Here is a 133,745-nt window from a genome sequence, read left to right as displayed (position 1 = left end):
CTGCAACTCTGGGCTTTAGTTCAATAAATGTTCAATTTTTTTATTTTTTATTTTTTTATTTTTTACATCTTTTAAAACTGAAATTACGTTGTAAAAGATAGCCTGCATAATGTGAGGAAAGATTACTTCGCTTTTTATTGTTATAGTAGTTGGAGTGAAACACTAAGAAGTCAAAGCTCCATGTGTTTTGCAGGAAGATAAAGAGGGAACACAGTCAGCAAGCATTTATGTTTTATGTAAAAACACGACGTTTTGATGTGTTTTAATGAAAATAGTCTATGGTTTTATTAGAAATGTGTTTTTAAAACGACTTCCACAATGGAATCATAAAGGAGTTCGGGAAAAACATCCTGGTTCTTATGAAGGTAGGGGCGATGTTTACGTTTTCACTCCTTGTATTTCGTTATCGAACTTAATTCCATCGATTGAGTTTCAAATCAAATTCTGCAAATAGAACTAAATTATGGCGAGCTTTTTGTCAATATTACAAAGTGCTTATTAAACAAGTCAGGTTTTTGGGGGTGCGGCAGGTTTTAGTCACCGAAAGTAAAAGTTTTCAAGCAATTTCAGTTATTTTGTTGAAAGTTTTATTTTAAAGTTGTTTTTTTTAAATATTTATTTAATGATTAGTTATCTATACATTTTCTTTTGATAACAGGAAGTGTTGTTTATATTTTTAAGATATATTTGTAAAAATATCACCTCATTAATAAAACCGGCAATGGACAAATCAGTCTTGTTAAAAATTCAGCACTTTTTCTGGTACACAGAAATTTTTTTTTTTTACTTTTTCTTTTTTTAATATACATTTTTTTGAAAAAAAAACTTCCATGTGTACTTGGATAATACTCATTGATGGCTTTGAAAAATAATTTTTCTGAACATGAAAATTCTTATTCTTGTTTCTACATTTTTCTGGGTTTCAGTGTTTTCATTCAAAAACACATCTACAGAGTCAGAACCCAAACCAGAGTAAGAATCAGACACGTTTGCACCAACGCCCCTTGTTTGCTCAAACTCAGATATTATTTTATGCTTTTTTTTTTTTTAATGGATACAATTTTCTTATAAACTTAACTTGACTTTTTTTTTTTTTTTTAAACCACGAGTCTTTTCGGCTCTGAATGTTGCTTTAGCCCCTCTCCTCATGACCTGTGTGACCCCGTAGGATAAACTGCTAACTGGGCTTCAGTCATGCTCAAGGAGGATGATGATGGCCACATGATCCATGGCCGCAGGTTTCCTATACCTCCACCTCACTGCACCCTCCGACATCCAACACTTCCTAGTTGCCGACGCATTCTTCCTTCATTTGTTTATTTATTATTTTTTCAGCCATAGTGTCGCGTCTCTTTAAGCACTTTCCATAATCCTTTCGAAACTTTAGGTTATTTAGTATTATTAAGGGGGGGAGCTGAACGATCTTATGCAATAGGTCGACAAACATGTCGCCATCCACTTATTAAGAATAAACTAGTTCATAAATCATTGAAGGGTCTTTTTGCGTCTTTTTTCTGTTTTTAACCTCATCTCCCTTGAACCGTTTTTTCATATTTTTACCTACGTTTCTTTTCTCTTTTGTTCTTTTTTCTTTTTTTGTTTGTTTTGCGCGCGAGTCTTAAGTTGTAAACAAAAAAACAAAAAATAAACAAAGTCAGGTGAGTTGAGTATAATTTTACATATTCCCAAGAGAACAAGTGGAGAGGAAAAATTTACGCCGAATCGGCTGCTTAAACCATTTACGGAACGTATTTCTAGGTAAGGTTTATTTCCCCTTTGGGGGCCTGCGTATGGAGTCCCTCCCCAAAAATGTAAACATGCGAGGATGAAATAAACATGTTGCAAAAATGCTTTCAGTTATTATAAGAGCAATTCACATAGAGAAATTAACGCCCGACGAACAACTAATGCCAACTAATGCCAGATGTACCGTCCATCCGTTTTCTGTAAGCATTTTGTCAGCGGGACGTTTCGGGCGAGAGGCGGGGTACGCCCTGGACAGGTCGCAGAGCAACACAGAAAGGGACAGGACAAACGACCATGCACACACACACACACACACACACACACTCACTAGACCTTCTTGCTGCAAGGCCGCAGCTCCACCAGCTGCGCCACTGTGCAGCCCTGCCCAGATATACCTGGTTATTAGATTCCGGAAATGATTCCATGATTTAGCATTTCCGCATTTACTTTTGCTTTTGTCTCTATTTCACTTCTGCTATTTGTAAACAAGCCTTCAGCTGACCTCGTTCTTTACTCTCTCTCCCTCTCTCTCTTCAGTGTGTGTGCGTGTGTGTGTGTGTTTTGTATCAGTGTGTATGTGTGCCCGTCTGTCTCTCGTTGCGTGTTACATCATCACGCAATAGCTGTCCTCTCGTGGCCCACTGAACTGTCTCTAAGCGCTGTACCAATTTGGCCGTCTACTACGCGCTTCACGTTTCTGTGGATCAGGGCAGGCAGACACACGTAGGCGGCGGGGCGCACACATCCAGTCACGGAAGCGCTCAGACTGTATAGTTTTATTTATTTATTTATTTAAGGCAACCATGTGGACTGATTAAAAAAAATTTTTTTTTTAAAAGTCTACCACATGCATCATCTAAAAAGCATACTTGCATATATCTCAGATGCTTAAAAACGGTTTGATTTTATGCGCAAAAAAATAGGGCAATTGTGTGGCTTCTTGTTTGCAGTAAACAGCGCACAAGTGAACACTCCAAAGGGGCAGAAAGCATCTGAAACAAATGGAAGTATAATGCAAAAATAAAAAATAATAATAAAGCGGATTGAAGGGATTCTAACTTCCAACACTCACATTTACGCTCCGATCAAGCTTCCGCCAAAATGTCAACAGTTTCACCTCCCTCCTTTCCCCCCGGCAGATTTGCAATTTAAGAATGAACTTTGAAGTTATTGAAAAATACATGTCACATCAGTAATAATCCCAATTTCCAACCGTGTTTCAGCACGTCATTGAACGTCATACTAGAATATTAAATCAGTGATTCTTGAGAAGAGGGACAAAACAGGTCCTATGGGTAAAGCACAAAATTTGAATAAAATATACACAAAATATAATTTTTTTTTCAAATATTTGACTAAACTAACCTGGGTCATGTGAGCACAACAATGTATGTTTTCCTGGTGTTTGCTGAATATTTTTTATTTTAAAAATTGTAGGTGGAGGGTGTCTGTAAAATCCCTTGTCCTGGAGCAGAACTCAATACATCATAATAGTTTAAAACAATTAAAGGAATAGTAAGATAAAATATAATTATGACAATTAAGTACAAGTATTCAAATAAATAATTATAAAAGTATCAATAAATTGAATTAAAAATCTTTTTTATATATTTTCCAACTCAATTGAAATTTGTCCCAAGTTTTTGTCAACACCGTCAGACATAAAAAGAATGTTAAAAAAAAAAATCAGGCATTATTGGGGGGCACCAGGACTTCTGAGGACCCCGTGACCTCTTCCTTTCTCTTCCTTTGCTAAGAGGGCTAAGCAGCTCTAGTTAGCTTATGTTATTCTTTAGTTTTTTATTCCGTATTACTCCTAAGTTGTTCGTCACAACCATGATGTGTCAACACCATAAGTGACTATTTACAAAATTTGATGAAATTTTGTGAACTAAATGCTTAATTTTAGTAAACTGTAAAGATTTCATGGACCTGATGAGCTACAACTCCGTCAGAGTTTTTAGCTGACAGTGTGACTCTTTCGGTGATAGTGTCGACAAATCTCACTTAAATCTGCAGTTAATTCATTTTAATGTATGTCACATAAATGGCTTTACTTCACGTGTATCAAGTTTTTCGTTTTACCCACTATTTTGTCACCACCTTCAGTTCTGCGTCCACTCCGTCATGCACTGTCAACTCTGTCAGATGGACTTTATGTTGTTTTTTTGTTTTAAATAATATTTCTTTTGTTTCTTGAGAAGCATTTGTCTGTAAAACTGAGTGAAAATATCACTAATAGGGTCATTAAAAATAATTTAATATTTATTTTTGTCAGACGGTGTTGACAGAGTTCTGGGTCAGGTCCATTAAAAATGTAATTTTCAAAACAAATGTTGGAAGTGGGAGCCTGCACCTTAGCATCTTTACAGTTCCAAAACATTATTTGTCATATCTGCATACATAAGCTTGAGGAATAATATTTTTAAAAAATTGGAAAAATTTAAACCCATTTTGTCCCACTTCTCAAGAATCACTGAAATATTATACATTCGAATAATTGAACTCCCGCAAAATCTCATGTTTGTATGTTGAATTTTCAATCAATATTAAGTTTTCAATCCTAGCTACATTTTTTTTTTATTTTTTTATTTTGTTTAAGTGAGCTGAAGTTGTTAAATTATTGAACCGTTAGCTATTCATAGTCTGGGTGCGGTGAGGAGAGAACCCACAGAGAACAGTAAGGCTAAAATGTTTATACGAATAAACCAACTTAGTGGAAGTTGAGAGAGGTTCTGTTTTTACATCGAGAATTTAGGTTCGTCTTCAGTTTTGCCTAATTTATGGACAACACTAACGCAAAACTCAATGTGCGGGCAAAAACAAATTTTGAAAATGTGAATACATTAAATAAGATTTTCTCAAGCCTGTCAGTACGTGAATTTAGCTTCCAATGACATTTAAATTATGACTTCCCTTCCTTCTTTATTTTATTTAATTTTTTTTTAATCACAAATTGGACCAACTCAAGACAGCTGTTTCAGTTGTTAGCTTAACTGCTAGCTAGCTAGGCTCAGGTGGTCAGCAGATAATAATGAGGCTGGAGTGTTTACATGCGTTTTACTTTGAATCAGTAGCTTAGTAAAAGCAGCCAGCTGTCCTTAGACTTGTGGTTGAGACGTTTTCTTTGTTGGAGTAAGAATTTGAGATTTTAACCAACTTTAACAACGATAGCTCTTTTTTTTTTTTATAAACTTGTTACCAGCAACAAAACTTTCCCAGTCACAATCTTTAACAGAATTCTGACTTTTTACTACAATTCTAGAAATTCCTTCACTTTGCAACCTATATAAGCATATCAAGGCAACTTCTTTCTGCTGAATGCCACACAAGATAAACGAGGATTGGATTATTGGTTAAATTCCGATCAAAACATTCAGGTTTACTTAAAATGACATGAACAAATATATATATATAATTTTTTATTTAGAATTTAGCTTATGTTACACGCCATTCTCAGAAATGACCATAGTTGATTCAAATCCAAATCATCTTAATTGCTAGCATTTAATTATTTTTTATAGTATAAAATGTTTCAAAAGAAAACAACTAAAGTATGTATGACTAATTATTCTGTGTAAAAATGATATAAAAAATGAGATCTTTTACTGTACTTTTGATGTCATTAATATTGAAAACGGCCGGCTTACTTAAAACTCTTTTAGCTTTTGATCTTCTAAAACGATTCTTTTCAGGAACGATTATTCGCCGTCAAAATTCGAATAAATCTTCTTATCGGTATGTGTCAAACGGGAGCACATCTTGGATCATTATTATTATTACTATTATTTTCTTTCTTTTCTCAAGCACTGTGGCCATGATGTGTAAATCTGTGACCCGGCGGCAGGGAGAACACAGCCGCGTCCCCACCCCCTCCCTCCCCTGCCTCACCCGGCTGACACCCTCCTGTCCGCTCACCGCAATTACGAGGATGAGTGTGAGAGAGGTCGGATGGACACGCAAGGCCCGTTTGCGCATGTTCCAAAACGTGCAGCGGTGGCACCGAGGCGAGCGTGTTTCAGCCTACATTTGCGAACACACGCACACAGAGAGGCTGAAACACGCTCGCCAGCCAGACGTGACCCTTCCTCGCTGCAGGGGCCGCGTAACCGCACTTGTAAGTGGTCAATTCCTGCACTTTGACTTTGCACTTAAACGCACCAGAAAGCTCAAAAGCAATTCAATTGATTTCCCAAAACAGGCTATTGTCTCGACTTTTTTTTTTTTCTTTTCTCTGTTGCAAAACAAAAAGAGAAATTTATTCTTCTTAATAAACAAACTGTGTAAAAAATATCACACCTCAGATACACCATAATTGGCAAAAAAAAAAAAAAAAAAAAAAAAAACAGTACAATGCTTTCATTACCTCAAATCAAAACACATCGCAACAGAATTATAAATGACTTTGCTGCTTGCGTGTTGTTTTCTTCTTTTCTTCTTCTTCTTCTTCCTTTAATACAAATTTCAAATCAAAACCTTTAAACTTTGTTCTGATTTGCTCATAAAATAATAATTATATATATATATAAAAAAAACATGGATGTGTTTGACACAATTTAAACATGTGATCACTTAGAACCTGTCCTGAGACGCTCCTAAAGAAAACAACAGTGACTGAAACTGATCACGTCTTCATAAAATACAGGAAAAATTCGAGGTCAAATTTTTTTTTTCATTCTCACTGAAATAATAATAATAATAATAATAATAATAAAAAAAACCCATACCATAAATATATAGTTTCATAATCAGCATGAATATAGGCACAAATAGTGTTTTTTTTCCTGCATGTCCGTCATTCTGCTGCAAATAAACGTACAAAAATAATCCTACCTTCAAAGAGGGGAGGGGAGCGTTTGTTTCTGCTTTTGGTAAGTTTTTTTTTGTTGTTGCAGTTTTAAGACTTTTTTTTTTTTTTTTTTTAACAGGCGCTAGTGCCGCCGATAATTCTGTTCGGGAAATTTTCGACTAAAACGGCCTCCGGGTGGACGGACTGCGGCTGGCTGGGGAGCCCCAGGGAGGTCGGTAAAACCGGGACAATGACAGGAGGAGTCCTGGCGGGGCTCAGCGACCCGCCGATGATGCTCTCTATGGAGAAGGGAGAACGCTGCTGCGGCTGCGGAGGCTGCTGCTGCTGCGCCGGGGGGCTCGCTTTCGGCGCCGGGGACGCGGAGCCCAGAGCGGACCCGAGCTGCGGGTAAAATCTGCTCCGGGCAAGGTCCGTGCTGGTGGGCATCAGCGACGGCGACGGGATGTGCGTGTGGGAATGTCTGGGCTGCTGCTGCTGCTGCTGCTGCTGCTGGAAGGCGAACAGCGCGGAGTGCGTGTGGTAGGACTGCAGCTGGATGCCGTAGCCGCCGCAGCCGTACGGTCCGTACCCGTACGCGGCCGCCGCTGCCGCCGCCGCCGCCGCGGGGATGAAGCCGTTGGGCTCCCGCAGCAAGTCCTGCGTCTGCTGCCGCTTGAAGCGCTTCCTCCGCCTCAGAAAGCTCCCGTTGTCGAACATGTCGGCCGACTCCGGGTCCAGCGTCCAGTAGTTGCCCTTCCCGGGGTTCCCGGGCTCGCGCGGGATCTTCACGAAGCAGTCGTTCAGGGACAAGTTGTGCCGGATGGAGTTCTGCCACGCCGGGAACTTCTCCCTGTAGTACGGGAAGCGGTTGCTGATGAAGTCGCAGATCTCGCTGAGCGTCAGCCTCTTTTTGGGGCTCTGCAGGATGGCCATGGTGATTAAGGCGATGTAGGAGTAAGGGGGCTTCACCAGGGCGTTCTTCCCCGCCGGCTTGAAGGCATCCCTGGAGGAGGAGGAGGTGGAGGTGGAGCCGTCCTGTAGGCACGGAGGAGGAGGAGGAGAGCCGGCCAGGAGGATGCCGTCCCGCATCTGCGCCACCTCGTCCACGTAGGAACGCGTGTGGCCGTCGCCGTCCTCGCCCTCGCCGACCACGTCGATGTCGGTCTCTTCCGAAAGGAGGGAGGCATCCGACATCTCTGAGCTCAGAGTCATGGCTCAGCCTGTGCGCTCCGAGCTGCCCCTGAACCCCCCTAAAAACACGTCAAAAACTCATAAGAAGAGAGGGAGAGGAGAGGCGCAGGAGAGAAACGTCCGCTGTTTTTTGCGCTGTTTCCATAGGGGTTTTCTCTCTCTCTCTCTCTCCTTTCTTTCTTGGGAGGTTAGGCAGTTCGCAGACTGAAGCGCGAACCCTGGAATTGTAAGACTGAATGTGCGCGTCGGGGGGGAGAACCTGCGAAACGGGCAAGCCTGGATCTCACAAGGGGCGGATCTTTTCTTTAAATTTATACCACCGCCCTGATCACATGGGGGAGGAAACGTCACAGAGGCAAACGAGAAGCTTGTAAAAGCAACAACAACAACAACAAAACAATAATATGAAAAAAATGGAATTTGAAAACTCAGATTTTCCTTTTCTTTTGAGAAAAGAAGTTTTCTAGTGACTTTCTGATGCCTTCCAAACCCATCTAATGCGTTTATTTGTTAGAAATGTAGCCAATTGCTACCAGGGCTCGCATGTCTCCATTTATCTCAGTATACATACAAAACAATAAGAATTTAAAAAAAAAAAAAAAAGGGTGACATAAAGGGGTTAAAAATACATTACACAGGAAGCTCAGTGATTGGCCATTTGTTTCTCTTCTGCCCACTTCCTGGGAGTGGCGCTCCCAGTTTGCGTGATCCCGCACTTCTCCAGATTATCCTGCGAGCCATTTGTAGTAGGAAAGAGTCAGCTGTTAACTCGAATCAGTCACGGGTCACGCAGAGCAGGCAAGCATGCGTGCAGCCGGGGCCTAGAGCCGGCTGCACGCATGCTGCTGCGAGAGCGGGTATAGACTCGGAATTATTATTATTATTATTATTATTATTGTATTTTATTTTATGGCGCAATCAATATTTTATTGTATTTGTCTGGTTTAACAAAACAACACAAAAATGGGAATTTTATAATAAGCACGGAGGACATGGCGGAAGATGTCATCTTTAATGAATGTCAGGCAAAAATCGCAAAATTCTTATTGATTATTTATTTTCCTGTTTTAGGATTATTTCTTTTTAATTTTTTTTTTTTTTTTACTAATCTTTTGGGCTCTCTTTTTGATGTTTAACGTGTTCAGTAATAAGTAAATAGATGAGCAAATTGAATGTAATTAAATTCTGGCTTGCTCGCTTACAGTTGGCTCATCCTGAGGTTGATTTGAAACGCGTTGCCACATTTATTGGTCGGAATGACAACAGAACCTGCTAGAGATTTTTTTTTTTTTTTAAAGCAGAAAATAAACATGGCAGGTAAATAAATAGATCGAAATTCGAAAAGAATTCCGTTTTTATCTTTACATTATTAAAGAAGGAAAACAGAAGAATATTTGTTTATTGATTTATATATTGAAAATATATATAATATATTTTTGTTAAAAAGAAAAAAATAGGTGGTTTATTAAAAAAATAACAATAATCCATGCTCAAACTTGATACGGTACCTTCCCTTTTTAAGGGGGTCTGCTTTGTTTGCGTGTCAGACGTTTCCTTGTTTACACCGCCATCTAGCGGGGAAATCGTCCCGGACAAACAAAAATAAAAAAGAAGAGAAAACCTCCAAGGGACGCAACAGTTTCAGTACCAGCTCACACACAGTGGCTGACTAAAAAATTTTTTATCAATTTTTGAATAACTCAGAATGCTGGAGTTATTATTTTGTCAATGTTGCATAGGCTACATTCTTGTGTTAATGTTATTTTTTTTTCTTTACATAGAGCAAAAGCATTACCATGCACTTCTTTGACCATATAACACCCTTTTTAAGGACGTCACTTACCAGCGCCGACATGAATCAAAAGTGGGTTTTTATTTCCAGTATCGTTAATAATATCGTTGATAATATCGTTGATATTTTGAACAATAGCTGATGTTTAATTCGGTCAAAGTGTGAAGGTTGACGGTTTTAACCGGTTCAACGTAAAGGTGATAAAACGTCTTAAAATATATAAATTGACCGACAGTTGAATGTATGTAGAGCAGACTCACAAAGAGACCTGCAACAGACATATCTGTTAATCGCCAAACGTTATCGTGATAATGCAGCAACATTTTTTTTTTGTTTGTTGCTGTTTTATTGAATCATTTATTTATTTTAATCACACACACACACACACACACACACACACATATATATACGAAAATACATCAATAGTAAAAAAAAAATGTATATACAAATAAACTCACAGGGAAAAAAATGTTTGGAAACCTCTGGCACCTGCTACTTACCCCCTGCATCCCGTTTTTTTCATCCAAACAAACTTTGGAGACTTTAAGCTAAACATAAACTCTTGAATAACCACTTTATACTCTAAAAACAAATGGAGGTTATGGCATAGAAGGCCATTTTCCCAGAGTAGCACAACCCTGAGACGTCTTGATGCAAACATAAAAAGAAAGCTATAATGCACTCTGGAGCTTTTTGTTGTTTATCTGTATTGACAGTCAGGGATGAGTCCTGACAACCACCAATCCCTACGTGTTGTTGTTGGTTTTTTTATTTTTTTATTGAGCAAAAGCCATTCAATACTCCCTAAAAAATAAACAAAAAGAGTGTGAAGAGAAAAAACAAACAAACGCTACATACACTTGTGACCAGTGACATCACTTTTGACTAAAGATGCTGAAATGAGTGTCTGATTCAGCATATAATGAACGTTGCAACTTGTACCGTAAAACGGCAGCCTGGAGTTCACTTACTTTCTCAGAGTTAATCTAATTCATTCAAACAAAGATTTGTATTTGTGAAACTTTTTTTTTTCAACCCGAACAGGTGATCAACTCAAAACCACTCCTACCTTTTTACTCTCTCTCTCTCTCTTTCTCTCTTTGTAGCTTAAGCACACCCGTTGCCGTGGCAACCGCCTGCGCCCCGCAAGACGAGCAAAGATTACGGTAAAAACACAACATTCAGTCCGTTACGATATCAAGTTTCCAGGCTTGATATTTATTTCTCGATTATTAATCAGCGCTTCCCTGAACACAGCGGTGGTGTGTTCAGGGACGCTAATTAAAACTAGCTAATTAAAACTCCTGGTCTGCTAGTCATTTTGTCTTTGAGTCCTTTTTTTTTTTTTTGTTAAAGGAAACGAAACGCACTGAATTGCGCAACACCTTGTTGAAACAATAATTACTGAGATTATTAATTTTAACACGTTTTGTTGATTTTTTTACAAAAAATATTACTCTTTAATGAAGCTACAAACGTTTAGGATCTTAGTGAATATTTTTGAGAAGCCTGTCAGAAGAGGAAGTTGTGGTCTCGGCGTCCTGGCGGCGTTCAGTTTGCCACCTACTGCCGAGATCGACTCAAAACCGATCGACTTATTGAGCCCCCCTGGTCTAGAGTATTTTAGCATTAAGGTTGATATTTTCATTTATCCGTCACCTTGTGCAACATTTCTTTTTGAAACTGTGGATGAAATGATGGAAATGAAAGCAGAATCTAGCTGTGAGAGTGATTGAAATTGGGCAAAATTTTGAGAAATTGAAGACCTTGTTAAACAAAACTATGGAATAGTCCAGCCGTGGCACTAATTACATTTATTTTTTATATATATATATATATATATATATATATATATTGAAGTGTTGCATCCTGCCTTTCTTGAGACAAATGTGAGAAATGAAGACTGATGTTTCTGAATCGGCAGCTGCTGCTGGACTAATCAATATGGGAATTCATCTCTGAGTTTATCTCTTCACCTCCTGTGCAGCCAATAGTCAAATGCAAGGAACTGTGGATGTAAAAAAATTTTGGTGCAATATTTTCTAAGCATCAACACAGTTGAATCTTCTGTGGCAGGAAAGGTGCTGAGTTCATTATTAAAATTTGACTTTTGTTTTTCTTCTGGAAACTCTTTTGAAGTTTCAGGTATTTTTGAGTTTTATTTGAGGTCCTATGATATGTGTGCATGTCCACAAGCACCCGGAAACTTAGAAGATTGAGCTCTATCAATGTGTACAAAAGCATATTTGTGTGTCCATTTATAAACACTCTGGAAAACTGATTCACAATATAAACTGAGAGGAAATCATTTCATAAGCACCCGTCTAGTTTTCTTTAGTATTGTATTTAATCTTATTTAACTATCTATTGAAAATCCTGTAGCTGTCTTAGTAAGCTGTGTCTTTGTGAAATCTGTTTCTGTTATTTGTTGGGTCATAACTAGTAATTCATAGCACTAATCAAACATGCTGCCAATGTTTGTATGTGTACACTTATATCATTTATAGAAAATGAGCAATCTCATTGACCAGCAGATGTCAAACTGTAACTGTTGCTATGTGTACTTACGACAACTGTTTTTTATACACCTCCTAATTGAATTAAATTTAACTTAAAGGACTTAAGGAAAGTTTTGCAGACACTTTCATACGGAGCGAGTGTCGCCTTGCAACCTGCAGAACTAAACCCAGGGCAAAAACCCCCCCCAATTACGCTTCTCTTCTTTGTCTGACGTCACGTCCTCCCTCCTCTCTCGCTTCCATCTTGCTCCCCGCATGTGTCTGCTGTTAGTTTACAGGTCAGTGAGGAGCTTTAAATACTTTCTTCTCCGCACTGTTGTCCCCCGATCAGACGGCCAGAGGTAAACGAAAGCCTTTCCCGACCGGATGGCTGATGTCCGCCGCGGTGTGAAGCTAATCTTACTCACGGATCAGTGTGGCGGTGTGACAGGCCGTGCTGCTAGCAGCTAAGCTAGGCAAAGTTAGCCTCCAGCTTCCTCGCATAAAAACTACTTTAAAAAAACCTCATTTAGGCTGAATGCAGATTAACTAAACTTGCCCTTGACGTTGGATAACGTGTTGCCGGCTCATTTAGTTCGACTAACAATATTTCCTTGTTATTTGCTTGGCTTCGCTCGTTCACAGCACCTCCCAGAAATAAGGAGAATAGCTCGAGTTTTGTAGCACTCGCCCTGCGGATTGGGTAATTTTGTATTTTTTAAATTCTTTTTGTCATACAGTGCTCCCCGACGGTTCGTCTAATATGGTTTTAACGTTTTATCCTGAGCATTTGCAGTACTGCCACACCCACACTGACAATGCTGCTCCGTGCGCATTTGTTTATATGCGTGATATTCTTCCTTTACTTTTACCTTCTTTTCTTTTTTTTATCCAATCAGAAAGCACTCTGCAAAAAGCTCCGTTTTGCACTGATGACACAAACTGTAGAAATAAGTGAATTAATTTAAATAAATTGTGCTTACAGTTAGAATTTTTTTTTTTCATTTGATTTGGCAGGTCAAACCTGAATAGCCTAATTTTAATATATATATATATATATATATATATATATATATATATATATATATATATATATATATATATCTGTTTATTTAAGCTAGCATAAACTATGTAAGTAAATTTAGGTTGGGTTTGCTTATTTTACCCATGTCGTTTCTTAAATGATTTGTGGGGGAAGTGGTGTAAAAATAAATTACATCTGATTTCAATGGTCAGAATCTACTTTCTCCAAGATACATTTCTGGGATCAGTCATCAAAAGTTGTGTTTTTTTCCTGCCTGAACATTGTTTGAACCTGTGATCTTTTGTAATTATAGTACTTTAGCATTTGGTGGATTGCTTATGGAAGATTTGAACAATGTTGGAGTTTTGCTTTCACCGGGTTTTAGTGTCCTATAAATATACCTATTTCTATATCTTTAAAAATGGATGTTTCTTGAGGTTTGTGTTTCTTCCCTAATTTCCAATCCTGTTTGTTGATTTGTTTTTCCCTTTTTTGAAGTTAAGAGTTGTCACTAGTTTTATCATCTTAAGGAAATGCTTCCAAGTTGCTACTAAACAGATGGTTATTATTTTCTGCTAAAAACAAAAAGAAACTCTGAAATTTTCAGATTAATTGCACATATTTACAAGGAAAGAATTTGGATGTTTTATGTTGTAAGATTTGCAAGAAAAAAAAGTAAATTTTCCAAGACTAAAGGCATGCATTTAAATTTTTTAAACTAGGATGATTGCTGATATTAAGTCAGAAATTTGTAAGAAAAAAAAATCTCATTCAAAAGCAAGAATCGTAAAGAGCTCATAAAGTCAGATTTTTCAATTTTAGACATCAGAAAATAACCAAATTACTTCTTGTAAATATATGAAATCTCAACATTTCCTAGTTTTATTGATCTGCAACACAATGAACGAGTCCCTCATAAATGTAAATTTTGCTGTTATGATAAAGTATTAGAGTTTTTCTTTACTCTTTTTTTTTTTCCAGAAACCACATAATTAATACAAATTTATAGAAATAAGTTATGAGCATAAAGTTGGATTTGTTTTCTAACTTTCGTGGCTTCTAGTGTGTCTGAGAGAATCATATTCTCTCTGCTACGCTTGCGTTCTTATTTCCTGTTGGCAAATGTCAAAAATGTCGTTCCCGCGAGTTCATGTCGCTCACTGTTTCTAATCTAATTTAGTGTTTGAGTTGACAGTGTGATGTCTTTACCTGCATGGTGTGTCTTTGTGCGCTTGAGATTTCTGCATCATGTTGTCCCATGTTCTTATATCTTAGATTTGTCTGTAAATAACTGCAGCACTACCACTGTTATAATATATCAATCTGTTCATTTGCAGATGAAAGAAGCAATTATGAATCAAGAAAAACTCGCTAAACTACAAGCGCAAGTCCGCATCGGTGGAAAGGTAAAGTCTTGCCGATATACGCAGTGTTTCGGTACTCTGTGCTCCTACCTTTTAAAGGTTCCTTCTGTTTTTGGTTTTTTTTGCTTCACCTGAATTTCTCAGAACCAACAAATGTTCATGAATAAATTGCAATTAATTCATAAGAATCATAAATGAACTGGCCTGGTCGGAAATGTAGAATCAGGAAATGACTCAACAGGACCTGTCCGACAACATGAAGTAGGCCAAAAGACGTCAAAACGCCAATCAAGACCCCGACCTAACGAAGCAAAGTTTGAAAACGGTCACTAGGCCGTTTCTAAATAGTTCTCACCAGCGAACTACGGTGAGAACTATTTACCACAAATGGGGAAAAAGTTGAACAGTGATGAACCTTCCAAAATGACGTGGAAAGCTGCTTGTTTCAGTAATTCTTGAAATTGGACAGTTTGTGACCTCAGTTAGAAGCGTATTTGGGTTGAATGATCTGAAACAATTAAAATGGCCCAAAAGAGCAAAGGTTTATGAGTTGTCTAGTTAAAGTCTGAGCCCAACTCTGATTTGAGATGTTACTTAAACAGGCCACTCATACTGGGGTGGGGGGAGGGGCCAATATTTCTCCAGTGTGAAGTTAACGACCCATTGGGTGTTGTCGTGGTTGCTTAAATGCGCAACGGTGCAAATACTACTTCCACGGCAGGTCCAAGATCTTAAGAGAGACGCGTCCTCCCTGTCTCTCTCCCACAGGGAAGCGCCCGCAGAAAGAAGAAGGTTGTACACAGAACGGCGACCGCCGACGACAAGAAGCTCCAGTTCTCACTAAAGAAGCTCGGCGTCAACAACATCTCCGGCATCGAAGAGGTAGGCGCCGCGGTGCGGAGCCCGCCACCCCCGTCCGCGCCCGCCTCCTTCGGTAACGCCTCGGCGTCTCGTTCCAGGTGAACATGTTCACGAACCAGGGCACAGTGATCCACTTCAACAACCCCAAAGTGCAGGCCTCCCTCGCCGCCAACACCTTCACCATCACCGGCCACGCCGAGACCAAGCAGCTGACCGAGATGCTGCCCGGCATCCTCAACCAGCTGGGAGCCGACAGCCTGACGAGCTTGCGGAGACTCGCCGAGGCTCTCCCCAAACAGGGTCCGCGACCCCACGCCGTCGTCGCAGATTCCGTAGCTTCGCCGCGCTTTTCCGGTCTCAATGCCGAGGTGGTAACTATGATGGCTTCCTCTGCTTTCAGCTGGAGATGGAAAAGCACCGATTGCAGCAGTAGAGGAAGAGGACGACGACGTTCCAGGTGAGGGATTGGACATCTGGGGAAATCTTCCCACAGTGGGATCATTGCATCAAGATGTTCCTCCTCCGGCTTAAATAAATAAAATGCCACAGGTTTTTCCTTCCCAGGATGCATTGCTGTCTTTTGACGATGGCGTTCGGCTTTATTTGCTTTTCTTTGCTGAGAAAGTTGGATCCAAACACATGAGGTTGTCATTAGCGCGATCCTGGCTTTTCCCAGGACTTCTCAGGTCCTCACTAACGCAACAAACAATTACGCAGCCGCCCCGCCGTCGAAGCGCGTGATGGCACAGGGGTTAACTACCCTCGCCACCACGTTGTTGATAGAGTTGGGTTTCCTTTTGTTCTCCTGCTGTTTGCCCAGACGTTTTTAAAAATTGTTTCCATTTTGACCTTTGACCCTCTGAGACTTGGACATGGTGGTTCTCACAGAGGAGGGAGAAGCCAACTTCTTGAAGTGCTTTGCCATAATTTGTACTTTTTTTTTTTTTGTCGACAAGAAACTTATTTTCATAGCATGGCCTTTATATTGTTGTAACTTAAATTGATTCTGTTACTTTTTTTAAAACCCTGACATAATTTTCTTCTTGACAAATTTGTGCACCACTTTGTTCCGGCCTCATCTAAAATACATTGACGTTTGAGGTTTTTATTGTGACGAAAGAAAGGTAAAATGGTGTGAATGCTTTTACAAGGCATTGAATGTTGAGCACATTGCAAGTCTGTGTACGAGTCAGGAATCAGGTCTCAGATAAACTCACTCTTCCTGGGAGCGTTTTGAAAGCTTGGATGCGACTTTCTCTCCCGCTCAGTCAGTTCAGCCCTCCGCGTTTGTGTCGTTTCAGACCTGGTGGAGAATTTCGACGAAGCGTCTAAGGACGAGGCCAACTAGGGGGAGACGGGAGACGGCAGAACTCAACAGGACCACGTGGGGGGCAGGAGGGGCAGGAGACGTTTCTCATTGAAGAAGCGGAGAGTTGACAGTCGAAACACCTGAGCAAGTTGAGACATCGTGTCGGCTTTGAGCCTTCTGTAAAAAGCGCAACACTTCAGTTAATTGCCGCCACACTCTTCAATCATTTCTTTTGAGTCGTTTTGTAGAGTACTACTCCGTACGGAAACTGGAGTCACAGTATTTCAGAGTTCAGGTGTGTTTATTTCTCAGTACACCTCTTTGCCACCAGGCACTCCACATGCTTGTCGTGCTCATGTGGTCTTAATGTCCAGTTACAGTAAGAGATTGTGTGTCCGATGCCCCCTGGCCGTACATCCGTTTCCTCTGTTACCGAACTGTGGCCTCCCTAAAATCACCATATCTGGAATAAATCTTTGCTACTGTCACTAAACAGAACAATGTGTCTTGTTTTTTATTTTTTTTAAGCGGGAATGATAAAAAGCTTCAAAACATGTTTTCGTCAGACATGTTTGGCACTTTTCACAGAATATCTGACTTTTCCCCATGTTTCTCTTGTACTCTTAATTGTAATATGTTGTATTGTTTAATGCTAACTTAAAGGGTTAGCATTAAAGTGTATGCAGAGCCGCAGTCTTAAATTCATGTATTTAAAATTAAGGCCTTACAATTTCTTGAATTCAATGAAAAACAAGTTGGCCTGTTGCAATAAGCAAATCGAAGAATTGAACGATAAAACAAGCTCAATAACTTCCATTTCATGGATTTATAGTTTTTCTTTTCTTTCTCTCTACCAAAAATTGGTTGACAAATGTCTTCAGTCTCAACTAGCCCCCTTTTTTAATTTTTTGACAATGTTGTTTACAGAGACTTCATAATTCATTGCATTTGTTTCTGTTGCTTTGTCTTCCAGTCCCAGTGTTAAATGTTCCTTAGAATTTAAAGTTTATTGATTTTTAAGAATTGATTCTTGCTTTATTGTGCCACTATCATTAGGTTACTTGAAAGTGGTCTCAAAACAACAATACTATTTATCGCAATAGCTTCTGGGACTATTTATTGTTCAGCAAAATTTGTTACCGTGACGGGCCTAATGACAAGTTAATAGCGGGTCTTGAATTTTGTTGTGGCAGGACCGTTTAATCTCAGTATGTGTAGTTTTCTTGTGAGACTTTACTGTTGCACAGAACTTTGAGTCACATGCAAACATCTTCACTGCGATTCAAAGCTGTTGCAGCCATACACCTAATTTAATATTTTGTTTACTGATAACTAGCTGCTAATGTATTCTTGCTAGTTTGACGGCCGTCAAACGTAAAAGCAGGTTTATTGCCAGTTGGTTGGATGATATTTGTCTTGCCCATTAGCTCACTTCTGCTGCTAACCAATATGACTTTTATTTTTATATATTTATTTGTACATGTGTGTCACGATGTCTTGCAATGCATTCTCATTAGTCTTAAAAGGTCTTAAATTTGAATTGATGAAACCTGCAGGAATCCTGGTATCCAGCTATATGTTGCTCTTTATTAAAATGGAAGCCCTCAATCTTGACAAAATGAAGACTATTGGCTGATGTGGTTACCCAAATGATCAGCCACGGTTTACACTTCTTTCCGTACTAACAAGTGTAATGAATTTTTGAATAGTCACTTCAAAAGTCATTTAATGATTTAGCTTTAATTATAAACAGATTTTTTATTTTTTTTTTTGTCTTGTTTAACTCAATTCAAACTCATTTCTTGGTGACTCAATGTTGTTTATTCAGTATGGAGCACTTTTAACTGCAGAGTCCTTAACATCTAAGAAGTGCTAATTATAGGGCACCTCTGTAATTTGGTAAAGACGAAAAACATTTTTAAAAAAGTAAATTGCCACAACTAATGGGATTTTATGTAATTTAAGTTTCACATGGTGGCCTAAAAGAAAATTATATATATATGTATATTTTATTTTCTCACATGCCATTCAGTTTTGGAAACCTATCATTTTGTAGCTTAAAACAGCTATTTTGTTATGGTAAAAAAAATGTAACTTTTTTTTTTTTTTAAAACAGAAAGACAACCAACAAATGCATTTGGACAGACGGCAAAATTACGACTGTTTTAATGCACAAGCCATTTGATACAAAGCTGCAAAAGAAGCACCACGATACCACTTAGGGCTGTCGATTTGCAGTGTACGGTCTTTTTAAATTCACAAAACATCTAAGCGTGGCTGTACGTAAACACACAACTGACCCTAGAATGGCCGCAATACATTCAAATAAATAAAATAAAATAACCAAAAAACACACAAATAGATTCGGTAATTTCACCGACATGTTGCCAGCTTCATGTTCTCACGGTTCAATGTGCCTCTGAAATGTGCTTATTGTGAAGACCAGACATGATGATGAAAAACCTTTTGGTTTTTTTTCCAACTTTAAAAACCATTTCAGTATGGTTAAAGTTATTTAATCCTCCCGCAGTCCTAGGTCGACGTTCGGGAAAAGCGAGGCAGACTTTACGGTCGGACAGCGGTGTGTCGTCAATTCCCGAAACCACAGAAAAAAATAAATAAATAAAATCGGAAAATCACACACGGGGTCCACTCTACCTCTTTAAGGTCAGCAGGAGGTTAACGGGTGGAAAAGGTGTAATAACATATTAGGATGTGACAAAACCAATAACCCGTTGTTGCTTAATTAAAACATCACTTGCATGTAGTCTGCGACTCGCTTCCACGTCCTTCAGTGTGCTCCGATTACGTTTACCACTCCAGAGGATCACGTTGACGTTAAAGTGCAGAGCATGGCTGCTTCGAAAGGGGTTAGAAGTGAAAACAAGCTGCCGTGTGCACAAGATTAAATAAATAAGATTTTACGACACCGTTTTTAAGAGATCAAAATATTCCCGCAGGCTGTAATCCAGGGCATGCTACATGATTGTCCAGCACCAAGCAACGTCGCACAAGGACTCTGTCCTCCAGGAGTTCACTCTCTGATTCCCATCAGTAGCTTCAATAGGTGGGCCTCCATCACCTGTTGAACTAAACACACAAACACGGATTTGTTTCAAGTGTAGAACCAGTAGATGGCGCCACGGCCAAAGAAACAAACCCCTCAGAAACAGCAACACTTTGCTAGCTGTAAAATCACATTGGTGATTTCATGAAGAAAGAATAATATATTGACGCAACATCTCAAGATATCAGTTCAGACAACAGGATAAAAATAGTTTTGTTTTTTTAAACGTAGGGGCGTAAATAACTGGTTTCAACTTTAGTCCCAAAGCAACAAAATATCTATACTAAATTCCAAGTTGTGCACCCGGTTATTGTTTTTAAAAATCACTGAAGCCATTTCCTGGATAATTATTTGATGAGCATGTAAACTTATGACCAGCGCTGTAGTCAGAGCTAAACGTAGCGAGCAGACACGTTTGTTCCTCACGCACCGTTTCGATGACCCATAGCCACGGCCATATCCATGGCGTTGAATCCCGAATCCGACTCTACAGTAGGATCAGCGCCGCTATCTAGAAAACATGAGTCACATTTCACGTTAGTGTCGGATCAAACAAAAGAGACGGGTATTTATCCTCTTAAAGTTATCACCTACAGATGAATTTTCCTTACCTAACAGAATCTCAACACACCGCACATGGTTGCCATGGACAGCATACAGCAGAGGGGCTCCTCCATTCTGAGGAAGATGAGTTAATGTTTAAACAGCGACACCCAGAGGCCAACCAAGGGAGTTAAACATTGTTGCTCTGTAACATTAACCTTCCACAACCAGCTCTACGTTGATACATCAACCACAATGGGCTGCAGTAGACATGAATCAAGCTCATACCCAGTCGTACTCATTGACATCCACTCCACAGTCGATGAGCATCTTCACTATGTCTGTGTATCCCTTACTGCAGGCCAGAGACAGCGCACTTTCCCTTCCTTTGGCCAGCAGGTTTGGGTCGGCCCCCTGCAGCCAAGCGAGAGAGAGAGAGTGAATGTTTTCAGAGTCGATTCAATAACCATTAAGTGCTCCGTTTTGTTCCGCCGTACGTTCTGCAGCAGAAACTCGACGACGGCGATTTGTCCGTGCGCCGCAGCCCACATGAGAGGGGTGAAACCTTCGTCGTCTTGGAGATTGATTACGGTCTCTGTGCAAAGAAATACACCTGAGATTAAAATCTGTTGGAGGTGGCAGAGATACAAGAACAGGGTACTGTGGGTACACTTTTTCTATAGTTCATGATTATTAGGTCAAAATTGGCAATCATTGTAGTGTTTACGTCTTAAATTGTTTTGTTCACACTGTAAAAGGATTAGAAGTGATATTAGCCAAGTTACACCAAGGTCGGATGCACCACAAAAGGCAGGCACTTTTTGGCTAATGGCTGACTGACAATTTTTAAGGTTTTTCTCCTATGGAACATATAAGATGTAAAAAAATATCCCTCCATTTATTGGATAGAATCAGTGTTGAATGTTATAGAAAATTAAGGGGTTACAAGATGACCCCTGTTTATGGAACTAAGCACATGATCCTAAACTTCATCAGTATTCATAGTACTGAGGTGATCAGTCTTGGAATTGTGTCCACTACTGTGCAAAGAAGGAAAACTATAAGTGCAGAGGAAGAGGGTACAGAGAACAGTGCCCTGAGGAACACACAATGACAAGAAATTGCTTTTACTGAAAGACAAAACTATATGCTCTAAAAACAAAGATGAACTGCCCACCTTGTTCAATTCTACTGGCCAAAAACACCATTTCTCCCTGGGCTGCCAGCTGATGAATGGATAAAGCTGGGAAATAAGAGGAAAACTTAACGTGTTACACTTCCAATTAAATGATACAAGTAAAACAAACAAACAAAACAACAGCACTTACAGTGGACCAAAAGAGGCGTGGAGGAAACCTCGTTGCCACGGTGTTTGTTGGTCAGCGTGGTAGACTGTTTGATCGGGGAGAAATGTTTGGTGGTGGACGGCGTGTAAACGTGACGTACTTGTATACCTGGTGACGGTGAGGTTTGGATGTTGCACTCAGCTGAAAGGAAGAAACGAGATCTTTTAGTGCACACACAGGATGACTTCTTGTACATTAAAGAAACAAATTTCCCCTTAGCAGGCAGATCGTACCTTTAAACAGAACGGAAGCAACCTCCAGGTCAGAGTTCACCTGGTCCTGAATGTTCTTACTGTCCTCCTCGTTGAGGGACTTCACAAATCTGGAGCAAACGTTCATGTCAAAGCGGTTGGGGAGGATGAACTTGATGCCCATGGCCACATTTTGGGGGCTTGGCTCGTCGGGGGTCGGACCCACAGACTGCTCGGTCTTTATGGAGCTCAGGTCAGGCATCACGCAGATCCCCTCCATGTCCTCAGCGACCAGGGGACAGACAGCGGTCCCCTCTACAGCTGCCACGGTGACGTTATCCATCCTCTTATCTTTCACACGGCTAAAGCGGACCGGTAAGAATAATGAAATACAACGCTGTATCTCGGAGCTACCTTCACGGAACTCCACGAGTGTCAAAATACAAGAATTAAACTAGAGCAGCAGTTATTTTAGTCATCCACATGCCCACAAAACCAAACTGTCAGTTAGCTATTTGTTAGCATGTTATAGCATATTGTTGCTTCAGCTTTCTGTTAGTCATACTTACTTATCGGGAAATAAAACATGTTCAGTTCTTCAGACTTGAAACTTAAATTTTTACCAGCGTCCGAGAAGCTAAATCGAAAAAAAATACAACATGACGCCAAATTAGAAAATCGTCATAAAATCATCGCTGCAGCTTCGGTGTTTTGATAAATATGCGCATGCGCACTTTGATTCTGGGTGCTCTCCCTTATTTGGTTCTCCTTGGACTTCCGGTGTTTTCAGCTATCCAACAGGTGCACTCAGCTGCGGTTTAGTATGATGATGCATTCAAGTCGGGTCGTACACTGCAATTTAAAACTTTTTCCCCCCCAGTACTTTATAAATGACATTCCAGGGTATTTGCAGGTAAGTTTTATGTTTGTAAAGATTAAACATTACATAGTAAAATCAAATGCTCACCAAAAATAATCTCAAATCTGCACATGGCCTTAGTTTAGACCTCATTTTAAGCAGGGTTAAAAAATGGGGCATCTTTTTGCTCAGAACTAGTGTGTATCTAGAGTTTTGACGAAAATACATGGATGTAGATTATGCCACAATTTCAATTATTTGCAATTTGTGGTGCATCTTGCTGTGTTTTATTAAATTTATTTGACAAATGTGAGACAAGAAATATTCAAGATACGGAGCAAAGTACTGAAGTTAGGCATTTTCTGAAAGAAAAAGGGTATTTTATCTGAAGATTTTTGCAAAAATGAAACTAATTTATGCCGTGGATTTTACACTTCTACCAACAGATGGCGCCAATGTAAAGGTAAAAATCAAATGTTACCTTGAAATTGAAATTGAATTTATCTTAAATTTATTATTGAATTCAGGCTTCACGTTTTTGAAGAAAACGAATTAAAAAGTATACCTTAGTGGTTTTTAAACCATAGATATAAGATAAAAAGTATTTTTTAAAACTTATGATACATTAGTAAAAATGTTAACATGTTAACAAAAAAAAAACCTTAAATGATCTGGAAGAAAGAAACAGTAATTTCTGAAGTCTCTGGGGACTGTATTTTTAAGCTGTGACTATCTCTGTGTTGTAAGAAATCTTTATACAGATTAAGACAAACAAAACATTCAGACTTGGTTAGTGGGTGGATGAAAATGCAGTGGGGAGTGATTCATGACACGTTTCCTCCAGTAAAACTGTCATTTTCAAGGAACAGAGCCAAAAGACACATTGTACACTATATAAAGCAATGTTGACATCATAAAATAGCCAGAAAAACACAAAATGAACAACTCCTTAAACTAGCAGGAGGTCTCTTCCTTCTTTAAAGAATACGACAGCAAAGGACATACTTGGGAATTTGATCAGAGTGAAGTGACAATACATCTCAAACAATGTCCTTGTGAACAAACAGGAGCAAGGAATAGATGTTTGGGTAAACAGTCCAGGGCAGCACTACGGTTGGTGAAAACCAAACACAGCAACACCTCATGTCAACAGTCAAACACGGCAGAGGAAACTTGACCATTTAGCCACAAGCACAAGTTAAGCACAATCTAAAAGCCTGGTGATTTATTTGGTGCACTGATCTGAAAGATGGTACTAATACTGCTTTTGACATATTAATAGGTTTAAAAAAAATACCAGAACAGTTCATTATAATATAAAATCTAAAAATGCTGACTAAATCAGTGAAATACTGGGGTAAGAAGAGGCACTATTTCCTCTGTGTACATTAGTACAATTGTTAGCATGGTCTCCCTGTGCACTGGCAGATTCTCTCCAGGTACTCCCGCTTCCTTCATAATTGTGATTCTGCGGCAAGACTTAAAACTCGATTTAAGCAGCTCTTCGCCACCTAATCTAACTGAAATGTAGCTATTTTGCAAAGAAAATTTGGGGAAATGTTTCGTCCCGAGATATGAAAAGCTAGTCGAATCACACTGTAAAAAAAACTGTAATTGCAGCAAAAAGTTTCATCAGAGTAATGATTCAGACAGGATAAGAATACAAATACAAAGTTTTGTTTTTATCCCAAACAAAATGTGTTGAATTTTGCAGTTAGAACGTGACAAAATGTGGGAAATGAGCTAGTTTGAAATCTTGTCAGAAATATTCTGCCTTCGTTTAGCTTCAGCCCTTGCTAGTTGTAGTAGTACCTGAACACCACACCAGCATGACTGAAACTCACTTCATTTGTGATTGGTCCCAAACGTTGCAGATATGATGAAGGGACACTGCATTGCAGAGAACTTTAGCCGACCTTTGCAAACCTCCACTCCCCAGTCCTGTTTGACAAACAAAAACAAGCAAACCCCCACACAACGATGCTGCCACCACCGTGTTTCAATTCAGCCTTTTTGTTGTAGGAAGTGTTGTTTACGGGTCAAACATGCCTTGTGGCCAAATGGCATCACTGAAGGCTGGTGTGGCGTAACACAAACTCTTCCAAGGGTTTGAAAAATCTCTAACCATTGGGACACCAAAATGAATCCGATTGAGAAAAGCTTTATGTACTGGACTGGTGCAAATGTCTATCCAGTGATCTTGCTTTCAGGTTTTCACAGTAGGTGATGTCACTCGTCTCTTGTCTGAAACGCGTCCCGATAACGTTTTTCCGTTTTTTAAGTGCAGCCTTTTGTTATGCAGAAAGGGCACAGTAATGTGACATGGCGAACCATTGTTCGTATTTGCTTGTTTACACTGACCAAACCGGTTCCGATGTGTTCTTTCAACACGTCTGCTGAATTAAAAGTTTCTTCAGATGTGAAGAATCTGCTGCTGCCTCACCCTGACTCATAAGTCTGACTTTACGAGACAAACGCTTGAAGGATTTTTGAAGAAGGCGTCTTTCTTTTTTTTTTTTCCGCAACAGAGTCAGTCAGAAGTAAAATGTCTGCGTGTGTACGCCCATAAACCCGTTTTTAAATATTTTTTTTTTGCTGCAGCATCCTCTAATTCAGTGATGGCTTTTACTCTTCTTGATAGCAGATTAAGTGGTTCCAGATAAGCCGAAACGACATTCAAGTGTACTTGAGAATTTTATTTGGATTTCACAGTGACAGCCATAGTTTGCAGTGGTTTCATAAAATGTACTGGATTACAATGGATCTCTTTGTTATGAGGTAGCAAACGCAATTGCAAAGTGAGAACAGTCTTACATACAGTACAGACCAAAAGTTTGGACACACCTTCTCATTGAATTCAATGAGAAAGTGTGTCCAAACTTTTGGTCTGTACTGTATTTGCAAAAAAAACAGGAACATTTGCATACAGTTTTGACATACATCAAATTTTTTGTTGCTATAAAGGTGTGTCTCATCCTTTTGGCCCACATTTGTTGCCTAAAAATGGGTATAAATTTTTATTTATTTTATTTTTTAACCACGTGGTGAAATTAAGCTTTAAAATAATGTCACTCTCAGCATATCTTGGGGTGAAGCATATTTTTGCTGGCACAAAATGAGATGTAGATCGCGTCAGAATATGAGAATTTTCTGCACTCTGACGGTAATTTTAAGGTAGACATTATTTTAATTAAAAAGTAAAATTAAACCACATTTTAATTTCAGCTTTTCTGTTCTGATTGTGTAAGTCAAATTGATCATTCATATTCTTATTTTAAAAAAGAATTTGACCTTGCTTATATTATTTTTAATTATGGGTTTATGACGAAACAATCCAATTACAGAAGGAAACACAGATTTACTTGGACACCAAGTGTGTGTACAAACAGAGGCAATAATAATAGTAAGAGTGACGTCGTAACAGTCTCTAATTGGTTGAAATTTACAATATGGCACAGTTATGAAAACAAAATTAGAGCTTAAAGTAGCAACATTTTTTATTTAATGAAGTAATGCGAATATTTCTGAAAGTAAGTGGAACTGAAACTGACAAAAATGACTAGAGTAAGAGAGTGGTAAAAAAAAAAAAAGGCTATTTAAAACTGTTTAATAATTATCTGATTTAATTAGCAGAGAGTTGAGTAAGCGGACAGACAGAAATATGAAGTTATGTGCAAATTTAGGTGTTTTAAAGAACAGAATAAAAATAAGCATAAAGAAGTAAAATCATTCTATCCATCCATCAGAGAAACCATGACAATTCAGGAAGTCAGCGAGTTGATGCATTCCGCTTCTGTTGGGTTTCCTTAGACATTTTTTATTTTTTTTTAACCAAATTGAACAATAAACTAAACTCGGTAGCATTGTGTGACCACTAGGTTCAATTTAAATTGCATGCAATTGAAAGTATGGTGTAGCAAAACTACTCCTAGAAGTACAGTGGTCATGCCTACTATCCTAAACATAATATTTGACTATTTACTGCCTGAAAATGTTAATACAATCCCCAAAATTGCTTTATTTAACACCAGACGTAGCAAGCAAATGCATAATAGACGTCATGTGACGGGGCCGTGGGACACGTCCTGTCTCTCTCCTCTGTCCTCCAGCTGCAGCCGGTGGCTGACGGAGAGAGAGGTAGGGGGCTGGACCACAGCAGAGCAGCCTGGGAGCAGTAAACCCTGCATGGCGACACCTGTGGACATGAATTCCTCGTGTTGACTTTAGTTGTTTGTTTTTGTTTTTTTTCGCCCCAGTACAAAAAGGAAGAAAAGAAAACGCGGATGAAACCGAAGCAACTGGTGCGGAATGAGGGCGTGAGAGTTGCGGGAATGTACGGAGAGCCGAAGCGAGACTGAATTGACAGAAAGTTCCGCGACAGACGAGAGCGGAGACGGCAGCAGGTAATGGCAGACTGAGTCATTCTCATCCTGGGGAAAAACAAACAAACAACAAAACGGCGCTTTAAACAGATTTTTGGATAGCGTCGCTTTTTTTTTCTCGTGCTGCCTTAATATTAATGAACTAGCTCGCGTGCGTTTGTTTAATTGATCTGTTTAGACGAGGACCGGCCCAAGGCATAAGCAAACTAAGCAGCCGCTTTGGGCCCCACGGCCACTAAGGGGCCCTCTCAGTGGAGCTGATTTTTTATTTTTTTTTTCAGTAATAATTTCTATGTCATTATAATATCAAAAACAATTTCACTATGAAGTGATTTGTTTTTACAATAATATATATTTGATATATAGAAATTAGAATATTATTGATAAAAAAAAACCTCTTGGGGGGCCCCTGGTGGCCACGGTAGGTACCGCACACTTCGCTGGCAACATGAGCTGCCAAAATGTTTTTACGTCAGGCTACATAGCTGCTACATCGATGAGCTGCTCTGTGCTGTAGTTGGGGATAATGTTGTTTGTTGCTGAGCATAATCATTTTCTGGGTAAAACAAACATTATTTTTATATCAACTTCTAAGTTATGTGAAACTTCTGTTAAAATCATTTGAAGGCACAGAATCAGTCCAGTACCGGTACCGGTCCACATTCTCAGGGGAGAAAGACTCACCTGGTATAAATTACAATTTTAGCTATTGCAATAACACTTAATATAAATTAATTTAATCATAGAATGTCATGAATATGTGTGTAGGGCTGCACCGATTGCAGTTTTCTGGCCTATCCCTGGTTACCGATCTTTAAAAAGCCTGACCTGCTGATTTTGATTTTGGCTGATATGAATTTCTTTAGTCTGAAATGTCGCTAAATATAGCAAGAAAGTCGGTGAGTTGGCAACAGTGGGGTGAATATTGTTAACTGCAAACGTTCAGACCTGACCTGGTCTGTCAGTCAAACCTCTCACTGTAGAGCAGAAGAGGACAGAGGCTGATTTTTAAACCTTTGCTGACGAAGATAAGATGAAGGGATAAGATGGGCTTCACTTGTAAGTGTCGGCTAATCACGATCCGCCAAAATGAAGGAAATCGGCGCCTAGAAATCAACTGGTCAACAGTTGGCCAATAAATGTATCCTATATTCTACATGTATATAATGTAAACGGCACTGCTAGAGATGCAATAAGTTTATAGCAGGTGTGTGAATGACCTAATGATCGGGCTGCTGATTGCAGCCAGTCCACATTGTTAGCAGAACTAGAGGGCCTCAAAACCAAATTTTGCTTGGGGCCCTATGGAGGCTTGGGCCGGCCCTGGTTTAGACCGGTGCGTTCACAGGTAAGAAGCGGAGCTTGAGTTGCTTCTTTCACAAGCCATTCTTTGTTGTGGTCCTACACACATCATTTGTTTGTTCTTGTGCATGTGGGAGGTTGCATGAGTGGCTTTCAGCATAAGTCGCTTTATTGTTCCAAAGGAATAAACCTCGATGCTGATGATGTTCCACAGGTTTCTTTGTTTGAAGACGTTTTGACGCTTCGATCCGTATTTTTCTGTAAAATTCAATCAGATTTTAGGGATAGTTTCTTGAACTGACCTGTTTATGGTCAGTTTTTTTTTAAATTTGTTTTGCTACATAGTTGTAAAGCAGTTTTAGAGTTATTATCCATTGGTATGTATTTTAGTTGTGCGCTGGCAATAAAAACCAGCTGGGTAATGAAGTACCAGTTTACATTTCTGGATTTCACCATAATCAATGTTTTAAACAGTGACTCTGACAAAAACAATCTGTGCTCTTTCTGCTTTGAATCCAATTAGACCAGTAACATCACAAGAGGCACTTTTTAAAAAAATGGACATTTAAGTTCCCATTCAATAATTATTTACTCAAAACAAACTTATCTATCTTGAAAACTAAAAATAAAAAACCCTTCCATAACTTGTCAGAAATTTATTTGTATGCTAGCTTATTTGAAGTGCAATGAGATATTTGCACTAGAAACTAGACAAAAATACCTAAGATGTTGTGTTTTTGCAGTTTGTACCTGTAGGACACATTATGACATTTCCATCTTTCTTGTCAACATCACAGGAAAGAAATGAGACAAAAAAGTCTAATACTTCACAATCAATGAACTCAAGTAATATGAGATCCAAATGCATGCATTTCCTTTGTACTGACAGATCATGTAAGAGTGACGATGAGGCAACATGAAATTCAAAACGGCATTTATGAATTTCAAATACACAGGAATACCAATCATAGGGAATGCTTCAAATAGGAAACTGTAACTGCACTTGTCGCAGTTTGCTTCAGCAGCAGTATTCATCTCGACTTGGGAGTCACCCGATTCAAACTGCGACGCAGACACCAAGTCCTCAATCGGCGACAACGCTAATGCAACCCAGATTTCTCTCAAAATCTGCAAAGAGTCACTTATCTGTCACAGTCTTCATCATTGCCAGCTGATCAAGCTCGGTTTGTGTGCAACGTGTGATGTCATCGACCAAACTATGAACTAAGCAGAGTTTGCAGTTTTCCTCTAAAGTGGGATCATTTAAAACGCCCTGTGTGAAATCCTACATTAGAAATCTAAACATCGTCGGTGTTTGTGTGGTAACTAGATTTGCTAGTGGTAGAAAAACACATTAGAGGATAGTATCTTTAAAATAGCATCTGTCATTGGTTGTTTACATTCTGAAGTGAATGTTTCCAGCATTGCATATGACAAATGCATCACAGTTAACCGGGAGGAAACTCCTGATACATTTGCATCATTTCTTCTTAATGATCATGTTAGCGCTCATTAGCGCCGTGTTAGTCTCCTCCTTGCGTGTAAAATGCGCAGCACATTAAGGCATAATTGCAACAGGGAGCTAGTTTAAAGCTGCTTCTTTTCATGCAGTGTGGCAGCTTGCCATGTGAAAGGAATTACATAATCCAATCGCGCTTCACCTGACAAGAAAGTGCAGGGCGTACTCGCTTACATCTGAGAACATTTACATGGCATTCTTAGCTGTCAAAGACGCTCACCGAATGCCTTTTGACAGCGTGCAATCTTCTGGCGCTTGTAATCTCTTTTCCCACGCTGGGTTCTGGGGGAGCGTGGCCCTTAGCCAGCTCAGGTTTTTGAGTCACTGTAAGCTCAAGGCCAGGACAATGACAAACGCAAAGAATTGTCTTTGCAACTCATCCTCCTCCCAAGGTGATTTTTTAAATATTTTTTTGTCTTGGTTTGGTTACCTGATCGTCTGACGGTTTGACATCACGGTAATTGTTGGCTCAGATCAGAGCCAGACGGCTCTTCATTGTTTTGAACCGGTGCATTCGGGTCATGCCATTTTTAAAAAAAAGCTTTTGTAAAGGAGAGCGAACCGAAGCGTTCGCATTTGTTGACCTGATGGGGCAGAGCCTGTCAACCCGCGGCAATGTTTACACTACAATATGAAATGTAGACTCACCTGTTGACTGACATAGTATTAAAATCAGAGACGCCCTTGCCTGTGGTATCTTCTCCTGAAAATGCTGTATGTGCTTTGGATACTTTATAGTACACAAACTATGTGCTCTAGGGTGTTACTTCCCAGTCCTTCCAGCTTTAGACACATAAAGAAAAACACTCAAAGGAAATTGCAACTCCCAAAATGTGCATGGAGAAGTATTTTTGTCTTGGTGCATTTGAAATAAGACAAAACTAACAAATAACTTTTCAACAAAAAATAGTTGCTCGTTTTAGTTCAATAATTCCTTAATATTGATGAAAATGTACAAGTTCCACTGGCAGATTATTTCATTATTTCACTTATCTGAAATTATAAAATAACATGGAAAAAACATCTCATAATAATAGAAATAATCTGTCAATGGAACTAGTACTTTTAAACCAATTTTAAGAAATGTTTGACTCAATCTCCTATATCTTGTTGAAAAGTTACTTGCAATCTAGTTTTGTCTTATTTAAAGTATATACAGACATGTGATCAATATCAATAGATAATACGTCTGACAGAATATTCAATAATTTCACTCAACTGCACAGCATTCTGGGGGATGCAGGCTGAGGAAAGACTTTAGCTGATCTCTCACGGCCGGCTAAAAGCGAGGTGGGTGGCCTTAACTAACTCACTCTTTGGTTACTTAGCAACGTACTCTGCAGCATTTGTAAGATTTCGCAATTGTTCCTCATAACTTCTTAAAAATAAACAACAGAGTTGCCAATAAACAATGCGTGTTGCAACAGCTAATGAAAAAGAGAGTCTGGGACACAATGCCAGCTGTGAGATTACTTTAAAAAAACAAATCTTCATAACTATACAACACAAAACAGCTAGACACATATATAAGCATGACAGCAACAGGAGAATGTTACGTTGTCTTCATCATTATTAGCCTAGCATAGAGAGCGAAGAAGCAAAAACAAACAAGAAGCAAAGCTAACCTGTCTATCCCCATGATCAAACTGTTAAGTGTTAGTTTGCAGCCTAAAGCTCAGTTGAGGATGATGTCATGGCTGATTACATCTGAGCAGAAGATGCAGTTCCAGTTTCCTGCTGTGCTTCACCATGTCAGAGCAGGTAGACGGTGTAGCCGCGGTAGCATCAGCTACACAGGTTCAAGTGTTGGACGTTAACTTCATGCATTCACTAAAGTTTTAAAAAATAATTAAAAGGTGCTTCACTTTTACGTCAGAATGACTTTATTTAAACTAATATCTATTTCTATAATTTGAATACGATAGTCTTTAGATTAAAAAAAAGAGCTGCATGATATTAGAAAAACCTCAAATTAGGATATTAGTGTTAAAATATTCTTTTATTCCCCATAATGCTGAGTTAACTTTTGAGCTATTGCAAAAGTTGTACAAGGTTCAGGTTGAGATTCTTTTGCAGTAATTCAAGGAGAATCTCCTCCAGTTATGTGATAATTAGGATAGCAGAAAACATTTCGTAGGATTCTGAGTTACCTTAGCGAGATGTTGTTTTATTTGCAAACGCGTAGCTTCAGACCACAGACAGGAAACACTGGAAACGCGCAAGTATAAGGAAGAGGTAAGAAAAAACATATTTGCAGAAACTAGCTGAAAGTAATCTTGGATCTTGCAAAAATCTCTGTCAGAGCAACACAGAATTTCCATAAAAATAGCTGGATCTCATAAAAGTAACTCAGGATCATTCTAACTTAATTTTTGCAAGATCTTTCAAAAGGAGCTTTGTTTTCTATGAGCAGCAGCTCAAGCAGAATTATCCCTTCTGCCTCCATTTCTGATTTGCTTATAATCATTAAATCATTTGCTTATAATCAAAATATCAAACACCAAATTGTGGAGATTAAATATCTTCTTTATCTTTATCTCAGAGGGGTACAATTGTTTCCTCTTTTCATGCTTCTTGACAAAAAAAAAAGCTCCAGACAACTAAGAACAAGTGAGTGCTGTCTGAAGAAAACATGGGTTATAGATTAGACCTGGTCCAGGCCACCCACAGCTTTAAGGTTTCTGGTGTTATTATTAACTTAACATTAGAGTAACTCGACTCTTTCATCTGCAGGTATCTGGCGGATGGGTGGAAAATGGAGGTGAGCAGACAAGAGGTTCCTTTATATGTAAGTAACTGCACAATTAGCTTTTATTTTGACACGTGTTGGTCTTGTGCAAGTCTGCTGGGTGATTATTTTCATTTTTTTATTTTCCTGTCCAGAAGTAGAGCAGTTTGAGCTATTACTTTGTCTCCAAAGAACTAGCCTTCCGAGCTCTGGTTGACTGGTGAGACTTGTGTCGCAGATGAAACCCAAGCCAGGGTTTTAGTCCCAAGGGAAGCCAGACCTTTAACAAGCTGTCCGCCAAGTGAATACAACCTCTAAAAGCATGACTTCTCCTAAACACGAAGGCCATGATGCAGGAATAAACGCGTCTGAGTGGGATTTTGGCTCTTTAAAAGCAACTCCACTTAAGTTTTAAGTGGTGAAAAAGATATATGGGATGTGCATTAACAGCTGGTTAATTGTGGGACAAAGTTTTTCCTTCGTGTAACACTTTTATTTCTTCAATCTACCTTCCTTTTCCCCTTCAGTTTTCCAAATCTGCTGTCTCTTTTTCCTTTTGCCTCTCTCACTCTTTGTCTCTCCCTGTTTTTCTCTCTCTCTCTCTCTCGCCCGGGTGTTCCCGTGCCCTTGTGTGCGTGTGGAAACGTGGGTGGGCCAGTCGTTGAAGCGACGCCAGATTTTTTTTTTTTTTGCAGAGTGTCTGCTTGTTTTGCTGTATCACCGCTTTCAGGAGGCAAAAAAAAAAAGAAAAAGAAGGTGGTGTTGGGTGGAGAGACGATGGCCCCCCCCCCCAAAAAAACCCCTTCGCCTAGACTCAACGAGGTCTGAAAGCCAGGCATGTGAATCATTACGGGTTCCAGCGCCTCTCCGGTTGGAGGAAGTGGGGTCTCCAACCTGGAAGGTCATACGCCTCAACATTAGCAACTCCGGCTGCTGAATGAGATCCAGATTTCAATGGCGGGCTTTGTGCGGACAAGCCGCGGCGTGCCGCTGCCATATAAAGGCCTCCATTGTAACACGCCTGGTGAAGTTTTATGGGGCACCTTCACAGATGTAACACGGTGTCAGGCCAGTTGCAGATACTTGTGAGATCAATGGACAAGTGGACGCAGTTACACCCAGACAGGAGGAGTTTGAGTTGGAAGCAGGTTTAAATTGAGGCGACCGCTCGACCAGGTCTGCAGTCCCCCTCTGAGCATAACGGAGACTTTTGATTGCTTTTGTGATCCGCACTGGCTTTGACAAGAAAATTAAATGTAAGACCAAGATTAGCTTTAAGCTTTCATTTCCAGGTATTTAGATGTTCCAAGTTCATACCCAGGCGGGTTTTGTACTTACTTCAAAGTAGAGTGAAAGAAATTCCTCTGAAACAAACAGCTTAGCGATGTTTAGTTGTCTCAGTCAAACATTACTATGACAATGCATTAGGGCCATTGTAAACAAATAAAGAGGAGGAATAAATTTCAACTAAACTCTTTTTTTTTTCTCTCTTCTTTTTCTAAAAAAGATGACGAAATTTCAGAGAACCAAAAGTCAAAACATTGCAAGAAATTTTGAGATTAAGCTCTGAAATTTTCTAAAAAAAAAAAAGAAAATTTCTTCCTTGGTCTTCATGATCCCAAGGAACTGATCTTCACCAATCTTAAAAAAAACAAACTCTGTGACCTTCACAGAACAGTTTACAATTAAATCACACAATTAAATTACAACCAGGTCACTGTCTACAAGTGCAAAGATCACTGAATGAATAAAATAGCAAAGTGACAAATATAAAGACGCAACAGAGTTTGAATGCTTAGGAATATCTAATAACCGAATTAAAAATGTAGTTTGTCTAAAATGCAAATTAATTATTTTAGAATTTAAACAGCTTTTCTCAACCAGCTAAACAAAACACCGGAGCTGGTCATCTAAAAAATAAAACTTCTTCTAGCGAGGCTAAAATAGCTTTAGTTTTAATCATGCCATCATAGCAGTTATTATTAAACAGGATTCCAGTTATATTTTCATAAACAGACAATGAAAATATTGTCTATTTAAGGTTGTCGGAATACAGTCAGTTATCTCACTAAAGCTACATGTTTCTGTGTGCAGGTTTCTTTTGAGTTAGTGCAAAGTAATTGTGCAATTATGTAATTGTGTTGCACTTCACCAATTTAAATAAGCAGCACATATACTGGACATGTGCTTAGCAATAAACCATATAAAAAAAGCAAAATATTGTTTGCCTGAAGCTGGTGAACGCTTGTACCAGCAAGTGTCGCGTACTTGAAATACCTGCTTAAGGCTTTTTGATTATCCCTTTGTGTAGTGGCACTCTGCGTCCCAAAAGTTCGTTGTACCACCTTTGCAGTTTGTCTAACAACAAATATTTGAATCACTCGACTGAAACCAAGTCTTCTTTTATGATGTTTACTTAAAGAACTCCAACTTACAAAAGAAATGAAAGGCTCGGTACAGATCGGTCAAAAAATTGTGTTGCTTCCACCGTATCCAACTGCAATCTGACCTCAAACGTGCATACGGGCCATAATAATGTTATGCATTACGTAGTGGAAGCCAAAGTTACTTTTCACAATAAAAGTATCCCTTTATATTAACTAAGTTATACATTCTAGAAAATATACTCATCATGAATTTCTTAAAATTAAATTAAGCATATTTATACATTTTTAATCTAAATTATTATTCTATATGAATTCCCCATTAACTGGCTCTTACACTTTGAATAAGTATTCATGTTTTACTGCAGAAGCTTGATTTCACTCTGACAATATGAAACAGGAGATGTTTAATGCGTTTGATTTGTTAATTCTCTATTTGAATGGTTTTGTAATCCAGGAGCCCATCCCAGATTACTGTTATAATGTGTATATCTAAACAAAAAGTGTTTACTATTTTAATGTCCTTTAGTTCGTTTGCCAAGTCCTGGACCCGACGTTCTTATGAACTCCTCTGCTTTGATCTTGTGGGCCCAGAAAATAAACCAGGTTGGGGCGGGCTTAGAATTTTACTGCCATACATTTTGGTACTATTGTGAAAAAAAAAAAAAAGATGTCTTCCCCCTCTCTCATTACCCTCTTTCCTGTCTAACTACTTTCAATTAAAGGCCATTAGAACCAACAAAACCTTAAAAAGAGAAAAGAGACGGAGCTTAACTCTAAGGTTTAGCTGGTGATCTTCTGCTAAACATCCCACTTCTGACACCAACTGTGCAGGACGAAGAATTACCAAGATGCATTTCTGCTCAAACTGATGCACAGGTGTACAGAAGAGAGTAGCATCACAGCGTGCCAAGTGGTTCCTCTGGGAGAGAATTACAGAGTTTAGCTTTTTGTTGTTGAGTGGAACACTTTCTAGTCTCGGTGGAATGCATTACTCATACAATATACAGTATATCATGTTATTTATTCTTTTATATTGTTCCCAGAAGTTTTAGTATGAGGGCTTTTTACACATTCTGACAGGGCCTCTGATAAGTGTGGAGAGGGCACTTTACCTCTGAGTTACTTTTTAGCCGTTAGCGTTCTTTGAGCTGAAAAAAAATGTGTGGCTGACAGCCGTCATTGTTTTCATGTCAGATTAAATCTGCAGAGTTTTGAGAATAGGATGTTGGTTGTCGCTCTCGGCAACAGATCCTGAAGGTCAGGATACTTCTCTGAATTTCCACTGTAAACGATTCAAGTCTCTCTTGCTTAATCTGTGAGTTTATAAATTCAGAGAGAAATTTATCAGCGCAAGTTTGAAGTCCTGACGATGATGTTTTGTTTTGTTTTTGTTGCAGGTTTTTTGGTTTGATCATTTATATTTTGTGTGGCCTAATTCTTCTTAAATGTCATATGAAAATAATAATAATAATAATAATAAAAGTGTGTCGCCCGTTTCTCTACAAGACAAAATGCAATTTGTGTCTGAGCTGTAATCCTATACGGAGAAAAACTGACATCAGGCAGCTTCTCACTAAGGAGAACTGCTTGTTATCGGAGCTGTTTTTGTTGTTCCAGCGGCGCTGGTCTCGCTCCCCTGACGTCACGAATGTGTTGCACTCAGGGGATCACAGCAAAGCGCTCTACTTGATAACTGCTGGTTTCCTGGAGACCGGACGGCAGATCTGATGTTGTTTTGCTCCTGAATGGTGAACAACACATCAAGATTCTTGTCATCCCCTTTTTTGGATGCAGCGTTAGGATTAAAACAGTTAAGTCATATCATACAGCTATGCCATTTTAAGACAGAGTTATGTTTTGGTCTTGCTTTGATTGCTGTTATCATTAGCCTGGATATTTCCGTTATAATGTTGTGCCTCACCTGAAAATCTGACCATATGGGAAGCTAGAGTTGTTGAATTATTCAGTGATCCTGGATCAGGTTGTGTCATGATAACACGGTGGAGAATAGGCCATAGATCACATCAGTCTGGAGTCTTATTAACAACTCCTGGGGCCAAATGTCTTATTCTTTCACAAGGCACAGGAGGTGCAATCCAGATATTGGATGTTGTGTCAACTATGATTATTATTTTTTCTGTTATATAAAAGGGTTAAAAACATCGAAATGAGAGAATAGTTTGTCTTTATGTATTTGTTGAAAAAGATTCATACACAGAAAATAATATTGTCAAAGTTTAGAGGTTAATGTGAATGAATTTGCTTAGGACAGGCATGATCTCTCCAAAGGAATGGAAATACACAGCAAAAAAATATTCAGTTATTCTGCAATTAACAGCTTTCAGTCAGTCTATTTCTGAAGAAAAACAGTTTGTTTTTTCAGAAACAAAGAACGTTTGTTTCTGTTTTCTGGAATAATTATTTTAGCAGTCGATCAATTTTTCCTCTTTTTCTTCTTGGATATAAAATTCAGCAGATTTTTCATTCAGCTAAACTATATTAGCTTTAAAAGATGGAAAGAAGCAACTCAATTTGTTTTTGAGAAAGAAAATAAACAAGGTTGTGAATTTGAGTTGGGTGAATTAAAAAAAATGCCAGTTTCAGGTAAAACATCTTGACAAAGTTGTTTTTATCTTAAATTTGAAAGGCTTTTTCAAATTTAAGATAAACATTTGAACAAGCGATCAGAAATGACTTAGAAATGACCTCGCTCACACAACGGAGTGAAAAAAGGCAGCCAGAGTCTTGGCTCCCACAGTAAGACGGCTGTTTTTCCTACCCCTACTCATCTGTTGGCTGGACTTAAGTAACAACTCTTCATTCATTGACTAGATAAAGATGATTCTATTGCAATATGAAGTTTTGTTGAACAATTGTGTGATTTAGAAGAATGTAGTTGGATTAGGATGGCCATATGGTGTCCAGGATCTCACAGACTGTTCAAGCCTCTCTGGATTGCAGCAGATATAGAAATTCAAGTTTTTGATGTGAAAGTCTTCAGCGTTTTTGGTTTTTGAGACACAGGTTTTTCCTATCACAGATACACTGCTACAAGTGTTGCTCTCCAACCGCACTAATTCCCTGTAAATAGGGGAGGTTTTGGCATCTCACCCACCAATTTCAACATCACTATGAATTAAGGATGATTTTAAGGAAATCTTGCTGAATATTGCGATACAGATATTTCTGAGGACATTGTTCATGAGCAGCAAACACCAAGGAAATTCACCTAATGTGGGCATTGAGGGAGTTATTGTTCATTCAACTGGTCAGCTATTAAATATGCTATTAAATATGTCACCTGAAATGTTATATCCTACCAAATATTACACCAAACCAGTCTTTTGCAATTTCAGCATTGAAAACACTGATGTTGATGATGCCACTGTCTCAAGACTCAAAGATCCTTCAAGAGCCTTTTTTGCCGTCTTGTGTAGTATCTCTCTTCCTCCATCATGACCTTCATTCTTACCTTTGCTGTGTCTTCTCCACTTTCTCTCTGTTTTTATTAATTTCTTTTGTCTTGTATTCCGTCTACTAATAATGAATGTGAGCGGCAGAGAACTTTGGAAAGCTAAGTCTGGAACTTTTGCGGCACAACGTTATCCCCTGTACAGACGTGGAAAGCACCGATCATTCCAGCACTTACTCTGGCACCTTGTAAAAGTACTTGAAAACCTTTTTAAAACCTGTATAAACCTTGATAAAAGAAACCAACCTTTGCCTAGTTACCCCCAGCTACGTGTTCTGATTGCCTTGCAAAGATATATTTAAATGAACGGATGTTTTTTCTCCTCATCTTAGGGACAAGTTGATGGTTGCATGTTGCTGCAAGAAGCAGTCCCCGAAGACGGCGAGTTTTATGTTGTTGCAGAAGGCTCCAGGCTTACTCACGTGGCCACCGCAAAAAGAGGCAGTGACGAGCGGACTCTTTGTTTCACCGTTCCAGGTGATTCCCTAAATCATCATTGGGTGACACTCATTGACTCCTTGGCTGCCATTTTTGTAACGTGTTGTTTTGTTTTTCATCCACAGGTCATGATCGTGTGGAAGTTGTCTCCGTCACAGCCTACATCTCCACGAACAATGGAGTTTATCCTTATGGGTGTACAGCTTTCCTTGAATACTTTAGGGATACTGCTCAGGACGCAGCAGAGTACCTTAGGGGGGATTGGGACCAGCTTGACCCTCAGAGCCATCGGGAAGTCTTGAGGAGGTTTCCTCTGTTGGCGCAGGCAGCTGACCAGGAGATCTGTGGACTGTTAGAGTTCAGAGAAGTAGAGACCCAGCTCAGAGGAAGTTCAGGTGATAATGTAGAGCTGAAACATCTGGATGAGAAGATCACTCTGGCCCTGGCTAACATGGAATACCCTCAGCAGTGGAAAAACCCTGACAGGGAGCAAGGAGAAGGTAATGTAACAGTACGGCAGGATGGGGTCATGCGGGCAAGTTTACAGACACTCCGGTAGCTTCTTCCTGGCTGTTGATGCTTTTTGACAACTCCGAAAACCCAGACGAGTTTGCACACTATGTGGTGAAGACCATTTAAACTTCACAAAGTAAAATCCCATTCATTAAGGCTGGTGTCCGGTTGGAATAATTAGCTTCTAAAAGGGGAAGATTTCAATAAATGTGTGTATATTTTTGCCTACCGTCATTATTTTTTTATATCTGGAGTTGAGGTGACATCACATTGTGTGTGAAAGAATAGTGACTGTAGAATGATGTTTCACAATTTTTAAACTAAGGTAAAATTTGACTAGACTAGAGACAGTGCAAATTTTAAACTGTCTCTAGTGTTTTATCTCAACAGCTGGCATTGTTAGCCTGGCTAACATTACTAAAAGAACGGTCCTTATGCTTATTCCATAGAGAATGTATGTCTTCAGCTTGATTCTGAAAAGGCTGCTAACATTTACAAAAAGTTTAAAAGTATAAAACAGAAAATCATTAGCTGTGTTGTGCTCAAAATTATTAGTTAACATTTTAACTCTTTTAAACAAATCAGAAATCACCGCCGGGAAGAAAAAGCTCTACTCTACAGGCAGACACCAGCCAACAAACTGAAATGTAGGACACAAAGAGCCCTTGTGTAGCAGAGTGTAAATATGGCCATAATTTGTTTAGAGAAAGCAAATGTCCATGCAAAACACACACAAGGTACAGATGCAAAGTAGCTGTTGCCCCCTAGCCCATCCCCCACGCGGGTGGCCTCTCAGTTTGTTGTTTGCAGACACAAAACTTTGACAATAACTTTCTTGTTGTTTGACCTTTTCATGAAGTCGTTGGGCATTATTATCTCGCCACAGTTTGAACAAAACTGGGTCACAATTGTTTTTATTCTTTTTCACATTTCTGCACCATGATAAAAATTCCAAAGACCCATATGCTGTCAATCCTTTAGAAAATTCTCTCTGAGATCACAATGAAAAATAGAAAATAAATTTAATACACCAAGATGTTGTTGTTTTCTACCGATGCAGAGTATTAGCCAATAGAGAGCAGGTTGAAGTGTTTCTGCTGAGTCGAGGGGCCAATGTTTACAGTCCCTTATACTCCACTGAACAGCAGCCTTCAGGACACACACTCCAGGTGTGTGTTCAGTGAAACATCCTGTTTTTCTGGGTTGTAATATTGCTGATTTACTGTTTGGAACTGACATAATTATGAGTCATTCATTCCTCCTTTTTGGACGTGTTATTACTACAGATTCCACACATGCATAGTGAATCATGTGTACAACTCAGTGAGTTGCACATAATCACTAACAAAGATCATTTTGTGCCTTTACAACACAAACGTCAGTGTATTTTAAATGGATTTATGCAATACACAATTTTCAAGTGAAAGGAAAACGGTTCCTTTTTTTAATTTAGTGTATGTAAAATCCTTTCTGTTTACAATTATGCACTACTCTGTGTTGCTCTATCACATAAATCTCAGTCCCAGGTTGTAAATGACAGCTAGTTCTCGATCATTGTGATCTGGTTAAATAGAAGTTCAATACAGAAAAAAAATCAGTGAACGTTTGTAAAGTGTCAAATGAGAACATTTGTAAGGCTATTGCTGAGATGATTGATGCAGCTGTTGATGTGTGAAAAATTCTAACTTTAGTTAAAATTTTTGACATTTGATTCATTTGAATTCCTGTTTTGTCTGTTCTCTCTAGGTCATGAGCATCATCGCAAAGAAGCCCTCTTTCACCTTGCTGTCCGCTTGCATTTGGTCCACCTCACTCGCTTTCTAATTCACCAAACTGCAGGTCAAACATTGCAGAGCTTACCCAACGAGGAAGGGGAAACTCCACTCCAGCTGGCCCAGGGGGACGGATTTGATTCCACCTTCAGGTACCTGGCAGTGTAATACTATGATTATCTTATGGCACAGGTGTCAAACTCCAGTCCTCGAGGGCCACTGTCCTGCAACTTTTAGATGTGCCTCTGCTGCACCACACCTGAATAGAATAATTAGGTCGTTAGCAAGGCTCTGGAGAACTGATCTACACAAGGAGGAGGTAATTAAGCCATTTCATTCCAGCGTTTTGTACCTGTGGCACATCTAAAAACTGCAGGACAGCGGCCCTCGAGGACTGGAGTTTGACACCCCTGTCTTATGGGAATCCACCAATTTGTGGGACGATTACTCCAAGCACATTTTCCTATTTGGAGAAATACCTAAAGCTGGAGTAAATATTCTTATTTTGCAAATATTAGTTATATCCAGTTGAAGAAAGCCTGATTTTCTTGTTACTTACGTCTGTGCTTAGATAATGAGCAACACCTGAAAGGCTTCTCAAGCTGCAAAACAAGTACTGCTGTATACAGACTGTGAAAACCTCCAATGTAATGAGGCAGCGCTTCTCCCCAGGGCTGTAAGATCTCCACTGGGGGCTTTTTAGGGCAGGCAGAGTGTAAACAGAACTTAGAAAAAACACATAAACTACATTTGTCAAGAACCAGCTGACCTGAGGAGATTTGAGCTGGAAAGTTAACTGCAGAAGAAGTAGAAAAAAAAATGTTACGTATATTTGCTCCTCCTTGCAGAGTTGTGGATGTTTTGAGAGGCTGAATGTATTCTGCAGTATTTATTCTGCTAACAAAGCTACTGTACAGCTAGAAAGATTTTAACTGGAGATAAATATGACATGAAACTAATATTGTGCATTTCTGTTGCTAAGAAATAAAATTTAATAGCTATTAGCAAAGGTACTAAATGTCAAGAGCAAGTTAGATATTGCTTGTTTATAACTACTCAGGATGACCCTACTTCATGTTAACATCCGCACAGAGTGTTTTACTCAGTACTCTTGTTTGTTTGCCTTCTTTCTTTCCCCTCCTCAGTCTCTCTGAGGCTCCTGTAGGCCCTCCTCCGGGTGTTTTCTGTCTGTGGGCTGACAGCTCCTGCATGTTGAGGTTTTGTCCAGGAACAGAGTCTGTTTCCCTCACTCTGCGACAGGCTCCCGTTGGCTGCCCCCAGGACGCCATTATGGTTCTCAGAGAAAAACTGGAAGACCACAGAATCTGCAGACAGGTGGGGTGAAACCACAGGGAACGCTATTAGTTTGATTCATTATTCTGACCTTGTTGGGGGGTTTTTTCTCCATAAATGCAATATAGTATTCATGGTTTGGTTGCCATGGAGATAAAGCAACATGAACACATTGCTGATAAAACATAAGTGTTAAAATAAACTCATAAGTAAATGAACCTAGATAATAATTCTTCTAACAATTGCCTTCTCACTAAGTATTTACATTCCTTGAGTATTTCCACATTTTGTAACACTCCGACTACAACCCTAAGCGTAATTTCTTGGGATGTTTTTAAGTGATCACAGTGGAAAGGAATGGGTTCTTCAAATATAATTTGGCAATTGTGGTGTTCTGTTTACTCTCATACACTCCAATGAAATCCACAACAACTTACAACAACTGCTAACCTACCAGGAGCTACCCACTTAACCAGGAGAGCAATTACTTTGACATGTGTGTAGTTCACATACAAAACAAAGAAAAGCTTAAAAGCAAAAGCATTTAGCGTAATATTTATGGTCGTTTTACAACACGAATATTTGTTTCTGTTCAAGATCAACAGTGTGAGAGGGAAACACAAGAAGTGTCACAAAAATGAAGCTCATCTGAATGATCAAAGTAAGTGTTTTGTTTTTCCTTTTTGGTATTTTAAATGCGATGAATAAGTCGTACAGTAGTTATGTAGCTGCGTATAATATGAAGCCGCTGTAGCTTTGCATTGATTGAATTGAAGACTTCAATTAAAAAAACATTTTAAAGGACTTACAGGTACCACTTAATTGAATTTGCTTTATGAAAATATATTTTTTTTAAATCTGGATTTTTCTTTTCCTTGGGCTTCCGTGGTTTAATGATATGAATCACACTATGAATCACATGCGGCTTATTTCAAATAGAAATGTTTATCAAGACAAGAATTTGATGTGTGTGGTGCTATGAATGCTGTGTCATGCAGTTACCTAAAAAAAAAGTAAGAAATAGTTTTTTATAGTTATCACAATAGTGCTATAAAATATTGTGATAAGCTGCACTTCATTTAATCATATTTTCAAATTTACATATAGAAAAGAGTAAAAGTCCAATTTTAATGCATTTTTTTTACCATTGACTGAAATTCTTTGTGACAGCGATAAATCAAAATTCCTACCATGACAAGAAATTTTTCTCCATATATGTTAAATGATACAATAAATGCCCTCACCCTCTAGCTGTCTTGTTTTACATCTTGTATTTGACTGGAGTTTGAGTGGTCGTTTTACAACACGAATATTTGTTTCTGTACAAGATCAACAGTCTGAGAAGGAAACACAAGAAGTGTCACAAAAATGACACTTCTTGTGTTTCACAGAACACAACTCAGAGAAGAGACTATTGAAATAAAAGCAAGGTTCCGAAAATATCTGTACAAGAGAGAAAAATGGAAATTGGAAAAAAATCCAAGATTTACCTCAAGTGGGTCAGGAATTCTTACATTCCCGACCCACTGGAGAATAACGTGTGTCTGGATGGATATAGTATCTAACAGTATAACTCTAGACTCACACTCACGTTGGCGTTCATTCATTTTTAAAGCGGTTTATCAGCATCACTCTCCTGCGTTTTAAGGTTCTCTGATTTGTGTACGTTCGCTTTCCTCTCGTAACTCCGTGCAGACCCTGGGAGACGGCGCTGTCGCTCCGACTAAATGAGTATTTGACTTGCTCCAACCTAATAATCAGAGGACTCTGGATTAGTGCCAATAATTATTAGCTTAAGAGCTTGTGTTTCCCACCGTCCCGTTCAGACGGCTGGCGATGGGTAGCTTCTGCATGGGTATACGAGTGCGCAGGCTTCACTCCAGATCTGTAGGAAACGGACAACCACAGATTCACTTGTGCAAACACCGGGTTCGTCGAACATCCATCACTTGCAGCCTGCAGAAACTAGAATAAAAAAAAACACTTTTAACAAACCCCATAGAAGGAGACGTCCCTGTGCAGCGTAAGACAGAAAACGAGTCGAATGTTTCTGTTTTTTCCAAACCCCACCTCCTTCCTTGCGTGACATGCTCAGGCTGGTTTGGAAACCCACGTAGAGAAAGATTTTGATCAGTTCTTTTTCTTTTTTTTTCTCCTGTTTTATATCCGTCAGTGGCTAGATCTTTCCCCGTAACTTGGGCCACTCTTTCTGGTTACCATAGAGACGGCAGATGGTGATATCGACTCATGAAGGCAGGCAGGAAGTGTACTTCAGTATTGACCTCAACCCTGTCCCGACTTCTGCAGTCGTCCATTAATTCTCTTGAAATAACAACTTCTCAGCAGGGAGTGTGTGTTCTTTCTCAGGACCGGCCGCGGCGGACGGACAAAACATCTCATTTGTTTCTTTTGGATTTGCGGACTGAAGAGTTAAGAGAGAGAGCCTGATCTCGTTCTTTCCGCACGACTCGCTTTGTTTATTTTTAAGTGGAGGTGTTTTATTCAACACCTTTTGTTTAATGCTTTCTTTTTTGGCACAGGTGGGACCAAGGAGCTTCATGTAGATGGGAAAGAGATGGTGGACAATGTGAGTATTCTTACAAAAAAAAAAATGTCTCAACATTTTTGCTTTTATGGTGCCTTGCAAGAGCTTTTTTTTCTCACAACAATTACACTTAAATCATTCATGGTTTTGAAAGTTTTTACAAATAAAAGTCAGAAAAGTTGTCCGTTCTTCAATGGAAGATTGGTGAAAGCCAGTCATGTCTTCTGAAAACATCAGGCTTCACTGTTGCCAATGATTCTTGCTTGGATTTAGGAGTGGACTTTGACTAGGTCATTCTGAAACAGCAATGTGCTATTCTCTAAATGATTTGCTTGCAACCTTCATAAGTGACTCTTTGAACCTAATAACTTTGGCAAGAACCAACTGATGATTTTAAATACGGTTACAATAATAAATGCAGGTTTCAGAAGTTTTTTAATTTTTTCAATGGAGTAATTGAATTAAAGTCCCCACAACAGAATGGCACTAGAAGTACCAGCATTATTCTTTTATTTCTATCTTTCTTGTATTTTGTCTAGAAACTACAAATATTCTTTGCATCATTTTCCACAGAAGAAAATGTATGGATTTTTGGGCAAAAGTTTTAGGTTTTTCCTTTAGTTTCAAATCCCAAAATTGAAGTAAAATGATGTTTCTTTTAGAAAAGGTAGATATTTATTGAAAAATGTTAGTTGTCTTTTCCCAAGGTCATGTAGCCTTAGCGGCTCTAAACTGGTTTTATTTAGCTGAACTGTGTCAACACTAGCCCTAAATCGATAACTATATATTGTATGTCTCCATAGAAACGTGATCAGTATCAATGGATAATACGTCTGGTAGTGAACTCCACCCTGAACCACACAGCATTCTGGAGGATGTAGGCAGAGGAAAGTTTTTAGCTGCTCAACCTCTAATGATGTTGGTGGTATCAACTCATTCCCTCTTTGGTTACCTAGCAACAACCTGTTGCTAGATAACCAAATTCAGGTCAACTCACAGAAGAGAGAGAGAGAGTGAGTTGACCTCACAGAAACCTGAAGCTGCACAGCAGCAGTTTCAGGTTTCACCAGCGCTCCTCATAACTGCTTATAATTAAACAGCAACAGTTTTTCAGCCCTGTCTGATGATGCGTTGCGTTTAGGGGGTTGGGTGACGTTAGCTTCCCCGCATCACTTAAAGTTTTGGACGTTGGCCACAAAGTGTCAGAGTAGATCAGGGTGAATATGAACATGGTACCACAAAGTTTATTTGTGGTAGAAAGTTTTAGAAAATCCTGAACTATTATGCAATACTGTTTTGTTGTTTTGGTTTATACACTGATAAACCAACGCTGATGTTTGAGGTTGTAATGTAGCAAAATATAGAAAGAAAATGACACATACTTGCCCTGAACAGTGTGTTTGTCTTCTGTGTGCCTTTGTGTTCCTTCCCTTTTAAGGTTTTCGACAATCCGACGACGTTGTTTTTAATCGACACCGATGGCGAAGAGGAAAACTCGTCATCGCTGCCCGGTAATTCTTCCCCCTTCTGCTCCTGGTTTAGATGTATTCATCCCACTCTCTGAACGTCTTCCATTTTACTACAACAACCTAATACTCCCGTCTCTGTCTGAAATGACGAACAGCTAAGCCCTAGAAGAACACAACAAAATTTTTGTGGCTGCAGAGAACAGCGGGGGTGCAGGAACAGCACACCATCACCGGCTGGAATCCTGTTTTATTTTAGGACTGGCGCAATATGCAACCGGACTTCTGTTTCGAATCACATCACTGGAAATCAATACAGTTACTGTTTCGCAGACGCAGAGAGGGATGCGCTCCTGCCTGACTTGCAGTGGTTGGTGGGAGGTTTCTTTCAGTGAATCTGTAAGCCTGTTCTGGTTGTGTCCCGCCTGCTCGGACTCGTTTTCGAGAGTCCAGGAATCTGCCCCATCACCGGGACAAAGACGGGAATGGGGTCAGGCTCATCCCACTCAGAATCAGTCTGACCTGGGTGTCTCGTCCTCTCTTCCCCCTCTCCGCTACCCCCAGAGTTGTCACCCTGCCATCCCCTCCCCCAGCTTCCCCGATTAGACGGAAGAGCTGTCAGCACGAAGACACAAGAGTTGGAATGTTAATAAGCTAAAATGCTTTAAAAGCCTCAGAGTTTAGACAACATGCTTACTTTAGGATGATGCTTTTTCTTTTTTAAGTAAAAATCCCTTTGTGTCCCATCAACCAAATGCTTTAGTAGTTATTGCATCTACGCAAGGTGGCCAGAGTTATTGTTTCTTTCCAAATCTGCTAGGATGATCATAATAGTTCCTCCGGTTTCGCCGACATAACTCAGCGCCTGTCGGTTATTGTTGGAGTGAAGCGCTGGGACGTTCCGTCTACCAGCAGAGACCAATCTGTCACCAGCCTTCGGGTTGGACAGAGGGAAGGTTTTCATGTCTCTGCTTGTGGTTGAATTTAAACACAAAAGCAGGAGGATGAAGCTTTGCAAACCTTCCTCACGTTTTTTCGTGCTGCAAGCGAAAGACTGTGCATGCATGTTGGGACATTATGTGAAAGATACAGGATTCTGAAGTTTTTATTTTTGTATTCAGGGAAACGGCATGCTGTGTAAAAAACTCGGAGCCTGTGATCTTGGCAGATTCACCTGTGTGATTTAAAGGGACACAGTGATCCATAACGTGGGGATGGGGGGGAATCCCAGGTTAATTGTGGCACTTTGATGTTTTGCAACATCAAATGGCTGCATTTAAAGTTAAAGATACCCAGAAATAATCTGCTGCTGAAGATGATAGTTTGTTTTTGATGAGCAGTCTAAATGTTCAACTCATAAAATCAAGTCAACACCTTCTGTAACCTTAAGAAGTCATAATATCCGTCATTTCAACAGTTTCCTCAAAATCCACACAAAATCACGTATGGCTAAGTATTTATTTTGTTTCATTAAAACAGCAGCTCTAGTAATGAATTTGTTCTTTTTATTAACTTAAATGTCATCCTTTCAGTTTGAGATGATCCAGAATAGCTTAGTCATTGTGTTCCTACTTCTGCACCAACACTGATAATCAAGATGCATTTTTTTTTTATTGCGGCAGTCATTTTGTTTCTGAACCAAAGTTCTTGAGCTTAAACATTCCTGACTTTATTGTTTATTTCTAAAGGACTATTGGAGTCGACACATCCAGCTATGAAGAGCCATTAGACGACCATCTGGTTCAGTTACACAAGCAAAACTTACAGACAGAAGCTGTTTTCTTTCTACTTTACACATTGAAGCTTTTAATGAAAAAGAGTCTGACTAAAGACTCTGTGTCAGGGAGAGCTGAGCTTTGACACTTTGTTGCATCAAATGCATAAATGACCAAATTCTGCTTTTGTATATTTCATGTTTTTACATGTATGATTCAGTGGTTTTGGTCATCTTTTCTTACCAGGAACAGGCTTTGAGAAATGCTGTGATAGACCAACATGAACTTGCATGTAATTTAAAGGCTGAAATAGAGGAAACACTGTTTTCCTATTTTTTTGCAAATAAGAAGAAGATTAAAGCAAATGTTACTTTTACTCCTAAAAACGGGAACACTTTATTTAAGCGGTGTGTATGAGACTGACGTGATGCTGTAATAAACTTCACAAATGTTTATCATTTGGTTAAAAGTTGACACATTTTTTTGCACTTTTAATGCAACTTTGGATTAAAAATGTCATTATTTACTAAATGACACTTCATGACAACAATCATAAAGATTCATGAAGACTCCTTCATGTTCATGACAGGCGTTATGTCATGTTTGTGACTGTATCATGTCAGTCTTATACACACCCCTTCAAATAAAGTGTGACTGCAAAAACTCTTAAAAATTATCATTACTCTTACCACCTTTACAATGTGTTACAATGGTCCAGTCTAATTGCCAGTCTAACTCGTGGGCAGCAGAATACAAATTCACACCACACTTTTCAGATTTTTACTTCTAGAAATCTGGGGGAAAAAAAAAAAAAAAATTTGCCCTTCACTTCAAAATGATGTGCTTCTTTCTGTTTATTACTTAAAATGTCTCTCCAACACTTTTCAGCTTGTAGCTGTAGAACGGAAAAATGCGGATTTAAAGGAGCGTCGCGCTGCTTTGCAAATGGGAGAAGTTAAGTACAGGACTGGATCTAAAACATCTGCCCCAGCGTGTCTAAACTCCAGCGTCTTCACTGTGTGAGAGAAGCACAGAGGAAATGCCTCTGAGATGCCCAGGATTTCCTTTACATTAGTGCAGCCTTGGCTGGTTCAGACATCAAAGACTGGGTGGAAAGCGCACTCATCAAGCAGGGCAATTTTCCACGCTGTTATTCTGCCACTCCTGCTGAAATGCTGCAACAGCACACGTACTTACAGACTGTACAAGCGCTGCTCTGCTCAGTCACAGAAGTACGTGGAGTCTCTTTAACAGTGTTCTGATTTGGAAAATTGCGTCTGCGCCTTATTTTGAAGGTTAGGATTTCATGTGCAAAACATGAAGTGGTCTTCGAGATGCCGTTATGTTGTGTGTTTAATCATTTACCCGTCATTTGTTTTAATAAAACGATGTCGGCTCTCGGTTGTTTTCCTACATGAGTCACAGGAAAGAAGGAGTGTAGGAAGTCCATTTTTACCAGTTTCTGAAATGGATAGTTCTACTGGAAATCAGGCAGGAAGTTTTTTTTTCTTTCTTTTTTTCCTCCCACTCTATTGAAAGTATTTTTTTTTCCACTGCTTGAGCCTTGTTCTGGAAAGGTCTCCACCAGCTTTTTGTGATTGGTTTTAAAGCCAAACATTTGATATAGTATTTTAAGAAATCAATCAATCAATTTGCAAATCGTTAGATGACATCAGAAGGAGTCCAGTAACCTAAAATATTTCCTTTAGGCATCCACAGATTTACAACATTTCCAGCGTACTCATGAAATTCTGATGTTTTTCATTACTTATGCTTCCTGATTGGACATAACTGTCATGTCCAAAAATATTATTTTGGACATGACATATTAATATTTTTTTCTTAGAGTAGGAGGTTTTATTTATTTTCTTTTTATTGAGAAAAATAATTTTTTTTCTCAGTGGGGAAACTCAGCAGCAAAGTAACAGACAAATGGATAAACACAGATTCTCGCAAGCTAAAATATAATTTAAAAAAAACAAGAGACTCTACACTGCTGACAAATTTACAACATAAAACAAAAAGTAGTGTAAGCCTACAGTTATCGAAAATAGCTTGGCTGACTCGGATTCAAAGAAACTGGGCCGGATAATTAAAAACATTTCCAAAATGTGCTTGTAATATAATGTAATACGCTGAAGTTTATCACTTTTATCACTCTACGCACATCATTTGCAGCGAGAGAGGCCAGCCGTTGGCTTTTCAAGATTTAAGACCTGACCGTTTTATATTAGAAGAGTGAGCATAAACATTAAGCAGATGTATCACAGCGAAGGGCCCTGACTCAGAGAAAGTCAATGTAATCCACCTTATTTTTCACCAAACACATGGGGCCTGTCGGCGAGGATGATGTGTAGAGGTTTTTACAAAAACAATCCTTTAAAGGTCAAACAGGAGTAGGTATGCAGCAGCTCATCACATTTTCCTTTCTTCTCTCTAAGCCTTGACATTTGTGCAAAGAGAGAGTGATGTGTTGTGGTTTGAAAAAAGACGGAAGAAAATCCTGAACCAGAATAAAGCATGGGGTAATACGGGCCAGGAGAAAGTAAATATATCCTAATAGTCCAGCATTGTGACATAATCGGTTCTCTAAGTTTGGCGTTTCTGTGTGTGTTGTAAACTTTTTTTTTTCTGGATTATTTGTCGTATTACTTTAGATTACTCTGAAAAGCTGCGGTCTCTAAGCAGACATCCACGTATCTGGCTAAGGTTTTGATGAATTGTTAGGATTTTAAAGTAATTTCTCACCAGGCAGTCTGGTAATAAATCCTTCAGCTCTATAAAAACAACAATCTGGCATTGTTAGATAAAAAAAAAAATGACTGAGCAAATATATGGGGAGGATTTAACAGACCACATTGGCAGGCGTAATGAGATTTTTGCTGTGTGTTTGTTTTAGTAAACGGGCACCCCAGACGGGACAGAGAAGTTCAGAACCAGTTCAGCCAGCGGACTTCGGACCCTTTACGCTCCATCGTCAACGACTCAGATCACACCCAGCAGACTCAGGTTGTTCATTTTCTTTTTTAATTAATGATATCCTCAACTTTTTAAAACCCTTTTAAAAAAATTTCTACTCTAAACTTTAGGCTTGTGAAGAGCTAAAAATAGATGATGTGACGCGTGACAGCACGGGGACTGACGGCGGCTTGTGGGACCCCGATGATCTTCTTCTTGCGACCGACACCCCTCCGCCTCATCCCCGCTGTGAAGATCTCCTCCCTGGGTCCGTCTCTCTTTCACCAGTCGATCGGGCCCTCACCGGTGTGAGCTGTCGGCCCTTCACTGAGCCAATCAGCCCGCCATTGGAAACCTGCGACATCAGGTGTTACCTTTTCTTTTGTTGAAGTCTCTATGTGCCAGTGTTTCTATTTTCATGACGTACTTATGATGTTTTTATTCCCCCCACCGCCCAGCCTGGTGGCCCTGGAAGTGGACAGTGAGGAAGAAGGTCCGGGGCCAAAGTCTCTGCTTTCCCGGCTGTTTTCAGACGTTGGTAGAAGCGAAGACAAGAAGGAAACTCCGCCTCCAGCTCCCGATCTCACTTGCACTCGGAGCCAGTCGGCCTCGGCGTGCGAACCCATCTCCAAAGTAAAATTAGCAGTCTCTTTCATAAACATTTCTTTTCACGCCTGTTACTTATTTATTTTTGCCTCGATTTGTATTTTTGCCGTGTAGGACTTGAGTGAGGACGGCGTTCGACTTCGCTCCTATTCCTATTCGTACTCCAAGTTCTGTCCTAGTCGCAACCCCAGGGACAGCCACACGCCGGAAGGCAGCCCTGGTCGGTAAAACTCAGTCCGCTTAACACCCAGAGCATTTCAGTCTAACATATGGCTAATTTTCCTGATATTTTCTTCCACTAATGGAATAATCTTACATGTCGTGTTAATTTGTGAGCTACAGTCTTAACGCTAATATAAAGTACAGTCATGTTCACGTAGTTGTTGGACAGTGCAGCTTGACGGGGTTCGAAAATATCCATATTTGACATTATTTTGCTTCAAAATGCAGCACATTTAAACACCACATTTTCTAAAAAGAAATACAAATTTTTCACCCTATTTGTCAAATGACACAAACCCTCCTGCGTAATGCCCTGCTGAGTCTCTCTCTGCTGGAACCTGACTGCACTGTTCCCGCTGATAGTTTGCACCCTCCTCCTGCAGTGGTTGTGTTAGCCGCCTTCTGTCCACTGTGCCCTGTAGATGGCGTTCTCCACAGCGTCAGCCACAGCCGATCTCTCCTTCAGGCGCTCTCTCTGTCTAAATCCACCCTGTCTCTGTCTCTGCTCCACCCGGGCAGTAAGTACTGGACGGCTGCAGCCACCGCACCACACCCAGCACTTCACTGAGAGCACTTCTACTTGTGCGCGCGCGTGTGTGTGTAAATGTGTGTAAGTGAGGCTGAGTATTTGGGAATGCAAGGATACAACATCTGAAGATGGAAAGTTATTAAAATAAGAATTTACATTTCTAGCTAGCAGAACTGTGTGATTATTAATTTTGGGCTTCCTGTCTCATTTTAGGTTATTCCTATCTCTAAAATGTTAAAATCTGCAAAATAAACTTATTTAGATGGTAAAAAGAAGGAGAATTAGGTGACAATCAAGCCAATATTTTCTTTAACGGTTTAAAAAGACATGAATTTAGCTCCATTAATAGGAACTCTTATTTAAAAGTGAGTTTGTCGAGTTTTGATTTCTGTGAATAGCTTTATTTCTACTTTTAGTTAATCCTAATCTTAAAAAACTTAAAGACATAATTTAAATAGTGCCTCTTTTTAACTTAAATGACAATATAGCATGAAAATAAATGCATGTGAGTAAAAGCTCCCTTTACAAGTTGTAGATAAATTGAAATTAATGAAGTACTTTGTCATAGTTTTTTTTTGCTATTTTCTTGTAATCTGGAAGGATTCATGATAAAATGGAGTTTCTGCTTTAATATTTATTATTCCTGTTTTGATGAAGTTGTCATATATATCAGCACAGCTACTGTACATCTCAGATCAGTTTTCAGAATGGATGAAGAAGATCAGACAGTTTGTTTGCCTTCGTCACAAACACTCCTGATTTTCAAATCTCAAACCATTAAGACTGAAAGTTATTGAGGCTTTATTATTATTATTGTTTTTGCAGCTTTTCTTTTTGTTGTCTATCAAGGACTTTAACAGCTTCTCTCGTTGCATCTCTCCGCAGAACAAAGAGCCTCCAGCATTTCAGAGCAGTCCAATGATAAAAGGTATTAATTTTTTATACCAGACTCTTATTTTTTTTTTCTTTGCAGTTTCACTGAATATCTTAATATATCTTGAATTTCTTTCTCTTTTTTTTTTACATTCTGTCACTTTGCATGTGATAGACCAAAACAAAGTAGAGCATAGTTGTCAAGTAGAAGGAATATTTCTTTAGTTAAAAAAAAACTTAGCAAGACTTCGCTAACTCACTCATCCCTGTCTGTTTTCAAATGGATTCCATAGTAGTTCTGGTTGTATGTTTTGGGTCATTATCACCCAAAACATACAACAGGTGAACTTCTCTACCTCAGGTATTTTGCAGCCTCTAATAGGTTTTTATCAAAGTTTGCCCTGTATTTACTGATATTTAACTCCTCCCACCTTCGCTTCAACTATTATCCTAAAGCATGATGCTGCCGATACTTTTCTTAAAGGAGGGGATGGTTTAACTTGTGGCTTCTGGCTAAAATAAAACGACTTCATTATTTACGTTTTATATTCACTTCATCATTTAGCTCCTGTTCCAACCCAATCACAGTCAAATATTTCATTGCCATCCATTTTCTCCCTGATAACTACTTAGTCTTAGAGGAAGAAATCAGACCGGCTGTAAATCGCAGAGATAAACTTTAATATTTTACAGTGTATGATGTCTTTTTATTTGTATGGCTTCACAAAGCTTCAGTGTGTGTGTCCGTGTGTTTTCCAGAGAGGTTAGGTTCCGTAAGCGGGCCCAGTCCGCTGATGATGAGGGCAGCGCTGAGCTGGCAGAGTCGCTGCAGCATCTCACCCTGTCTGAGTTTCTCAAAGAGTATGTGTACGGGACCGACCTCTGTTGACCTCTCCCTGACTGTCCCACAGCTGAAGATACTAACCAAAAACAAAACTGGTAGCTCCTTCCCCATCTGGCTCCAAACAGCGCTAGAGCAACTTGAGCTCCCACTGACTGTAGCATGCACAGGCGTCTTAGTCCGTCTTGGATATTTGTAGCCTTTACCTCTGCTTCTACCTCTTACTCACTCTCACGTCCCAGCAGTGCAGAAGTGGAAAACTGTTTTCTTACATTTTACTTACTAACAAAAAGGATTCTGGAGATGCTTTGACTCTCCGGGAATGCTCCGCTCCGAAACACATCCGATTTGAGAATGAACCTTTGCACCTTAAACTAACCGGATACATTTCATTTGCCTGGAGATTTATCTCAAAACCAGCCAGTTCTGCTTGCTTTTGTTGTTTTCTTTACTTCCCAGGAAGAAGAAGAAAAAAATGTGATAATTTTGAGTCTGCCTTATGAAAATCATCCACTCTGTATCTGGAGTTGCAAAACTTTGGGACCTTTTTTTTTTGTGCAGGATTGAAGAAGAAGAGTTGGAGAAGTGCAACATTCCCACCAAGGCAGAGTCAGAGAAGTATAAAGTCATTCGCACATTCAGCTTTCTGAAGAACAGGATGTCCAGCACACGCAACAAGAACAAGGTAAAACCAACAAGCCAAACTGCAGATTTCCAACTGGGGATGCATATTGGAGGAGCATCAATGTTGTCGTTAAGGCTCGGTTTTTGTGGCTGTTCAGAAAAACGGGTCAGACTGCAGTACCTGGAACTAAGCAGAAGCAATAACAGTATGGTTTAATACTTTTAGCTGTTATTATACAAATTGTGGTTTATTATGATATCAATAAACTGGGTGCAAACTCCCAAAACAGACATCATGGTTCGGATTGTTAATTCTGCTGCTGCTTGAAATTTCTTCCCCACACTTGGTTCCGTGTGATCATCAATAAATATTAATTGATTTGAAACATTACAAAATATTTCTGATTTTAAGTGATAAAGTTACACTACAAAACTAGTTCATGATGAGGATGTTTATTTTTAGAGCCATTTACTGTACATCTTAATAATTTTAATTTAAAATCCTTTCTTTTCATTTTAAGTTGTTATAATAAATCCCACAAAATTGATCGCTCCACCTTGAACTCAACATTACCCATCATTTTCGTAGCCTGATCCTAACACTATTATGGAGTGTTTTTGGAACAGTAGCACTGTACTGAATAAAATAAATCCCACTTCCAGTCTCAGTTTTAGTCTCAATAAAGATGCTGAAGCTTTACAGTTCCCAGCTCTGGTCTCTGGTATGAACTATGCGATTGTCTTTTGTCTTTCTGGGAGACACAACCAGGAAACAGTTCTGGGAATAACTCAAGGTCAGAGCGACAGACCAAACATGGTGTCCGGCCTCTTTCCTTTCAATGATTAATCCGCGGTTGTCGAGTCAGCACAGGGACTGGAAACCCTCCCCGATTTCAATCTGTTGTTTACACTTTGGTCTGCTTCAGAGTCCCAGGACTTTTCTTACAGCTTGGAGAGAGGCGGGATTTGCTGCCATGTTTTGTTTTTTTTCCCCCTTGGGCTCGAGGTATATTTAACGTGTGAAATCGAAACTTTAGAAGACATTGTCTGAAGCTTGTCTTTAATGCAACCGTTACACTGTAGATGTAGGTGTAATTATCTGTGCGGTTTGGCTGTTGACACCTATGTCTCTGGCATGGTTTTCGAAGGGGAAAGGGAAGGACAGAGAAGCCAAGGATAGGCACCTGAATGGCCACTGGTTTGGAACGGGCCCCTGTTTAGGTCCCACACTGTGTGTGGTGTGTGACAAACCAGCTTCTGGAAAGGACCTTCTGCACTGTTCAGGTGAGTGAAAGGTAAACTCACACACACCAGAGTCATCCGACTGAAATCAGCAGTGATTTGTTCCTCCCTCAGGTTGCACTGCTATTGTCCATAAGAGCTGTAAGGAGTCTGTCCCACCGTGCTTGAAGGTTGGTCCGCTTTTTATTTGGTTCTCTACTTAACCCTTTCATGCATGAATTATGATCCTTTGTGTCAGAATTTTTTTTCCATTTTTAAAAATTTTTTTCTTAAGGCATAAAAAAGGTAGGAAATTTTTTTTGTAAAAATAATTTTTATTTTTATTTTTATGTGATCAATTGTTATTTTGTCCAAATACAAAGTTATTTGAAAAATACATCAGTAGTATTGTTCCTACATCAGTAGTATTGTTCCTTAGGGGTTATCTGATGTCACAATATTTTTTTTACTTGCAAGAGTCGTCTACAGTAGAAGGAGGGACCGGGTCGGTTCTCATGCTTTTTTGTCTGTCGGCCATATTGTATTTAACAAAAATAATTTCTTGCATTTGCAGCTGATGGCCAGAAGTTGATGGTATATTTTATGATGCATTAGTGTCCACTTCAGTGGTCTGTGTGCATTTATAACATAAAAATCCACAGGAAGCACAAGAAAATGGCTTTTAGATAGCTGTCCACTGTAGTGACCACTATGCATGAAAGGGTTAAAAAATAAAATGATCTGAATAGAGTTTTAATCAGATTTTCTTATATGTTACTTAGAAACTACAGGATAGATGTGCGATGACCGTGGAGAAAAGCAAGACGGCGTCTCTTCCACAGAGTAAGATTTTACAGAGTCTAAGTCGATCATTACAGATTTAACAAAACAATGCAGAAAAAAGTTTACCATTTGCTTTTTTTTATTTTTTAATATTACAATGGATCTTTGTCTGCTTTCCCCTCAGACTTCACAGTGAGAGACAGTCCTTCCCATTCTGTGATCCCCATTTCTGCTTCTCAACCTGTCCTCACCCCAAGGGAGAGGAAGGACACTGGGACACAGTCATGCTCTTTGCCTGGAAGCTTACCCAACAGTGACAGGTCATTGAGCAATCGTAGTTTATTATATAGATTAATGGAATGATAACAGTAATAACACACTCCCGTCTTCTACTTTGTGGTACAGTATGCTCAGCGAGAGTTCAGAGACAGAATCTGAAGCCCTGAGGCCGAAAAGCCACTCGGAGGAGCTCCTGCCAACTCCGGGCTCCTCTGCCTCTAATGAGTCATCCTTCGGAGACGGTATGAGATCCAGTAAGGCTTCATGTTGAAAAAATCCACAAAGCAAAACAAAAACTAGACATGCGTCGATTACGGTTTCTGTTCTCCTGCTTCGTAAAGCTAGATCCTGATTTTTCACCAATCAAAATGTTTTGCTCTAGATTTTCTATCATTAGCAGACAATATTTGTATTTTTCATAAGCGGAGGCAATGCCACACTCTGTTAGTGAAATGGCTTCTGTTGAGCTGAAATTTAAATCTACCTTTAGCATCTTGAATTAGCAATTAGGTTATTGTAATTGCAAAAAAATAAATAAATACATTTTTCCAAGTGTATTTTTTAGAATGTAGACTAATTCCCTAACTAAAATCTCCAAAAGTCGACCCACATTGAATCAAAGAACAGCTAGCATGTCTGTGTGCAAAATAAATGTCATTTTATTTTAATCTGTTTCTTACAGTTTTTGTGCTTTGACATTGGTTTAATTTTGAAACACCTCCCTGACACTGAAAATGCTGCAGCGAACTTCTAGTCTTGTTGCTAAAACAACTGGTTGTTGTGTTGTTGTTGGCATAATCTGTTAACGCTTGGGTTTGTTGCCTACTCTGACCAAAATAATATCAGATTTTTGAGGGTCTGTTCAACCTTAAAGTCAGCTTTTTCTGGTCACAACCAATTCCTTTGTACACCTCTAAAATAAATGCGTTGCTTTTAACCCACATAGTCTGGCACTCATTCCCTCAATGTGGTAAATGACTGAAGAAAAGCAAGTTTCTTATCTCAAAAAAAGATCTTCAATAATAGATGTTTGTGGAAAAAAAATAAGAAAAAGCATTTTTCACAGTCATAATTTTTACTTCAAATGGTTTGAAAGTAAAGGGGAAATTAAATTTCCATCGAATTTTCAATAATTATTTTTCTATGGCTTCTCCAGTTATTCCTGGAGTCCCTCCCGCTGTACGTTTGAATGTACTATGTATGACCTCTTAGTGATATTTAAGCTTAAGTCAATTTAAATGAACATAAAAATGACATTATAGTATTTGATCTTCAAAAATGTGTTGAGAATCAACATTCTTGATCATCTCACCGTTTATATCTGATGGCGAAAAATCTTTTGGTTCAGTTCAGCATTTCTTCTGAACTGAGTTGAGCACAATTCTTTTTTTTAATTAGGCTTGGCATCTTCCAAATTTAGCCTCTAATTTTTTTCCCTCACAGCCAGCTAATGGTGGATGTGGCTGATAAGGATGGGAAAAGAAATGAGTCTTTTTAACTGAATTTCTTTGCATGCTACTTGCTCAAAGTGCAAGCAAATGCTGAGAACAAAATATATCAAAGCGGACGTCCGTTTTAAAAGCGTAGTGAAGACTGTTTATTAAAAAAACCAATAAACGATCAGAAGTCATTTTGTACCTTTCTCTCTCCTCAGACTGTGTGGACTCGTACATTCAGACTCACGGCAACGTATTAGCGGATTCTGCTGATTACGAGGCCGAGTCGTGGAGTTTGACGGTGGAGCACAAGTTTTGCAAGAGGCAAGACAAGCGGGCTGTCAAGAGGCAGGATGTTATCTACGGTAAGCAAATGTTAAAGGGATGATTTGTTTTCTCATGTGCTGTAATCACATGAATGTTTAAAAAATTGTCAGATTGAGTAACATTTTTGTGCAGCATTTCTTTTCCTCTTGACACCATGAGTTATGAAAGACCAATATGAAGTTGTTGCATAGTTGTGAAGCAGAAGAAAAAAACGAAAAAAGAAAAGTCTTTGCCTTCATCTGTATTAGTTAAATCTCTTTTTTTTTTCTTTCACATTACAACAATATTTGACTTTGGATTGACGTTTGTAGCTGGTACTGATCGAGCGTTTGACCCGACACAGAGCTGATGCAGACCGAGCTCCACCACCTTCAGACTCTGCACATCATGGCCGAGGTTTTCCGGCGAGGCATGAAGGAAGAGGTGCAGCTGGACACTGAGTCGGTGGAGCGGGTGTTCCCCTGCCTGGACCAGCTGCTCGCCTTCCACCACGCCTTCTTCGCTGCCATGAAGGAGCGGCGTCAGAGCTCCGGGCAGCCCCCGGGTCACGGGAACTACCTGATACAGCAAATCGGTGACATCTTGCTCCGACAGGTTGGCACTAACCTTACAAATTACCAATGTAGTAGAGTGCAGTGCAATAATGAAACCTGTCTGTAGTTTTCAGGAGAGAATGGAGAAAAAATGAAGCAGGTGTACGGAGAATTCTGCAGTCATCACAACGAAGCAGTAGCCTTTTTTAAGGATCTCATGCAGCATAATAAGAGATTTCAAAGCTTCATTAAGGTATTTCTTGTCCTAAATCTTAGTTAGCATAGTTACAATTCAGTGGAGTTAAACATTGTGTAATAAAATATATACATTTTTAAAGCAACAAGGTCATAACTCTTTGGTGCGACGGAGAGAGATCCCAGAATGCATTTTGCTGGTAACTCAAAGGATCACAAAATACCCAGTGCTACTGGAGAGGATCCTACACTACACTCAAGGTTAGGCAGCAACTGCCCTCTGCTGTTAAATCACAGTCACTGCAGAGACTGAAACAAGTACACCAAATTGTTCTATATTTTTGTCCTTTCTGATCTTCCAGAGCAAACGGAGGAGCATGCCAACCTTTCCAAAGCCCTGACTCACATTCGGGACGCGATAGCGGGCGTGGACGTGAGAGTCAGCGAATACGAGCGCCACCAGAGACTACAGGAAGTGTGGAACCGCATGGAGAACCGCAGCGCGGCCAAGCTGAAGAGCGGCAACACCTTCCGCAAGCAGGACATGATGGGTCAAACTCTCAGACACCAGGGCATGCTGCTGTGGAAGACCGCCACTAGTCGCCTTAAAGGTGAGAATATCTGATTCCCTACTGATTGTTACTCCACAGTTAATGTGATTGAGTTATTATATTGAAACTGATCTTGTGACATTACTTTCTGCTTATGTTGACTGTCGTAGATGTCCTGGCGCTCCTCCTCACAGACGTACTCGTCTTCCTTCAAGAGAAAGACCAGAAATACACATTTGCTACTGTGGTGAGTGTAAGAAATAAATATCATCGGAGTTACTATCATCCTTGCCTTTAGCACTCTAAGGGATTTTCTACGCTTTTTCCACAGGACCAAAAGCCTCCTGTCATCGCGCTGCAGAAGTTAATAGTTCGAGAAGTGGCGAACGAGGAGAAAGGGATGTTTTTGATCAGCGCCTCTTCTGCAGGCCCAGAAATGTACGAGGTCCACACTTCATCCAAAGAGGAGCGAAATACCTGGATGAGGCTCATTAGAGAGGCCGTAGAAAGGTCGGTTTGTGTCTGGAATGTTCCGAGCCTTGTGATTTATTCATACGTTCATATTTTGTTACATTCCAACCACGAAATTCAAAGCATCATGTGACTCCAAGACTGTATGTTTTTTATTTTTCTCTCTCACAATTGTTGTACGAGTGTCAAAGTGAAGCCAAACACATGTACTTTCACAAGCGAAGCTTTAAGACTTTCGTCTTTGAGCTTATTTCAAATGTAATAGTCACAAAAGAAAGGGACGGGAAGCTGGGGAAAAGGTTTAAAGGGAAAACAGTGAAAAAGAGGCATAGAGAGAACACAAGTAGACACCCTAGAAATCTGACTCTAAACTTTCAAAAAGAGAAAAACAATGAAACCAAGAAACTACAACAAACAACAGATGCATGCATAATAACAGTTATCACTGGAAAGAACATGGTACAAGTTAAACAATATTTGGTGACAAGCGTAGCCTAACTGAGAGTGTATCTGAAAAACACCTGAATCCTAAACACCTATGCGTGTGTACTGGGTTTAATTTAGAGACATTAGATTTGTTCCGAAGAAATGTGCAAAACATAAAAAATCGCTTCTACTTTACCTTGTGTTGGTCCGTCATATAAAATCCAGAAAGAACAAATATTTGAATTCGTAGTTGTAACGTGACAAAATGTAAAAATGTTTAACTATACTCCTATATTGTTAGTTGTTTTTTATCGTTTGACTCAGCTGCCCTGAGGAACCTGAGGAATACGCAAGTGAATCAGAAGAGGAGAAGCGAACTGCTGAGGCTCGTTTCCAGAAGATCCTCAAGTTGCAAGGTAAATTCGTTCCAAGTAGGTGTTGTGTATATTCTGCCAACTGGAGTTGGGAGGTAGACATTTTTATTTTTTTCTAATTTTTGAAATGCCTGAAACTGCGCATCAGAGAGCTTGACGAGTCAAGACCAGCAGATCTGCTCCAGCCTGGAGGAGAAGCTGCAGATCTACACAGAGCTGTCCGCGCTGAGCGAGAGGACGGACGCCGCGCTGCTGGAGCCGCGACTGCTGGTGCAGCCTCAGTCAGAGGAGCTGCCGCAGGCCGCTGCGCTACTGGCTGCTGCTCTGCAAGAAGGTGGGACATAACAGTATAGCATTTCTAGCCATGTTTTACTTAGATGATGCATACAAATCTCTGCCTTCTTAGCTGAAATATCACCACAAATCCATAAAGACAGGGTTTCTTTGCAGTACTGATTAATCCAAAAATGTAGGAAATTTTATTTGATTGTCAAAACTGAAACAATATTGAATAATTTAAATAATTTCATTTAGTTTTCAGAGTGAGTTTTCAGACAGTATTGCATTTTCTTAAAGATTAAAAAAAGTACATTCCTAAAAAGAAAAAAACTGTTTCATATGCTGCTGTGTGTTTCTATATAATCCTACGAATTCAAAATAAGAGGAACAATTTTACTGTTTTGGAGACTTCTACCTCTAATACTTTTGATTTGCATTCACATTTTGACACATAAAAGAGAAAAAAATATATATGCTGCAGGATTTTTAAAGAGGTAGTAGTGTCAAATATAGCAGAAATTAAGGAATGGAAATATTATTTCTATTTCTGTATTAAAGCATGCTCCTTCATATTCATCAGATTTATATTTGACTTGAAAATAGTGCATCAGGGTACATGCTGTTTCTTGACGTGTTAACTGACTAGAAATGCTGGGAGTTCTGACTATTGATGTGTTTAATGAGCAAAAAATATATGTATATTTTTTACATGTTTGACTTGCCAATCAGGGTCAATTACAGATAAACTAATCTTTGGTCGTGTGATTAACGAATCTCATGTCCTGATTTGATGAAGTGTTGTAGATTTGAAATAGAGATGATCTATATTTCTGACGAAAATGTTAAAAAAAAACTAGTCTCTTAAAATATTAACATGCTTATATTATACTTTGTTTTCCATTGTGTGCTGCTCTTGCTCAGTATCGTTCTTTTATTTCAGCCACGTGTTTTTCTTTTCTTTCATTTGCTTTCCAGCTGAGAACCTCAAAGCCGCGCTGTCGTCCAAGGCCCGCTCTCTGTGGAGTCACAGCCAGGACTCGGACTCGGTGTTTCCCATCAGCCCCGCCGCTCTGTCCGATCCCTCATCCGACACTTCGGAGGAAAACGGGGGAAACCGGAGCGACGGTTTTGACCTTCAGCCTACGTCTGACTCGCAGAAAAACCACCAGAGTATAGTTGACGTTGAGGTAGAAATTCATTTCTTTTAATGGTTGTTTTTCTAGTTTTATGCAGTAAATTGTTATTAAAAGCATCCACCCATTACTGCTGCAGTTCAGGTAAAGTGGGGCTGCAGAGGTAACACAGCCTCTCCCAGGTTGGTTCCGGTTTTTTTTCCACCCTATTTACAGATATCAGCCTAGTGTTCCTTTAATAATTGATCACCGTCTGTTAGAATTACATTTCAATCTTAATGTTGTGAATTATTGATAGACTCATAATAAAGGGAAGTCCATTTAGCTCTTAAAGATCCTGCAGCATTAAAAATAGATATGGAGGCTTGTTCCAAAGCCGTTAGTGCGTTTGTGCTGCTCTCTGCACCCTTTATGACCTGTGAGCTAAATTACACCGATAAGAATGAATCGTTTTCTTATCGGCTCCTGTCAGGTGGTGGGGGCTTCTAAATGATGCTGTATTGATGCATTTTGCCTGGAGGGGGCGCAATTGCTACATGAATCTACTCTTACCGTGATTGAAATGCATTTTGAACTCCCCATGCAGCTTGTTATTTTGAATAATTTTGACACTGATGTTAAATATTGCATTAAAAGACATGATTGATATATTGACCTGGATTGGTATTTGAATTTTTTTTCTCTAACAGGCTGCTGAGGGTGTCCAAACCTTGACTCAGTTACTCTACAGTTTGCAGGTAAGAGCAGACCAACAAGAAGTAGTGCATGATTGTGAAATGGAATCAGTTTTTTGTGATTTCTACTAGTTTTGCACCTAGATACTCATGTTTTTATTTGTAGTCTTGCCACAATTTTAAGTCTAAACTTTAACTGTACTATAATAACTCATCAATATTATTATTTTTTTCATCTAAAAAATTTAATTCATGCTCTTTTCATTCTTTTAAGATATAAAGAGCATTTTTAATTGTTGTAAAAAAAGAACCCCCCCCCGAAAACCTCATTGAAGTCAAAACAATATATATATATTTGCAAGCTACACCTTCTTTGGTAGATTCTGACTTTACTCATCTATGTTTAGCCGCCACACAGATATATTTGTTTGCAGAAGAGACCCGAAGCCACAGGTTTGACAAACAGAGTAACAACGCTGTGTTTGACTGTTTGAAGCAACAGGAGCTCTTCCCCCAAATGGTTTATTTTTTTTGTTCAGAAACACAGGAGGGTCTTTTGTTTGGCTTTGCACACACTCGTCTCTCACTATAAAATGTAAATTTATGTACAGAGGGTGTGTGTGTGTGTGTTTGTTTGTATTTGCATTTGGTTTTTGCTTGTGTGTGTGTGTGTATACGCTTTCCTGTTTAGATTCAGAGGTTTTGATCACAATGTGATTTTCATATTCAAAGTTTTGTTTCCCCTCATGCGTCTGCAACCAAAACCAGTGATTCTATCAGTAAAGTGGATGCAAGGGGGAAAAAAACTAGGTCACCAGTTGAACCTGATTCTAATTTCCATTATAATTTGCCATTCAAATCACCTGAAACAAGGATGCACATGTGCAGTAACGTGCACAGGTAGACACTAGGAGATGCTAGAGTGCCTGCCCTTTTTACACTGAAGGAAAAAAAAAATGCCCTTCTAAAATCTTTTTTAAAAATTGTACAGCATGTGGCGGAACAAAATGAACATTTTCTGTTTTGTTGTGGCTAGGCCTGTCGCAGTAAGCAATAAATCAATTAACCACATGATAAATTAAAATGAGCTCAGTAATTTCCATTTGCATTTTGTGTTGTTTTTTTCTTTTCTCTCTCCCTCACTGACAAAAACTGCGTGACAAAAAGCTTTTGTCTCAACTAGCCACTTTTTGTGAAGGACAGTTTTGTTTAGAGAGACTTCATAACTCATTTTATTTTGTCTACTTTTTTGGATATTCAAAATGTTTTCCAGCTGAAGTGTTAAACGTTCATTGATTCTTGAGTCATTATGCCTTAGCTATTATATTAACTGAAAATGGTCTTAAAACACAATGCTGTGGTGGCGCAGGGGTTCAGCACAACCCACGTAAGGAGGCCTTAGTTCTTGACGCTGATGTCTCAGGTTCGAATCCCGGCCTGGTGACCTTTGCTGCATGTCTTTCCCCCTTTCTTATTACCCACTTTCGTGGAAATTCACTATCATATAAAGGCCACTAGAGCCAATAAAACCTTTAAAAAACAAAAAACTTTATTGTTTATCGCAATAACTCTGGGACAATTTATCGTCCGGCAAAATTTGTTATTGTGACTGGACTACTTACACCTCAAAATGTCTGAATAAATGTTCATGGTGAGGTTAACCATTATTTCTTGTTTACGCCAGGCTGCCGTAACCATTCAGGACACTTGGTACGAGGTCCAGAAGCTCCTCCTGCAAGCGAGCGAGCTGGCCTCGCCCCGCGGTCCCTGCCTGCACCTCCACGGGCTCCGCGGCAACTCGCTGCAGGAGCAGGAGAAGCAGCGCAACCTGGAGAAGCGCAAGGAGGAGGTGGCGGCGGCCCAGCGGCTCCGGGAGCAGCTGCGCCAGGAGAGGGAGCGCTGGGAGCGAGAGTGCCAGGCCAAGGAGAGCCAGCAGGTGGAGCAGGAGAGCCAGCTGGTGGAGAGGGAGAGGAAGTGCCTGCAGGCTGCGCAGAAGCTGAGGCAGGAGAGGGAGGAGCTGGAGGAGCAGCTGGAGGAGTACCAGCAGAGCCTGGAGCGCCTCCGTGAGGGGCAGAGGAGCGTGGAGAGGGAGCGCGAGCGTCAGGAGGACCAGCAGAAGCTGCTGCAGGCCTGGACGCACGGGCGGCAGAGCAGCCTGCCCGCCGTGATACCCCACATGGTCATCCCTCTGGATGTGCAGCAGGTAAGAAGTCCAACCTCCAATCGGCATTCCTCTGGAAGAAATGCTCGACCCTTTGAGGAGAAGAAACAAAAATGAACCAAAACCAAATTTTATTACGGCTGACATCATTTTGCAGGTATTTTCAGTGTTACAAAAAAAGTGAACGCAAAAGTTGTTTTTGTCTTTCTTGTTTTTGTATGTAGGTATGCTATTCTCATATTCCTTTAAAGGGGCAGTATTGTGTAAAATCAAAGCTTTTGAGCTTTAAATTATATTATATTGTTATTCCCTCATCAAAAACAAGTCTGGACTTGCCTTGATTCTTTGAGAAATCATTTAATCTCCCATGGCAACCATTCAGCTATGCAAAACACTTGGGGAGACCTAGTTTCTCCTCAGAACTGCAGTTTCCAAGCTTCTGAGCCTCCGCCTCACGGAGCAGCCCTTCCCCACTCAGCTCCTTCAGACTAGCCAGTAGCAATTAGCAAACACCTGGTGGAACTGCAGATCTGTTGAGCTCATTACGCAAGTTACTTCCTGGTGCAACGCTGGTAAAAACGTTTTTAAAGATTAATAGAGAAGCCATGTTGTGATGACTTCCTGGAAGTGGACTTTCAGAAAGAGCAATAGTTCCTTAAAACACAATTTAAAGGCAATAAATTATGATTATAAGTCACATTTGACATATGCAGCATTTTATAAAAGCTGAAAGTAACACAGTTACTTTATTTTGCAATAAAATGGCACTGTGTGCCTGGAAAATACATAGTACTGACCCTTTAAGACGCTGCGCTATGTGGACAGCCTCTAGTCATGTGACTCCACCCGCTCCCTTCTGTAACAAGAAGTGAAAAAGACAGTGAGGTTGAGAAAATTGAGGAAATTTCAAATTTTGACACGCCGGCAGTAGATATGGTCGTGGAGGAAGAGGAGCAGAAATGAGCGATTATTTGGGAATATTCTGGATAGAGTAAGGATGTTGGAAAGTAAGACTTGCTTTTACTTCTAAACTTGTTCAGTTGTGTGTTTTTTATCAGTAACTTGTACATAATCGCGAAAAAATTATGTGCAATTTTAGTTTTAGGGGTTTAGTGCTGTCCTCCATTTATCGTTGGAGGTGAACTGCTCAATATATCACGATATTGACTTTAGGCCACATCGCCCAGCCCTAGTGGTGTCATGAAGCACGGTTCGTCCAGTATTCCTTTCAGTGACCTCACTAATGAGATTCTTCTTCTTCAAAGAGCTATCAGCTTACACCGGTTCACCCGTTTCCTCCGCAGCAGCTCAACCCAGCCTTGATGTACAAGCTGTGATAACGAGAGCAATTCCAGCGCCATTCGTCTTCACGCTTCAGCGGCTCGGCTCACCAATGAACATCTCAATGATTAATGATAATTAAACCGCCGCAAATAAAAGCTTCAACAAAAATAATTAAAACCCGAGGCACGCGGCCCAAGGAACCGATCAATTGTGTCCTAAAGGGCTTGAATTATTGACACTCTGTTTGAAAAGCACCTCACTGAAATTTGCCCTGAAGCCGAAAGGCGTAGAAGATAAAGGATCTCTGCTCTCTTGGACCGCTACAGACCTCGGCTTGAATGATGAAACCAACGTGCCACATGTACCACATACAACGTCTTGCAAAGGGTATTCACTCAAAGGTAGTCAGATTGGATGGAGACCACGGGTGAACATCAGTTTTTAAGTTTTGTCGCCGCTTCCTTATTGAATTCAGCTCCGGACTTTATCTCGGCATCCTAACAAATGGGTTCACTCTGACATAAACCATTCCATTGTAGGTCCGACAGGAGTTTTTGTCCCACTAGAAGCTAAATCTCTGTCCAAACTTCAATTATTTGTAGCTTCTATCAGATTATTTCAGGATAGCCCTGTGCATGATGCTCCCATGCACTACCTTTGAGCAACCGTCCATTTTTTGAGTGTATTCTCCAGTTAACAGTTATTCGATTACTAAATTAGTAGATTAGTTATTTCATAATTGCCATGATTAATCCAATCAATCCTTTCACCCCTATAATAAGTACTTTTTCCGTGTATGTGGAGCTCTGCTGGCAGGTGGGTCTGCACCACAATGAGCGGACAAATGAGCATACTCAGGTTACAATATTCCCCCTCTCCCTCATTAATTTACACACGCCACTGTGGGTCTTTTTTTTTTCCTTTGTAGGCTAGATTTGATAAGGCTCTCCTTGCTTTGAACAGACTCACTGTATGTATTTCCATTCATCTATTTTAGTCGCCACGGAGGCCGCAGTAACAAAGCTGTGCTTTCAAAAAGGCGAGCAGAGGCAGTGGAGGTCCTAATGTTTCCCTGGTAATGTTTTAGCCTAAGGCAGTAGTTCATAGGGTCAGAGACGGATCGAATGACATACACACACACACACACACACACACACATACACGCACTCGCATATCAGCTCTCAGGTCGTATCTAATTAGCTGTGCTGCCTCCACTCAACAGTGGAAAAGCCCTGTTGACGTGATCACTAGACAGGATCGTCAGCGGTCATTGAACGAGTTGCCAGGGTTACACCCCGGACAGGTCCAGAGGGACATCTTTCACCAAAAAAAATCTAATTATCAGTCAGTTCATAAAATTGAATACACTGCAACACGTTGTGTTTTAGAAGTCTGCACTGGAAACAACCAATCATGACTTTTTGAGACCGATTTCAAAACATCAGCAAATAAAGTCCAAACATCTTTTATATTATTTTCATACACCATGAAAACTAGAACGCATGGCTGTGGGGGTTCATTCTGCGCATGCACAAGCAGATGACAACAAAAACAAGAAAGCATTGTGCTGTATTGTGCTACTTAACCAGTTTAGCTTAGCATAACTCTTGATGAGGAATATTTTTCATGAGCACTTTGTTGGGAGACGGAGACGAGTTGTTATTTACGATTAGGTGGAAACTAAAGGTGAGAATCACATGCACGTTGCATGACATTCTAAAATCACAGCACCATCTTGTGGCCTGGCATAATAACTACAGCTGACTTGAGGTATCTTGGTGGTTCCGTCCAAATGTGGATCTTTTTCTGAGGCGACATCTGAAAATACTGACAGGTTCACCTCCGAAATGGTCTTTGATCTCCTGCATCTAAAGGAAAAGTCTTTCGTCATCGATGTTCTCAGAACCATTTCATTGTGTATTATTGCTGTGAAATATATTTACATAGGCAATGACTATAATTTACTTGTTACTTGTTCAGTGTAACATCTCATGCTGCTAGAACATTTTACAGCTGGGGACACAGTTGGAACATCTTAAAATTTCCTTTGAATTCACGCTGCTTTCAACCTGAGAAACGTAACTGTGGGATTTTTCTCTGCCTGACAGGCCTCTCCGCCAAACAACTCCAGACAGCACTCCGGCAACGGCTCTGTGTTTGTGAACGAGGCGGCGTTTGCCGGTGGCAGCGTCAACAATCGCCACTTCCACCACAAACGGAACGACCCGAGAGCACACAATTGTTTCAACAGCTTGTTGGACAGATCTAACAACAGACAGTACCCTGGTGTTACGAGCCCGCACGGCACTGGATACATCTACACTAATCCCCTGGGAAGTCCGAAGCACTCAACCGGTGGTAAGAAATACCTAAAACCGTGTTCATAGAAGGCTGGTTTATTGTATGTTAATATCTTTAAATTGTCATTGACATTAAATTAGCAATAAATGCTAATTGGCATTGACCAGATAATTGGTGTTACCTCGTTGCCTCCTTTTGTAATGTAGGCTTGAATTAAAGACTCAGTTGAGTCCCATCATCAACCATGTAACATGTAAACCATTTAATTGAATGAAGGAATTACTGTTTTTAAGATTTTGATTAGTTTTCAATTGAATAAGCCATATTGTAATATTTCAAATATCTACTTTGACCAAGAAAACTCCCAAACATCTAAAGTCTTTTTTATGCTCATAAAGCAGACTGCAGTGTTAGTTATATGAGTTAAATCCTTGCTATTGTATTAATATGAAATGCAACATATATTTATTTTGTAACTGTAAAACACATTATGTTGTATCCAACAAAATCTTTACCAAACATAGTTCCTATGTGGTCTTAAAAATCAGGAAAATTGTAGAATTTGATCAGTATTTTCCTTGTCTGGACAAGAAAAGGAAATTTGAAGAAATGTTTGTATTTCCAGATGTTATGTCATGTCTCACTGTCTGTGTGTTATCTTTTTGCCCCTCTTCCTTTTATGCTTTGTCTTTCCTTCCTCCCTGTCTCGAGGAAGAAGGAAAGAATGATACCTTCCTTGTATCATTGTTTTTTCTTTCTTTCTGTCCTTCATTGGGTCCTGTCCTCCCTTCCTTTCTTTCTGGTGTCTTTCTGTCAGTCATTCCTTGTGTTTTCTCTTTTGTCCTTTATGTTTTGGTCCTTTCTCATATCCTTTTTCTCCTTTCCGCCTTTCCTTTTACCTCTCCTACCTTTCTTCCTTCCTTCCTTGTTTCTCGTTAGTCCTTGAGCCATTTCTTACTTTCTTCTCTTCCCTTCCGTCTCCCATCTTTCCTACCTTGTATGCCTTCTTCCTTTATTCCTTGTGTCATTTGTGTGTTCCTTTTTTCCCACTGTTTGGTTTTTCCAGGTTTTGCATTTAAAAAACCCGCCAACATGTCCATTAAATAAATGTTAAATAACATGCTAAGTGCATGGTAGCGCTTCCCGATACTTTGCTTTCGGCATTTTATGCTCAGGGCTGTAAGTGAATGGCTCCGATTACATTTTCCAGTTTTCATTTCAATTTTTTACCTAACACGATTAGGTGTGTTGGTGCTAATGGCACAGTGAGGGGTTCTGCTATCAACCCATCAGCTGACAGGAGAAATGTTCTGCCTGTGAGAATGTAAACAAAGCGGAGCTTCACTGGTTTCACCCACGCTTGCGAGAGCACACTGAGCTTTCAAGGCTGTATCCCTGGTGAGGCCTCGTCTGCCCTTCCTCTCAACCCCCCACTCCACATTATTGTCTCACCATCTCCACCTGATCACCTCCCACCCTCCCACCCGCCCCACAGCCCTGCCAAAGGAAGAGAAAAAAAAAAATCAATGTATTCTCCATCTATCGCCTGCCAGGGGTCACAACAATACGTGAATCACAGTTCACAAGCGACGGGTGACTGATTAGGACATTGATCTTGAAAAAAAGATAAACAATCTTTACAAAACTCATTACTGCATGACTTGTCATCACAGCAGGTGAACGGACAGGGGGAGTGGGGAGCGGGGTGAAGGTGTGAGGTACGGGGTAGAGGAATGAGAGATCCAGACACAAATGGATCTATGTTTCTTCTCTCAGGAGGTGTCAGCAGTCAGCAACACTCTCACGTTCCTCATCTCTCATCCTGGTATCGCACACCGTAGATGAGGAAAATAACCGTTTACATTCGGCGCGAGTGTCCGTCTTGGCAGGAACGTGGGTGAGAGCTACCCGCGCCACCCGCCCGAGTTCCTGGAATTGTTTACCGTCTCTCGTTCATTGATTAGCTTATTCCCCGTTATCGAGCGCACACAGGGCTCCGACGAAACCTGAGTTACTTGTTAACAAGCCGAGGGAAATAACGGCCGCGGTTTCCAGCGTCAGGGTTGTTTCAGATCATTTTTTTCTGTAATGGATTGCTCAGTGAGTCCCACAAGGGCCTGGAACGAACTAATCCACACAGGGGGAATATAATAATTGATCTTTTCTTAATTTCCTGCTTGATTAAACACCCCTATAAAGGCCCATCCTCTTACTTTATGCAGATTTAAAGAGCTTCTTTGTCACTATACTTAGATTGAACCTCACCCTCACACTCCTTCCGTGGCATGCAGAGGAACTTTCTGTTTTTAGTGAGAAAAAGAAAAAAAGATCCTCTTTCAAATGCAAATTCTCCACTGTGCCATCACACGATTCAAGACACGATCGCACATCCCCTCTTCTCCTTAGCATGTAACTGCTTCTCTCTGAGACGCACGTTTTCACGGAGTAGATTTCCATAATTTGATCCAGGACAATGTAATCTCTTTGAAGCAGTTGGGTGGAATTTACCGACACGATGCTGACGAGCTGCGATCCTTTTCACGAGTTTCTGAAAAGGATCGGAGATGTGAGTAAAAAGAGCGGGAAAAGATAAAACCAGTTCACCTTTACGGTGGACTGTGGATGAGTTGGAACTTCATAGGAAAAAAAACAAAGTAAAACCTTTAATTTCCACTTTACTATTATGCATTGCTTTTTCTTTTTGTTGTTTTAACACTACATTATGTCCAAAAGGTCAAAGGGTATTTGTAAGGCACTATATAATGAAGTCATCCTATCGCTTTTAGGGTGTTTTGACAGCACCAGCATTCTGCTTTTGGCTAGACTGGATGGGGTACTTCACCACAAGCCATTTAGATTTAAGATTCAATTTCTCAACATTGCTCTGCACAAGATTGGGTAATAAAATTATACAATCTTGTGTTTTCCCTGAAGTCCCTCTGGCACAAAACAAAAAACAAATGAAAAGCACTGCAGCAGAAAAATGCGGTCTGATCGAACAAACCGAGGACATATCAGTTCGTGCCTTTTTCAGCCGGTGTGTATCCAGTGAAGTGTGTGTGTTTTGAGCGACCGTATCGTTTATGGGTCCAGCCGAGTTTCTGCAGATCATAAAAACGTACGCACCTATCCGAGGCTCGGGTCTGTCACAAAAGTTGTGGTGTAGGTTTTGTTTTTCCCTTTGTCCTGAACATACAAGATAAATGGGGCCATTGACTTACTTTATTTCAAATGTTATTAGTTTTATTTCTTAAACAAAGTAGTTAAATAAATATCCATATGTCCAAATATGTTGGGACAACAGAGGCTTGTTATAAGGGAGGGGTTTTTTTGTGACCACACAGCAAACAAGGCATCTAGATCCTATGTTGAGTCTGAAGTCTGTCATTTTTACTTGTCCTTCCTAAAGTAATCAGCATGAATATTCATAACTTCATCTGTTTTTGGAAGGTTCTTAGCAGAAGAGCTGATAAGAGCATCTGTTTTATGTAAATCTAGTTTAATTTAATTGTTCCTTCTGTATGTGGGCTTGAAGCGACACAAACAGAGTTCTGTCTCTCTGCTGCTGCTGCTTCGTAACTGAGTCATACGTCCTTCAGTGAGGGGGAAAAAAAGTGAACAGAATGGAAAAATTAAAGTAAAAATGTGACAAATGTGAGACCGCTGCTTTATTTTCATTCTCTGGCGTTGACATGGAAATAAAGAAAGTCCTGTTGTTGCCATGGAAGTATAAAAAAAATAAAATCTAATGTCGCCGCCATGAAAATCAAACACGTTCTTCAACAGTTAGGCGTCTAACAGCCGTCCTTCCTTTAACTCGTGGAAGTGAGACAAAAAAACCATCTCAAACTGAAAAATTGCACATAAGCGTACCATGAATTTCAAATTTTAATTTGTGAACAAAGTAGGACTTTGGTTACAATTCATTTACACCCAGGTAGGGATTTATTGAGAAACGGCAAAAGCAAATGAGGCAGGTTAGCAGTGTTTGCTAAAAACTGATGGTGCCATCCAGGACATGTTGCTGTGAAATGTCATCTCTGCTGCCTGGAAATGAAGCGACTGTCTTCAGTCAGAGGCCTGTTTGAGAGCCTGACTGCTACTGGATATCATCACCTTGCCTGGATAATACAAGCTAAAACATTTAATTTCCCTGTGGGATAAAAATAAACCAGTTTTTTGAATTGGTATTTTTTTGCCTTCCACACCAAGCCACAAACAGCGATATCATATGGTTGATGTGACTGACAACTTCAACATCAAGCAACCTACTTACACCTTAAAGTTTATATTTTATTTAGAAAGCTTTTTGCCAAGCAGGAAAGAAAGTTTCTAATTCTTAAGCGTGTTTTTTTTTTCTTCTCTCAAGCAAGCTGCTAGCTGTATATGAATATTACTAATATGGGATATCGCCACGACAGAGATTGAGTGTTTTTATCATCTGGCTCCACGTTGATATCTCATCTATCAGCAACCATGTGGCGGCTGAGAGGGCGACTCTAACAGACGCTCGTATGATTAATCAGACAGAGAGACTTTCCTGCAGGGACACAATGAGGCAATTTACAGTTCATGCCATCTGTTACCATGACAGCACACCTACCCTAATACTAGACAGCCCGTCCATTAAGACAAACATAAAGATGCAGCTCTACCCTAAATGCACAACTACATGCAACCCACATATTACTGCCTTTTTATGATTTTGTTTGTTAGAATAACTACATATTATTTAATCTGTTTAGTATCTCAGACCCTGTATTATCATCAAGAGTGAGCCGGCACGGCTCCTTAAAGTCAAGTCCTAAGTTTTAGATGATCATAAACAGATGATACATTGGATAGTGCTGAGATGAAGGGCACTGGCTTTAGAATCTGTTATTGCATGAACCTCGTACTTTGATCTTAAAAAACCCACTGCGATTAGAAAAACACTGGTTGGCTAATCAGGGCGAGATTGTTAAATAATTCAGCAGCACTTGCTGAACTATGATCCTGACTCTTTCAAGCATTAGCAGTAATAAGGGTTTTGATGATCTTAAGCGTAAAAAAGTCAATTCAATTCAATAATTTTCAAAAAGTTTTTTACCTGTCAACTCAACACAGTGTTTAGACTCTGAAATATGAACGCAGATATTCAGAAACTCTGCATAATGGAATGACTGACTTGCTTTATTCCCAGTAAACCAAACATTTCTTTAAAGAAAGATGCCATTCCTCTCAAAAGAAGCATGAAAAAAATCCAGATTACACTTTGTGAAGTACAGATGTTGCAACATCATGCTGTGGAGATGTTTTGATTGGTGCACTTCACAAAATGTATTTAAATAATTTATTTATATCCTTTTTAGGGATAGAACTTTTAAGAAGGTAGCTTTACCTTTCAGTCAGGAAGGTAAAGCTTAGGTTTAACTGAGTCTTTGATTATGTCACCAAATTAATTTCAAAGTGGTTGATTGATGAGAAAATCTTCAGGCAAAACTGAAAAGATGTTTGAAAGCAACAAATCTAACTCGGTTAGAGCCGTTCCAGCAGGCAAAATCCAGTTCACTGTTGTGTAAAGTTTGTGTAAGGTTGACCCATCTTCTACCAATCACTGTAAACCTTTGAGCATTCTCAAAAAACTTTTTTTCTCTTTTGAATAGGCTCATTTAATGTCTCTCTACCTAGGTTGAGGAGTTACTGTGTGGAATTGAACTGTCTTCTCTTTTCCTTTTTTCTTTTGTGTTCACTCAGAGCACAGCTACAATGGCAACACCTGGATGTCGACAGCTGACCCCGATCCGGAGCTCCCACATCCCAGTGAGCATCATCTGGAGCTGAGCACGCTGGTTTCCTTGGAGACGGACAGCAATCAGGAGGAGGGAAGGGAAACTATCGTGTTCCTGTGAACGTTGAACCATGTCAGACACCCGGAAACATTTCCGTCTTATATTTTGCCTCAAACACTGCCGTTCTCCTCTCCCATGCATCTCATCTCTTGCGCACTATATTTAATGCTCTTGAAAAAGATCCTTTAACTGAGGCTCTACCCTGTATCAATGAAAATGTCAGCAAGCCCTACTTTTTCTTGCAACTCCAGTAAATTACAGAGCAGCTTAGCAGACCTGTTGTCCGTGAACACATGTTGCCTCTCAGTTTAAAGAAAAAATAACGTCTGACATGACTGCAGGAGAAATGTTGCACTTGTGTTGCTGTGCTTGTTAAATCAGGGATTAACACGAAACAGTAGAAGCAAACACTTCAAGTGCAGCAAATCCTACTTTAGGAATAGTTTGGTGGTTTTTGAAGCGAGGTGATGTTAGCAGGATTGTAAGATGTTCACATTTCAGCTGCAGATAACTCTCTTGATGTCTCCATTTGATGTAAACTGAGATTAATATTTCTCAAAGGCTGAAGCTAACAGCTAGCTAGCTAGTTGTAAAACAAGTTCAGTCTCAGAAACGTCATAGTGGTTTACGAAAACACTAAAAATACCATTGTTAGGTTTGCTTTGAGTGGATATTTAAACAGTAGTCGATGATTATTTACACAGGAAATGACAGAAGAAGGTGGTGCGCCACCAATGATCTTCCTGTGTGAAACGTGTGCTGTACTGAGTACAGAATAGAAAAGTAAGGCAGTTTAACAAACAATAAAATAGGGTTCACTTAAACTGCCATATAATTTTTTTTCTTTTTTTTTTGCGTTCTACACTGTTTTTGTTTATATCATCCATTTCTCAGCGGATGTGAACACTTTCAGTTTGACTCGTTTTGAATAGCTTAGCCCCGTTTCTGGCTAGCTGTTAGCCTTTAAACACTGAGGATTACTTTTGTTTTCTAAGAAACTTACTGACATGACATATCTGCAACAGAAACCATCTCCGGTTATCTCTATGATATCGACTTCATAGAACTTCATTTTTAAAATCCGGACTAAGTCGTTAAGGTGGCAGTGTGATTGAAATGTTTTTTGTTGTTTTTTTTAAATTGACATATATTCTTCAAACAATTTCTGCGTTTATTTAACAAAGACCTTCGGTTTGTAAATGAGCGAGGCTACCTTCACTTTGCCTTAAATGCAAAAATAATTTTGGCATTTGCCTTTTTTAGCAAGAATTTAGCTAAAACCACAATTCTGCTAACTCACTCAACCCTGCATGCATAGAAGGCTTTCATCTCTTCCATTATATTTGATGAAAAAGAGAAAACATGTTAAACCTTACAGGTTGTAAACCGTCCTGAGAATATTTTTGAAGTGCCCATAACAATACAAAGTTGCCTTCCTGATGCTGTTCTGCTTACTTCTGAGCGATTGCACTTGAATATTCATGTTGTGCATTTGCATGCTGTTTCTCCAGAGCATTTTGCTGTCTTAAAACAGATCTGTGCCAATGCTTTAGCCGTGTCCCGTTGTTTTTTTCATGCACTACAAGACAGAAAATTATTCAATTTTTCTGTTTTCTTTTACGTTTGCTGCAAGGACAGTAAAGCAGTGGCAGTATTTAATGTGGTATTTAGTAAAATGTACAGAAAATATGTTTATTATTTATTTATGCATAACAATTGATGTTTTACCGGTTTTTTTCTTCTTAAAAGGTCCATTTGTACATAATTGTGTAACTGTGTGAACGTCGTCATTCCATGAGCGTTAAATAGCCACACGTATCGAGAAAATGTCTTTTGTGGACTCCCGAGACGTGAGTTTTGTTTTCCTTTTGGCTTGTTAAGTAAAAATCCACTTTTGTTTTGCTATTTCAATAAAACTGCACAAACGAGTGGCGCAGCCGCAAACATCACCCCATGTATCGTGTCCTTGATTTCGCTGTGCGGCGTCTCCAGGTGCAAACAGATGTGAGCGCGACTGGCCGCTGCTCAGCTGCCAGCAGTGACAGGTGGCAGACCAGGTGCATGAATGTCAATGACTCGGTGTCGGACTGCACCTCGGAATTGCAGTCACCGTCAGTACAAAACAAAGCAAGCAAACAAAAAAAAAAACATTTAAGACTTTTAAACAGTCTGCTTATGATGTTGTTGGTTTAGGTAGCAGAGAAAATCCAGGTCAGTTCTGTTATGGAGAAAGATCGCTCAGCTGCAGCTTCCCCTTATTTATTATGAACCATCTGTGTCTGTGCTGCTGTCAGAGGAGAGCAGAAATGTGAGACCGGTGTTCCAGCTACAGCTCATTATATTAAATCAGCCTGTACTTCCTTCCTCATCAGCCATTCTTTTATCTGGTCCGATATGTTTACTTTTTGAAGTGATGATGTTCCTTCACAAAATTCACGTAATTTTATTTATTTTTTTTACGTTTTTGGGGATTTTATATGACAGCGGAAGAGCAGGAAGACTATTTATTTTTCTAAATAAAAAACCTGAAAAGTGTGGCATATATTTATTCAATTTACTCATCAACAGCATCACGGAGATCAATAAACACACCCGACATACTAGGGATTAAATGATCAATCAGAGAAGTCTGGTTAATCTTTGGGTTCGATTTCCAGAAGCCCAGAGGCGCCATGTTCATCAAACAATTATCGAAGAGGGTAAACGCCATGGTGGTTTCTATATGTCCTTGAGAAATACTAAATTCTTTTGAGAAAAATATATCAATTCATCCCACCAGAAAGGTAAAAGAGTAAACTGAGTCCTGCTCCAACATGGGCTGAAAGGCCGTTCAGTGAGGAAGAAGCCATTACTCCAAAAGCCAGATTTCAGTTTTTCAAATGCAAAAAATGTCAACTACTTAATTATTTGGAGGCATTCTCTGTGGTTTGATACAAAAACAAAATCCAAGTTGCAACACAACGACCATTGTTAAATATCAAAGAGAACAGGTGAGGCGTTGAAGCTACATGTGGGCTACTGGCTCCTCCAGGGACTGGTGCACTTTTCATGAGAAGTAAAAGACACTGAACAGAAGCACACCAGTAAATTTGTGACTAATTGGCTTGAAGAGAAAGCCAAGATGTTGGAGTTTCCTAATGTTGGTACCACAGAGAAACCTGAAACGGTGTCTGTAATTACATAATGCAGTTCCACTGTTTCTACCAGGAACCTAAAACACTCCATTCAGGCTTTACTATTTAGAAATGGATTCAACTTAGTTATTGTTAGTCATTTGTAACAATTTATTCTGATTGTATATCAGACAGGGAGCAAAAAAAAAAAAAGATTTAAATACAACACATCTGGTCTTAAATGTTAAGGATATTATTTCTATGTTAGTTTTTTTTTTTCAATATACAGCACGGTATATTAGTTCTTCCTTCATATGCGTGCCGCTTCTACTGCATTAGTCTGCGGTTTCCCTTGAATTTGATTCTCTTTGCTTCGAACAGACCATCAGGGATCCATCCTGTTACCTCTACTGTTCATGTTGGTGTCAGTTCCTTCAGCTCCGGTCGAACTTGGCATCAAACACTCGACTCTAATCAGTTTTGAAATGATTATGTAATGTTACCCCCTCTCCCATGTTACAGACTGCGGTTCTGCACAAAAGGAAACTTGAACAGCTGTTTGAATGGGAAATATTAGAGCTAAGAGACTGAAATGGAGGCACATTCTTACTGTAGCTACTGAGTGCTTTCGCATGCATTTAGTGGAGATATGCCAACGCAATTTAAACTGCTACAGAACACCACTACCGCAAACCTTAATGCGTTTTATTGGGATTTTATGTGCTAGGCCAATGCAAGTTATTGAATAATTGTGAAGAGAATGGAAAAACTAGCATTGTTTTCAACTTCTTTTTTTTTTGGATTATGAATTAAAATCAGGGCTGCACAGTGGCGCAGTTGGTAGCACTGTTGCCTTGCAGCAAGAAGGTCCTGGGTTCGATTCCCGACCCGGGGTCTTTCTGCATGGAGTTTGCATGTTCTCCCTGTGCATGCGTGGGTTCTCTCCGGGTACTCCGGCTTCCTCCCACAGTCCAAAAACATGACAACAAACGAGTAAAAAAAGCACTCTAGTCAAATCGAAATTGAACTGTTGGTCTGTTTTCATACGTGTGGAGGAAAACAACCATTGCCATAAACTCGCCATCCTCGCTGAGATTAATTGAGATTAATGTCTCAAAAAGATCTCTGCGGTAGAATCGAAACACACCGTCATTTATTTTGAAAAAAAAAAAAAAAGAGAATACATCTTATTTTTCTTTGGCTTTTCTTTTACGCACAACTTTGTGTTGGTTTATCGCAAAATCCCTATGAGTCAATAATCCTGTTCATGCTTCCACTTCTGCTGACAGTTTGTTATTATTGTCTGAAATAATAATAATAATAAATATGTATTTTTCTAATGTCCAGATTACCAATATAAAAGCACCAGAGTATTGGCTCCACATCTATTTCTGTGCATAGTAACAGTAATAAAACAAAATCTCTCTGTTTTTCTGTAAAACCTGGATTTTTCATCCCCTCAGGGTTTCCATCACGGCCTTGGTGCGTGTGTGTGTGTGTGTGCGTGTGTGGGTGTGTTTGTGTGTGTGTGTGAGTCCAATAATTAAAAGCTTCTCCCTCCCCATTACCGTTCAGAAACCCCCGTTCTTGTCCTCCGTGTCTCTCTTTAGTTGATTTTTAATGACCTCAACGGAGGGTAACCAATAACACCAAAGGCGAAGCCGATAAAGGAGAGCCGTATTCCCGCTGAGTCATCTGCAAGGGTAAGACGCGCATCGCTCCGTTCGTCCCCCGAGGGGAGAAGCGTAATGATTTCTGCGGGTGCGCGGAATAAAGCCACCCAGGCCCGAGTATAAATAACAGGCATTAAAGTGCGTCCCACCGAGGGACGCTTTGATGAGGAACCTGAACAATGCACAGAATATATACAGGTTATTAGATTTCTCTTCGGGTGAAAAATGGCGACAGGGCGAGGTTCAGAATAAATACAAACTGTTCAGAATAACACGAGAAATCCACAACCGGATCTCCTGTTGTTTCGTGGGTTTTTCTATAGGCTTCTGCTTTAGCCTGTGGGAGAATCTACCAAAGATTATTCAACATACGGATCCAGTTTTGAAGTTGGTTCTCTGGAGCTCATTCACCCGCCTTTCCTCTTAACAATGGGTTCAATTTTGTGTTGCTCAATGTATCTGTTTAAACTCCTTTCAGCTGATTCAAAGTCTATAGCGTTTTTTGTTGCTTAACGCAAAAAAACAAAACAAACAAACAAAAAAACAAAAACACAAAGAGGTGAAAATCTAACGTCGCCTTTCCGGTTACAGAAGCAGAATTCACTTTATTTATTCTTCCTCTAAAATCGAGCATCTTTTGCTTCCCGTGGGCGTCACTTTGACCGGCGGAGAGAAGATTGAGGTGGATTTATTTAACGACTTCCGGTCACATTTGCATCAGACACACCAAGAAAAGGGGTAATTAAAAAACAAAACAAAACCAAAAAAAATATATGAAGAAATAAGCATTATTTACAGAAACCTAACACCAAAATGATAAGTGGCACCAATAAATATTTACATACACACAAATCATTGCAGCTGAACTAATCTAAGGTCAATCAAAGAATAAATGTAACGTAACATAACTTCTCAAAAGTCGTACCCCTCCTAATTTAGATGGTACGCTCCAGCGCTTTCTAAGCATCACGTGGAACTTTTTTTTTTTTTTTTTTCCAGCGTTTTGCTGCCCCACCTTTCTGAGGAAACACAGCTGGAAAGGTAAGTGATCGTTTCAAACAACATAATTGTTGAATTAGGAAAAAAAAACACACACACACACAAAACAAAAAAAAAAAAAACAAATCAACATTTTTTTCGATTTGGTCCTGTAACGGAAGTATATGGCCAAGTCCCTCCACTCACGACGACGTTCAACGAAAAGTCAAAATACAACTGAAACACAGAACTGAACAAAGAAAAATTTGGTCTGTAAATTAATTAAACACGACGTGATGTCAATAATCCTATTTCAGTAGAGATGGTCTCCGTCATGGTGAGTTATTTTAATGCATTTCAGTTACAACTGCAGTTCTAAACAAGTGTAGACTTTATATTCTTTTATCAAGAGAAAACTGCAAAAAGTATTGACTTCTTGTAGCAAACGGTACAAGAAGAACACAACCAGTAGACGTCAAGAAAGCCTTGCGTTGTTTTCTTCACAAAATAAGAAAAACTGATGCTAGTATGCTGGATGGACTTCTGGAACCTCTTTTCAACACAGAAAAAGATTGAGTGAGCGCTCTTACTTTCCCCCAAGATCTGCAATATGCAGGAGATGTAATTGAGCTTCGGGATGAGAGATTTCTCACACACTCTGCCACTGTCACTTCAAGTTCACAGTAAGGGACAGATACCTCCGCAGTGCAGGGAAGATGCCAACCAGAGCCAGAGTAGACCAACCTCCTCCCAAATAAAAAAATAACCCCCCAACAGAGCAGATTGCGACCCATATTTCCAACAGCGCCAACCGGGTTGGATCTGAGCAGAACCAGTGTAACTTATCTGCCAGCTTCTGCATCTGGCAGCCCAACCCTGTTCCACCAACCAACAACCTTGAAGTGAGATTTCAGGGCCAAACATCCGTTTGCAGCGATGAAACGAACTGGAGGCGGACTCAAAGGGTTTGCGTGGTGTGACAGGCGGTGTCCTCCAAATGACGTTTTTACGCTTGCGTGCAATTGATCGAATGAGCAAAACACCGGTAAAATAAAAAAAAAAATAAAAAAGTGAGGCTGTGTGTGATTTCCGTTTGCTGCTGCTGTTTTATAATTCACTGCTAATATGCTAACAGAGGGAATAGCGATGAGAAATCCACCTCCGCTTACTATGAAAAGCAGTCTTTTATGGAGGTGGCAGACACTCTTTATTGCTAAAATGTATTTATCCTTTTTTTTAAAAAAATACGAAAAATGGTTTTCAAATCCGTTTCAAACATACAAAATAAGCACGTTTATTTTAAATGTTTACTATTTCTAAACTAATACTTCATAAAATACAAAGACATTTAATGTGCTTCCACACCAGCTGTCAGAGCTTGCGTGATAAGAGATTTTAACCTTGCATATTCCACTCTCTGCCTTTGAAATAATTGAAAAGTAAATGTAACGTTACATTAACTGTGACATGCTGTCCTCATGTCCTTCGTCGGCCATTTTAGACATGACACATGGCGAGTTGGGGTTAAATTTGCACAAAAATTGTCTGCCTGAATTTGCGTCTTTAAATCCGTTAGGATTGTTCTTCAATAGCAGTTCACGAACTGCATACAAACACAAATCGCCATGGAACGCTTTTAAATCCCTGCGTAATGTGCCAGTTTACCGGGTCTTCAAGATCCTGTTCTCAGACGGCACCCGTCCGCTCTTCACCTGCACTCGTTTGAGCTCACAGGGTTGCAGCGATGGTGCCGACCTCCAGAGGTGAGAGGGCGGGGTACACGGTTCATCACAGGACAAGCAGTGCGCACATGCACACACAGACGCGTACCAAAAGGCAATTTATGTAGACCAATTAACCTAATGAATGCGACTATCATGAGCTACCAACAAGGAAAAGCTGTAAACTCCTAGTGCGTTTTATTTAAGTATTTATTTGTCAAAAGGCACTTGTGTTTGTTTTCCGAATCAAAGCATGAGAAAAAAATAAAAGCCTCCATTAGCGGCTCCGAGTTACTGCTTGGATGCTGGTTTTATAAGGTGGAAAAGTGGCAACTGTGTTGCTTCTGATTTGTGATTCGATTGCAGCATCGAGAGGCCTGCGGTCGTCACGCCGCTGCTTTCGAAGTTTCTACATGCATCTCATTAAAATTTAACGAACCCGCTGCTTTCTGGTTGGACGCGTTTTGTTCCTGAAGTAACCGGCTTCGGACGTCTCCATCACTCGATCTGCGTGACGCAAGGTCAGGTTTTCATCTGATTCACTCGCGTAATACTGATGTATATCTTTGACCGCATCTAAATAGTGATTATCAAAACTTCATGAGACTGTGATGTGAGGTGTACCGACAGGAAAAAAAACCCCAACAACATTAATTGGCTTTAGCTTTGGAATTTATTACACATAACAGCCTATTGAGGGAACGTTTCGTGCGGCTAGAGTGAATCATCCTAACATCCTGGGTTTGAACTTCCTGTTCTGTAGCACAACGCTGAACGAGCCTCATTGTAATCCATATCCTAAATGGCTGAATGTGGCTGGATGTGCTCAAGGTTTCTGTTGATACCTTAAGTTTCCAAGTTTCAGCACGTAGGTGCCAACTAACACGACAAGGTCAATAGAGTCAGTCCTTTATTTAAGCTATAGTTATCAAAGGGAAATTAGCTTTGGCCATTGCTGTAGCAGAAATTCTAATTAGCCATCTGTTACACAGAACGCTGCTGTCAGAGCCGACGGTGGGACAAGACAGAGATCAGAGATGAACTGCCCTCAGTGACCCAAGCATAATCTCATGTCCAGAATGAACATCCGGACTGCTTTGCTGCACCGCAGCTTCATACGCAAACCCACGTGTGTATTCTGACTCTTTTTGTTTTGTTTTTTTGTTTCCCCCCCACCAGAATCAGGATTAACCTCTTCAGCAGTTGGAGCTACAGGAGCTGGTTTGCTCGATTAGATGACATGGACCAATCTTCATTAGGTTCGTAATCGTCCCGCCTGTCAATTTGATTCTTGTCTAGTTACAAATGTCCATTTTCCTTCCAGCATGTCAACTTTGAGGACACAGCTTTCACTTGCCACCTAGTGTAGCCTACCGACTAACAGGTGCCACCTATTCACATCACCAGTCAGTGGTCATAATATTACTCATTTTTGTTGCACAATTTGTGGTTTAAGTGCCGCTTTTCCAAAATACTCTATCAAAAACTCCCAAAATGGTGGCAAGCACTTTTTATAGAGCCAGCCTTTTGAAAGATGGGCTTTACTTTGCTTAATATTAAAATAAAATATGCTAAACATAAACGGAATAAGATGCAACATTTAAATTCTTGGCACTGCAAGATACTCTGAAAAAAGATAATGGAGCTCCAACTTAAAAAAAAAAAGAGTTAATTTGTTACATGTCAGCAAATCAAGTTTGCCAAACTTACCTTATTTACATTTGCTTAACATGACAACTTAATAAACTTTATACATTTGCCTGGGTAAATTTAATTTGATTACTTGTAACAGATGAACAATATTCAGCAGGTTCCTGAGCTTTCTAAATGTTTTTCTGTCATTCCAGTTTTATTACCCACTTTTATTACCCATATCTAAATACTGCCACCACCATGTTTTAGAGTGGAGATGGTGTCAGTTTCTCGCCACACATTGTTTTCTATGCAAGTCAATATAGCAGTAGGTCAGTACACCTTCTTGTGCGTTTCTTTTTTGCGAGTGCGTGTATGTATTTGTTCTCCATCGTGTTCCTCTTCACACTGACGCCTTGCCTCGTGTTGGCCTGTTACGTAAAACGCAATTTAAAATCATCAGGGTTTGTGGTTTCAATGCGGTAACCTGGTGAGAAAAGCCTGCTTACTGGTTAAGACGGCCGGATTATTGCCATGAATAGTGTATCTCTCCTCTTTGTGTCGTTTCTACAAAAAGCTCATTGACCGCCTGCCGTCCTGTCAGCACCGCTCTAGCCCTTCTGTCGTCAGCGTCATCAATTTATCCTCTGATGTTCTTTGCATGCACGAAAAAAAAAAGGTGTCTGCTTTTGTGGCTTAGGTTGTACCCAAAAGGTAGAAACTATTTTTTGATCGCCGGCTCGCGGGTCGGTCAAAGAGCCTCGGCTGCTTGCGGTTTTGAGCTCAAACGATGACAAAAGAGGGGAATAACTTTGCGAGGGTGACTTCCCAGGGAGCGGTCATTTGTTCAGTGTCTTTTTTTTTAATTGCGGTTTCGCTCGAGGAGGGGAAGGAGGAGGTGAGAGATCTCCAGGGCGAACCTGCACAAAGTCGCCTGAGGGAGTGGAAGACGCGCGTGTGACGGTTGTTCGTGCGAGCCCTTGGATGAGCTGTACACTGGGACGCAGCTCCGTGACAGTGGGGTAATCCTCAACAGGAGGACCCACCTGCTTTTTTTTTTTTTTTTTTTTTTTTAAAGAAGGACCATCATTTTCTCTTTATGGTCCTTTCAAATTACAGAGGACAAGTCGAGAGCATGTTTTGTTTGCGACGGCGAGCAAAATGCGCTTCATTTGCTGAGTCATGGATGAGTGGAGTTTTGTGTGGGGTTGAGTTTGTTCAGGAGAAGCACGACGTGACGCAACATGTGGTCATGCTATGGTGTCGAAGCGTTCTCCCTGTGGTTGTTTGCGCTTCAATATTAGCTGTTCAACCTTTAAGCAGCAATCAAAAGTATTTCAGCAAGAAGAAAAATTTGTGTTATAATCAAGAACATTGAGTCTGAGGAGATTGTAACGCGTAAATAAGAAAAAGAGAATAAATAGTAGGAAGGTCTGAGTTAACGGGGTGTAATTTAACAGACGCATGTGTAGAAAACTGCATCAAAGTTGGTGTTAAAAACATGGGATCATAAGTGGAAAAATGCCAACTACCTTATTTTAACACGTCTCAGAGTCCTTTCCCCACATTTTATTTATGCTTTAATGAAATAAGTGAGGCATATTTTACACCCAATATGCCTCACAATAAATCCTCACGCTAATTTTAGCGACTCCAGAGCAAATGGCACGCTTCCGATTATGAAAGTTTTGGAGCTTGAGTGCCTTAAAATGATTTACTTGTATTACTTTTAGTTTCCCCCCTGCCTCCCAACTCCAGAAGTGGCAGGCGCCCCAACATGCTGACCCGGCGAAATGAACACTTGGGCATCAGAATAGGTGAGAGTAAGGTCAGTGCTTATCTCCGTCCATGCATGCGCAAAGTGGAACCGACAATTACAGCCTTCAAGGGCAATTTGCTCCTAGTTACGGGTTCGGTCTCCCTGTGATCAATGAAGAAAGCCGAGGACGCCGCTGAGCTCTGAGCCTGGCGGTTCTCCTTTATTCAGTCGGAGGAGTTCAGGTTTTGATGCACAAAATATCCTCTGCGGATTTGCGTCAGGAGAAAATAGAAGTGTAGTAGAAGAAGGTGTACAAAAAAAAAAAAAAGTAAGGAGATACTTCAATCTTTTCAACAAATGTGTCTTAAATTAAAAATCACATGTATGATTATTTTTTGTTTTGTTTTTAGGATTAAAGACGGCAAACAAGAAATGCTTTGGCTGTCGACAGCCTTCTGAAATCCGGCAGGCTTTGTAGGCCGATGCTAAACAGACAGCTTGCATATTGTTTGCATTACAAAGCAGGTGGAATGATGTGATTCTCTAGTATGGCAGCAGGTTCGTCATCCAGCCTCTGTGTCGTTGTCGTGACATAAGGATGGTTGAATTGTTTCAGGAGCCAATTTTTTTTTTTTTTAATGACTAAGAGCTTGTTAGACTCATGCCAGTGTGTTTCTATTTAGCCAGCCTTTTGTACTGACTGCAAGAAAAAACCAAAACCAATCTACCCTCCCCCAAAATGACTCATCACTGGACTTCCTTATGTAACTGCTCTTTCAAATTTTTATTCAGGCTGTTTGAGTTTCATTTTCTGGCAATCTGATTTAAAATCTTTAGGAACATCAACCTCACGGTTGCATTAGTACCTTGAATACCCAACCAGTACTTGGTGAAATGTGTAAAACAGATCTGACTGGCTGGACGCAAACAGTTTGATTTTTACTGACGGTTACACGCTTCCTTTGTTAATCCCAGTCTGTAATTGGTGTCTTACTCTTGCGTTCTCTGAGACATGCACTTCCACTTTTTAGCTTCGTAATAATAACCACCTTTGCTCAGCTGCCGTTGCTCAGAAAAATTCCAGTCTACACCCAGCCTGTGGGAAAGGTAAAACATTCCTTATTGCACAGTTCACTTTACCGCAGCAGGTACCAAAGTCACCAGTGTTGGGCGTCTCATGACTTCAGGGCTCGCTGACGCCTGTCGGAAACATTTCTCTTCGAATGTTTCCTTTTTGTTCTCCACACTTGTTTCACTTTTGCTGCTAAACAATAACGGGTTTTAAAGTAAAAGCCGGAGGCCTCATTTAAAATGTAATGGATGTATAAATCTTTTTTTTTTTTTCTGGTGCGCCCCCATAAAACTTTCAAATGCCAACTTGGCCAAATGGCCGTCCGGCTGATATAAAACAACTGTCTCAGTATCTGACATGGTTTGATTGTTATTCATGTGTGCAAGTTAAGCCACACATTATTTGTATAGCTGTTAAAGGGCACATATTACTCATTGTATGTTAGATCCCAAAAGCCGCCTTGAAAGTCTGAATCTTGAAAACAATTTTAGATCCCGTTATTCTAGAAAAAAATGAGTAAACGATGATTCTACCATGGGCGATGAAGTTGTCTGGAAACTCATGATTTCAAATTCCCGGTTATTTCAGGACAGACAGCCTAAACAAAAAATTTAAATTGTGACTAAAAATGCAGTTTTAATGGTAATGTATTGAGTAGATATGTTTTTTTTTTTTTTTTTTACTGACATGCCAAACTCTTTTAAACGTTGGCGAATCTTGCTTTATAGAGTAAGAGAAACTCACAGTTGAGAGATGTGGACACAATACGGTTTTCACTACATGTAGCATTAGTGCGCGCATGTGAGCTTAGCAAACAGCATATTTTGAGAAAACTGTGGTGTGGACATAATTATAAAGTTTGACTAGACAGTAGTTTGACCGAACTGGCGTCCTTGGTCATCAGAATGACAATGCTGGTCAGAACAGGAGCAGAAATAACAGTTACCTAAACAGTAACACCCGACTAAATCCTGACTTTTAATGTTTCAGATGACACTTTTTGTCACATGCCGCCTCTCCGGACTGTGGTTTGTGTCACAGGCAAACCAGGCTCATAATAGAGCACTTTTAAAGCCTTTCATAGGATTCAAATGATTGACTTTGAACATGATTGGAACATTCAGTTTATATTCCAGACTTCAATTAACAGGCCTGTGTCTGTGCAATTTAAAGTCCACAATAACAACATTGACTCTAAACCCCTCAAGTTTTAGTTCAAAAAATGAGAGTGGGATAAAGATGAGCAATAATGGCACAAACACATCCAGAGCGGCGTTGGAATTATAAAGAGATCAAATCACATTAGTGGGTTAGAATAGACCTAGTCAAAGTCCTTAAATCAATCTGAGAATTTAAGGGAATATTTGCTGTTCACAGACATGAAATAAATTTTAGCTTGTAATGGTGCTATGACAAAATATTAAAAGTCCAAGGGGTATGGAAATGTTTGCAATTCGTTGTTCATGTCAGACTGCTTTGATGGTTTGTTGAGTCTCCAATCTGATGTATTCACTGGGCAATTCTTTTCCTCCTGGGCAAATCGCCATACAAATCTTAACTGTACAAACTCATAATTGAGCTTTCTATCAGTATATTTGTCTTTTTGAGTGGATGTTGCAACGTATTCTTGATATTCACTAATAACAAAGTTTTATATTTCAAAGTGTCATCATGCTTAGGCAATCTCTGGTTGTGTTCTTAGCTGTCTTTCGCTGACATCTTGTCTTTCATGCTTTTTTTTTTTTTGCATATTTGTTTACTCCAACCATTGAAATGAAAATGACTGTCACGAGCTACAAGTCTAAACACAGCTGTAACGAAAAAGAATGTATAAAATTACGATGCATGCCATTTACGGAGACATTTGTTTGGCGCAGAACCGATACTTGTCATATTCTGTCATTTGATGCCTTTGATCTGATTTTATTTAATTTAATTTTTTTGTTACAAAGATGACAGAAAAGCTGAGACTGTTTGGGATTACCTCCCGCTCATGTGCACACACACACACCCACGCACACCCACCCACACACGCGCTCCAACATGCGTAAAGGAAAACTGAAATACACATTTTTGTGGTGGCTACGGTATAATTTAAAAAGATTTGGTCTCATTAAAATATTTTTAAAATGATGAAGCATAAAAGCCATCAGATTGATTTGATAGCCCGAGGCTCGGGCGCAGACTGCTTCACTCGCGTTGCGATCGCTTTAAAAGTCACTTTTTGCTTTTCCTCCCCTCCGCTGAACTACTGAGGCGCTGTGCGTTTCTCCCTGCTAGTTTTGATTGATGTCGGCTCGCCGCGCCGCAAGTCCTTAATCAAATGTTGTTTCTCTCAAATTAAAAACACATTTCGAAGGTTTATAGCTCCGGGGGCCGGTATTTACTCATCAGGCAAGTAGCAGCAGTTGTTAAAATGTACTTGGTAATATTAACTGGCACCATCAGTCATCTGGTTTTCGTCTTAATAGAGATTACAATGCTTTATCTCGCATGTGTGCATTGTTCGTAGTGCTGTCTGTTTGGATCATTAAAGTCAGTTCATGAAGTACTTCCTGGCTCATTTTTATTCTGCTTCCTCCCAATTAAACTCTTGCAAATGAAAATTAAATCAAGGCAACTGAAATGTACACCTCTCCTCTAAAACTATTGTTTTCCATCCATTCAACTTGACTCAAAGAATTTCATCAACGTTGATTAAAAGTCGTACCCGAGCGGTTTACGGTACTAAAGAACTCAAGCACCTTAAACTTTTCCAGATTATGTTGTGTTACAGTCACACACTTGATCATGTTTTCAGAGATGAAAACAACACAAATTTGCAACAACTGTGAAGCTGACAGAAAACCATTCATAAACTAATCAGGGAAGCAGCCAAGAGGCCTGTGGCGACTCTGGAGGAGCTGCAGAGATCTGCAGCTCGGGTGGGAAAAAAATCTGTTAGCACGACGACTATTAGCTATGGAGTCATTTACACACACACACACACACACACAAAAACAAAATGCCAAAAAGTGAATTTGGAAGGTTTATCATCTTTAGTTAAGATGAGCCAAGATTTGAAACCGTGATGAATCTTATGCTGTTGATATCTAAACATGTGAAGCGATCAACATTAAAGCGTAGGCTTTAAATAAAGAGCTCAAATGATGTTGTCCAAGCTAAAAAGAAAAATATAAAGACTCGCATGCGTCAGAAAATATTTTTGCCATGCGGAGCAGACTAAATATGAGAGGAGCCTGAAGTTTTTATTGCTCTAAATAAAAGTAATCAAATCAACTGCCAGAGGAGACCCAGTCGAGAACGTCGGGATGAAATTGTCTCAAAACAATGAATACCAGTTTATGGAGTAATATGAGTTTGTATTGCAGTAGGTGATGTCATTAAAAAAAAGGAGCAAACAATATAAAATAAAAAAATTCCTTTTTTTTTTGTATTTGTCTGCAAAACACTCCACAATCTGCCCGGCGACAGAGTGCAACCGGCGAGAGCGGAGGCAGGAGCTCGTAGAAGAGACAATGCTCTGCTTTGTTTTCCAACCAGCGGGATGCCAAAACAAACAGTGAACCTGAGCTCCGGCCTCAGAAATAGACGAGCAGCTCACAGGATATGAGTGATACTCCAATGACCCGAGAACTGTGGGAATCTCTGCCAGGGTCCTTGTAGACAAACAGCGACTGTGGGAAATTAGCAAGTGACTGATAGCAGTGCCATTAAAACCCGTAGGGACGGACTGAGAGATGGCAATTCGTAATCCTGTCAAAGGGGTCAACGAAAATCTTAGTCACATTGGCAGCAGGTGGAGCAGAGACACTGAAACCTCCTAATCTCGAGAAAATGACTCCAGCTTCCCTTCGCCCCCTGTCTAGACCCGAGAGCGTAATCGCAGGATGGAAGACTTTAGCCGTAGGTCAGTGACTGACGGCTGTTTTCAAGTGTCACATTTGGCTTTTAACATGATTGTTTTTCTCTAAAATACCAATAATTCCCAACTAAATGTTAGAATATTTTGTCACGTTACAACCACAAACCTCAGTAAATTCAGCGACGAACACATGATTGTGAATGGAAAAAAATATGACATGAGTTTGTTTTTTTCTTGTATAAATAAAATTCTGAAAAATTAAGTATGCATTTGAATTCAGTGGCCCCCTTGGTTAGGAACAAAGCTGTCCTAAAAATAAAACCAGAAACGTGTATATTTTTGTTTTTCGTTTTCCTTGTACATGCATCTGTAGTACAGAGGACCAGAACTTGCATTATTAAAAATAAAAGCAGAAGTATATTTAAATTTTTCTTTTTCCTTATACATGCATTGTTGTCAAAGGCCACATATATTTTTTTTATTTTCTTTTTCCTTACAGATGCATTTTTGTCAAAAAATATATACAAAAGCAAAAAATTGACAAAAATTTATAAGGAAAAGACAAAAATGTATATTTTAAGAAAATGCATGTGTAAGGAAATTGAAAAACAGGAAATATGTATTTCTGCTTTTATTTTTACTTATGTCCGTTTTGGTCCTCCAGATTTTGAGGATATGTAACTTCTAGACACTTAAGCTTGTGTGCATTTTTTTATTTTTGCAAAATGGCTCAGACTGTGTGAAATCTATGAATATTAGCCTTCAGGTTTTTCTACAGATTGACAATCGGATTTGGATCAACTTTGACCAGATTCTGTCTCTGCTCCACAAACGCTTCCCCACAGCTTCGCCATGGGAAACTCTTCTTCCCAGGGTGAGTTTTTTTTAAATTTTATTTTATTTTATTATTTTTTGCTCACGATTTTTTGAATGCAGAGCAAAAAATTCTGTCTTGATCTCATCTCAACTGTTGGATTTGCAACCAATCGGGTGACTTTTGAAAGAATTTGTTGGCATGGGATTATTATGGATAATCAGAATTAAGAGGAGGTGAATAAACATGCACGTTGTTTAGATATAAAAATTAACACCTTTGTGGTGGCTTAATCCATTAAATCCCATTAAAATACATTCATTTTACGGTTGAAACATGGCTACATTTGAAAAAAGCTGAGGGGTATGAATACTTTTGCAAGGCACCACAATATCTTATGTAAGTGTGTCTACATCAGGTGACTAAATCTAAATCCTGCAATTATTATTAACACATTGCTGATATCCAGACAAAAACAAATAATGCTGCGGTTCTTGCGATTATAGACATTCGAGTTGTTTGCACATTCACGCTGTTGGCCGCCTGATCCATGCTATTGTCTGTCTAATAGAATCAAGTAATCCTCTGGATCAGGACCGTAGACTTGGAAGCCATTAGTTTGCGTACTACGCCAATGATGTTCACCGAAAGCTTGTTGACAATCCCATGGGTGGTTGTGTTAAATGGCTGAGTTACCACCCAGGTTGAATGAGTAACCACCTTGTCATTGTTGGCAACCGGTCGTGCTGCTATCAGGGTTAGTTAATCATTGACCACATCAGTAGCTGTCTTCAGCCTCCGGCTCTAAGCAGCCTCTGCCGCCTTGCTAATAGCCCCACTTTTCCTCTTTTTTTTACTTTACCATACGGGGTTTGCTTCTCGGCTGCTCCTGACTGATCCCAAATTGCTCTCGATGGCCAGACCTCACTCTTTTTCGGTGGCTACTTTGCTGGGGAAAAGACAAATTTGCCACCTTATAGATTTTTTTTTTTCCTTTCCCTCCCCTCTCCCTGCTCCTCCTTTGTAGTCGCAACTAAATGATCAAATAGCAAATCTTGGGAGAGAATCTAACATCAACTAACAAATATCAGACAAAAATGGAAAAAAAAAAGAGGCGGCATTAAAATTAAGATTTCATTTGTAGAGGGGAAACTTCTAACCAAACCAACATGGCTCTGTGTGAAAAACCTTTGGCTCCCTAAACCTGGTAACTTGTACCATGTTTAGAAGTGATTTAATGTACTGTGATATGTGTATTTTACATTATTCAGCTGCCCTGGTGGGGAATATTTAAGGGTAATTTAAGGTAATGCCACAGCATCTCATTGAGATTTAAGCTGCACCAAAAACCTTATTTATATTATCATTATTTTACTTTGTGAGCCATTCAGAGGTTCTCATATTTGAATCCTGACGATCACTGTCCTGCTGCATAGGCACCGAAGCAGCCCCCAGACCATCACACTGCCACCACCATGTCTGACTATAGACACCGTGTTCTATTTCTGTAATGCCGAATTCGCTTTACACCAGATGCAACTGAATTCACACTTTCCAGAAAGTTTCATTTTGGATCACAAAGATGTGAAACTGGCCTTTATGGGGAGTTTTTGTTGGGGGGAGATGAACGCAGCTGCCTGAGCCAAGTGAGGTTTGTAGTGCTTTGAATGTCGGTTCTTTGTGTTCTGGTGGAAGGGTCAGCAGTGCACTCACGGTACCATTTTCAGAGTTAACCGTGGGAGGCTTGACCACTGCTCCATCATGAGTGAGACCCATTATCCAGCTATGGATAATCACTTTGGTTTGCTGGAATCCCAAAAGTCTTAGAAGTGGCTTTTTAACCCTTTCCCACACTGAACAGCCTTTACATTATCATTATTGTAACACCAGAACTAAGTACAACATTTTAGATTTTGATAGTTACCAGGTTTGTATGGATTTCCTGTTTTTTAAAGTTTTAAATAAACTTGGTCCTCCTTCTTTAATATATTTTATAAGCCAAAAAAATAAAATAAAAGAACCAAGTAATACAGTAAACACAAGAGGAGGTTGTAATGTGTGGCAGAACAGGACTACATTTAGTCCATCAGTTGTGCAACACATTGCCAGATTGTCCTGAACTGTGGCGCCTATACTCCAGCTTTAAAATCTCTTTGAAACGTTGGTTGAAAACTAAACAAAGTTGCACTTTTATGTAGATTACGTTGTCCATTATGTAATGGCGTCCTAGCTTCTTTGTAACTTCATGTTGTTTGTACTATAGATGTGCTGCATTGGTGACGTTTGTGTTATTCTCCACTCTTTGTTTTGTTGGATGCTCCTTCTTCCTTTCATCTTTTCACAATGGGTGAAAACTAGCATTTGTACCAACTTCCCCATGTTTACATTGATGTTTACTGCTGAAATGTTGATTAATGTGCATTGTCTTAATTTAGATAAATAAATGAATTGAAATGAAGAATGGAGGCCAAATACTTTTTTTTTTTTATCTTGAATTTCTTTAGATCAGGGAATGATGCATTGCTTTTGGAGATATTTTAGTTTACGTTCACATTGTCACAAAGGATCTGTAATTAGCCCTGCATTTATGTAGTTTAAACTATTAAAAACATTTAAATTACCTTTAACTGAACTGACATTATTCAGTTGGTGAATAATGTTTTCACATATAGCCAGATTGGTTTTGTGTAGCTTTTATTTTTTCTGCTCAACATCTAAAATTATATTTTGCCAGCTGAACTTAGTGTTTACTCAGGTTGTCTTTCTCTCGTAACAACCAACTTTAATGACTTAAAATATTTAAATGAGAAAAAACCCTACCAAAACAGAATATAAACACAAGAAAGTAAATACTTTTTTTTATTGCGCTGTATGCATGACTGAATGAATTTCGAAAAAAAAGAATTGGAAAATAAAAATGTGATCAGTCCAAAAATAAGGGTCTGTATGACTGCACATTGTCAGCATTCTCACAACAGACACCAATTATTTCTAAAACTGGAGAGACTGAAACTGGGACAAAGGAAAAAAACCCATGAAGGCTATTTACGCAGTTTGCTGCTTTATCGATAGTCGGCGAGTTCTCCGGTAGCGTGGGAATCCAACGCCACTGCAATTTTAGATAATGAGATAGTGAGAGAAACACCACTTCTCCGTCCTCCACCGCTCTCCTGAGTCCACCTACAGACGTCCACGCTCGCATGGACACGCATCACGCCGCTAACCCCCGTGGCCCTCGCATGAATTTTAATCCGAACGCTTCAAATCGCCAGGAGTGCAAATCCAGACACAACGCAACAATCACCAGGCTGCTGGGGCTTTCAACGGGTCCAATTAGCTGCAGAAATCCCACGAGCGCAGGATCCTTTTAGGCTTCGTCGTTGTTAACAAGTGCTTGTGTGACGAGAGGTGAAAGAGCTCGCAGTAAAGTCTCCGTGTAATTAGTATGGCATTTTATTTAGTGCTGCGCAAAGAGTGACTCTCCAGCGCTCATTTATTTATGTTTTTCCTTCGTCTTAAGAAGTTCAAGCGAGAACTTCTGATTGAGTTTAATGGCAATAACCACATGGTGTTAAAGTAGGTTCACCACAAGAAGGCCCAGAGCTCTTCGGTTCCCATGTGATGTGGCCCCGCCCAGTGTGACTCATGTACTTAAACGAGGGTGATATTTAATGAGTCAAAGGCACTTCGCACTCGCTGATGCTGTTTAAAGGGCCACAGTGGACACATCGATGTGCAAAGTTGCAGCCTATTAAAGTTTTCTTGCATAAGGTTTCTCATTTCAATACCAGATGGACATCCACTCGGTCACGGACGAGTTCCCAGACTGAATGATCCGCCTGTTAAAAGGCAAGTTCACACCCTGTCACTGCAGTAGTAAAAAAAAACAAAACACAAACGCAGAAAGTATATCCCTTAGGTGTGGGCGTGCGCAGACGTGGTTGTTTGTCCCGTGCGTCTCCGTGATGGAGCGCCGTCCGGTCCAGGATGGACCCCAGCCGGGCTTTTGGGCTGGGCTGTTCTCCAGCAGAGTCGGTGAGTCTGGTTAGGCTTAATTAGACACTTTCTGGATTCTTATTTCTCAAAAGAAAGAAAAAAATAAAAAACACACGCCGTTTACCTCTTCCACTGCATTTATGCACATATTTGTGTTTCAACACCAGATAAAATTCAGGTAATTCAAAATTGCATTTCTAATGTAAAAGCAAATTCTAATTCTAAAAAAAAATTCAAGATTTATAAATAACTTTTTAATAAAAAGTCTTTATTCATTTGTCACTTACTGATTCCATGAATGTTTCACATTCCAAATTTGAGTGATTTATGATCAACAAGCCACTTATAATCTTGGTTAAGATATTTGTTTTTTCTTCCGCTGCGTTGGTGTTTTAGTTACCGAAAAAATTAGAAAAAGAAGTCGTACTCAACGGGGCATGTCGTACAATTCGGTCTGCAGCTTAAAAGTATTTTCTGTAACATGCTCTCTGGAAATTATGCTGTGTGACACAATTAAATATTATTTAACAACAAGATGTTAAATAACACATGGATGTGTTGGTGATCACGGTAATCACCAGAGCCAAATGATGAATAATGAACAATGCAAAACCTGTTTTTTTGTTGTTTTTTTTTAAAATGATCTAGTTAAATTAAAGAAATCAAATCTGAGAATTCTAATGATCAATTATCTCCATAATTCATCAAAAATACTAAGAGAAGTAAACAAATACCGAGGGGTTAAATGCATTGCTGTGAAACTGAAGTAGGTTTGGAATGAAATGGCGTTTCATGGGTTTAAAATAAGGGTATGAGTGTTTATCATCTGATGCCAAAGATTTCTTGCAGCTGCAGTATGTAACTTTAACAAAAGCTTTTTACATATTTGTTAAAATTATCATTATGTGGTGACAGTACAAGACAGATAGGCTATGAAGATGTCGCGCTCGTCTGCCTTTTCCCAGTGCTTCCAGTACCAAATGCAAAAATACGCCACTCGACGAGAAACAACCAATCAGAACCAGGAGGAGGGTTTTAGCGCTGTCAATCACTCTCATGCTCACCCACATCATTGCTTGTCGCCAATGCTAGTTAACATAGCCACCGATGAAGGGACATAAATGGTAAGTTGTTTTTCCACCATTAGCACATTGAGCAGAGTACAGCAAGATGACTGACAGCGCTAAGCCCCTCCTCCTGGCTGTGATTGGTTGTTTTTGGTCGGGACTGCTGCATTATGGCGAACCGTAATAGTAGCTCAAGGAGGAGATGGAGGAGCTCGATTATTTATTTTTTTTCCTCACAGATTATCTGTCTCATGTTAGAACTGTCACGACATGGCGACACTTTTAACAAATAAAAAAAAAGTCTCATATTGCCGCTTTAATCCCAGTCACCTCCTTCTTTACCCTCCGCCACAGGTATATAACACGCAAGTGCACTCAAACAAAAAATGTATTCATGAAGAATCTAATAAGCAGGCAGTAGAGAAGGGGAAGATGAGAACAGCCTCCAGCAGGCAGTGGGCCGCTGCTCATCCTGGATGCCGCTAGATGCTCTTCAGAAGGGACGCAGATGCAAATGTTCACCCTGAACAGGATGACTGACGGCTCCCGTCTCTGCATTTCATCTCCACCGTGGGCTGCCTCGCAACGATACCTCTCGCCGATGAAGCTGTCGAGATGGCAACAGATGAGGGGGGGGAATAAGTGTTTAATTGTGATTCATCCGCCGCTCACACATCAGTCGAGGCTCCAGCCTGCTGTTACAGGAGAACGGATCGGATGGAAGTGCCAATGAGAGATCTCGCATAATGAGACTGAGAGAGGGGGTTCGAGCCGTCACCGGGGCCCCCCTTTCGTCTCCCTGGAGTCGATGAATCACCTCCCCTTCGCCTTACAGGAAGAAGAGACGGAGCAGAGTTTCCTGTTTAAACTCCGGCTAAGAGCGTCGCCTGTGATCTGTCGTTGGCTTGACGTCTCGGAGTCAGAATGTAAGGAGAGGAAACGCTGAAACGAGTCAGAGATGTGGGATTCCCATATCCAGGGCAGATTCTCAGTTGTTGGTGCTTTGCGGTCTAAATATGCATTTACCGCCTTAGTTCTGATGTAGGGGAACCCCACTGCCTAGGTAGTGACTTTAAATTGTTTTTGTAGAATTTCAAGATATTTATTTTTCATTTTAAAAGTTCCAAATATTTGTTTGGGTTTTTTTTTATTTCTAGACTAGTACAACTACAAATACTTTTAATTTCATGTTTTCATAAATATAATAACTTAATTCTGTGAAAAGTAAAAAAAATAAAAATAAAAATCCAATCGTCATGTGTTTTAGACTTTATACTACCACATCAATATGCACAAATTGTACTTTTGGGGTGATGTGCAAAACTATTCCTCCTCTAAACATGGTGCCCAGCGTGATGTAGAGCAGTGAGTGCGTCGTCTGGCCAGTCAGTGTTGTCTTGGTGGGAAGTTGAATTTATTTAATCAAGTTTCAGCGTGCTTTTTCTTCAGCAGTGGAGTCTTCTGCAGTGAGTGTGTGAAGATTGCTGTTCAAAACACAGACATGAAGTATTGAAGTCCTGAAGAAAAGGACATGCAACAAGGCGTAGGAACATGTCAAACCAGTCATCAATGTGTTCGATAACTGGTAATATTTCCTTAGTAAATATATCTACTAAGAGAAACATCAAAGTGATCTTGGCGTATTTTCTCCGCCCGGGTCACGGGCTGACAGTAGTTTTCAGGTGCGTTTTCAACAGCAAGAATAAATGTCGTAGACAACATTGTTGTTTTTATAAAAATCTAATTTTAGCAGCAGCAATGTCATTTTTGGGGCTTTTGTGTTTTAAAAAGAAATTCGATCATCTGATTTTGTTAGTTTCACAGGCGTAAACACATTTTGGCTCAATTTTTTTTAAATTTTTTTTGCCTTTCATAACATACTTGTCAAGGTGTTGAGAGGAGAGCTCAACTGAGTCTATGGCAAAATAAAGACTATATCTACCATATGAAAATAAGATTTCATATTTTAGCTTAACATGAGGTCTTGTTTGGCTTTGTTGTGTCTGTTACTTTAAACGTATTGTCAAGTGGGGGAGATTTTTTTACTTTTCTTTTTTTTTGGGATAAGAGTCATATTTCTCTCCTGACTCGTTTTCTGGCTCATATTTCAGGAAAAATATGAGAGGGTGTCTTGTGCAAAAGGGTCATCCATGGCAAGCTTGACAGGCAATTTAGTCTGGCTGAAGCAGACCTGTCCCTCCATGACCGGGGGCTGGAGCTGTCATATGTGCGCTCACACAGAAAGATTTCTTTCTTCTTTTCTAACCCCATCACCCGTCCTTCTCCGTCTGCTACAGTCCGGGCTTGAGTTGAGCCAGACACAAATCACAGGAAACAAAGCATTATACAGAACTTGGGGGATTAAAAAAAAAGTCACTGGACAAGACTTGTTAGTGTGACTGCAACAGGCATTCACACTCTTGAGTTACACCACTTCTCTTTTTCTGCATACTTTGTGCTATTTCAACCATTTAAATTTTACAGTATTCTGCTTATTCAGGACATTACAGCTATATATTTTGGTATTTGGTGAAATATTCAGCTTGTTTCCCTGTTGAACTGAATGTAACATCTTATAATTTCTGAAAAGAATTGTCTAAAAACTTTGTGCTCTTTCACAGCTGACTACTTCAAAACCTCTTGGAGTAATCAGTGCAAATAAAGATGAACACATGGATGAATTTCTCTAGATCTTGTTGGGACATCAGTCCTCTAATCCTGCAGATGTTCTTCAGGTGATAGAAGGCCGACTTTGTAACCGTCTCCATGTGACTTTGAAGGTTAAGACCCGAGTCCATCACCATACCTGGATAGCTGAAGCTGTGTGTTGACTCTAGATCGTTCCTCTTTAGGTCCAAAGATAAAAATTTCAGTTTTGTTTCTGTTCAGCGGGAGAAAAGTTTGGCACATCCACACATTTATCTGCTCTAAGCATCTGTTCAGAGATTGGATGGGCTCTGAGTCTCCTGGCCACATCATAATGTAGAGCTGTGCGTCATCCGTGTAGTTATGGTAGCTAATCTTGTCTCCTGTTATAACCTGAGCTAGTGGGAGCATATAGATATTAAAGAAGAGGAGTCCTAGGACTGAACCTTGGGGTACCCCACATTTAACTTCTGTCTATTTATATGAGAAGTTTCCTATTGAAACAAAAATAAGTCCCTGTTCTCTATGTAAGATTCAAACCAGTTAAGTACTGGAGCAGAGAGTCTGACCCAACTCACCGGTCGTTTCAGTAATATGTCATGGTCAACAGTGTCAAAAGCTGCACTGAGGTCCAACAGAACCAGCACTGTGGTTCTTCCAGAGTCTGTGTTTACGTGGACGTCACTGAACACTGTGACGAGGGCGGACTCAGTGCCGTGGTGAGAGCGGAAACCAGACTTTGAAGAAATCAAAGCGGTTGGTTTGTAATTAGGAAGCTAGTTAACTGTTGAAGCAAAGCTTTGTCAATCATTTTGTTGATGAATTGATGGTCGAATATCGTCCTGCAGTTCTGCAGTAGCGATTTGTCCAGGTAGCCTGGGAGAAAACACCTAATGAGTTTACTATTTGAGCATTTTGACTATTTAAATTTAAGAAAACTCATGGGAACAATTCAAATACATCTTCACACATAAAGCTTTTTTGAAAACAAACAAAAAACTTTGATTCTGGAAAAAAAACCAAACAGCTCAAATAAATCATTAAAGGCTAATGTCAATAATTCCCATGATGAGTGTATTTAAAGTTTTGATTGGTACTACTGCATGTTTTGGGCTCTCCTAAATAATAAAATGAACTGGTATGCTGGAACAAAAGCCCCGGTCACTTGATGAGACAATGCACTCGTGCCAAAAAGGCAGACTGGCAGTTTAATTATTTTAGTTTTGTTATGGAGCTCCCACCTACATTTATAGGATGCCTTACTGCTTCTATAAAAATGAATTCTGTCTGGGCCTGGCCCAAAAATACATTTTAAAATGTTGGAAGAGGATGACAAAGGCACCACCAGAAGGCTCTAAAGACTTAATTGTCTAGAGTTATTTAATATATTCACACTTTTTTTAAAAAAGCGCTAGAACTTTCTTCAGAAGTCTTTGCAGACTTTACAGTTTACTGTAGTTGACTCAAATCTTGACGCTTATGGAAAGCGGTATTTAATCAGTCACATGCAATATATTTAACTTTTTATTCATCTATTTCTATTTTTCCAACTTATTCCTGCTAATCTGTGTTGAACATAAATCATTGTCAAAACACAAAACAAGCTCTTTATCCATCGCTTACCAATTACAGCATCCAAAAACTATGCCACTCCAATATTTCCTTTTTTATAATCAGACTTAATTTACATTCTTTAAAGCCTCATTAAAGTAAAAACAAAAAACAAAAAAAAAAACAACACATCTTGAACATGTTTGATTGTGTCGTGTAATTTGGTACTTTAGACTAAAACTGTAGGATGTTGCTAAATTAGAAATAAGTTCTGAGTCGTGACTGTGCTGCTTTAATTGTCACAATGTCTGCTAGCTATTTTCTCATGCCAGCTCTTTTCTCTCCACCAATTTCTGGTGAGAAGGGGGGGGGGGACTTTATTATTTCTTAGTAAATAAGGAAATTGAAAAATTGTATCCCACAAAATGATTTGCAGCACGAAAATGACTAAAACGCACACGACTCTGTTATTAAAAAGGGGTCATTTTTCATCAGTCGGATGTACTGCTGATCGTTTCAGAGTGCAAAGTTGAAAAAGCATCTAATCATTGGCTTTGATGACGTCTATAGTCTTGCGTACACCACTAAATGTTTAGTTGATTGTCTCTAAAGTTTTATTCATTTATCATTTTTATAAAACCAATCCCCTAATTGTTAAACAAATGTCACGGTTACTTAAAAAATACCCTTACACAACGATAAAAATACTGTGCAAAGGGGTTAAGTTGTAGGAGCTGGACTTTACGGTGTTAAATATATTTGGGACCTTCATGTTTTGTGTTGAGAAGTTGAATTGTGAGAAATTACGCACTTAACTGACCATATTCTCTCCTGTTTGTCTCATTCTAGCGACACAAGATTGTCACCGTGCAGCTCACCTGGGGACCAAGACGCATTACACCTGGAAGTCGCCCACTTAAGAGACTAATCTGTTTCATTTGTCGAGTCGTGGCGGAGTGATGAGGTACGGCTACAACTTTATCGTACCGCTCTGCGGCAGATTGTTCCTACTTGAGCTGCCATAAATCAACAGGGAGGTTAATAAAGTCGCATCGCAGCATCAGATAACTTGGGTGTTTTTTGGCTAACCTTGACTTTGAGTGCGTGTTTTTGCATTGAGTGCTGGAGCGAGGGACCCTTTTGTTTTTGTTTTTTTCTTTCGAACCCCGCTCAAGTGAAAGTTCATCACGTAATTGATTTCATTCAACTACGTGAAGAGATTAGCACTTTCCAGACGTAACGACCTCCCAAAATCCCGTTGCAATTTATTGTAGAAACGTAATGGCGTTTAAAACGGCTAAAATTGCACGCGTCACATTAGGAGGAAACTGGAACACTGTCACTCTGCGTCACGCAGAAGACTATTTGAACGTCACCCATGTGGTCTGGTGTGCTCCTGACGGCCGAAGTGAGATTGAACACCATGTTGACGTGACAAAACCTGTCTGAGGTTCTCGGGAAGAAGATTTTAGTTGATTATGAGCCTCATAAGGTCTTTGAAAAGCTTTTAAAAGATTCAAAACAACTGCAAACATGCTTGGATCTGACGATGTAAGTAATTTCCTCTAGAAAAGGATGGAAGATGCTAAAAGTCCCTGAAGACTCAAAAAAGACCTCATGGGACCTACAATATGACGTTATTACCATTAATTTGAAATAAAAATCCAGTATGAATTCTATTTCCCCAATCAGTTTCAAAGACTGAAAAATATGAGGATTCGTTCTTTTGTTTAATGAGAAAAAACCCCATTAATTTCTGGCATTTATTTGCACTTATTTCACTTGTTCCAGAGATTAAAAAAAAGAATTAATGGGATGCTCTACTTTTTGCCACAACCTTCATATTGACACGTACTCGTGTGGTAATCTCGCCTCCTAAAAGATGCGTCTGCTGTGTTTAATGACGCTCGTCTCCACGTCCCAAATGAACAACGCTGACACGAAATCTCTCACACACTTTGCAACAATGCCCCTGCCTGCGAGTAAACCTACCCTGCTACAAGTCTGAGGTCAGGTGTTTACATACTGGAAGCCGCATGCTTTATTTGTTGCACAAGCTGCGTCCCGTATCGAGTATCACAGCAGCTCTCTGTGGTACTCGCAACATGTAACATTACGCCAGCCAGTTGAATCGAGCACAAAGGGATTTTTCTCCTAACCAATCTTGCAGGTTTTGCTCTTTTTAAAAGGATAAAAACAAAGTTAAACCCGTAGATTTGAGATGCAACCGAAGGAAGCGTTTGGTGGATTTAAATGCGAGGAAAAGGGGGAAGTGTTGATGAGGTTTGACTTGCATTTATTTGGTAGGATTTGGGTTTTACTGTTTTTTTTTGTTTTTTTTCCCTGCTGGGATAATGGAAATCATTTCCCCTGAGTTATACTGACTTGAGTTTGCCACTAACTGAACAGATTGGCTGCAAATGTGAAGGACACCTTCTATTTCTCGCTTTCAAACGCACTTTCTCACATGTATCTCGGGAACTCTCCTGGTATTCCTTTTTAATGCCCTTGTCTAAATCAGCACCCATAAACTCTAAACCCTGTTCTTTACACTATTTATTTAGAAAACGTTTTTTCAGTCATCCAGTCAAAGCTCAGACCTTAGTCCACCCGGAAGGTGATGGTTTAATAAAAGCTCTGCGCAAAAATAGAATCTGAAGAAATGCTGTAAAGGATGAAGCAGAAACTCTGCACAACGATGCAGGTCATAACGTCGCACAGGAAATTTATTTGAAAGAGGATTGTTTAGAAGAGCTGAATGGACTTCAAGGATAGCCATAGAAGTGTCATGCTTTTGATAAAAACTGATTTATTGGTGGCATTTTAGTCATCAACCCATCGACTTATTTACACAAGTGTTCTTTTAAACCACTCAAAAACCAATTTGTTTTTCACCTGCAGTCATCACTGATAAAGTGACTTAAAATACCTTCAAATCCTGTCCAAGAATAAGCGATGGGAGAAAAAAAAATAAAACGGGAAGATTGGTCATTGAGTGAAGTCCAGCTGATATAACTCTGTGTAGATGTCTATCCTTTTCAAGAGGAGAAGCACAATGAAATAACTTGGTACTTACTTTCATCCTTCTGGAAAAAAGGAACAGTAACCTGTAGCATTTATTGCTCTTCCTAAGTTTTTACATTTTTTTTTGAGTTTTCAGCCTCAGAGCTCTGCCAGCTGCGGTATGGGCTACATGTTGGGACGTGTGCAGACCTCCATATGATGCAAAAGCCTCAGGTGAACATGCCACAGACTCACATTATCATGCATTTCAGAATCTACTCTATAGCTCCGATATGTGTTTTGTGACATTTTCAAACTTCAAATAAAGTTTAACCTATTTCAGATTTTTCCCTTTTTCTTTTTTTTATTTATTCCCCATGTCTTGGCATTTCAGGTGAAGCATATAGCAGTAGATGGTGGTACTTGCCTAAATAAAAAGGCAAGTACTATCCTGAATAAGTACTACTAGCCTTACTTCAATGAAGATTTCTTATTACTTGAAGCAGCCCTGTATTTCCCTTGACTCCATCAAACACTAGGCACCCACTCGTTTCTGCATAAGGCAGGAAGAGTGTGAAAAAGAATACATGCATCGTCTGTGTCTTTGTATTGTGTATTTTTTTGGCTTTAGACGGAGGTTCTTTAGTACGTTTTGCCAACCAGACAGAGGTCAGATCGGCATTATGATGTGTTGACAAGCTTTACAATATAGTTTTCAGAAACGAAACAAAACAAAAAACGGATCTGCGGGAAACCAGTCAGAGCCGAGCACAGGCCTCACGGTGGCAGTTCAAGCTATTATCGACCTCTGCAGCACATCTCCGAGCTTCTCTTACAATCCGTAATGGTGCCGATAGGAGATTTATCTCTTTAATTCAACTTTTGCATTAACTCCTGACAACTCCATTCTCCCATCTGGCCTCGGGCATCCGAGAGCTGAAAAAAAACAACAACAACAAAAAACAATCCTCTCACTTTTCCTCTGAAGGCACCGGGCTGCACTATGGGTTCTTTTATTTATCATGGTTGCTGCTGAGGTTTGCTAATAAAACAGCTTGTGTGCATTTCACACAGGGAATGGATTTTAAAACGAGTGCTATGAAACGGCCTGAATTAGGCTTCCCTTCAATAACGGTTATAAATTCTCACAGCTGCTGCGCTTACAGCTTTAAGGCGTGTTGGGGTAAAACAAAAACAAAAAACCAAAACGAAGAAATGAAACAAAAAAAACATGTTTTTATGATTCACGCTTGCAATTGATTCAAAATAATTTTTTTCTCTGTGAATTAATTTGTTATAGCTCTTGTGTTTACTTGCAAAAAAGCTAGTAAAACACATTTATGCGGAACATGTGTTGAATATGAATATGAATCAGAGTCTTCCACCCGGTGATGTAATATTTCTCCTTTTACACTATGCACTCAAAATGCTGCAACCCAGGACTTCACTGGGGTGATGCACTTTTTTTTTCTGCTGTATGGCTTTTATTTGCTGCTGAATTATTAACAGCAGATTGTCGTCCATTCCCAGGGAGACGCTCACGATGCACACGATTAACATGGTGAGCCGGCTCATGATGTCAGTTGCCGTGTCGGCTCTCGAGCTCGACCCACACTGATATTCAAAGCACCAGCTAATGACTCATGCGCCGAGCTCATTTCATTTCCCAGAATCAGTAAGGCTATGCGGCATTACAGCTGGATGAGTCTTTTTTTGTAACTCGTTCTCATGTGTGTTCAGTGATTTCATCCAAAACTGTAAAAAGTTTTTATTCTAGATTCTGGTGCACATCTCATTGATCTGGCCCCTCTGTACTTTGCCTTTCCCAGCGCTGTTACCACAAACAGTGTGCGTCTTACTATATTTATTTTTACACCCTTTTTCGTGAGACTCTTTTTTTTTTTTTCCAAAGAAAGGACGTTGTGGTTTTAACGTTCTCACTCCTTCTCAGCTTTATTAAACTGCTGGCCTGTTACTTCTAAGTTTATGCTGGTGGGAATGAAGTTGAGTAGCTTTGGCCAAACATTAGATCAAAAGTTGTTGCCCAGTTTGTTTTGCTAGTGAACAGACTGCAAGGAGCCTCGTCATTCTTCACAGACCGCCATTTTGAATTGATTGGACTTCACAGGAGCCCCTCCACAAGATGAAATAAAAGAGAAATGGCATGATAGCAAAATGATGCTATGCAATGATGTTAATTTGTGACTTTATGTTTCTCTAGATGACATGTTTGTTCTATTGTAGCATCAGCTCTTTACTTGCTAACTTGGTAGCGACACTGGTAGCTACGTTTACTTTGTAATGCTTTAAGCAAAGACTTGGTTATAAAGTTGGTACAGAAAAGTAATCGCAAGATAGTAAAATGATAATGTGGGATGTGACTATGTTTCTCTAGAGGACATGTTTGTTCTACAATAGCATCAGCTTTTTACTTGCTAAGTAGTTAGTTAGCTAAGTGCTATGAATCCAATTGTATTCAGTATAGAGTTGAGCTGATAACAGAATTATATTTTTTATCCCAGAGTTCTGAGAAAACAGAATAGAACCATGCTCGCACAATAGGGAAATCGACTTTTTTTTTTCCTCCAACCAAGATGTGGTGGATAATATGATGGTTGACAGTTCAGCTGGTGGAAGAGACGGAGAAAGGAGCACTGTGGGAAAAAATACAGAGTCTGTCGCTTCTAATGTGATCATGTCGCATGCAAATAGAGCTGAAAGTACAGCAGTGAACCATGGACTGTCAAATGAGCACATTTCTTTCTCTTGAGCTGGGAAGCCCTGAATATGGATGGATGGATGGATGGATGGATGGATGGATGGATGGATGGAAGGCTGCGTTTTTCCACACCAGCTGCCACTCAGAAACGTGGAATTCAGGTTCAGATTTTGACCTGGTTTCATGAACATCCACAGAAGTGTGATAAAATTCATTCAAATAATCTGAGGACATGTGATCCTTGGAGTATAAAAGGATCACCTTTTATAGAGCTGGTGTCGAGGGGAGAGAGAGATGGAGTCAGCGTCATCCGACCTTCAAGCTGTTCTTTGCTCTATTCAAATGTCCGCATCTCTGTTGTTATGGATGAATCATGCCTGTTTGCTGTTTTTGTTTGACAGGTGAGATAAATAAATTCATGCACTCTAGAAAGCTTTGCAGGTCTGTGGAGGCGAGGCTTCAGGGGCTCTGAGATATATTTACCCCAACTTGACAACCAAAGCAAAGTAAAATAAAAAAAAATAAAAAAATTCAGGTTTATGAGTTTCAAAAGGTCATGTTGCAAAACTAAACACACAGATGCTTATGCTTATGCTCCTGTGTTTCACTCTCCCTCGGAGACCCTGTTAAATTCACAGTCTGTACACAAGGTTGGGGATTTTCTCACATCACGACACAAACATTTTCAGATCTATTTTCACATCAACATATGGCGGGACCACAAAGCAAAGCATTAAAAAAAAATTATCTATTTTTGTCCCGGGTAGGATAGAGAACCAGGGTTTTCAACCATTTCCAAGCTAAAAACAAAAAGATTTTAATCACAAAAACTCTTAAAATTGGTTGTTTAGCTTATTTAACTCTGCTTTTCAGGCTGATTGTATCCTAGGACACACAGCAGGTCTACCGCTGTAAACTGAAGTTGGCAACAGAGAGTCAAGGAAAAGTCCTGGTGGCTACTTTCAGTACCAATGAAGTCAAGGCTAGTAGCTAAGAATGACATCACATTGTTTTCCAGCTGCAAATTAGCCAGACGGTAAGACATGCCAATTAAAATTACAGCCAGAGCAAAATAATAAAGCATAACCAGAGAACACAGCTGTTTATGTTTCAGATTATGTAAAATCAATGATACCATCTGCTGAAATCTGGTAAGAGACGGAAATGTTGACGATCTGTGGTGAGTGAGTCGATCCAAACAGAATCCATCCAGTCAGATGTTCTTAAAGTTTTGAATTCTCTGTAAAGAAACGTGTTTTTTAAAATTTCTGATCACTATTTATATCACAAAAGAGGTGCACACTTTGCTCTGATCTCTTGGACTTACTGAGTGTGTTTTCGACTGTGTGTATGAACTTATTGTAGATGGGTTGCACAAAACAGTTGATAAAATAAATAAATAAAGGATGAGGGTCTATGTGACAAAACCCTCCCCTTAGTGTTACCTGACTGTACGAACCTCTCATTTCAAAGGTCATTGATTCAAGATGAAAATCACCAGGCTACACAGTTTCCTGTTAAACTGTTCTTCACTTTTGTCAGAGCACTTTGCTTATTACTGTCATTCATTTCAATAAGCAGATGGCTTATTATCATGATGATGACGACGATTAGTTTGTGTTGATTAAAAGAAACCGAATGTAAGCCTGTTGGACAGAGAGGCGCAGGCACTCTGGCCGGGTTCTTAAAACATGGAAATGTCATATTTATTCATCCACTTTGAAAAGAGATTAGAAGTAGATGGAACTGCTGCTGACTATAAATGAGCATCGATCTAAGTTACTTTTAAAAAAGAAATGTTTCAGATAAATATGCTCAGCACACAAATTTACACTCTCATAAAATCATTTGTCATGGGATATTGGATTTTTTTTTTTTTTTGAGCAAATATGGGAGCAGTAGATAATGATTCTGGTACCAGTTAGGCTTGTGCAGCAAATTGATCAAAACAGGAACGTTTATGAGCTCAGGTCAGTCAACACAGACTGTCTGAAGACAGAAATAGAAACCCCAAGCCTGCTGTTTAATTCTGTTGCCCTTCACTAACAACAAGTTGATCAGATTAGGAGTATGTTTGGTTTGTTTTGTTGTTTGTTTCCATGCTGTGACTGTTCAATGGGCAGTATTATGTATTTTCCTGCTGTACAGTGGCATTTATAGCGTAATTAAATAACTGTGTTACCTTCAGTTGTTATAAAAATGCTAAATTTATCAAATATGACTTAAGAGAAATTTGGCTTCATAATTTACCGCCTTGAAATTGAGCTTCTGTCTCTTTAAGAAGCTCCTGCTCTTTCTGAAACTCCTCCTTCAGGAAGTCGTCACAACATGGCTCCTCTTTTAACCCTTTAACATTGTTTTTACCAGCGTTGCCCTGAGAAGTAGCTTGTATAATGATCTCAGCAGGTCCACCAGGTGTTTGCTAATTGCTGCTGGCTAGTCTGAAGAAGCTGAATAGGAGAGTCACAGGGGAGGGTTCCTCTGTAAGCTGGAAGATTAGAAACTCTGAGGAGGAGCTACGCCTCGTAGGCGGTGCTTCGTTCACCTAGGCATTTAGCGCATCTGAACGGTTGCCACGGGAGATGAAAGGATTTCTCAAACATGCATGAAAGAATCAGGGCAACACTCCAAGCCTGTTTTATGATGCAACATGATGTAAAGCTCAAAGTCGATTTCACATAACAAGTTCCCCTTTAAAGCTGGAAAGCACTGCTGTTGTAATCAGAGTTTAATTCAAAGATTTAATTTGCTCGGCTTTGTTTTTCTCCCAGTGATGACTTATGAGTCAAAGATATTCTGCCAAGGATCTGCAGAGACTTAACAATTTCCAACTCAACCCATATGGCCCATTGTAAAGTCAACAGAATGATGGTGTCTTTCACACTGAGGTAATACATCATCCTATTCCTAAGCACTGGCATCAGAGAGTGTGTGTGTGGCTGTGTGTGTGTTGACGGGCCTTGGCTCCAGCAGGCTCTTATGTCTGTGTTTTAGTTTGCTGCTTGTGTGTCCTTGCAATTGGCATGAGTTGAGCTAATGAAGTTACATTCACTTTGAAAGGTACTCAGAAGATGTTCTTGAAGTCTTTACCACTGAAAGCTACTCTACGTATATATGTGTATACCATGAAAGTATATGACTACAGAATGCGCCATCTGTGCTATGCAGGATGCTGTGGAGAACAGGACGGCTTTGTTGATGCTTTTCGCTGATTCCCCTGGACAAAAATAAGCATGATGCCCATATAATCTGAGCAGTCTTCCTCTTTAATGGGCGGTATTTTTTTATTCATTTATTTTTTTCACAGAACCGAAAAGTACTGAGCGCAAAGGAAAGTGTCGGATCTTTAAAGGAACATGAAAGTTCGAAGTTACCTAAAGTTGTGCAGTAGATTGGATTTTATGACAATGAAACGTGTTGCTTCAGTCTGTCCTGTTTTATTCACATAGTTAATATTTTTTTGTGCGTCTGGCAGAATTAGTCTTAAGGTAATCTGCTTTTAATTTCACCAGCATTTCTTTTGACTGGGTGTAACATTGATATGTTTGGGGTGGCCAAAGCGCATCTGAAATCTGATAGGGATTCTATGTAGCTACTGAAATGTATAATATTTTTGTTATTGATATCCATTATGCTAACACATAATGGTGCGGTTTACATCTACAGTCTTTGCATGTCCATGCCACGATGTCTATATTTTGCCCTTGACGATGCCCATAAACGTCTTCAGACTCCAGCAGCTTATCATGACCTTGCAGTCTCTTGGCAACAGGCTGAGTAAGTGCTTCATTATGGAAACCACCAGCAGCAGGAGCGCCGGTGTTACACACACTGTCCACCCAAGAATCTAAATCATTCTGGCGCATAGGGAAAGCATTTAAGCTGCCTTTAATAATGATTAATACACCTCCACCACAACACCAAATAGGCCTTCGTACAGCATCATCCATCATCGATATGAAACTCCATCCTGTAATACACTTAAATTACATTTATTAGAGAAGTCTGCTGCACAGCAGCTCCTTGGAAGGTAGTCCGGGCACGGGCAATTGTTCTTATATCAATCAGTTAAGTGATTGTGAAATAAAGCAAAATAAATTAGGAAAAATTAGCCCTGGAGTTGGTTTCACGACAAATCCAATGAGCAATTTCGCTGCACGGCAGTGCAGGCACTTAACAGCTTTTCTTTAGTAAAACCCAACAGTTCCCAACAGAGACCTCACCCATTAGCTGCTGTGTTTTTGTTTTTTCGCTGATAAGCAATGTTTTGAGTTAAGTTACTTTGTGATCAGCAAGTTGGCCCATCATCGATCTTTTAAAGCTGAACTGAGCTTGCATGTTCAAGTCTGACATGTAGTTAGGTTTATTAAGCAGTTCAATCAGTCTCTTTAGACTTTTAAAAGCATAGTTTAACAGCCCATTGGTTGTACACCAATATACATCTTTGATATCAGACATACACTAATTAGAACAATTGTCCATTGCTAACATTACGTTAGATTAGAAACTCTTCATTTTCTTTCTCTCTCTTTCTTGTCCACATCCTCTGGCACTTAGTAAATGTAAAAGGTAAAGTCTTCCACTAAGAAATGAAAGTCCTTTGTAAAGCCGATACATCACCAGTTCCTGCTGATAGAAACAGACTTGTACCTACGGCCTATTTAGAGAGGACACTTAAGCTAATGTGGAGGTTTTTGGGCGGTGGGGGAAAGGTGTAAAACGCAAAATCTACATGGAAAGGCCTCAGCTGGGGCAAATTCACAGTATGTGTCTGGTATGTGTTGCCCTGCAATAGCTTGGTGACCTGTGGCATCAGTCCCTCTGGAAGGGACAAAAGCTATAATATTTCATCTGAACTGCGTCGAAATCGTCTCTCATTGACATGGGTGACAAAAATTTTGTCATCTTGTCTGCAGGGAGGCGTCCTCCTCCCCTTCTCGACAACAGACCGGGGCCGAACAATTTTAGCCACAGCTCTGTGCGATGTGTTGGGTGATTGGTTATAAATCTGTAGAAATGCACTGGGACTGCTATGTTGATATTTAGCTTCAACTCGTCCAATATCAAGTTTTTGTATCTGGAGGTGACTACTGAAATACTAATAACTGAATACTAAAACGTACAGGTGACTGATTGCAGTTTTCTGGACGATCGCCGATCATGGTCTTTAAAAAGCTGTACCTGCTGATTCCAATTTTGTCCTATACCAGTTTTTTTTTTTTGGCTGAAATGTCGCTAAGTATACCAAGAAAGTCGCTGAGTTGCCAACAGTGCGATGACTATTGTCAACTGCAAACGTGCAGACATGTCTGTCCTCTTTTGCTCTCCCTTTTTCATGGGAGTGCAACATTTTCAGAACGGGGGATAAGATCGGCTACACATGCAAGTATTGGCCGATCGCAGATCTCCCAAAATGAAGGAAATCGGTACGGATAAATCAATTCACCGATAAATTAGTTGGCCAATATATCTGTGCACCGCTGCTAAAGATTGTTTTTCAGATGCAGTGAGGAATTACGTACAGTTGTACGATTCTTCACAAAACACCTGCAAAGATTGTCAAATGACTAAAACTCGCTGTATACGAGTTTTAGTCATAGAATTGCCAAGTTCACATTTGATTAGTCTAGGAGTTTAGACTAAGTCATTTAACTATGTACAGACAGGCACAGAGGAGCCTGTCTGTGCCGATTGTGAAAGGTGTGTGAGAACATGAGTGTCCCGCAACCACGTGACCGCACATCAACTGTTCGGGTGGAGTACGGCAGCGCCTTAAATGGGCATAGGCAACGGGTGGATGGACACACTGGGGAGATTTTCGAGAAACGATGAAAGTAAAAGCAGTATAATTTGTGTTAATTGTGCTCCTGTGACATTTTCTTTATTTGCCATAAACACATAATCATGAACAGCGGTGTGTGCTTATAAAAATCTTGATTATAGTAGATTTAACAGTGTGGTATTCGCCAGAGAAATTCACATTTACATCGAAAAGGCATCCATTTGTTTGACACATCTGGTCCTGTGACTTTTAAGAAGAGCCTGAAATAATTCACTGGTGCCTTACTGAGTTTTAATAACATGCATTGCCAATGTGTGCACCAAAATCTAGAGGAGACAGAGGAGAATTGGCACAATGTTGGAGCTGGAGTTGATCCACTTGCGAAATAAAGTAATTCAGTTTGGCAGTGTGTGTTGCACAGAAATCATTGTATTCCATAAAAACACACCACCGAAGACTTCATATTTATCTAATTTAAAATAGGATGCTTTTAGTGTTAAAATTGCATAATAGCATTGATTAAGTATCCAGCTGTGAGAGGAAAAAATCCATGTAAAATAAATGTTTTCTCCTTTTTTTGGGTGGTCCAGGTGGTTTCACCCTGAAGTAGCACTTCTAGACTTTTTACATGTTTGTCAGGGCTAACCTGTGAATTTGGAATGCAGAGGGAAGTTTATACCGCAGGCTTGAAGGTTGTAGGGGGTTACGTAGTCATCACTCATTGCTTAATGGTGTTCAGGACTGCAGGGAAGGCCGGGGCCATCAGCAGGCAGCGGGTGGGAGGCGTTGCACATTGTGAACAGGTCACTAGCCTCTCGCAGACAAAAACAGATCCCCGTCACACCGAGCAACAACTGAAAGACGTGAGTTAATTCAACAAGGGCAATTTTGGACTGAAACCTAATAGCTCTTTAATTGATATTTACAGTACATTAACAGCAAGTTTTCTGCATTTTATTATTTTCCACCTGCATATGTTAGCGTTTGTCATCAGGATTTTTACATGACAGACAAACACAAAGTGGAAGACTAGTTGTCGGTAAGCATGTTTCAATCGCTGCTGTTGTTGCTCACTTGATTAGAGACCCCACCTGATAAAAAACCTGATTATTTGCCTTTGCGGATTGTGGCTTTGACAATTTCTGTTGAGAACTTGAATCAAGAATACCCATAATGCTGTTCTTTGCCGGGATGAAACCCAGAGTCGAGGGGAATTTGCCAAGACGACGACGATCTGGTCGTCATCAAAAAAATGGGAGATTTTTGCAATTCAACACTGTTCAGGAATGTGTTGCCATAGTGATGCAACACATTCAAAGTCAAGCCAATTGTTCTAAATGAACAATTGCTTAATCAGCACCAGGTGGGTGTAGTTCACGTCAAAATTAGAAATAATTTGATAGAATTTAACTATAATGTATATTTTGAGAATTAACTCTAGAAGAATATCTTTGGTCCAAAACTATTCTGTTAACAGGAATGTTACAAGTCCCTCAATAAAATATTATTAAATAAATGTTTGTGGCGAAAACATTGGGATATCATGTAATGGTCAATGGTTTTGTTGCAAATTTAATAATAGCTTAGAATTAAATCTTGCACTAAATAGTTGACCTGCTCACCGTCATGTCATCTGAAACTCACTCTAGAAATGTGTGGCATGAAGAAACTTCATTGTAACTCATTTTATGAATAACTAGTACCACCGCCATTTAGCTAAACAATATCAAAAGGAATACTTCCATGTTTTTGGATCTTTACTATCAACTGTCTCTTTGAACGTTTAGCACAGATCAAGAGCCATTGTGTTTTATTCTTTACATGATAATGATGTAGATGGCAAGAGCTCTTTATTCTCAGCAATCCACGACATATTTCATCTCACTCTGTAGCTACTTGGATGTAGGAGACTAATTTGAGCCTAAATCATATCGATGTCAGCTACATTTCTCTGCTGCCAGATTCGAAGCAGCCAAGTGGACATTATGTTAAGCTGCAGTGACATGCTGCCAAAGATTAGTCGAAACTAATCCTACATGCTGACAAACTGTACTGTAACCTCACATTTCTCACTTTTCTATCACTTCAGACGACTTGGATGCTGTCCTGACCTGCTCCTTAAATCACATGCTTTCTAACAATGAAATATTCATGTCGTTTCTGTTATTGACTAAAGCGAAATACTGGAACATTGCTTTGGCAAAGCTGCTTCCACACCTGCACGGCTTAAGAGAAACCAGACCACTGTTATTTATCAGCACCTAAGCTGTAATCACAGGTTGCTTAAGGGCTTTTAAGTGATTCATGCATTTTCTTGCAAAAGTGTCAATACCCCATTTGCACTTTTTCAATTGTGGCCCTAGAGACTCCTTCTGTAAAGAAGAGGATCCCATCATGTCATGTTTTACCATAGTGACTGTGTGTTTATGATGACTTTCAGAATGACTTTGTCATCATGCTTGATGTTTTCCATATAGGACAAAATATCAATAATACTCATACCAAGTTGATGTCAGTATCCGATCGATACTAGAGTGATAAGATCAGTACTGTAGTTTCAGATACTCTTGAAATTGTATTTTATTTTTGTAACGTCGTTTCTCAATGCTAACTCAAAAAAGATGTTTTGATTTGCTCTCAAATTAGATTTTTTTTGCATTTTATTTTATCTTTAAAAAAAAAAATTCAGATTTTTATATCAGTATGCAAAAGTAGTTTGTTGACACCTACAAACTTTGCCCAAATTCTGCCCTTGGTTTTAGCCCCTCCCATCCCCCCTAAAAAAAATAAAATTAAAGGAAAAACCACAAAAACACCTGAAAGTCAGAAGTTTAAATAAAGGATATCGATATTGGTATCGATGTCAGTGATACTGTCCCTGTATTTACTTGGTATTGGATCGATGCCGAGGTTTGTAGTATCGCACACCTCTACTTTTCTAAATTGTGTAATTGTATCAGTAAAGAGCACACATTAAACATTTAATTTTATTTTAAAGTATATTGATATTTACTGCTGCTTTCATGGAACTAAAAATAACAAACCTGTCGGTGTCTGATGATGCTTGCAGCCTTGTGCAGTTACCACTCATGATAAATTAAAATTCCTCTGTTTAAATTTTAAAAATCATGCAACTAAACAGGACAATAATTGCTAATCCTTTGTCCCAACTTTTGTGCGTTTTAACAGGCTACCAGTTCACTTGTGTTGTTGAGTTACAGGAGATAAGTAATCGCTTGCAACTCGCATATAATTTCCTGTTATTGATTTTTAGATTGCTTGTGATTCTGCCCCAAAACCAAAGTAATTCCAGACAATCTGCTGCTGGGGGATGGTACGTCTCACAATAATAGGAACATTTTCTTCAAAATAAGAACAAGCATGCGTCAGAATCAGGCTATCCACGTTATAAAACATCCTGTGGCAGTGTTGCAAAAACTGCAAATGTGCAATATTTTTTCTTGCTCTTTTGCATTTTTTGTAAAAAAAAAAAAAAAAATCACCTTGTTGTTTCTCAAATCAGAATCAGCTGTGAGTTGCAGCCACTTATTAAATGTGCGGTGGGAATAACTCTGCATACAGTTTCACTAAGACGGAGAAAAAAAAAGATAGAAAAAGCCTAATTAAGAGGCTCAAAGGAGCGTTTGACATTTTCAGAAATACTTCATTCTAAGGGAGCTTAGATGCCTCCCAGGCTAATTGCATCCCTGCTACAGCTCGAGCTGTCACAGAATTAAAACAGTGGCTTCATACGTCACTTAAAGAGAAAGTTGGTTCTAAATACCTTGTCAGAATTGAAGACAATTTTTGGTCTGAATAAATTTAGGTTCTTGACATTTTTCTCTCTAAAACCCGTCAATGTGCCACCGTCAGTTTTGAGTCAAAGGCTCCCTCCTTGTAGCTGCACCCAGAGTCACTTTGTGGTGCTTTAACACCAGCCTGCTACATATTACACCAGGGCTCTAAATTCCTTAACTTCAGCAGATACCAGGAGCGACTCTAAATAAAACGAATGCTCGACAGAAAAGCTCTGAAGAAGCCTTTTATGGTGGTGTTTTCTTGTTTTGATCCACCCCTCGGGTATCCTCAGAAGTGTTTGGATGCGTTTCCACAGCTGGTTTGCCATCAACCTCCATCAAACCTGCAAAAAGTCACCATAAAACCCTAATTAGAGCCACTACTTCAAGTCACAATGAGTGAAGATCAACCTCCACAGACAGACAGACACTTGTAAGAACATTTGTATAAACACGCCAAGGCAAACAATCCCTTTATGGTGCTCAGGAATGTCCCAGACCTGTGGGGTTTGACACCTCTCCAGAACTTTTTGTTTCAGTTCTTTCCCCTCCATTTGGTCAGTTCAGGTCATCTGTCCTCCTCCTCATGATGACTTTGTTTTATCAGCTGTTTGTTTGACACTTTTTTTCTTTTTTTTGCTTTAGCTTCTCAAATATTTCACAAATGCAAAACTTTACAAAAGTATTTTGTCAAAATTTACTTTATAGTTTTTTTTTACAGGATAGACCAACACAAATAGTATAACTGTAAAGTAGACAATGGTGATAAGGAATCAGCACTAGTGACCAGGCCTGAAATCTGGGTGTAGTGATGGATTCAGACCTGAGCCTTCAGAGAAACATAAAAACAGTGATAAAGTCAGCCTTCTATCACCTGAGGAACATTTCTAGGCTTAAAGGACTGAGAAAAATTCACCAATACATTTATCTTTAGTCCACAGCGCTCAGGTCTTCTGGTTCTGGTTCTGCTTCGCATCCCCAGAAGCAAACATGGAGAAGCAGCATTCGGCTTCTCTGCACCACAAATCTGGAACAGACTTCCAGAAAACTGAAACAGCTACAACACCTATTTCCTGAAAATCAAAGTTTAAACCCACCTGTTAGATTTGTTTACTAATAAGTCAAACATTGATCAACACATTTGATGTGTATTTGCTTGATGATGGGTTTTAACAAAATGTCTTGCTTGTTCCATAATTGGTGACTACATGATGTTTTCATGGTGTAAAGCACTTTGAACTGTCTTGTTGCTGAAATGTGCTATACAAACACACTTGACTTGACTATTATTTAAACTGGATTAGTTATTGTATTCTCCAGAGATGATTTTCCTCTTGTCACTCTTCCATTGAAGCCAGATTTATGGACATTTTTTTTCCCTTTTATCTAACTGAGCTATCGATCTCTGTATCTCCTCTACAGTTATCAGTCCTCTTGACTGTTTCTCTAATTAATGTCCTTATACCTTGGCCTGTCAGTTTAGACAGATGGCCATATTTTTAGCATCTTCACAGTTGTGCCATACTGTCAGTTTTTGGATAATAGTACAATGTTGAGAAATTTGAAGATTATTTCAAAAACTAAGTGTGTATTATGGGTTCAGTTATAAATCAAGACCTTTGTTGTACGTTTCCTGGCCCACCGAAGGTGGACTCCACTTACTAGCTGGTTCCACTGAGTTTTATTTGGGTGCATTAGTGTAAAAGGGTACATTCTTTTTTTTTTCTAAGGCTCTGTTAATTATTTTAACATCTGTTTTGTGGCTTGAATTTCTAATGTAGTCAGGTAAAAATCAATTTATTATCAAAATCTAATTCCCCTCCTTCTGAGTTCTTTATTATACCTATAAGTTTAACTCTGTTTCATCAAACTAATCGGTCATCTTGTCATGCTGTGCTTTCCATCAGGAAACCATAAAAGGCTTTTTTATTTATTTTTTTCTCAGATGTCAGGCAGGGCTTTGTATGCTGAGGCTCGTGCGGAGAGCAAACAGGCTTCCCTGTCATTACCTCAGACGTGTTATGTGATGTTTCCCCCGCTGATGTAAACAGGGGAGTGTCTGCGTTGGAGCGATTTAAAAACTCATCATCTGCTTGAGAAGGGCAGATGTTTGGCCTGCTGTTGCCCTGGCAACAGACGTTTGTTAAACTCAACAGACGCATAGTTTTGTCTTTTATTGGCCTGGAAAGGGATAATAAAGCTAATTTAACATGGGAAGGGAAACGGCTAATTGTTAATTGAATACATACAAACCGAGCAGGAGCACAAATCGTATCCGACGATCCGTCTCATGATTTAATCATCCTTTGATGCTCTTCTCCAGCACTTGATTCAGCTTGTCCCGCTGACTAATCAGCAGAAACGCTGATTTGTAGCAGTGCTGCAATCCAAGCATGCAGAAATTAATTGACAAATAAACACAAGGAAGCACTGTGCACATGTTTGAAGTCCACATGCAAAGCAATATTTAATGACTCAATGTGCAATATACGGATCTAAACCTGCATTGTCAGCATGCTTCATGTACCCTCCTGCTAGGCTAAGTACAGATGGATACATTCAGTGGATGGTTTAATGAGATTCATTAAACCAGTCAGTTTGTAAACCCGAAAACAGGCAGATTTGTTTGAATCACTCGAAGATGAAGTGACGCATGAATGACAGGTAAAGCCAAATATTTTAAATCAGTCTGGATTAAAACAATTGAGTTCAGAAGCTACACTAAGTAAAGAATCTCCCCTTTTTCTTCAGTAACAAAGTCATTTTGTATTTAATGAAAAACTTGTGCAGAACAAAGCCTAAAATGACTCGTATTAGCTTTGTGGCTAGTTTTTGGCATTCGACCTGGTCAGAAAGGGGGGGGAAAAATCCTTTCTTTCTTCACAGAAATTCCACAAAGGGGTGAACAAGGAAACTTTTCTTTTTGTCAAGCTATGTAGCATCATGACCAAATGTGTTTTGCTTCATTGCAGTGTTTCTCTCCTGTTCTTGACTCATGCCGTTGTAGGTTCTTCATACCTCTTCACTTTGAAAACGGCACTCAACAGAAAAATGTGCTATGAAGTCGTTCAGTGTTTTGAACTGAATGAGCTGCTGGGATTTCTCATTCATGTCACAAAATTGGGTAGAATGGTCTGTTGGATGCTGTTACTGAAGAAATGAGTGCTGGTTCTCCTGAAAATGGGAACAGAAAACAACAGCAACCAACCCCTTCCCCCCCCAGTTTATTACAGTTCCTGAATATGGGGCAGCATAGTTGCAGATGAGTTAAGGTTCTCATTCTGACCATTGTCCTCTAACAAAAGGGAATGTGAGCCTCAGAACTAGACCACGGAGCAGTGGAAGAATGTGGCCTGGTCTGATGAATCACCTTGTGTAGGTCCCATTAATGTCCTGTGAGAGAGGGAGAGTGTGTGTGCATGTTGGTGTGTGTAGGTATAGGTGTCACTTACCTAAGGACCAATGGCACCAGAATGCAGTGTGGGAAAATAGTAAAACAGCAGAGGCAGTGTACTTGTGAAAAGCTCCCTTATTAAAGCTTGAGTCCTGCCATGCAAATAGATTTTTGCTTTATATGTACCCCTTACCTTGTCACAGACCCTTTAATCAGGGACCACAGACCCTTTAATCAGGGTATCCAAGTGTCCTTAAAAGTGATCTAAAATTACAACTTTAAAATGTTTTAAATAAATTTTTAAAAAGTTAAGTTGGGCTTGAATATGTTAATCATATATCTGAAATTTTGTCTTGTCATGACTATTTAATCTCGTGTATGTAGATGTATTTCTAAATGGCTTTTGAGGCTAATCGTAACTCGCTGCTGGAAGTCGAAGTACATTAACTTACAGAGCACCTGTCAAATATGTCAGATTAAACCCATCTACCACTCTATAAAGTTTTGTTGAGTGCTTATCTTTATCCTTTTTTTTTATATTGTTATTTTTTAAGTGTAAGAAATCTAATCCAAAGCCTGGATAATGTGAGTGGCTGTTTGGGATTCATCCGTAAGGATCGGGTGTGTTTTTGCTCCTGTAGGACGAGATAAAGAACATGCACAGATCAAGATAAGCCCTCAAAACAAACACACCGACACAATTAGGTTTTCTATTTTGGTTTTCCTGTTTCAGCACACCTAAGCAGGTTCCACATCACTGCGTACGAATGTGTTTGGCTCTGTTTACTGTCAATCAGCAGGCCTCTATTTGCTTAAGATGAGAAATGGAAAATAAGCCCCCTAAAACACTTGATAAACAATAATGTAGGCAGAGCAAAGCGTATCACCATAAACCATGTTTAAAATAAGAGACCAGCTACAGCCACTCCTTTATTTTTATTCTCCGTTTCCCCTACTATAGGGTGTAAGAAGAAAATTTTTTCACACACATCTCTGTATATTGGATGGGAAACAATATTGGGAAACTCACCTAATTCTTTTCAAAATATTAAAACTTTTCCAGACTAAGTCAGGAAAAATTATTCCTTAAACTCCTCTTTTCTTTTTAAATACCTATGCAGAGCTGGAAAATACTTAAACCATATTCCATCTTTCTTCATCTCTGGAGAAAAAAAGATAAAAATCAAAGAACGTCTTCTAAACTCCCAAGCTGTGTCGGTCACCGTCAGCTGCTGCTTGTTGATGTGAGATTACCAGGTGAGAAATCTGAACCCATTTTAGCCTCAATAAGATCCAGAAACCAACAGAAACAATAGCTCTGTTTGTATCATGCAGTGTCCGTACACTGTACACTAATGCTGTCCAGACATTCATATGCTGGTGCTTTTTCCTCTCATGAATTTAACATCAGGAGCCGCAATGCTGTACATGAGAACAGTGACGACCCTGCAGAGCAACCCTTCCTGTGTCTGGGTGAGCTGCTGCTCTTTGACTGGCACTTTTCATAATGCCGCTAAGCAGAGTGTCGTGCTGAGCCAGTGGTTTCAGAGGATCAGTCGGTTTTTCTGTCTCCGGCCATAACTGTGGCGAGAGCTCAGTGAGGAGGAGTTGAAGTCTTGCCAGGTCCTTTACCTTACGGGTTCCATAAATGAGGCTATAAGGATAAATAAGTTATCCCACATACACACACACACGACTAACTTTCTTTTTTTCTTCCCTGTTTTTTTTTTGTGTTAGCTTCCCACGTCCCGATTTACTGCAGTGACACCTATTAAATCAGCTGAAGGATTTTGTTAGATATGAAGCGGCGATAAGGAAAGGAACAAAACCCCAAAGTTTTCTGAAACTATATCTTATTCAAAATGAACTCAAATAATCCTTCTTATTCAAGAATAACATCTTATTAAAACAACAAGCTTTAATCCCTTTTGCCAATTACTTTTGAGTCTGCCGAAAGGTTTTGTACAATTAAAATTTCTCTCTCAAGCAGAAAATGGAGTGGCGTAAATAAGACGCGTTACTTCACAAACCCCAGAATGGACTTCATTTGATTTTGTTCCCCTAATGAGTCAGATTTTGACTCTGTGAATGTCTAAACATCAACTCATTAATTATCTTTCACATATTCAAACTTTGATTATGGGGTAGCTGGTCCAGGACAGTGACCCAGACCACCCTGTCTTCACCAGCAACCTGCTTGGTTGACGGGGTGATCTTTCCTTAACATCTTACTAGATCTTAAGACATAGTCAGATTTTATTGTCATTCGGTTGTACATTTAAAAATGTACGTATTAAAAGAAATTTTGTTGCAAGGCCCCAATAATAATACAATTAATTCCCAGTGGGCAGCAGGGAGATCAAGGCATGGTGAGAGTGGAAGGGGTCCTTTGGAATCACCCGAGCCTCAGACAGGCAGCGACTACAAGCGAAGTCGAAGATGGAAGGACGCCGAGTCCTGATTGTCTCAGCTGTCCTCACCAATCTCTCTCTATACATTGCCAGTCAAAATGTGTTACACGCTCCAAACCATACAGAGATGCTGCTGGTCAGTATGCTCTCAATTGCCCCTCTGTAGAAAGCAGTGAGGATGGGAGGGGGGAGGTTCGCTCTCCTCACCCGACATAAAAAAGTGCAGACGTTGCAGAGCTCTCTTCACCAGACCAGTGGCTTGGAGGGACCAGGTCAAGGTGTTGGTGAAATGTGACGTTCCTGACCTGCTCCACTCGCAGCACATCACTGATGAGGAGGGGTGTGCGATTGGGCTGCTTCTCCTGAAATCAACAACAATTTCTTTTGTTTTACTGACATTCAGGATTAGATGGTTTGCGACCCACCAGTACACCGTGTTTCACCTCCTCTCTGCAGGCCAGTCTGTTGTTTGCTGTTGTATCGTCCGCATACTTATGTGATTCATATTGAACCTGGCATGGCAGTCATGGGTTGTCAGAGTGAAGAGCAGTGGGCTCAGTACACAGCCCTGGGGGGAACCTTGGAGAACCTTCAAGAATCCTTGAAGGCGTTCTAGACCAGAAGGCTTATACAATCTGTTTGGTGAATTCTAGGCCAGGGTCTAGATTCAAATTCTTCACTGTTGAGACAAGACCACCATGACATCTTGAATCCACTGTAGTTGTGATGCTGGGGCACTAAATGGCTGATTCTATCATGTTCTCGAAACGTGCATGCGTTTTCCTTCACGAGTCTGTTCAGTATCTGCGTTGAGCGTCCCCGTCTCCACTAAACCAAATCCTCATGCAACACATATACCACAGGTGTCAAACTCCAGTCCTCAAGGGCCGGTGTCTGGCAGTTTTTAGATGTGCCTCAGGTACAAAACACTGGAATGAAATGGCTTAATTACCTCCTCCTTGTGTAGATCAGTTCTCCAGAGCCTTGCTAATGACCTAATTATTCTATTCAGTTGTGGTGCAGCAGAGGCACATCTAAAAGTTGCAGGACACCGGCCCTGGAGGGCCGGGGTATCAAACTCCAGTGTTTGACACCCCTGACATATACAATTTGAATCAGAACATCTGTTAAACTGAAAAGGGCAAGTAACACACGCAGTACAATGCTATTCGTCATTGATTTTTTTTATTTATAAAATTCTTTTGCTGTTATCTGCCCGTGCATGCTTAGAACAAGTCCTGCAGCCATGTGTTTTGTACATGTGCACTTTCACACCTGCGGAGTACTTCCCACCTCCGAGGAGTGTTGCAGAAAAATTCCACTCCGAGTCCTGGTTTCAGAAAGTCTGCGATCACTGGAGACGTGTAAAGGAGCCGCTGGGTTACGACCAAAATGTTACGGCTCCACCAAAAGGGCGTCTCTATGCTCTGACTCTCTGCTGTACGGATTGTAGTTTAAAGACAGAGATCATGGAAACAAACAGCTGAAAAGAATAATTTCTATGGTCCTACTGTAAAAGAGAGAAGGTTGTTGCAATATGTAGAAATGTATAGAAACTCTCTTATAGGATAAACACACCTACAGTGAAAAAGGAAACTTTGAAGGTGAAAATTGCAACCATTTCCTCGACCTAGAAAAACTCCATTACTATTTCTTTTATGCTGCATTTACATAGTTGTGGCTTTTAGATTTCAAACGCCATCAAACGAGGCCTCTTTAATGTTTTCCAACATGTTTTTCATGTCACCTTGATACTATTTAGCAGATAACATCTGATTTCTTGGCTGTAAATCAGACGCGACTTGTTTCATGTGCCGATTCATCGCGCTTTAAATCTGTTCACTACATAAGCTCACCAACATCTGGAATTTTTAAATAAACTGTATCGGGAAAAGAAGTGATATACTGCAGACCGGTCCTGTCAGATTGAACTGAGTAGCATTTTGTGGTCTTGCTCATATGTTTTGAACTTGTATTTTTTTTTTTTTATCTTTCTGTGCGTCAAATTCGATCTTAAAGCGGTGTAAAACCGAGGACGCGGGAAAAGAAAGAAAAAAGGATTCTGCTCCCAAACATGATAAAAATATGTTTTGCCATGGTGCAGAAAATACAAGTGTAGTGTAATATGAGGAGCCTCTGGTGGCTGATTCATTATTCATGAGAAACAACAAGGTAACCATTTACAGAAACAGCAAGTACCGATGGAGGATTTTTTACCTTCATCTCATGAAATAGCTTTGCTCATTTTAAAACAGTCCAGGCAGTCCCTTATTTTATTTTATCATCTATTCAAAACCTGCGTTGTGTGTGCTTATCTTTGAAAAGTGAAAACAATAAACCAAGCATTAAATCCAACTTCTAATTTACTCGCGATACTAACTTTGCTTCGCTTACGAAAGTTTAGAAAGCCGACAAATCTCTGTGCCAATGCTGAAGGTTTAGGTCGAGTACTCCTCAAAAACTTGTTTGTGGACATGTTTGTATTGTCCATAGATTTTAATTTTTTTATTTGCTTCTGCTGGGGTGTTGCTCATTCTTACAGACGCAGGCTGCTCAACTGAGATCTTCCCTGAATGTATTGCATCAGAGAACTATTGATTAGGCAGAGCATTACGGCTGAATCCCTGAATTGATTTTGCACTCCACAAAGTAGGCAGTGAGGTATGAGCTCAAAGAATAATAAAAACAACAACAAAAAAATCATTAATCTTGAAAATGAAGTTTGCTATTGCTTTTTCAGACAGTGCTATTTCATTTTGCAGTATGGCAGTGTGTTCCATATAAAGGACAAAATCCATTTACCTGTTTGTGCATACATATAATAAAAAAAAACAGGCTTGCAGCAAACAGGCATTATTTATGTTTACTCTGCAGAAATCTTCATCCTGCCTTAGAATACAACTTTATGCCCTCTTTAACTCTGCAGTGCAGATGTAAATGTATGTAGCTTTGACAAACCTATAAATCCAGTAATCAGATATGCGATAAAAAAAAGTAAATCTCCAATCAAACATACATTTTCCAGATCATTTGCATCCAGATGTGCCTTCCATTTAAAATACAATATACATGTTATCAGAATACTATGTGATAAACCCAAAGTAGAGCATATTTGGAAATGATACGTGGATTTCATTTTGTCCATACCCACAGATCTGTGTGCAGGTTGGTGTGTGTACGCGCGTGTTGTCCTAAACTAGTTCCCTTTGTTTGCCCTCCTGTTACAAGCGTTTGGATTCCTTTGATACCATCATTATCTCACTTGCCTGTCTACCCTCCAACATTTCTCTGTTGATTTTCCTGCAGAAAGAAACAACAGAAACAATATTCCAGCCACTTTTCACTACCACCTGTCAGCCTAACGCCTGGCTCACACGGCAAGATTTCAAAACTGTTGGCTGATTTTTCACGAGACGTAACGGGTTTGCTTCTACGGTGTGCAACAAAAAAAACCCCACAACGCACACAAACAGATTTATCTCTTTAACATTCAGATGTCAGAAGGGAAAATCTCCTTAAAAAAGCTTCTTGAGATTAAACGTGAGTTCAGACTGAATAAACGTGGCTAATGAAGAAGCGACGGCGTTAGCTTGTGGATGAAACAGAAAAAAAATGTCACTGGACTGTCTGGTCCGCCATGGTAGTCGTTTTGTTTTTCGTCGTTGGGTATCCCGCCATTTTGCTTTCCAGTTGGCTACACGCCACATTCAACAGACTGTGTGCTTGTTTGTCCTATAGGCGAACACTTCACATGCCGGTATATCGGGCCAAGACCACCCAACATGCTGAGGTCGGAGCGGTCCGAACAGATTGGATCCTTCTTAACACGCCGCATGCAGCAGGAATATCTCGAGATTCTCTTTAGAGCCATCACGATGATTGGTGCATTCTTTAAGATTATTGGAAGGGGAACATTGGATCAAAAACCGTGGGAACCAGTATAATCAGGAAGATTTGCTCTGATGATCCTGATGATGGCATTTAACAAAATGTAACTGGTAACGGATGTTTTTATGACGTGAAGCACTTTGAAACCGCTTTGTTGCTGAAACGTGCTATACAAATACACTTGAACTACTCAGGCCAGCTTTTTATTTGAGTCCTAATTCTGGAGGCAGAAGACGTTTAACAAATGACTTTTGAAAAACCAACAAAAATTATCACGAATTGAATGTGGCGTGCGTTTACTCTGTGCGTAGTTTAACAGTCACATGCTTAAAATGTAGACGCTCATTCAACATCCAAGGGTTAGGGTAACCATCAAAGTGTTGTTTTTTTTTTAATTGATAAATGCCTGAATTGAAATAAAGAAATCACCAAACGAATATAGGATTTAGTTTGTTTCATAATTGATCTCTAAAGCAGCGTTTCCCAGCCCTGGTGTCCCTGTATGTTTTGGATGTTCCCCTGCTTCAGCAGCACACCTAATCAATATCAGGGTTTTGCTGACATGAACATTTTTGTGTTAAAATCAGCTGTGAAGTGAATCCACAAACTTGGCTACTTTGGCTTTTGCTGCTTCTTTGTGCAACATTGTAAACAGTCCTTCTTATAATTGCTGACATCAAAACTACAGGAATTAAACTTGGAAATAATGAGACAAATGATAAATTTCCATTAGCTTAAGCCAGCCCAGAAATATATATATATATATAAAATCATTTAATTAAACGTTTGGCCATAAACACAGCGCCTGTAGTGGTCGGTCAGGGGGTTCACTTATCTTGCTTCTGTGTTTGCATTTTTTTTTCTCTCTCTCAGCCTTTGAAGTGGGTAATGTGCTTTTGGTTGAAGCCCAAAGCCTTGATGGTAATTACTTTGTTCTTTCTCTGACTCATAATTTCATGCCTCCAGGGGGCCATTACAGAATCCTCTACATCTAATTCTGCTGAATTAAAGGAAGGGGCGGGAAGGGAGGGGAACTGCGCTGGAAGCTCTACAGCTTGCACTTAATGTCAAGAGGAGGAAGAATTGAAATATTTCTTTTTTGATGGCTTTATGAGACAAAAACGTTTTATGCTTCTTTTAAACCTTTGAGCAAGTGTTGCAATATTGCAGAGGCAGAGAGGAGGCTCAGAATTAGATATTGACATAAGATGAGGAGTTTTATTTGGCGTCAGTAATCAGTTTGTTCCAAATCAAAGTGTAAAAGAAAAAAATCCTATAAAGCATTTTTGCAAGTTTTTATAAACATAAAGTCGATCACATTTAAGAAGTTTACTTTAAATTAATAGACAGCCTTAAAATCTTTTTTTTTCTGGTTCTTATTAGTCGCAGTCTTGTCACAAGTGAAAGCTGAGTCCACCTTTCCTCCGCATGCTGACATATTTCAAAACAGTGTCTCTACTGCAGCCCAGAGGAGACAAATCAGACGCTGACTTGAGCTCAAGTCATTTGCAATTGTCAGGAGCAAAAACACGGTTCCTCCTGCTGCTGCACACTTGGAAGGCGAATTCGGGGGTGGAGATTGCTGTCTGCGACTTAAAGCTACAGGCTGTCCCTAACGTGAAACCCTGAACCCTAAATGAACTTAGTATGAATCCTAATATGACCCTTGCGCTGAAAAAAGAAGAATGTTTTTAAACGTCAGGCAAAAACATGCTTGATTAGATGCCAAGGCATCTGCAATGTGCACTGATGTTCCTCCTACCTTTAGGAGTATTCACTTTGCAGTTATCTGTATATTTTATGAAAAGCTGACTAAGGAGTGTTGCTACAGAGAAGGACATCTATTTCCTGTTATCTATAGTGATTAGAATCAAATAGTTTTTATTAGAAAAGTTGGGCTGGTATTTTCTTATTTCTATAAAACTAAGCATGTCAGACTCTATCTTTGAACAACAATCATTTCAAGAGACAGAAACAGTAATACATTACGGTCGCTGATTAATGAGGAGGCAGACCATTCAGAATCAGCCTGAAAGTTGTTCTAAAATGTCGTGCTTTTAAAAAAAAATTGTATTTGCATTAAGCGTTCCATTCACTTCGCCGTGATTTATTATGCATGCGCGGTTTGACGGAAGACGGCGATTAGATCCAAATATAAATTATTTAACTGTATAATCAGTTTTTTAGATGTACCAAAGTTCCCCTCTCTGACAATGTGCTGCATGACTCAGGATGAGTCATTAGCAGACTGCTTCACTGGCCTGATTCTCCGAGGAGATCTCCTGAATACTGTATCGACCACGTCTGACTGCTTTTCAGGTCGGCTCAAACAAAAGAGAAAATGCGATATAGCCTCAAACGTCTCAGAATGTTCTGGTTCAGCAGAGGGATTTCTTTTCTTCAACATGTTCAGACTTGATGTAGGGGGGGCATTTTTGTTTGGTGACATCAAGGTCAATGGGGAGGATTTTTTGATTCTGTCATTGGGTTGAACGCATGACTCAGTCTTAGGAGAGGCGTTCAACATGCTCATGTTCTTCCTGCTAAATCAGACACCTGGAATTACTTAGCAGATGCTAAATGTGTGCGTTCATGGTCAGGTAATTATCACCCTTGACATTGGCTCTGTTTTAGCATTAGCTCCGTTTTTTAAAGTGTGTTGGTTTGACAAGTCAATCTGAACTGACTCGCTGCCACATCCTTTTTACTGCTGGACGGGCAGAATCGAAATTCAATCTTTGATGTTTGCAAATGTTTCATTTCACACACCAGTGTGACGTCTCATGACGTCAGAATGCTACAAACCTTCATTGGTGGGAGATCAAGAACTTTGGAACTCCTATTGCATAACTTTCTCAAATGTTACATTTGTAAAAATCGGAGGAAGTCAATTTCTGACTGAGTCAGGTCCGTCTGAAATCTGAAATGACAGCAGTATACTCTTGGTAGATCAGAATTGAATCTAATTCACTGTTAAGAAAACCCACATGCAAATTGCGTCATTTTGTTCGCAGAAAGGCACCTGAACCGGGTCAAAACATTTCGACAGAGTTCTGTCCTAAGCATTGTGTGATTGGTCAGAAGTTTGTTGCCATATTTTATAAAAAATGCACTCAGACAGCAATGTCGATAGTTTGCTTTAACTAGTCCTCTTCTACTATCCAGTTTTGTATCTCCTGGTGATGAGAATACTTCTGAGGAATGTTCATTTGACGCGGTAAGAAATTATGTACCTTTCTGCAATTCTTCACTAAATAACTACTGTAACAATAAGACTGGCAAGTGGTTAATAACTCCTGGATGGAAATTGCAATGTCTGTTCTGTTCTGTAGGGTGTCTGCAGAAAACTCTGGCGCTAATTTTGTGACCGTTTCATAAAAGCAAAACAGAGGATGCAGGTACGGTGCAAACCCAGGGGTATGGGGTGTGACGTATGCTGCGCCATTGTATGAAAGGTTTGTCCGATTACAAATGTACCTTTCATTACGCAAAACATGCGGATGAAGTTCGGGTTTGGGTTGCTGGCATTGACCAGACAGTTGGGTTAGTGTGTTGGTCAGTTCACGTTGGGTCCTAGGGCTGGGGCGGATGTCAGTATGGTCAGTTAGGAAGTGCCAAATATAATAGTAGTAAAGCTCTGTGTAGATAATCTGCAGTAAAGCATGTGGCTGGCAAGTCCAGGTTGGAAGAGCAGTCTGATTAGATTTGTTTTACATGAATCTCTTTATAGATACAGCTTCAAACATTAGGGGAATTTAGTAGACCCCTGAAAATCATAAAACAAATCTGCAGCATCCATGGGATTCTGTGAATATACTAGGGAATACCTGCAGAGGGCTCATTAGGCCTTCACTTGAATAAGAGTTACAGAAATTGAGTCGTGAACTAATTGTCTCTATGGGTTTCTCTCTATTGACGTGTCAGACGTTTGTGATGAACAGCATTCTCTGAACGAGAATTAGAGTGACCATTGGGCCCAAAGGATGACTAAATCAATGTAGAGCAACATGTAATAGTGTTTTTATGTACTGTCAAGGAAGAGAAGGTACCCTCAAAAGTGATTAAATCAAGAACAGGCATTTGTTTTTTCAATGCGGTTTAACAAATTAGCTCTTTGCATAAAGATTTGTCTCGTTGCCCTGTCATTATCTACGCCGTTACTGACACGTGTGTGCTTTCGAGTCGTCAAACGTGTGCAGGAGTGGAAGTGTGAAGCTGAAGGAGGGATTTGCCTCTGAATTCCTCCGGGGCGGGCGAGGAGGGGAGTTCAGAGGAGCGAAATAAAAGATGTAATCCCTGAAACATGCGAGCGCCTGACATAAACAAACACGCTCGGCGAATTTCACAAGGACGGCTCCTCGACGGGAATCCTCTCATGCGACGACGGGAGATAAGGAATCAAATGATGAGCAGAGAGGTGGGAAGATATGCACATGCGCGGCGCTAGTGCAAATGTCCTTTTTTTTTTTTTTTCTTTCAAGTCTTATCTGGCTCAAAATTAGTTTGTTTACCTGTAATTTCTCCTGCCACCAACCAACACGCTTTATCCTTGTTGATTCCAGAGTAGGAACGCGAAGCATGTAGCAGGAATTTCCCCACGCCTCACTGATAAGCTCAATCAAACCTGTTTTGTCTTGCAGTTGGAAAACATCTATCGGGTTCTTTAGTTACGACAGGAAACAATTTTACTTCAGTCAAAGCGAGTCGAGACATCCAGTCGTGGACATGTGATGCAATCCCTTATGTAAGCAAGTACGACAATCATAGTCATATAATTTAGCTCTTTACTTATTATTATTAACACATAGTATGTTATTGCTGCCTAATTTTATGTACTAAGTTGTTTACCTTGGTTCTTCCCCAATGTAGATCTTACACTGTTAAAACCAAGATCTTAAGCTCTTATACAGGTAAAAAAAAAAAGTAGAATATTGTGAACAAGTTTAAAATTTTTCTCTCCCTCATCTTAAAAAGTGAAATGTATACCTTATAGAATGAAGTATTTCTAGCCTTTAATAGATGTAAATTTACAATTATGCCTTACAGATAACCAAAACCCGAAATTCGGTGTCTCGGAAAGTAGGAATTTTACGTAAGAGCAACAAAAAAAGGGTTGTGTTAAACAGAAATGCCAGACTTCTGTAAAGAAAGTTCATCTCTCTGCATGCAACACTTTGTTTGAGCCTCCTTTACATTAATTACTGCATTAATGCAGCGTGGCACGGAAGTGATCACAATAGGCGAGTTCACTCTTTGTGAAATTCTGCACAATTCTTGAATAGATTTTGCTTGACTTTCTTCTGAAGGCTGTGATTAATGGTGCACCTTTTCCTGACAAACTTTTTCCTTCCGTTAAACTTTCTATGAAAATGCTTTGGTACAGACCTTTATGAACAACCATGTTCTTTAGCAATGACACTTTGTTGCTTACCCTTCTTGTGAAAGGTGTCAATGACTGTCCTACGGACTTCTGTCAAGTCAGAAGCAGTCTGCTGACCTAGACTGAGACACTTATTTTGGGGGTTTTCATTACCTGAGACCCAGAATGATCAAAATTAAAAGACATAAGGGCTTTGAATATTTCAAGCTGCAGTGTGTGTGGTGAACTGAGTCTGCTCACAGTTCCTCTGCTGTACATTAAATGGCTTCTTCCACATTAGCACTAAGAGAGGTGTACATGCCACTGGCTGTTGCTCCAGAGGTAAAAGCTTCCAATCAATACCAAAGGTCTGATGATGTTTAACTTTATTAAGTCTGTACCATCAGCATTCGGGAAAAGAAAAATACATTGGAAAAATGTCTTTAGAGAATTGATTAGGTGGGAGAATCAAAGGCATTTAAAAAGAATCTGGAGAATCATTTTTGAGCTGTTGAGGTAATTGTTAGTACAGCTACAGCACTGATGGATTTGGAGTGTTTAGAATGTGTAATGAAATTAAATGGTTTCTTGTCCAGAGGAACTGGATTCTTCCTTGAGACGTAGCAATGTCTGTCCCCACCGGTCTGCATCCAGACTCTCCATGGTAACCAGCTGCTCTACCACGGACCGCTCCCCGCTTTGATTCTGGTTGTAGGTCAGAGAAGCTGCGTTTTTGTTAGCAGTAGAGTTGTGCAAATTGAAATTATGTAAATAAATTTGCTCAATGGAAACTCACCATATTGGAAAAAGCTCCTGTTTTTCGATTAAAGTTTTTCCGCCAGGATGAGGTGATTTTTTTCCCCAGCTGTATCAGAATAGATGTATTTTGCAAAACTGAAACTGAAACATTTGTTTTCGCTTCACACGAGTGACGTGATCAACAGAAAATGTCACTACTGGTGAAAACAATGAAGATGATGACTGGAAGTAGTAGGAGGATGATGGTTTTGTTTTTAGTTTTTTTGGGGGAGGGGGCAGGGGGTTTTTGGACAGTGTTCATCTTTGCGAAATTGTGTGTTTTCAACATTTGCAAAATTGCAACAAACATTTGCGCATGTTTGCAGAGCAAACGCAACGAGAAAAGGACAGCAAGCTTTCGCAGCATGACCACCATGGAAGAAAACTAGTTGTTAGCTTGCTACGTTCAAATTGACTCGTAGAACCACCACAGTACTGGTTAAAAACCAAGACACAGCAGTCTCCACGCGTTGCGTCTGGACATGCAGCTACAAACTCGACACCCTGCTGTCGGAAAGACAAACCACTAAGAGGAAAAACAACAGGTGCACAGTTGTTTCCTGCTGGCTAGCTTAAAGTTTAAAGTTGCTCCAAACTTTAGGATAGGGTTCTTTGTTATTGAAGTTTCTTTTGGTCTCATTAAAGGAGATTAATTATATATCTGCCCTCTTCTGCTTCATTTTATAATCTAAACTATTAGCTTGGACTGCCGCCAGCTTGCTGGGAACTTCAAGGTTCAAATTTGTCGGCAAAGAATTTTGAATAATTGTACTTTTTTTTTTCTGACTCTAGAACTGTTCAAATTGCCAATTCCTAAAACCAACCCCGCATGTTTTACTGAGAATAACTTTGGCAAGATAGCCATGGGGAATTAAATCATCTTTAAATGAACAATAATAAACATTACTGTTCAAATATCCTAGGTAAAATAATACAGTGCGAATGCAGCTTTGGTAACTTCCAGTGTTTTAATATTTAGTGAGTGAATATACAGTTTACTGTCAGGAGGATACAATACACTCCTACTCAAACCTCCTGCAAGGCAGAGACCCTCTGATGTTGGGATTCAGCCGCGAGCATTCACAGTTTACTCTTCTGCTTGTCTATTATTTACAGCGATCGTGTGCATTAGAAATGAGGACGTGGTGTCAAGTGCTCACTCCACAGAGCCGGAGCACCAAACGGCCAGCAGCTGGGCCACATTCATGCCTTTAAAACATCGATGGTGCATTCAGCTGCTTTAAAACCTTCTCATTAAAATAGTGCACACTTGTAATGGCTTCACTGGTTGAGCTTAGCAGCAGAATTCAAAAGACAAAGACATTGAAGGTTATCGTAAAGGAAAATGACTCGAAGGTTCTCGCTTCTTGATTGTTCGGGTAACTTGTGAATTTCATAGTTACTATGTGAATAAAGTGAAATTCGTCCAGATGGACTTCAAGTTGAGGATTTGTTCTGAAGTTACTGAGCTGGTTTTGTGTTAGTCTTTCTTGCGATGATCCGTTCGCTGAAATCAAGTGCAAACGCTTTAGGTTCGCTTCCAATCGTATCTTAAATGGTTTCCCACAACATGGCATTTAAATCATAATGCACAGTAAACAGACCAGCATTTTTGTATTGAGCTTTGATTTTATTGCCGTTTTGTAAGAATCCAGTTTACAGAAAAATTGTGTTATTCGCTAT

General features: G+C 39.7%; 4 protein-coding genes across 9 annotated transcripts; 2 read left to right on the top strand and 2 right to left on the bottom strand.

Moving 5' to 3' along the window:
* Positions 1–5,531: 5,531 nt before the first annotated feature.
* On the bottom strand, positions 5,532–8,032 carry foxd1 (forkhead box D1). Its single transcript, XM_032570948.1, has one exon. The coding sequence runs from the start codon at positions 7,745–7,747 to the stop codon at positions 6,668–6,670; it is 1,080 nt and encodes a 359-aa protein (XP_032426839.1). The 5' UTR covers positions 7,748–8,032; the 3' UTR covers positions 5,532–6,667.
* Positions 8,033–12,198: 4,166 nt separating this feature from the next.
* On the top strand, positions 12,199–17,072 carry btf3 (basic transcription factor 3). 2 transcript variants are annotated; one of them, XM_032569957.1, is made up of 6 exons: positions 12,199–12,315; positions 14,378–14,446; positions 15,173–15,286; positions 15,364–15,565; positions 15,666–15,722; positions 16,567–17,072. In XM_032569957.1, exons 2-6 carry the CDS (start codon positions 14,378–14,380, stop codon positions 16,611–16,613), a joined length of 489 nt encoding a protein of 162 aa, XP_032425848.1. In that variant the 5' UTR covers positions 12,199–12,315; the 3' UTR covers positions 16,614–17,072. The 2 variants fall into 2 exon arrangements, with proteins under 2 accessions (XP_032425848.1, XP_032425849.1); XM_032569958.1 differs by having other exon boundaries at positions 12,265–12,378.
* A 1,650-nt stretch (positions 17,073–18,722) lies between these two features.
* Positions 18,723–22,476, bottom strand: ankra2 (ankyrin repeat, family A (RFXANK-like), 2). The gene is made up of 9 exons (XM_032569956.1): positions 22,291–22,476; positions 21,764–22,083; positions 21,513–21,671; positions 21,362–21,427; positions 20,682–20,779; positions 20,473–20,598; positions 20,253–20,319; positions 20,072–20,152; positions 18,723–19,664 (listed from the first exon to the last, which is right to left on the bottom strand). The coding sequence occupies exons 2-9, from the start codon at positions 22,062–22,064 to the stop codon at positions 19,609–19,611; spliced, it is 954 nt and encodes a 317-aa protein (XP_032425847.1). The 5' UTR covers positions 22,065–22,083; positions 22,291–22,476; the 3' UTR covers positions 18,723–19,608.
* Positions 22,477–26,688: 4,212 nt separating this feature from the next.
* On the top strand, positions 26,689–76,973 carry arhgef28a (Rho guanine nucleotide exchange factor (GEF) 28a). 5 transcript variants are annotated; one of them, XM_032569827.1, is made up of 36 exons: positions 26,689–26,983; positions 32,517–32,571; positions 38,703–38,847; positions 38,934–39,308; positions 41,068–41,245; positions 42,239–42,428; positions 42,984–43,047; positions 44,927–44,973; positions 46,370–46,442; positions 51,012–51,121; positions 51,202–51,437; positions 51,529–51,703; positions 51,791–51,896; positions 52,321–52,416; positions 53,313–53,355; positions 54,060–54,161; positions 54,703–54,826; positions 55,914–56,049; positions 56,122–56,177; positions 56,769–56,829; positions 56,954–57,089; positions 57,175–57,290; positions 58,703–58,849; positions 59,155–59,405; positions 59,472–59,597; positions 59,683–59,800; positions 59,902–60,150; positions 60,261–60,337; positions 60,422–60,600; positions 61,312–61,403; positions 61,510–61,695; positions 62,616–62,827; positions 63,463–63,510; positions 65,132–65,650; positions 69,001–69,250; positions 74,930–76,973. In XM_032569827.1, the coding sequence occupies exons 2-36, from the start codon at positions 32,539–32,541 to the stop codon at positions 75,082–75,084; spliced, it is 5,211 nt and encodes a 1,736-aa protein (XP_032425718.1). In that variant the 5' UTR covers positions 26,689–26,983; positions 32,517–32,538; the 3' UTR covers positions 75,085–76,973. The 5 variants fall into 5 exon arrangements, with proteins under 5 accessions (XP_032425718.1, XP_032425717.1, XP_032425719.1 ...); XM_032569826.1 differs by having other exon boundaries at positions 57,175–57,302; XM_032569828.1 differs by lacking the exon at positions 52,321–52,416 and having other exon boundaries at positions 57,175–57,302.
* The last annotated feature ends 56,772 nt before the right edge of the window (positions 76,974–133,745 follow it).

Source organism: Xiphophorus hellerii, chromosome 8 (assembly GCF_003331165.1).
Source record: "Xiphophorus hellerii strain 12219 chromosome 8, Xiphophorus_hellerii-4.1, whole genome shotgun sequence".
In the NCBI taxonomy this organism is placed as follows: domain Eukaryota; kingdom Metazoa; phylum Chordata; class Actinopteri; order Cyprinodontiformes; family Poeciliidae; genus Xiphophorus; species Xiphophorus hellerii.
Note: the sequence above shows the minus strand (reverse complement) of the source record. Positions and strands in the feature narration are given on the sequence as shown.

What these genes read in the sequence shown, in the direction of transcription:
- foxd1 (XM_032570948.1), bottom strand. Translation starts at nt 7,747, where the DNA reads ATGACTCTGAGCTCAGAGATGTCGGATGCCTCCCTCCTTTCGGAAGAG.
- btf3 (XM_032569957.1), top strand. Translation starts at nt 14,378, where the DNA reads ATGAAAGAAGCAATTATGAATCAAGAAAAACTCGCTAAACTACAAGCG. An exon ending in AAGTCCGCATCGGTGGAAAG is followed by an intron (nt 14,447 to 15,172) that starts GTAAAGTCTTGC and finishes TCTCTCCCACAG; the next exon opens with GGAAGCGCCCGCAGAAAGAA. An exon ending in AGAGGACGACGACGTTCCAG is followed by an intron (nt 15,723 to 16,566) that starts GTGAGGGATTGG and finishes GTGTCGTTTCAG; the next exon opens with ACCTGGTGGAGAATTTCGAC.
- ankra2 (XM_032569956.1), bottom strand. Translation starts at nt 22,064, where the DNA reads ATGGATAACGTCACCGTGGCAGCTGTAGAGGGGACCGCTGTCTGTCCC. An exon ending in CACGCCTCTTTTGGTCCACT is followed by an intron (nt 21,428 to 21,512) that starts GTAAGTGCTGTT and finishes CTTATTTCCCAG; the next exon opens with CTTTATCCATTCATCAGCTG. An exon ending in GTGTGTTGAGATTCTGTTAG is followed by an intron (nt 20,153 to 20,252) that starts GTAAGGAAAATT and finishes CATGTTTTCTAG; the next exon opens with ATAGCGGCGCTGATCCTACT.
- arhgef28a (XM_032569826.1), top strand. Translation starts at nt 32,539, where the DNA reads ATGGAGGTGAGCAGACAAGAGGTTCCTTTATAT. An exon ending in CGTGCGAACCCATCTCCAAA is followed by an intron (nt 51,704 to 51,790) that starts GTAAAATTAGCA and finishes TTTGCCGTGTAG; the next exon opens with GACTTGAGTGAGGACGGCGT. An exon ending in ATTAGAGAGGCCGTAGAAAG is followed by an intron (nt 60,601 to 61,311) that starts GTCGGTTTGTGT and finishes CGTTTGACTCAG; the next exon opens with CTGCCCTGAGGAACCTGAGG.